The sequence below is a fragment of the Neofelis nebulosa genome, chromosome 6 (genome assembly GCF_028018385.1).
Source record: "Neofelis nebulosa isolate mNeoNeb1 chromosome 6, mNeoNeb1.pri, whole genome shotgun sequence".
Lineage (NCBI taxonomy): Eukaryota > Metazoa > Chordata > Mammalia > Carnivora > Felidae > Neofelis > Neofelis nebulosa.
The window spans coordinates 147,704,359-147,825,008 of record NC_080787.1 but is presented as its reverse complement, the minus strand read 5'-3'; the positions used below and the strand labels follow the sequence as shown (position 1 = coordinate 147,825,008).

Sequence of the window (120,650 nt, the reverse complement as noted above, 5' to 3'; positions counted from 1 at the left end):
GGGTGGTAGGAGTGACCTTTGTTCTGATGAGGGGACTCTGGAGGGCTCCCGGTCACGGGAAAGGCCAAGCCATGATCAGAAGCTTGGCACTTTCGGCCCAACCCGGGCCCAACCCGCATTCTCTCGAGAAGGGAGAAGGGCTGAAAATGGAGTTCATGATCCATCGAGCCTACACGAGGAAGCCCCTGTGAGAATCCCAAAAGAATGGGGTTTGGAGAGCTTCCTGGCTGGTGAACACACCCACCTCTGGGGGGATCACACACCCCAGCTCCACGGGGACAGAAGCTCCCTATGCCTGGGACCCTCCCAGACCTGGGACCCTCCCAGACCTCGCCCCATGTACGTCTTCATCTGGCTGCTCGTCTGTGTCCTTTAGTAAACTGGTAAAAACAGGAGTGTTTCCCGGAGTGCTGTGAGCTGCTCGAGCAAATCAATTGGATCCAAAGGGGAAGAGGTCATGGAAGTCCCCTGACTTTGTAGCCAGGTCAGACAGAACTATGGGTAACCTGGGGACCTACTACTTGCCGTTGGCATCTGAAGTGGGGGGCAGTCTTACGGGACTGAGCCCCTAACTGGGGTTGGGGGGGGGGGTTCTGATGCTACCTACAGGTGGACCACGTCAGAATTGAGTTCAATTATAGGACTCCCCGGCTGGTGCTCCAAAGAATTGCTTGGCGTGGGGCAAAGCCCCCACATCTGGTGACCAGAAGTGAAATGTTCTGGGTGAGCAGCAAGGGAGATACACAGAAGGGAGAGCTGGGTTTTCCCCACCACACGGGAGGAAAACAAGTGGCTTTTTCTAACACAAGCGTGCTGGCCCCAAACTTCCTGGGTGCCCTCTACCTGGGAAGCAGCCAGGGAGCAAAGGTCCTGCTTTCGACACATCCTGGGGAGAAAGCAATGCCCCTCCCTGCCCCCAATTCCCCAGGGGGCCGTGGGGAGGCTGGGGGTGGGAAGGCAGCCAGCCAGGCCTCATGCCCCCTGCTCTTTTCTTGCTGGAGAAAGCAATCTCCCTGGCTCTGGGCAAAGGCTTCCCTCCCCACTCCCCAGCGGGCTGGCGCTCACTCTTTCTTTTGCTCAGACAGGCCACTCTGTTCCCATTGCCCAATCCCTGCTTCAGGTGCAAGGACCGGGCACCTCGGGTCATCAGAATTGCAAAGGGGAGAAGCGACAGAGTATTGTGGCCAACTGCCCCCCGCCCATCCCCGCCACCATGGGCGCCCCTCCTCCAGCTGCACTCAGGCCTCCTCACCAGCCCTGGGGTTGCTGTCTCCCTCTGTGTGCCGTCAGGAGACCACCGTGGTGGAGGCAAACCTCTCCTCACAGACCTCAACCCCCAGCACCGCCTCCAAAACGGCACCTTCTTTTAAGGTCCTTAAGGGGCGGTTTTAAATTGCACTGAGGAGCGTGGAAACCACCAGAAAAGAGGACCCAGCGTGGGAGCCACAGCGAGGCTCCACTCGGTCATCGAAGGTGCTGCCTTCCTTGAGGACCCAGGCTGTTCTCCACACCATGGTCTCCTCCCCGATGTCGGGGCCTCTCTGATGACTCCGTTTGCCCTACACCAAAGCCCCTGACAAGGAAGGCCACTGGGCAGGCCTCTTCCCCCAGAGCCCGGCCAGAGGACAAGACAGGGGCCTTCTGTCTCCACCCCCCCCCCGCCCCTCCCCCCCCCCCGCCAGGCACTGGGATCAACCAGACCCAGTGACCTGTGTCTGCCCAGCTTGCCCAGGACAATCTTCTTGTCCCCATCCGTTCCAACAGACACATGACATGGAAGCTATGCATTAAATTCCTCCCTACCTTCCCGGCCTCCAGAGCTCAGAAGTCCGAGGGCGCACAGACGTCACCACTGGGGCTAGAGGTCCCCAGGAGCAGGGGCTGGTCAGGCACACGGGACAGTGGCCAGGAGCTGAGGGCATCACCTGGCCCCTATTCTCAGTTCTGGATGCCAGAGCCAAGTCTCAGGCAGCCTGCTTCCACGTCCTCGAGGTATCATTGTCAAAGCCGGCTCAGCTCTCAATGACCCACCCACCCCGTCCCCACAAAGGAACCCACGAAACCACCTGTGGTTCATTCAAAACCGTTGGCCAGTCATCCTTCGATGGGCATGGAGGCAACGACAGGTCACAGTGGGGCAGCCTAGACGAGGCTCCTCAGCCTCCGCACACAGCCATGGGTCACTCTCGCTGTGTCTGATGACCACCTGGCCCCTCTGAGAGCGACTGGGCCTCTGCTCCCCGGACTCGTGTCTCAGGGCTGCCGGAACAAAGTAGCACAGACGGTCTGGGAGGCTGAAGTCGCAGACATTTATTGTCTCGTGGTTCTGGAAGCCGGAACTCCAAAACCAAGGGGCGGGCAGGGAGGGAAGGCGTCTCTCCTCAGCTTGCAGACGTCCGTCTCCTCCCTGTGTCTTCACATCACGAATTTCCCCTGTTCATAAGGACACCAGTCACAGTGGACTAGGGCCCACCCCCTGACCTCGCTTGAACTTGATCACGTCTATAAAGATCCAGTCTCTGAATAAGGTCACATTCTGGGGTGCTAGGGGTGAGCGCTCCAACACGGGTTTTGGGGGACACAATTCGACCCTTGATCATCTCAACACGCCAGCGCTCACGCGTGGAGAGTAACAGGCAACGGGTCAGAAGCGCCACGCCAATGGCCGCAGAACCCGGTCACTGTCAGCTTCCTGGGGAAGTGGACCCGATGTGGGGAGCAGTGTTGGGGGGGGCACAAATGGCTGGGGCTGGACCATGGGGAGGGCGCAGGGGCCTTCCCTGGGGAGGGCAGGTTCTGAAGTAGTGTGCACCCGTCTCTTGGGCCCTCACCATTCTTGTACAGAGAACACCACACCCGTTCCGTGCGACCCTCAGGACAACCGTGCGCCACGGTGACAGCACTTCCCAGGGGACGGGCCTCCGGCCACCAGGCTCCCCAAGGGGACACAGGCCAACATGTGGAAAGTACTTCATACTGTACCTTCTTGGGAGACCCACCAGCCACATTTTTTTATCGTGATCTGAGCTGGATCTCAGAGAGGTCTCACGGCAAGGAAGCCTGTCTTCTCGGCATCCTCCTGACCTACTTGGGCACAGACCCTTTCCAGTTTCCGTAGCACATCGACCAAATCAGACGGGACAAGTGTTCCACGGGGCATCCTTTGGGAAACGCCACTCTACGGCAAGACTTTCTAGTTTGAGTATGATTCTGTTCAACCTGAGGTCCGTCCCCCATGCTTTCCCGAAAAGGAGTCCTAAAACCGCGACACGGGGCAGAGCAGAACAGGCATCCTCCAGTGGAGGGGGGGTGACCGAGGGGCGTCAGACCCCGAGGCGAGGAGGGCAACCTCACGAGTCAAGGACATGAAACCGCAAAGATTGAGGAACTTTCTGGGCTGAAGTGAAACTGAAAGACAGTGAGGTACAACACAGGATTCAGAATGGGGTCCTTTGCCTAAAAAGGGCATTGCCGTGACCAGCGGGGACACCCGAGCAGGATCTGAGGCTTAGCTGGTAGGAATGGGCCCACCACCGTGTTGTCGGTGGATGCATCGTGCTCCCGCGGGATGACAACCTGAAGTGTCCAGAGAAGGTGAGGCGTCAGGGAGGCAGCTCACTCTCAAGTGGTTCAAGAAAGTTCCTCGTCCTGTTGGTTCAAAATCTCCGTATGTTCTGATTATCTCAAAATTAAAAAAAAAAAAGAAACAGAAGCCTGAAGCCGAAGGTCACGAGGTTGGTCTGGGACCTGGCCCTCTGCTCCTTCCAGGGTGCCTTCTGGGGCGCTGCACCCCGTCGTGTGGCTCTCCAGCTCCCCACTCTGTCTTCCGGGACAGTGCCGAGAGCGGCCGTCAGGTCTCCCCAACCTGGCCGCGAGCCCATCCGGGGGCTCCGCGGTCTCGCCCCGTCCAGGGGGAATGACGGACGGGCCATTTGTGCAATCTCGTTTTCCTCTGACGCTGTATCAAAATAACATTAGAGGTAATTTTTTACGGAATTTGATTTGCAACCTGGTCAAAACACAAAACGGAACAAGAGGTGAAGAAATGGGAGTGGACGTTCACAAGCCTAACTTTGGTCCGTCCCCCTCTCTTTAAGAACACAGGGTGTTTCCCCCAGGACTCCCTCCTTCCGGGCTGGCAGCCTGAGGCCTTCCAGGGTCTGCACACCCGCCTCCTGAGCCTCAGCGGGTCTTCGTTCCTTTCTCCCACCAACGCGGGCCCTTCCGCAGCACACGCTCCTTACTGTGTCGTCCACTTGACATCTTGAGTCACAGGCCTGCTTCAGCCTCGCCTCTGCCATCCGCCCGATCGCCGTCCCTCGGCCTGCGTGACAGGGACACGGCGGCCAGCCCGGCACCCACAGTGGCCCCCCCGACGCTTCCTGCGGGGAGGGGATCATGCGCTCAGCCCGGTCTCCCGGGCCGCACGGCAAGGCTAGCCCGAGGGCGAGGCTCACCCCAACTCAGTGAAGCACACTTGGAGAAATAAGTTGTGTGAAGGCACCTGAGTCGTGGGGGAGGGGGATTTATTTAAATTGAACCTCATCAGTAACAGGCGCCCCTGACACGCTCCGTCCCCCCTTGTGACTGTAGGACCTGCACGCCCATCGGTTCTGTGACTCACACAAAGGATCAGGGTCCCCAAAGTACGGTTTTGTTATTTTCTTATTCTGTTTCACTTTATTTTATTTCAGTATTTTTACCAACAGCAAAAACAGTCTTACCTTTAGGTGGAATTTTGCATTTATATTAAAAATCTTGTGTGCCGGGGACCTGGGCGGCTCAGTCAGTTAAGCGTCCGACTTTGGCTCAGGCCATGATCTCTTGGTTCGTGGGTTCGAGCCCCACCTCAGGCTCTGCGCTGACAGCTTGGAGTCTGGAGCCTGCTTCAGATTCCAGGTCTCCCTCTCTCTACCCCTCCCCTGCTCGTGCTCTCTCAAAAATAAATGTTAAAAAAAAAAAAAAAATTCTTATGTGCCAATTAGGAATTTCAAACATTTTTTTTTAAGTTTATTTATTTTGAGAGAGAGAGAGAGAGAGAGAGAGAGAGAGAGAGAGAGAATCCCAAGCAGACCCCAAGCTGTCGGCACTGAGCCCGACATGGGGCTTGAACTCACGAACTGTGAGATCTCGACCTGAGCCGAAATTTAGAGTCTGACACTCAACTGAACGAGTCACCCAGGTGCCCCCCTGCCCGCCCCCCACCAGAGTACTGTTTTAAACGCCCAGGTGGAGTCAGCCTTCCTGCAGGGTCGTCGTGTGCGCCGTATGATCTCAGTGGTTGGCGGAGGAGGGCTGGTTTCAACTGTTTTTAAACGTTCCGAGTAAGAACAGACTTGTAGACACGGATTTTCCTCGACACAAGGTTTGCCTACATCGTGCTCATCCCCCACTTACTCCACTTCTCTGCCGTCCTTGGACAGTCTCCAAAGGGCACAGAAAAGTTGGCTGAAACGACACTGAGTATCAGGGCTGTACTCTTATCAATAAAGTCACTTCTGAAGACATCATAGTTCCTATCTGCCATCAGAGCGCGTTTTCCCGCAACTACGTGCCACGGCAAGGACGGGGACTGTCTTCCGAGCCCAGGGCTAACTCTAGTCCAGGTTCCTAAGGGTCAGAGCGAATGCCCTCACACACACGTGGCCACCTGTCACCCTCCACCTGCCGGCCACAAGCCGCGTGCTCGGCAGGCAGCCAGGGGTACAAAGACCCCTGCGGTCAAGTTCACCAACAGGGCCAGCGCATGACTGCAAGTGGCCTTTCTGACCTCCTGCCCCCTGCCTGAAGTGGGCTTCCTGTGTCTTAGAGGGAGGGGGTGCTGGGAGAACAGCCCTCGGACACAGTGCCCGAGCACCCGTGACTCCTGGGCGGTAACGCACACTTTTTTAAGACCCAAGTGTCGGGGGCAGAAGAAACGACGTCAACGAACAAATGAGGGGAAGGGAGGGAGAGATGTTGACTCCGAGACGTCTGCTTGCCGCTGCAACTTTCTGCTTTGTCCACTTTCCCACTAGCGTCTAGGAAGCTCTCGTCACTAGTCGGGGTGACGACTGACCAAAGAGAAGCCACACCCCCCACTCCCGCGACACACAGGGCGGCCCACCCCCGTGCCTGCCTGCAGTGCCAGAACCTGCACTCCCACGTGCTCGCTCCGGGAACCTGGGACTAGCCGGAGGTGCGCTTTCTCGCAAGGAAAGATGAAATGAGACCTGCCCACCAGAAGGACGCCAGCGAGCGCACGGTGGTGCTGCACACGAAGGGCCAGGGGGGCCCCGCGGCAGGAGCCCAAACGCGGGCATCTTCCCCAACGGCACAGAAGAAGACGGGCGGCCAGGCTCGGCAACGCGCTGGGCAACTTGTAAGGAAAACGCAGTAACACCCGACTAATAATTTATCTTTTATTGAAATTGTTGAATACTTTATATTACAGTAAATTTGATTGAAAAAAAATGAGGAAAGAAATCAATTTTAAAAAATACACTCATGTTGAAATCAAATTAGCCAGCCAAACAGAGTACAAACCAAGGAACCACCGTAGGGTGGTTTTCTCAGTACATGAATACCACCGAGTCTATGTACAATTCTAGAATTCGAGAAAAGTCATTCATTAAACACTTCGAGAAAGGTGCCAACAGCGAGGGAAGGACAGCGGCCCCGCCCTCCAGTCCCGCAGCACCGAGAGGCCGACCCAGCACCCCCAGAGCGGGATCCCCAAGTGCAACGCTAGGGCGAGATGCTGGCCCATCGGCTTTCATGCAATTTCCGTAAGTCACGCACTGTGCAAATTAAGGCTTCTTATAGGTCGGATGGTTGATAAACACTTTTTTTTTTTTTCTTAAAAAAATAAGCACAGTAAAGGTGGTATCATGAGAACCTGAAGAGGTGAGACCTATCCCCCAAATCTGGAGGAAAGTTATTTTCTCTGACATCTCAACTCCATCCTCACACACACACAAAAATAATCTTTGGGTGGGTTGTTTGAATTCACCAGCCGGCGAAAGAAATACTGATAAGTGTGCTCTGTGCACCTAGGATTGAAGATGTCATGCAAAACGCTGCAGCCGTTACTGACTAAGGGCAGAGAGCAGGCGAACCCTCCAAAGCCTAGGCACTCGGGGACCCTGCACATGCGTGTGCGCGTGCACGTGTGTGTGTGCGCGCACGTGCGTGTTCCCTTAAGAAACAGGAAGCAAAAAGGAAGGGACAGATTGGAGCATTCTAACTTACAGGCTACATTATTGACCAGTTCAAAATCTCATATGGACTTTCCTAGCACACCGACAGCTTCCCCTTCCGACCGGGGATGAACCACGGTCACCCCCGCTGTCACGAAGAAACTGTTGGGTTGTTTGTTTGTTTTTTTTGTTTTTTGTTTTTTGTGGTTTTTTTTTTTTTCGTTTTTCCTTTTTTGCAAACCTGAGTAATTGTCAAAGTCAATAAATAGGAGGAGAGAATTAAATGCTAAAATATAATGGTCAAATACCCCACAGGGCCTAAAGCAGCAAGGGTTTTTCTCGAATACACAGCCCTCTGTTCCAAGATACGTCTGGCCCGGGCGCACGTTACGAAGCGCACGGCAGCCATGCTTCTGAGGACTGGGGACAAAACCCGGGGCCCTGCACCGCCCCCACGACAGGGGCAGAGCCACGTTCCGAGGACCGTAAACCTGACCTCCTCACCCTCTCCCCCATCACAAAAAACTCTTCCCTTTTGAGACAGTTCTTGTTAAAGGCAAAAATGATAGAAGCATCATCGAACTGAAGTCTTATTTGGTTGGAGGTGCTCGGCGACGCCACGGACCCGCGTCCCCTGTAGGCGCCAGGAGACTAGATGTGTAAGAGGTCCTCGTCGCTGTCGTCGTGGAAGGACGCCAGGCTGCCGGGCTGTGCGGGCTTCTGCTGTGCGGGCCTGGGCCTCCCTGTGCGGGCCCTGTCCCCTCTCACCAGCACCCCCGCGCCATCCGTGCTCTCCCGAAGCCCCTTCCTCTGCGCGTTCCTCCCGTGCTGCACGCTCGCTGACCCGGTCCCCCTGCCCGCCTGCACTTTCACCTCCGGGATGGTCAGGACCTCGTCCTCGCTGTCCTGGTCGTCCCCGTGCAGGGAGGTGAGGGCTTCGGCCTTCACGGACTTCGTGGTAATGTGGCCGTTTTCCTGCCCTTCCTTCCCGGGCCTTGGGGTCGGCACCTGGATCTCTTCCATCAACCACTCGGTTTCGTTCTCATCCGCCTCCTCCTCCTTGTTCACCTGCCAGGGACGAGGCCACACCCTGGAGCCCCTCTGAGGCCCCAAGCCACGCCGCTCCTCTGTGACCCTCCCCCTTCTGTGACCTGCCTGAGTTGGGGAACCCCTTCCCTGCTTCCCGGGTCCCCCACCCGGAAAGGAAGGGAAGGCTGGCGACCGTCGGCTCCCGCTTGGACCCCACGAGGCAGCTGGTGTCAGGCTGGCAGGTCACCGGCACCCAGGGGATGGGAGGGGCCGTGCGGCACGAGAAGCCGCAGGGGCTGGACATGACTGTGTCTGAGCGAAACCTCTGAGGACGCAATCTGGCTGGAGGACCGAGAGCCACGAGCACGCGTGTGCCCATTACCCGAACAACACCTGTCCGGGGGAAGTTTATCTGAAGGGACGCATCAGGTGCCAGATGCACAGACACGTTCGTTATTTATTTAGTTTTTAGAATAGCCCCCAAAGTAGAAGCAACTGAAATATTAAATGTTCTGAGAAAACCAGCCGCAGCCGCGATGATAAAACCTGAAGGCAGAAAGGACACGGAGTGCGCTCGGGTTCAGAGCGACAGCTGACCTTTCCCTTTTCTCCTTCAAAAGGCCTGTGGTGGCGTCTTCCTCGTCACAGGCTGACACCATCAGGGCACAGACAGCTCAACAGTGGGGCGGGGGCGGCGGGGGTGACGGGACGTTACCTTTGAGTATTTGTAGGACACGCTGGCACTCCTCCTGCAGCAGCTGCTCAGCCTGCTAACCACCGTCTCCCTGCGGGGCGGGCGGTCACTGCGGGCGGGACCAGCCGGGCAGGAGAACCGCCCAGCCAGCCCTCCCCGCCCCCTCCGCAGCCCTGGCATCTCGCGTGCCAGTCCTCCCGGCCCCGGCCCCTCGCCCGCCCGCCCCTCCGCAGCCCTGGCATCTCGCGTGCCAGTCCTCCCGGCCCCGGCCCCTCGCCCGCCCCTCCGCAGCCCTGGCATCTCGCGTGCCAGTCCTCCCGGCCCCGGCCCCTCGCCCGCCCGCCCCTCCGCAGCCCTGGCATCTCGCGTGCCAGTCCTCCCGGCCCCGGCCCCTCGCCCGCCCGCCCCTCCGCAGCCCTGGCATCTCGCGTGCCAGTCCTCCCGGCCCCGGCCCCTCGCCCGCCCGCCCCTCCGGAGTCCTGGCACCTTGCGCATCTGCTCACAGAGAAGCGTGCAGCCCCCACAGGCACATCCCTCCATGGCACGGGCACGCTAAACCCACAGCAGCTGGGTTATACACGAGTTCGGTGAAAAGAACGCTTTGGAAGCAGACGGAAGTGGATTCGAAACCTGCTTCCTCTCTCAGTGGTCCAGCAAAGGCAAGTGCAAGTTACCCACCGTGGGCTTCTGCTTTGTCCCGTGTGACTATGACAAGGGCACATATTCCTCCCACCCCAGGGCTGCACGGAGACATGCGCCAAAACTCATGCCCAGACCCTCGGCCCGGATTCTTCGTTCCAGTACCTGCCTCTCTGGGCCGGGACAGCCACACTCGGGACTTCTGGACGCCCTCTCCCACCTGCCAGGGAGGACCACGCACAGGGCTCATGGGCCCTGTGCCTCATTCACACACCACACGGAAATGTGGTGACAAGCCCTTTTACCCAGAAACCGTGAGCCAAGAAGACGGCATCATGCCTGGCACATGGTAGGCATCTAGTAAACGGGAGGAAGGGGAGGACCGTGTAGAGGGGTCAGCTGATCAGAAGGACGCCTGCTCATAAGACGTGCTCATTTGCTGTCTCTTAGGACACATTCAGAGACCAACATCCTAGAAACAGGCCAGGCTTAGTGCCTGCGTGGCGTCTCCTACACGACACGACCACCAGGGCCTGACTCACACGCCTGGGAGTCAGACGGTCACCTCGTCCCAGAAACGCGGACGTTTACACGACTTCGGAGACCGTTTCCATGGTTCACACACACACACACACACACACACACATCCCAGGACTCGACCTTGAAGCACTGGCCTCAGGGCACACCTGCTCCCCTCTCCTTACCTCCTTTCCTTCTTGTAAAGCAGCAGGGTCAGCAGACAGCCAGTGAGCGCCACGAGCAGCAGGCTCAGCACAGCCCCGACCGCCTGGCTTCTCTCCGACAGCCCCTTGTGCTCCTGCGTGTCCTCACCCGCACCGTCACCATCAAGGCCCACCCTGAAAGGAAGCCACGTCCTTTGGCGGCGTGCCACGGCAGCCACAGCCGGAGCAGTTCCCAGCCCGGGGTGTGGAGAACAGCAGGACGGGGTCCTTAACGACACGGCGGCGGGACCGGAGAGCAGGTGGAAGGCACCGCCTGGAACCGCGCAGGCAACTCTTACGGAGGAGCGTGGCCTACTCTGTGGCTGCCAGCCCACCCCCCCCCCCCCCACCGCCCCGAATGGCTGCAGGGCACAGAGGCACCTGGGAGGCCACAGCAGGGATAAGCCGGCAACACTCATCTTCCCAGGACCACAGCTTCCCTCCCTGGGGACAAGCAGTCACCGCCGGGGGCAGGCTTCTGTCCCCTCCACCTCGTCTCAGGACACACCGTCGGTGCCTCATGAGGGCTGAGGGAACACGCACAGGACGCGGCTGGACACAACACAGACGCTCCATTCGGGCTGCCGCGTCCGGAAGGCACGTCCCTGGACCAACACGACCGCCCCTCAAACAGCTAGGACGGCACGAGTCCCGCCCACGTGTGGGAAAGAGCAGCGTATTTCTATGACCTTAAACGCTCAAGGAAAGTAGTACAAATTAACGAACACAAAGCTAGAAAAACCACGACGGACCTTCTGCTCAGAGAACCAGATGTCCGTGTAGTGACTGGACACTTCCGACCCTTCGTGCCTGCACTCAGGGCACCTACAGTAACAGAATCCTCTAGCAAAGTTCTTCCCGCCCTGGGAAGGCAGAGAGGCAGGCTACAGGGACTATACGGGCTGCTCGGGAGGAGAGAAGGCAACTGATGGGCCACACCCGCAATGAACTGGAGGCTACAGGTGCAGATACGGTTCAGAAAACTTCTTGATTCAGATTGGGTCAGAGGGCAACCGACGGCTCAACTGAGTGAGGATAACTGCACCCATCAGCATTCAGCCTAAGCCAAATAATCCGGTTCCAAACCGGACGACGACCTCAGTGTTCGGTTCCAGCGTGGAGGCACTGGCCGCTGTATGCTCGAGCGGGGATGCCCCCACACGTGCTCTGTGGACCCCGAGGGACAGGAGTTTGTTCAGGAGCACCTGGGACGCACCCCCGCGTCCCAATGGGAGAGGCACATCGTCACTCACTTCTAGGTGTGTCCTCACTGATACTTTTGGGTTCTCCTGGGAGCCAGGAATCATTTTCAAGTGTGTTTTAGTTTGCAAATGTATTTCTATTTTTCAGTTAATTTCTCATTACTGGTTCTTAACTTCACTGTGTGTTTTGCGTTTTAATTTTTTAATGTTTGTTTTTGAGAGAGAGAGAGAGACAGAGACAGAGCATGAGTGGCGGAGGGACAGAGACAGAGAGGGAGGCACAGAATCTGAAGCAGGCTCCAGGCTCTGAGCTGTCAGTACAGAGCCAGATGCAGGGCTTGAACTCAAGAATCTCAAGATCACGACCTGAGCCGAAGTCAGATGCTTAACAACACAACTCTGTGTCTGTTGTTTATACGGCACCAACGTCTAGAAATTTAAGACTTGCCTTGCGTTCATGTTCCTGGAAAACTTCAGACAAAGCTGACTCTTTTTAAAAATGAAAACTCATGTAAGATCTAACAGATGTGATCTGGGACTCCTCCCACTGTTCCTACCACGGTTTCTAGGGACTGCAGAGAAACATTCCTTCAGGACACAAAGGAAACCAGTGCATGGCAAGAACTCCTTTTTCTCTTGATTGTAGTCTCAGACAGAGACTGAAAACGCTTCTGTAAGAGAAGGACCTGGATGAAATGGGAAGAAAACAAATCCAAGAGGAAAGCAAGCTGTAGCACTTTGTTCCAGATGAAGGTCTCTAAACCTGACAGTGAACTGGGCAGAGGAGCAAAGGCCCTGGGGCACAGGAAGAGAGAGTTCCCTGAGGCCACACAGAGGCCAAGATCACCCTTCCCTTGGCACAGAAATGCACATTCCCACATGCGCACGCAAAACCTGGCCTATGCCCGATCTTCAAACTCTGTAGAACAAGTTTTCCTTCGTCCAAACGTAAACACTACCTCGCTCAAGGTAAAGCGACCTTTACCATATAATAATCTGCACTGGAACCCAAGGAAAAATGCGCTAGGAACACAAAGACGAGGCTCAGCATCGGCCTGCCGTGAGGCAGCATGGGGGAGGCCGGAAAGAAAGCGGGCACACTCAGGCCTCGTGCGTGCCTACTGGCAGATGGGGGTGCCCTGGGAATGGTGGGCGGTGGCGGTGGGGGAGCAGACAAGGGGCGACGCTTGGACAGCCAGTGAGGCCGCGTGCTGGCCGCGTGGGGCTTGCCTCTCCGGTGTTTGCGCACACTTGAATATCCCCACACTAGGTGGGGCAGAACACACACAAATACGTGCTCGAGCTGAGTCAGGGGAGGGCGGGCTGGCGTGCGGCTGGTGAGCGTACGCAGAAAGCGGAAAGTGGCCCGGCCCGCGCACTCACCCTAGGGGACACACGGCAGACGTGTACCAAGAGAAGAGATACTGGCAGTCGGCGGTCTCGTGGCTGAACTCGGGGATCCCGTCCTTCACCAGAGGGTCGCAGTGGAAGAAGATGGTGGAAGACACAGACTTCGTCTTGTCCTTTCCACACTTGGAGGACGAGGCAAACACCACATCTAGATCCCCGTCTGTAAAAAGGAAGTATGACACAGCCACACAACGTTACCATCGACGTTTCAATAATGTCCTCGTGGTCTGTAAAACACCCGCACAGACTTAAGATCTCACGTAAAGGGCCTTCTTCAAAGGTCTCACACGTGCGCGTTCTCACAGGCCACCTGACACTCCTTACAGGGCCCCCCGCCTGAAGTCCGGGAGCAGGAAAGACTTGAACCTTGACCCCAGGAGAGGTCCGGCCTTTGTCCTCAGTTCACAGGATTCAGAATGGGGACTGGCCACGTGGTACCCGTTCATCCGGAGACCGAAATGGACCAGATGGGGAACCAAGCAACCGGCGGGCCAACCAAACAAGCCTCTGTGACGGAACCACAACAAAACCCCTGGACACGGAGACGCGAGCTTCCCCGGTTGGCGACACTCCGTGTGTACGGTCACAGCCCGATTCCACAGGGAGAGGACGACGGAAGCATCTGGCTCCCTCCTGGATGTCACCCTGCGTGCTTCTCCCCTCCACCAATTGTCATCCTTAACGGTGGCAGTAACAGCTCTCCGTGAGTTCTGAGTCCCAGCGAAGGACCAGACCTGAGGGTGGCGGGGGAAGCCCCCCAAAACTCCCACTTGGTGTCAGAGGTGAGGGAGCCTTGTGCGGACGCTGCCCTCCCCAAACTTTGCAGGTGGCTCAAACTTCACAGCGAGCCACCGCTGGACAGCCACCAGGTTCCGTGTGTGAGGCGGTCACGTCCGCACACAGGGAGCCCTGAGCCCCGGCCCGTGCGGGCTGGGCTCGGGAGGCCCCACGTGTTCTCACGCATAACTGGCTGAGGCAAGGCCTGAACGGACTGTCCCACGAGGCCGGCACGCGGGCCCACGTCCACGAGCTGATGGGGGAGCCCGTGGCAGCTTCCTACTCTTGCCGTCTCGAATGAATGAAGACTCAGGAAGAGATTCAATCTGCACTTCTTCATGCAACACAACAAGTGGTCTTAAAACTAAACTTACTTTCTAGTGCTAATGAATGCAGAAAGCGACAAGGTCTAAAAGGGGTTTAATTAACCCCGAATAAGTAAATGCGCACGATGCGCACAGGTACGAGTAAATCCAACCCAGAACTGCTAGAAAAGAGAACCGCGGGGGTTACTGCTCCTTGGTGTGGAATCATGAAAGCAAATCAGGCTGACGTGACGGGTACCTCTGCCTTGCCCGTCGGGCACGGCCAAGCGCGGTGACGCGTGCACTCCGCGTCCGAGCGCGGAAACATGCACTTGACCTTTTATAGACTGTTTATCCTTTCTTTTCATCGTTCTGAAATGTAAAATTTCTCATCCTTGTGTAATAGCATCTGAAATTGCGAAGTAAAGAACACGACTAAAACCACATCAAAGGCAGTTCTGGACGCACACACTTCACCTTCTACACCCCCACCTCACACCCCCTGGCGCAGACCAAGTCTAAGGTGAATTTTACCTACAGTGAAACGTTCACCTTACACCTGTTCGACCCATCTTGATGAACACGTATCAAGACACAGAATCAGACCAGGGCTTCTGCTTTAAAATGTGGCATTTCAACAGAAGGGTGTTAGTTCAGGGAAAGCGTAAAGCCCTTCCAAGGAAGCGGGACACGGAACGTTAATGGAAAGCAATTACCTTGAACGTAGTATTTGGTTTTATCAGAAGTTCCAACTTTCCTGCTGAAGTGTTGGTCATTTGGTTTAACCTGGCAGATGTTGGCCCCAGAGCACGCCGGGTTTTTGGAGCTCGTGATGGAGGAAAGCTGGATTTCATACAGGTACTTGTCCCCATTTGTCCTCATGTCCCCAGAGGCACTGAACAGCCTGAAGAAATGGAAAAGACAGCAATGGCTCCAGTCCTTCAAGAAACCCATTTACTAGAGACCCAGACACCTGTGAACAAGCACAGGGCCGCAGGACACTGCCTTTCTCCACCTTGGCCAGCCTGGGAGCCCACGAAGACCCCCGAGGGCACCAACTTGCCTCCCTCCCCGTGCTCTGAGCACAGGTGCGCCCTCCTCAAAATGCGCTGTTCCCACAGCACACCTGCTTCGCTTGCCGCGGGTGCAGCCAGCACATACGGCCACCTGACCTCAGGAACGGCTCCGGGGACACTGCTGGGACACTCTATTTTCATAAACCAGTAAGCCCAGGGATTCCTGATCAAAAACTCTTTCGGGTTTCAGCTTTGCCCCCTGGGCTTATCAAGAAGTGAAGGAGAAGGGGTGACTTTATTTTTACACTCAAGAGAATTCACCATCTTTGGTGGTAAAACTTCGTAGTTGAGTAATGCTGTCCCTCAGTTTTAAGCAAAATAGGACATCTACCTAGAAACAGTAACTAACACACACAGGCCCATTTATCTTGCGGCTCTCCTCCTCCACTCCCCCCCCACCGGGAAAGATCTAAATTGCTGGTTTAATTTTGAATACAGTTCAGTGCTCAAAAGGAAAATGTTTCACTTACTTAAAATAAATATCTCCGAGGCTGAAGCTCTTGCCATTTCGAGGGTTGGTGATGGTCCCGTTCACCATCCGCACCTCCTGGGGCTTCACGGCACAGGCAGCCCGAGAGTCCCAGCTGAAGTAGTAAGTGCAACTGTCCAGGTCGAACCTGGAAGGAGGAAGCATGGGCTGCGGTCACGCCCAGCCACACATGGGGGCGGCTGCGACATCAGGCCTCTCGTGCTGGGAAGAGGCTCACTGGCTTTCAGGGCTCCGGTCAGTCCTGAGCCCTGGGTCCCTGCAGAAGCACCCCGCCACCAAGCCCTCGCCACCCCCACGATGGGTGCAGGCAGCTCTGGGCTAGCGAGGCTCACAGGACTTTTCTCAGCAGCCTCACAGCAAAGATCCGGGAACACCGGCCTAGCGAGGAAGATACTGTGCGGCTCTTTGGCAACGTGACAATGTTGGGCACCGTTCGGCGCGTTGTTTTCGTGGTGTTAAATTCAGAAACTGTGCAACATCCAAAAACTGGAAAAATTTGCTCGTAAATTTCTGAACTTTACTTTGCAAGCTTTTTCTATTCGTTTTTTTTTTTCTTTTATTTATTTTTGGGACAGAGAGAGACAGAGCATGAACGGGGGAGGGGCAGAGAGAGAGGGAGACACAGAATCGGAAACAGGCTCCAGGCTCCGAGCCATCAGCCCAGAGCCCGACGCGGGGCTCGAACTCACGGACCGCGAGATCGTGACCTGGCTGAAGTCGGACGCTTAACCGACTGCGCCACCCAGGCGCCCCTTGCAAGCTTTTTCAACTCATACGTTGATTCCATCCTCGTACGATTCCCAGCTCCTGCCTTTTTCAAGCCCAGCTTCCGGAAGAATCATCTGTTCACAAACAGCAGCTCATACGCTCCCTCTGTTGGCCAACTCCTCCTAATGCTAGTTGCAGAGTTGCCTGGAAAATTCTAGTGTCATCCAAGAGCATCCCGTGTGCCAGCCCCACCTGCCTGGGGATCTCAGACAGGCCACCCGGACAGCTGGACTTAAGGTGGCGCCAATCGCTGCCCCTCTGGTCCTATGACGATGCTCAGGGTGGAGGCCGGATACCACCTTACCTTGTGGCTTTAGTCAAGTGACCGTGTGCCCCAGCCCCCTTTCCAGGAAATCCCTCCTGGTGCAGAACAGCCCTGCAGACTACAGGACATCGAACAGCCCCCTCCCCACCGTGGCCACCCGAACACCCTCTCCCTGCACGCACGTTTGCACGCCTGCAAGTGAAAACCATGGGGAAAGATGGTGATGGGCCCCCAGTGCACTCTCTGCACAGCTCCCCCGTGAGGCCCCGACCCTCTCTCTCACCTCTTGAACGAAGGTCTGCCCACTGTCTTTGCACAGGTCAACTCGATGACGGCAGAGGCGGTCTTATTCTCCCCACACTGATAACCTTTTGAATAAGTTACGATGACTTTGTCACCTGAAACACACAAATAACGAAAGTGACGTCGTTCCTGGTTTATAAAGAACGAACGTCCAGCTCTCTGAAGACTCCTGAGTCCTCCACTCCGGGTTCCCAGCTCTGCCAAGCTCGGTGACCGCCTCCCGGCTCACAACACACCTTGTGGGGCTAGAGAAGACCTGGGTCCAAACCCTAGCATTCCTGCTCACTGGCTGCCTGACTCCGGGCTGCTGAGCCTCTAAGCCTGTCTCCTCACCTGCGCCACGGGAACACCTTCCAACAAGCAGCCAAGTGCCCGGAGCCATGTGCTCACAGAGCAGGACCCCAGGGGCAGCGTTCGCCACTGCTCCAGTTCTGTACCACTGCAGGGTTGTTCTAGGTGCCTTCCCGACACATCCCCCCGTCTCAGCACCCCAGTGGTAACGGGGCAGGTGCCGGACCGACAAGCACAACGAGGAAAACCAGACCCAGAACAACTCTGTTTTTCTCGGGTCTTCCGGCTCTGTGTCCAATCTTGCCACTGCTGAAAGGATCGAGGATAAAGAAAGTGACGAGACCGTGACGAGCAGGGTCTAAGAGGAAAGCGAGCGCTTGCATTCAGCCGCAAGTCGCACAGAAGCCAGCGTGGCCGCCAGTTCAAGTCCCATGCTGCTGCCAGCTACCACGTGTGGCTGCCCAGTGCCGTCCTGGTGGCGCCCGAGCCCAGCCTGGCTCGGCAGGCAGACTGTGGCTCAGGGGCACAGGGCGGGGCCCTCACAGGGGCACCACACACGCTGTAGCCCCGGACCCTCACCCACGCGAGGCAGGGGACACGGAGGAAACGTGGGCCTCGGCACCAGCTTCCCCCCCCCGCTCTTCCACACGCAGGGGCCCAAACGCTCGGCCGAAAGCCCAGGGCCCTCAGCCCTGCCCCGATTCAGAGCTGTTACTGGATGGACTTGTATTAAACACTGAGCTTCTAGGCTAAATAGTGGGCTCCTGTGTAAAATTTTGGAAGAAAGAGTACTGCTTTAAAGAGAAATTCTTTTTTTCTTTCTTAATTTTTTTATTTGAGAGAGAGAGAGAAAAAAAATAACGCGAGAGTGCACACGCACGCAATCGGGGCGGGGGGTGGGTGCGGTGGAGAGAGCAAGCGAGCGAGCCCTAAGCAGGTTCCACGCTCAGCACAGAGCCCAACACAGGGCTCGATCCTACAACCCTGGGATCTTGACCTGAGCTGAAATCAAGAGTCAGACGCTTAGCCGACTGAGCTGCCCAGGCGCCCCTTGAAGAGACATTCTTGAACTGCTGGAGCATGAGGCCAAACACATGCACATCTTACTGCAGACACCCCACACTACTGGGCAGTACACTTGACCTCCCACACCTCATTGCCCAACTGGTGACACGAACTCTAACCCCAACCCCACGAAGCTGCTGAGAACTACACCTGCAGACAGCAGTTGTAGGTAACCGTTAGCTCCTGGGATAGACGGCCCATCTCCCCGCCCCAGATGGGTGCAGCCCCTAAATGAGGGTGGCAATCACTGTGTCTGTCCTTGGACAGCTATCCTGTTGGGACCAAAAGGGAAGGTCTCACCTGGTGGGCTGGGGACCAGGACACGTCTACTAGCTGAACCTGCAGTGAGGGCTTAACTATTCAAACCTGTCAGCCAGCTGCGGGAAACTCAGGCGAAGGCTGCTCCGATATCCGCGTACCACCGCGAGACCGCAGAGCAATGAGCCACCCTCAGCCCCCTTAGGGAGCCGTGGGGAAACAGCAGTGAGTCATGGGACGGCTGGCCACTCCAGGGGACTCCACCAACCTGCAGAATCTGGTTTGCTTCTAAGACTCACAGTGGCTCCCACAGAATTCCCTGCCTCTTTTTCTTTTTTTTTTTTCAACGTTTTTTTTTTTTTTTTATTTATTTTTGGGACAGAGAGAGACAGAGCATGAACGGGGGAGGGGCAGAGAGAGAGGGAGACACAGAACCGGAAACAGGCTCCAGGCTCCGAGCCATCAGCCCAGAGCCTGACACGGGGCTTGAACTCACGGACCGCGAGATCGTGACCTGGCCGAAGTCGGACGCTTAACCGACTGCGCCACCCAGGCGCCCCCCCTGCCTCTTTTTCAACAGCTCACACAGACTCGAGTCACCCCTGTGATTTAATCAGGACAACCCGGGGGCCCCTCTCTAGTCCAACAAGATAAGGGTATTTTTCTTTACTGGTCCCCCTAATACACCCCAACTGACCCCAACTGTATCTACCTGAGAAAAATCTACCATCTCCTTTTATTTTTATTTAAATATTTATTTAGAGAACACACACGTGCACCCGTGGGGGAGGGGCAGAGAGAGAGAGAGAGAGAGAGAGTCCCAAGGAGACTCTGCATTTTCAGCACAGGGCCCCCCACGTGGGGCCCAATCCCCACAAACCCACAACTGTGAGGTCATACCTGAGCTGAAATCAAGAGTCCGATGCTTGACCAACTGAGCCACCCAGGCGGCCCTACCTTCCTCTTTTAAATTTTTTTTTTTAATGTTTATTTATTATTGAAAGTCAATGAGAGAGTCAGAGCGTGAGCAGGGGAGGGACAGAGGGAGAAGGAGACACAGAATCCGAAGCAGTCTCCAGGCTCTGAGCTGTCAGCACAGAGCCGGACGCAGGGCTCGAATTCACAAACTGCAAGATCGTGACCTGAGCCGAAGTCGGACGCTTAACCCACTGAGCCACCCAGGCACCCCAGCTACCTTCCTCTTTTAAATAACGAAAGACAGAATCTTTCACTAAACAACCATTTGCAAGATGAATTTTCTACAAACACTATTAAAAAAAGCTTCAATATTATTATTACTTTTCTAAACTGTTAAGACATTACAAAAACGTACCCCTGAATTATCTTTGCCAAGTTCTTGTGTAACCGTTCAGCTCTCCCGAATAAATGCTTGCACGTGTTTATGCAGACTCTGTGCTCAGCCCAGAGCTGGAGCAGGGATTCAGCAGAACCTTAACCACCGTGACCCTCTCGGGTGGGGAAGGATGTTCGCAAGAGAGCCGAACCCTCTTGAACACACCTGCCAGGACGTGCCACCTCAGAGAACGCAAAGCGGTGCTTACGCTTATGTTCCAGGAGTTACTGGAACGCCGGACAACCATTGGGAATTCTATCTGGCGTTTCAACTGAAGCCCGTGCTGAGCCTCCTGCTCAGACTACGAGGACGCCTTTTCCTTCCCAGTTCTGATGAGACACCTGTAACCATGCACAAGGACCCAGGGCCTTACCTATGACGTCCAGCTTCTGCGTGTGAACGAGCCCCAAGACCTGGACGACACCAGATGCACTCTTTTTGCAGATGCTGGCTCGGTCCGAGCAGTCGAGGGGCCCTTTATATATTTTCTGGCACAGATTTATATAGTACCTGTAGAACAGCACAAAGGGATGGGGGAGGGGTGCAAGGTTAGCCTTGCACCCCTGGCACACTGGGGTGCAGCTCCGTCACTTTCAGAAACGGTAATCGTTGTGATAACCGGGTATGCCAGAGCACCTCTAAGGACGGCACTGAGACAGAGACTACCTGGTTACTGAAAACGGGAGCGCGTCAACCAGGCCAGTGGGGGTGGACCCTGAGACCGTGCGGTTTAGAAGGGCTTTCGGGTCGGGACCAGCTGCGGCCCAAGTCCACGCCCCCGCCCCAGGCTGAGGACTTCCTGATCTGGGGGTGCCGGGCAGAGTGGGGGCCGTGCACAGAGCAACCACCACGGCTCACGAACCCCGAACCACACAGCCCAAGGGGTTCGTGCCAAAGAGTTGAGAAAATCAATTCACCCCCGCACCCCCCCCCACCACACCCCCCCAGCAGCAGACAGAAGCCCCTTCCAAACATGATGCCAATCGAGACTCTGTGTCCGGCCAACTGCTGATCGCCAGCTTCTGGTTCCAAAGGCTCCCTTTCTGTCCTCCTCTGCCTTCCAAAGCGGCCACGCCCACTAGGCCAGACACCAGCAGGCTGTTCCCTAGAGCCCAGGGGCATTCAAGCCACCACAAGCACCGGATTTCCATGACAGCCCCAGCTCTGGGGGGACACGAAGGTGGACTGCCATGTGCCCATCGCCATCAGGCCTGAGAGAAGGTCACAGCTGACAAGAGGTGGCGGGTACTCACGAGACTCCTTCGTGGACAAAGAACCAGGAGCCGGTGAGCGAGGACAGCAGCCTTAAGTCATAGGTTTTGTGCTTCTGGATGAACTTGCACTCCATCTTCTTTGGGGGGCACACAACTTTCGTTTTCCACTCAAATGTCACCTCACAGCCACGAACTTCACTGAAGACCTGTGGCCTCCCAATATCAGCGTCCTCGTCACACTTGAAGATGATCGCGGACGTCCGGTGGCTGTTTGCTGGGGGCGCAGCACGCGGGAAAGTCAGACCGTGGCCTGGTCCCGCACCGGCTCCTCCCCTCCCTCCCCCCCAGCTGCGTTGGCCGGCCGCTGCCCACACGCCAGGGGCAGAGCTCATCCTGTTCCATTCGCCCAGATCCTAACCCGAAACAGACCAAGACCCCTCAGGGCACAGGGTCCCTTCCTGGGCTTCGTGACCCTGCGGACCGAGCTCAATTCCCCGTGGACGGACACTCCACATTCGATCACACGTGGGTGAGAACAAATTAAAACAGCAACAAGATACCTCTAATCACCTAAAAACGTGTCATCCAACAGACCAGGAGAAAGATCCTGTCGCAACAAGCCTCCGAACAAAACTGTATCAGTCCCCTCGTGAATTTAACACTTAACGCTCTCTTTGTAGCATCTTGTCCCTGATCAACTCACGACAACTGATTTTTTATGCATTTTCTCATCACTTCCTTTGAGAGCTCGTATCTGTGCCACACACATGAGCAGGGTTCCCACATCCCTGGTCTCCAAGCATCGCCAGAGCAAGGCCGCGATGTCCGGCTCATGCAGAACCCCCCGCCCCTGTCCTGAGCCTGCCCCCACCCCCAGCAGACAGCCAGTGGAGGATCCCCCCCCCGACCCCGCCCTTCCTGATTACTGCCACCCTGCAGACCTGTGACAAGTGAGATTCTAATAAGCACGAATGTGCACCATCAGTGCTGAGACCCGGTCCACGGACACAGATCCCTGGAGTGAGCGGGCCTCGCTGGCCCCCTGACACCTGCACATCAACTGTGCTCTACTGAGGTCCACATGCACGGTCACGTAACACGCCCCTGGAGCAATGAGACACGTCCTTTCTCTATGGGAAATAGGCCTGATGTGGAAAAACTACACACAACAAAATTTCTGCATTAACTTGGACACCCACAAAGGCGCAGGCACGACGCGAGCCTGGGAAGGACACTGGCTACGGGGCAGCCTGGGCCCGGACGCGTGCTCCGCTACGTACAATGTCTGCAGAAGCCCCACTCGTGGTCTCTATCGTAGTCCGCGGTGGTGGAGCACCAGAGCTTCGCCCTGCCCTCCAGAACGCACTCGTCGTAGCTCTTCCCGTTGAATATGAAGGGGAACACACAGGGGTCACCTTCCTCGGTTTCTGGAACAAAGAACACCTGTGAGACCCTGATGACCGGCATGACCTCGGCTCCGCTCTCCTTGCTGGGCACGATCACCGAGGGATGCTCAAAAGGATCTCTGACGGGAGCAGTCACCCTAAACCAACACGAGGACCACAACAGGACAAGCGGCTCGCAGGCCAGAGTGTGTTCAGAGCCCAAGCGCTCACACCCGGGGCTGCCCGGGTGGAACACTGCGTGGTCCGGGCCAGGGGTCAGCATTCACAGCATCTGGAGTTATGTGCCTCAGTTTCCTCCTGCTGCCAGGTCTAACACCACACCTCCCAGGACCGTCAAATGCATCCCGCTACGAAGATTTACCTGGAGGACAATTATCTCCATTGGCATAACTTAAAATGACAGCTTCGTCCTGGTGCCTATAATCCAGTCTCATCGATGCCAGCCGTCCAAAAGATGCCCCCTTGGTCCCAGAAAGCAGGCAGACACCTCCGTCCTTACAGCCTCCTTGCTCCGGGCCCGCCGCCGCGGTGCACACCCCCACGCTGTAGGTGCGTGAGTCCCGAGTCACCTGGACAGACAACACCACGTGTGGCTGTCAGTGGCTCTCAAGACAGAGAGGAGCCATCGCTGCGGGGAGGTGCACTCGTGCAAGAAAGCAGGGGCTGCCTGTGGGCTCTGCATGGGTGCCTCAGGGCTAACCTTCCTTCTCTCCAATCCTGACCTCCCCGCGCAGGGCAATGCCTTACCCGCTGTCTGGACGTTTCCCTCCAGCCACTGGAAGGACCCACATCTCCCTCCACTCCCAGGCCCAGCCTTCCTCCTCCTCCCGCACACGGCTGGCTGTGCTCCGCAGCCGGGCCTCTGGCAGGGAGCCATCCACAAGACCGCGGGCTGCTCATCCCCTTCCCCAAGCCCCAGCTCCCTGCCCACAACGTGGGAATGGTGAGGACTGAGTTGATGGTCACTAAGTGGACACGGCGTAATTAAATATGTATCTTGCCTTCCCCGCCTGGCCCCCACCTGCACACCTGTCACACCTGTGCAAGGTCTCCATCACAGGAGCCAGGGCCCTGGGCTCACTGCTCACCAGCGACCATCCATCGCCTGGGAGGTGCTGGGATTTGGTCGGCATGGTCGTCAGTGTATGACTCGGTAACATCTAGATCACAGGCCTAGAGGTGTACGGTCCTCCAAACACCAGTGATCCAAGATGCCCATAGCCTCGTCAACACCAGGCCCACGACACACAGGCCAAGAGTAAGATAAGCCACCCCCTCCCCCACCCACGCAAATGCATCTAAATCAGGGGGACATCCTAGCTCCTTCCGTCCATTACCTCTGCAAGCAGTGAAATAGCTGCCTCTTTATCTTGAAGCCAGGTTGCGGGGAGACACGAGGGAAATTCCACGTGGCCTCTGCCAGGTACACTACACCTGGCCCCGGCCCCGGCCCTTATGGGGCACATGGTCACACGCCCATCCCCAAGCAGCCTCCTGATCTCCGTTGTGTCCTTTCATCTTGACAAAGCCGTAAGGAATGAAACTCTGAACCATGGAGCACAACTCAAGCGTTAGCCGTGACTGGTTCGCTGCACGATCTGGAATCCCCGACAGGCTAATCCTGTGCATCCACGAGCGGGGCTGAGCCCACTACCCACCCCCGCCCCCCAACACACTGTGCCTCGGTGGTCACAGGTGTCCTGCTACTTAAAACATAAGTGGCTGTCAGAAAGAACCCTGGCCGCCGTGTCCCCAGGGCCGCCGGGCTCTGGCTGAGCCGCATCACCTTGAAGGGGATCTTGGAAAGGCTGGACAGGTTGAAGCTGTAATGCAGCTGCTCGTCGGTCAGGGAGCAGCCGTCCACCCGCACTTCGTCGGGACAGACCAGTGGGGTCTCCCACCCAAACACAAAGTCACAGTCACTGGTCCTCAGCAGCATGGGAACTCCCTGTTCAAAAGGAAAGCCACGAGAGTTAAGTACAGCATCCCCCACACGGCTCTGTGTCCCAGCCAGCGCCAGAGAGAGACTCCTGCTTCCGGGGGCTGGAGGCGCCACCCCTGCCCCCCACCCCAGCCACAGACGCGGCTGTGAGGCCACTGGGTGCTCTCGGTGACCCACAGAGGCTTCGCTCCAGGGGGGAGGGACAGTCGCCACCACCAGCTGCAAGGGACCACGACTCTGCCCTCACAGCACCACCGGGCAGCCGTGCCCACACACCCAGGCCCCCTCGCGACCTCCAGTCGCCCCGCACTTGGAGACAGTCTCCGTGTCCCCACTAGCAGTTCTTCCAATGTCAGAGGAGGGTGTGAAACAGACCCTGCCTGCTCAGAGGAGGCCGGGAGGCGCTCCAGTTCGCTCGCGAGCAGGGTCTCTGCTCCGTGTGTAGCAACTGACAGTTTTCATCATGAGGGCCACACACAACTCGGCCCGACTTTCCACAGGCCAAGTGTCCTGAACTCATGTGTCTATGCCCTCCCTCGCTCAGCAACAGCCACAAAAACACAGATGGGGCAGCTGGTCAGGAATCTCGGTTTTAGTTGCTGCCGAGCATCTGTTTTTCTATGAACATAAATGGAAAAAATATTCCCGTGAAAGATAAAAACCACGGGGGAAGAAAATCTCTTAAAGATCTTCCCAAAATCGAATGCACATTTCGTGTGAGATGCCTTGTTTCTAAAACCCAGTAAGCACTGCTCACTTTCAACCCGCTGCTGCTCGGAGAATCGGAGAGACCCCCGTGTGTGCACTGGACCACGTGCATTCAGCTTCAGCACTAAGCCGTCACATTCTCTACGTGGCGTGTGAGATAACCAGGGCTCCTCAGGAGAGGTGGATCTTCAAAAGACCAATCCCCTCTGAAGAACGAAATACCAAAACTGGAAGCCTTTCTACAGATTAAGCCACACTGCCTTCACGGCGGAGGGTGCCTGCTGAGACACGCCCACACGCCCTCGTAAACGCACACAGTACGAAGAGATAAGAAGACTTTGTTGATCAGAGCTCCGCCCTGCCTTGAGAACTCAGGATTACCGTGACAGTCTCGGGACAATCTGTGAACAGTGACGTGTCCCAGGTGCTTTGCGGCACCACATGGAGACGGCCCAGGTGGCAAGGTTTGCTTCTTCCCTCTCAGTTACCACACTGTCCCTCCTCATCAGGCATCAGACTCCGGCCACGTCACTTCCTACCGCTGTCAAAATACCTATGTGGCAGCCAGAGCTCTCTTTCCCTTACAAACCTGCGACAGGCTGAGAAATCAGAAAGGTATCCTACTGAATTTACAAGACGCATTCCAGAACCATAATCCATTACCTGAGCTCCTCGGGGCAGATGAGCTTTATAATTCATCGGCTTCAAGATGTTAAAAAGCAATTTGAGACCTTTGTTTCTATTACCTGCCCCCCACACATACACACAGAGTACCAGAATCAAGCACATGAGTATTTCTGCAGCAAAATGTATGAATGTTCTCCTTATGTGGACAAATACCACAAGTAGCCTCCCCCCTTCAAGCCTCCCCCTTGAGAGGATTGGGAGTTTTCTGAGCTCTACAGACCTCAGAAGCACAGATAAGGGGCTGTGAGGCCGGGCTGCCTACAGCAAAGAGCTCTCCACCTGAGCAGAAGGCGGGGGTCCCAGCGGCCACTGCAGGGCTGCGGGAGTCAGGCAGCTCTAAGTCACTATGATGGAGCCATGATCCATCCATTTATCTCCTATTCGCAGGTAGAAGTCAAGGGTAAATGTAGGCAAAAACCCTGTGCAACAAAATGGTACTCGGGGTGGAAGCCAGTCTCATTTTTAAATGCATGTAAAACAGAAATCAATAACCTCCTTAGAAGTAACACCTACAACTGTTACAGCTGTTGTGATTCCGGAGATCTTATGTTTGCTAACTTCTAAATTTGGGGGTCGCATCCTGAATGATTACAGCCACTAAAAGTCTGTCTGACTTCCCAATGAGAACAAAATCACTAATGTTACAGTTTTTAAGAAGGAAAAAGAAGCTGACACTTTTACACGCTGGTGGGCCAAGTTGAATGCCACACCTCGGCTCACATGCACTTCATGTTTTTACATCACAGTGAGCTCGCTGGGCAGTCTGCCCCGTTCATTCAGGATGGGCTTACTCACTGTTAAATTAACGGTTTTAAATTATTCAAGGCACCACTGACTAACCTATGACAGCACCCGTTTTCAGTAGGGACATCCTTAGCTCTGCAGCACGCTTTCGGGACTCACAGCTTTGGTTCACTGGTCCAAGCTTCAGCCCCCAAATTGTGAACAGGTGCACACTTACCATGCTCACGCCTCTCTTACAGTGAAATGCGATCAGGGAGGTGTAGTTGAAATGCTTGTCTGCTAGGCAGGGAGTACTACTTTCAAAATTCAAGTAAACTTCATTAGCTATGGGGTTGAGTATCGGAGGTCCTGTGACTCGACCAATATCCTAAGCAAAGAAAAAAAAGCAAACAACATTTCAGGAAATTGCTCCCTGTGTTAGCAGAATAAGAGCTAATACAGAACTGCAAATATACAAGCTCATCTGTTTTGAAACCGAGTAGCATCTAAAGAAACTCGGTTAACGGCAACTCACTTGACAAGTCTTGATAATAAGCTGCTTGGCAGAAACTTCAGTTGGCCAACGGTTATCAGTTTCCATCCTACAGTTTATAACATGATTCTATCTGTTTGTTTTTTTTTTTTAATGTTTTATTTTTGAGAAAGAAAGAGAAAGACCGTGCCAGCAGGGGAGGGACAGAGAGAGAGGGAGACACAGACTTCGAAGCAGACTCCAGGTTCCGAGGTGTCCGCACACAGCCCAATGTGGGGCTCGAACCCACGAATCACGACATGACCTGAGCTGAAGTCAGACACCCAAGCAACAGAGCCACCCAGGTGCCCCACGACGATTCTACTTCTAATCACGGTCAATTTTCAAAGACTCCAGGCAACAAGAATTTCTCTCTCCAGTCAAATCAAGAATGCTGCACCGTCTTCTATCACCTGATGGTGTAAGGCAGGAAGCCACATCTCTGCCCCCAGCTGGCTCATCTCATGCCCACCACTTCACTGGGATTGCCTGTTTCCTCGGCAGTGCCCCTCAGCACGTCCTCGGGGAGGGCACAGGAGTGTGCCTCATGACACGATACTGCTTAGCACAGCATCTGACACACACTGGCTGCTCAATAAATAGTTCTGAGCAAATAAACACATGAATGAAGGAAAGCTGAACAGCCAGGAACGGTGTGTACGTGCGTGATGAGTGTGTGAGCGAGCCGCGATGCTCTCGTTCACCACCATGGAGCACATTCAGGCCACAACTCCTGCTCCACGTAGAGAACTTACTACAATTTTTAATATCTGAAAAAGGGTAGCCAAGCAGGAAAACACAGCCAATCCGACCTCTCAGAAAGTGATTCACACAAGGGTACTGATCTGTACCGATCTAAGATCTGGTTCACCCAGGCCCAACGTTTCTCACAGAGCTATGGACTTTGTGTTAAATTCGTATCATGGCCAATTTCCCCCACCCGCTCCCGACATTTCTTCCCAAACGCTGCAGATACTATCCATTTTTAAAAGGACATTTATGTATCTTACAACAGGACTATGTAAAGCATACAGATAAAAGTATAGAAATTGACCCTTTTGAGATGCATCTCAAATTAAAAAAAAATGTAGCAATAAGGGCTCCTGGGTGGCTCAGTCAGTTGAGTGTTCGACTCTTGATTTTGGCTCAGGTCATAATCTCAAGAGTTTGTGAGTTTGAGCCCCGTGTCGGGCTCTGTGCTGACAGCACGGAGCCTGCTTGGGATTCTCTGTCTCCCTCTCTCTCTGCCCATCTCCCACTTGTTCTCTCTCAGAAATAAACAAGCACCAAAAAAGGTAGCAAGGATTTGATAAAACCTGAAGATAATTCATGCAAATAATTTTTTAAAAGCCAAAGCAATACTAAAAAGGGCTAGTTTGAGACCAAAACTTTCGAGGCAGGGTGGTATCCAGCAATTAGCAAATCTGCTCTTGCCCTGAATAATTCATCTTCCAAAAAAAGCACTCACAGGTCATAAGCATGTTCTTCACACAAGACGTGCACTTCAAAGAAAGAAGCCACACCTTCTCCGTGTTCTTTCTTGCCACTTTACATAAAAGTTTCTGGACCAGGGTCAACCCGGAGACTCCCAACAGGATATGAGCAGCCCGTGTATCCCCGTGTTCACGCTGTCTTCCACAGCTCAGAGACTCTCTGGCCGCGGTCAGCAGCTGCCAGCTCAGTGCCCAAATCCTGACATCCCTCTTCCCCTGCTGGTCCCAGAACACACACAGCCCCAGCTCATCTCTCCATTCTTTCTGCGTAACCCTCCACTGAACGCAAGAAACACGACGCGGCAGTTACGGTTAAAACTCTCGCAAAGCTCGTCTCCACCTTGAGTTTCCCATACTCACTATGGGGGCACCGTCAACGGGAACCTTGCACACAGCTGCCCCGGCAGGACAAGCCACCCCGTGCATGGGGTTCAGAGGCTGGCAGATGTTGATGTAGAAATCGGGGCCGGTGTCAGAGGTGTCGTCCTCGCTCTCATCATACGCCTCGTAGCCCCCCGTACGGTGGATGAGTGGGGACAGGTCGATAATGGAGCTTCCGTTCCTCACAGAACATTCCGTCTGTCACACAGGGAAGACCTCGCTGGAGTCTACAGTGACATTCTCCTAATGTCCACTCAGTTACCCACGGGAATTTAAAAACTGAACAGAAAAAGCATGAAATATGGATGGATGTCCCCGAATTCTCGGTTATAGAACACTGGGCACCTTCAACCGTTCACTGTCGCGACGACCACGGCTGGATAAAAGATGCTGGGTACCCACGGGTCGGGGGGGGGTGGGGGGGGGGCCGGGGGTCGGTGAGCTGCAGTGGCACTCGTGACAGAACCGGGGTCCCCCGGGCTGCGGGCAGCCCCGGGCGTCAGGCAGGCACTTCTCAGAAGCCACACGTGCCCAGCCCCAGACTCACCACCTGCTCGCAGGCCAGAGGCGTGTGCCAGGAAAAGAAGAGCGTGCACGTCTGCTTGTCGAGAGAGATAAGCATGGGCCGGTTGGTGGGCCCGGCCTCAGGCCTGCACACGAAGCTGATGACGCTCTTGTAGGTGAGGCCGGATTTGGACGGACAGGGCGACCCGTCCTCGTACACCAGCTGTAAGACCTGGTCCGCGTACGTCAGCCTCTTGTTCGCCTTGCCCACGCTGATCCTGGTCTGCCCAAAGCAGGCCCCTGCACCGGACGCAGAGGGGGAAGAAAAACACACCATTAGGGATTCACGTGACCAGCCTTCCGAGGACCGCTTTCTGCAAATGCAGATGCTTAAATCGGAGCTAACGCTCAGAATTCTGAGCGTCCAATGTGGTTTCGACAGGTGTCACGTCTCAGCATTTTGTCACGTGGCCACACGTTTCCCCCACGTGAGCGGACTGCTACGGCAGAGAAGGTGATCGACCTTCGGATCTACTCCTCTCTTCCGGCACAGGAGTGCAGAGGTTGGGACAACCTCCGGGCAGGGACAGCCGGGCCACAGCGGGAGGCCGCGGCACTTACCCACGCCAGGAGAGCAGTTCTCGTTCTCCCCGCACACGCTGATGTACACGAGCCCCTTCTCGCTGTATGCGGCCGTGTACCCGGATTTGCCACTTAAAGAGCTCAGGTCAAACAGATGTCCTACGCGGGAGAGAGGGGACAGACGCGGTGACGCCAGGTCGCGTGGACTCAGGAGGCCCACCGCCAGCATCCTCACACACACGTCACGTCACGGTGGCCATCGGGGCTCCTGACGTCTCTCCGGGAGTCCCCTCCGCCCCCCTCCTCAATCACAGACGTGGCCCTAAAAGTGCCCCTGGCCAGCTAGGCGAGATCATGAGGCTGCAGTCCCCAAGTTTATGGGATGGCTCCACAGCCTCCCTCCCCCTCCTCCCCCCGGGCTGGGCCACAGCAGCCAGTAGGGTTGTGGTGAGATGCGGGGGGACCTGATGGCACCCCTCCCGCTGCCAATGAACCCACACCTCTCTGGGGCCCAGGCACGGACATTCAGTCGAGGTCTCCTAGCTGTCCCCACGTTACCACTGGAAGGTTAACAAGGAGACTGACTCTGACAAATCCGCAAGCCTACAGCTGGTGTGACTGGCACCCTGGGAAAAAGGAGTCACGGACCGCAGCACGGCTCTCAGGGAGAGGGGCTGATCTCCTCACCGAAGGAGAGCTCCGAGTAGACCCTTGGCGGGGGGGGGGGGCGGGACCCAGACGCCAACCGGTACGCACACGACAGAATGCGGCTGCCCAAGGCTGTCTGGCTCCCTGGCTTCAGGTTGGGTCCCTCACTACGGGGCACTGGTGACTGGCAGTGTCCCTCATTGTGGGGGTGGGTGACTGTCAGCATCCCTCCCTGTGGGGGCAGGTGACTGACGGGCATCGTCCCTCCCTGTGGGGGTAGGTGACTGATGGGCAGTGTCCCTCCCTGTGGGGGCAGGTGACTGACGGGTGGTGTCCCTCCCAATGGAGGTAGGTGACAAGCGGCATCCCTCCCTGTGGGGGGGTTGGTGACTGGCGGCGTCCCTCCCTGTGGGGGGGTTGGTGACTGGCGGCGTCCCTCCCTGTGGGGGGGTAGGTGACTGGCGGCGTCCCTCCCTGTGGGGGCAGGTGGCCGACGGGCAGCGTCCCTCACCTGTGGCAGGGTTGGTGACCTGGCAGTTGTCGTGCACATTGCTCCTCACAGGACAGGCGGCGGCTGTGGGCCAGGAGAAGGTGTACTCACAGTCCTCCACCGCGCTGATGAACATGGGCCTGGAGTTCTGCGAGCAAAGGACAGAGCGCTGCCAACAGGGCAGGTTTTCTACAGGACGTCAACCTACGCCAAGCAGCAGCTTCTCCGCAGCACCACGCAGGACGCGCGGCAGCGTCTGCGTGGGGTGAGGGCACATTTCGGAAAGCCAAGGGTGGAGACCCGTTCCTGGTGTTTCGCCGGGGGCTTAACACGTGCAGAGCAGGTGAGACAGACCCAGGGCTGGAAATCCGCTAGGGCGCCCACGGACCCTTCCCCACAGCTCGGGCTGGGAAGGAGGGGCGGAGGCCTCGGCGGGCGAGGGGGCCCGCAGGGCTCCGGTGCGTCAGGAAAGAGTAAATAGCTGATAACATCGTGAAAAGCAAAGGACCTCAAAATCTGCTACTGGAGGCAAAAAGCCAAAGAACGAGCCACTTGTTCTACCGACCCTCCGCGCATCCCAACGCTTCTGCCGCCTGGCGACAGCCCACGTGCAGCACGGGGCACGGCCTGGGCAACCGCGTGCACAGCCCCTCGCGGGCCACCCCCGCGTCCCCACCCCGCGTCCATCAGCTCTCTTCTCTGCCCCGAGCCTCTGCCCGGTTACGGAGCTGAGAATATCTATCGGGGCCCGGGGGTCCAGCCCCGGTGGCTCACGTGTCTAGTTTCCTGAGGAGGAAGCCTCGGCTGCTGCTCCCTTAAGAGGGCCGACCTCTGGCTCCTGGGGCTCCCTGGGCAGCTCCTATCGCTGCCGGCCAAACAGCTGGAGAGAGCGGGCGCCCCGTCCTAACACGGAGTGTGCTGGTCCCGCCTGTCCTTATTCCTAAATTGGCTACAACCCTAGTCTCACACAGCAGCACACGGGGCTTCATCTTAATCTCACGTGTGGAGACGTTCCCGTGGCGAGAAACAGTCCCAAGAAACCGTTCATTCAGCCCACACCTGCTTACCTACACACAGCAGCCCATCGGAGACGGGCACGGTCGGCAGAAACGAGGCCGGCCCCCCTCTGCCGTGCCCCTACCGCACCCCGGCAACGATGCGTGGCACCCTCTTACCTCCTCCAGCTCGCTTCGGTTTGGCAAGATGGGAATAGCTCACGTTATTAATGGGTAAACAGCTTAGGATGGTTAAGTAATCAAGCAAGCTGCACAGGCAGGAAGCGGGCGAGCTGCCCTGAACAGAGTTTTGTCCAACCTTCTGCTTCTCCTGAGCCACGTCCGTGAAGACAGAGGGCGGGCTCTCAAATACTAGTTTTCTCCACAGCCTTTGGGGGACCTTCGGGGAAACCACACTTTAAACAGAACCAACTAACTCTGAAACTAGAAATGCCAGGTCAGGCATGCCAGAAGCCAGAGAAGAGAGGTGCCCCATGAGCCGCAGGGCTGGGGCAGGGCTGCCGGCACCCACTGTCGTGCGGGGACAGGCTGGGCCCCTCTGCTCACATCCCAAGGGCAACAAGACAGTCTCGCCGGCCCTTGGATTCACGCTGCCCGCAGAGCACCAGGGACTGAGGAAGCCGTGTCACTTACGACTTGGCTCTCACTGCAGGTGAATCGGATGGTGGTCGACTTTTTCCGAATCTGGTCTGGACACAAGTCCCCATCAACGTACTTCAGGATGGTGCTGCCGTCTTTCCGCCGCGGCCCGTCCCTCACCCGGCCGAGGTTCACGGGCTTGGAGCTGCCCAGGAGACACACGGCCGCTTCCGGAGGGCATGGCTCTGTAAGACAAGACACAGGTAAGAGTTACCTCCCGTGATTCTCCCGTCTAGAATTTATCAGGCAGGTAACGTCAGACACGCCACGTATTTGATGCTAACGGTGACTCCAGAATAGCTCTTTCTCTTTCACGTAAGTGACACGACAGTGATGTCACGGGACTTCTCAGTTAAATGCTGTTTTACCATAGATGGAATGGGGGAGGCATGGGGTGCAAGGAGATTCCAAGGTTCAACAGCCTAAATTATTTCTGAACCCCAAATATGATGCAGCCGAACTACCTACATGAAGCCAACAGAACATTTTTGACAGCCGGCACTCATATACCATCTTTAAGAGTTACCAAGAACTCTGCCAATTTCCCGGTCCCCAAAATGTCTGTGCCATCCGCCCAGGTAAAGAACTAGTCCCACTTCCTGGATTGGGAGCCACACAAAGTGAGAAGGGGACGCATGGCCTTAGATGTAAGGACCACCCACCCACATTCCTCTCAAGAAACACAGAAAGCACACACCGATCTCTGTTTCACACCCTGTGTCTCCTACCCTGCTAGGAAATACCTGCCACCATGACCATCTCCACCTACCTCTAACCCTTCACGATCGGTGTTCCCAGCAGAGTCTCCAATGCTGATTTATCCTGGACCACCCCAGGGATCAGTCATTAGCTCTTAAATAATTCCTCCTGCCGCCCCATGGCCAAAGCACTCGCGTGATGTCAAGGGGGATGCACTTTCAAAGAATCCTGCTCCCACTTGATCTTCCCCCAAACTGACCACAGGCCAACAGCCCACCAAGAGTCCTCTCTCACCCGAGCCAGCCTGGGGAGACAGAGACTTGCAAACGTTGATGAGGTAGTGCTCAGTGGCCCCTGTCCTCGTGACGGCTTCCCAGTTGTCACTGTACCTTGCCAGCGACGAGAGGTCGAAGCTGTTGCCAGCCCTGTCTCTGGAGGGAAGAGAGCACTGCCATTAGGCTCACGTGTATTCAGGGTGCGCACTGAGCACTCGGTCTGGAAAGGACCAAGGATTCAAGGTGCAGTCTATGGCTGACGTCCCAGGACCCCGATCTCACCCCGGGACAGAACTTCACACTGGACCTCTCCCACCACCTCGTTCAGCAAAAGTCTGTGTTCACCCAGAAAAGAGCAGAGACCAAGCCTCAGAAGTGCTCCCCATGCTCAAGCCAGTGAGAGGACAAGAGCAAAGAGCAGGCCACTCAGAGCTCCCTCGGGGCCAGCTACCTGCTGTTGGACCCCAAGGAGACCAACGGCCACTGAAATAAAAATGAACTGGTGTCGACACTTCTCAGGCTGAACGTTTACTTACTACACAAATCCCAAATAGAACTGTTACTGAGGGCCAGCCCCACACCGGTGCAGTGTTAATGGTGAGCAAGACACACGCTCTGTCCCTGGGACACACCAGGTCTGGGTGAAGACAGAGACGCGGTCACAGATGGCACTTGACGAGGACTCAGGAGATAAGAGAATGGAATGGGGCGCCTGGGTGGCGCAGTCGGTTAAGCGTCCGACTTCAGCCAGGTCACGATCTCGCGGTCCGTGAGTTCGAGCCCCACGTCGGGCTCTGGGCTGATGGCTCGGAGCCTGGAGCCTGTTTCCGATTCTGTGTCTCCCTCTCTCTCTGCCCCTCCCCCGTTCATGCTCTGTCTCTCTCTGTCCCAAAAATAAATAAAAAAAAAAAAAAAAAGAGAATGGAAGCATTCATTCATTCGTTCAAAAGACAGGTGCTAAAACTGAGGGTACTGTACTGAGCAAAATGGATGAAAACCACCTGTCTTATGACACAGAAATTACCAGTAGAAGGAAAACACGATAAATAGAATTAAAAAAAAATTTTTTTAAAGTACACAGTATATCAGATGGCAATTAAAGCCAAAGAGAAAAATGAGGCAGGGAAGGGCGATGTGAGGTTTGGGGCCGGTGGCAGAGAAAGGCTGAGGTTTTAGATGGCACGGTCAGAGAAAACCTTATTGACAAGGTGACCTCCTTTTACACATGTTTGTGCTCCTATAAATTCATTACAATATGCACGTATAAACTTCCATTTTAACCGGTGATTCCGTTTTCCTTTGATTTCATTAATTCTCTTCAAAATTGTGCATTGGGGCAGCTGGGTGGCTCAGCTGGTTGAGCGTCTGGCTCTTGGTTTCAGCTCAGGCCACGATCTCACGGTGCGTGGGACCAAGCCCCGTGTTGGGCTCTGCGCTAACAACACAGAGCCTGCCTGGGATTCTCTCTCTCCCCCCCTCTCTCTGCCCCTCCCACGCTCATGCACTCTCGCTCTTCCGAAATAAACAAAAAAATAATGAAAGTAAAAACTGAGCATAAATATATTTGGTGGGAAAGGTTTCATGCACAAAAATAAGACTGTACACAAATCTCAGAAAGCAGAAAACAGTCTCCAGTGGCACAAAGAGAATAGTTGAATGAATTAGTCCTATCAGAAGGATAGTTCGTGCCCATTAGAAATGAGGAATGCATTTGTTTCATGTGAAAATGCTTAAGAAACATTAGCTGGAAAAGGTAACATTACAAAACAAGTTCTGATTCAAAGTCGCTAAACACATATTACTGAATGTATGCTTTCCCACATTACTAAAACTTAAAAAGTTGTCACTTTACCCAGACAAAATGAGAGAACACAGCAAAACAGGGAAGGAAAACATGGAAATGACTACACTTTCCCCTAGGGCTGGATGCTGCAAGTCTGCGACCCTTTTCAGGTGGATCATCACAGAGCAGAAGTGACAGCACGTCCCCGAACCGTTGAGAACCACAGATGAAACCTCCAGGGACGGGACGCAAGATGCCTATTTTGCAATAGTTCCAAGGGCAACCGCTGAAATGCACACACAGTAGAGGCCTCTACTTCACCTCAGGAGCTGCCAGTCACCCAGTCCCAGGAGCCACAGGCGACAGAGATCAAAAGAGCCACTGACAGCCCCTGAGAACCTGCTGTCTGGGCACCCCCGACTGTCTCCAACGCCCCGGCCTCTGCACCTCCGCCCTTGTCCCCTCCACGCCTTCTCCCCGCCACACAAGCAGCGTGCCAGGGTGGAGCACAGGCCAGGTGACGTCCCGCTCACTCTACTCCACTCACACCATGAATCATGCAAGGTTTTTCTTCTGTTCCAATCGCAATCACTTCCCTGTACGCATCTTAGCACAAAATAATCACCGAAACCCAAAGCTGTGAAGGGTTCAGGAGTTAACCTGATCCGAGTACTTGTTTGAATATGAAGAAACGAAGGCTTGGAGAAACCACCTAAGCCAACACCCTGTCCCCTGACCACGAACTGTTAAAACTGCGCGCAGTTCACCAGCCTGTCCAAAGGAGTCAAGAGACGCGCAGACTTACTTGAATGAACACTCGGTCACGTCAAAAGGTGCGCAGGCATACTGCGTTCGCCACTCGAACACGTAGGAGCAATCCGAGGTCTCCCTGAGAAATACCGGCTGGAAAAGGGAAGAGCGACATATATGTCACGTGGGACACTTCACGCAGTTTATCACACTTTGAATCTTCAGAATGGAAATAGTAAAGGAGGTGATGTCCGTTAAAATCCATACACGCTGATCAAGGTCTCGACCCATCTTCCGTAACTACTGCATTTGCGGTCGGCTGACCAGGGGCCTCTGAAACGCCAGAGCGGAGGCATCTCTCGAAGAGCGGGGCAGCCAGGCCCGTGGGCCGTGACCACACTCACCGTCTGCGTGCTACGGTCGCAGTAGAAGAAGATGGTTGTGGAGCGCTGGTACACCTTGTGGCAAGTGTCCCCCCCGGTGTAGTTCATTTTCAACAAGCCGTTCTCATAAGTCAGCTTCTGGGTGAGGAGGCCTGTTCGGAAATGACCAGATTAAAACAAGGTTCGGGGCCCAAAGTCTCCCAGCCACGTCACGTCCCCCAAAGAAATCGCCACAAGAGCACGTGTGTCTGGCCTCCCAGCACCGGAGCCTACTCCCTGCTCCACTGCCCCGCAGGAGGAAGAAAACCCGGCCTCCTCTTGTCCACGGTTACAGTGTTCTGGTCTCATGGTGGGCACGAGCAGCACAGGCTCTCTTCACTAAGAGGATGGCCCTAGGGGCTGCCCACGCACTCACCACCACGTCGCATACTTCTTCTTCCTTTTTTTTTTTTTTTATGATTTGAGAGAGAGCAAGCGTGTAAGCAGAGGAGGGGCAGAGAGGGGGTGACAGAGGATATGTATGAAGAGGCTGACAGAACAGAGCCCTATGTGGGGCTCGAACTCACAAGTGACACCATGATCTGAAGTCGGACATTCAACCGACTGAGCCACCCAGGCGCCCCAGCTACTCCTATTTAAAAGTTCTCAAACTAGGGGCGCCTGGGTGGCGCAGTCGGTTAAGCGTCCGACTTCAGCCAGGTCACGATCTCGCGGTCCGTGAGTTCGAGCCCCGCGTCGGGCTCTGGGCTGATGGCTCGGAGCCTGGAGCCTGTTTCCGATTCTGTGTCTCCCTCTCTCTCTGCCCCTCCCCCGTTCATGCTCTGTCTCTCTCTGTCCCAAAAATAAATAAAAAACGTTGAAAAAAAAATTTAAAAAAAAAAAATAAAAGTTCTCAAACTAGTATTACCTGCCCAGCTGCTGAGACGGCATCATGACCAACGGCCTACCCTGTAAGTTATAGCCACACCCTATACTAAACGCATCTCCGCTAACTTGATTCTAGAAAGTACTGGCTACTTCGGCGTGCCCCTGGGTTGCAATAAAGAATCGATAGCTGGAATTGCTAAGTAAGAACAAAATAAGCTCTAGCGACATCCGTCACGATGCATTCTGCTTAAGAAAATCAAGTGAAATCAGAAACGTGAATATTTCACCCAAAGGCAGCTTTCTTCCTACTCTGGAAAGAAGAAACCTTCAGCGTGAACCTTAATATGCGATTCCATTCTTGCACAAAAGCATAAGAAAAACCCACGGTACCTGCCACTTTGTGAAATCCCAGGGCTCCCCGCTTTTCCTGACACGATGAGATCACCTTGGACTTGTCATCCGTAGAGCAGACGTCTGAGGACAGCTTTCCACAGACCCGGAAATAATAGGTGTACTCCCCAGCACTCACGACCGTGTCATTGACGGCCAGAGGCTTCAGGTCGTACAAGTTGCCATGTCTCGGGTCCTTCACCTCACAGTTGTCTCCTTCAAGAACACACGGGAAGCGAAGGACCATTGCAGTTCCACACACACTCACTCTCTCGGGCAAAAAGTCTTACAGTTTTTAATCACGTGAATACGGTCTTACAATAAGCATTAGATGCCATTTCCACATCATCCCATCGTGCTTGTAACATTACACAAACTGCCTGTCAAACAGCGTTCTAGAAAAGCCTGGGTCACAGGGTGAAGGTCCACTTAACCACACAAAACCTCAAGTTACGGTTCTCACAGGTGAGAAGCCAATAAGCCGTCACTCCGAGTAGGTGAGGGAAGATGTCCCTGGTAAAGTTGGCAAGGCAGTGGAGTAAAAAACTCTAGGATGAGAAATTATCCATCTACTAACAAGCATCTCACGACCGTGCGTGTGGCCATCACTACGGGGTTTTGTACCCAGATGCTGGTTGGAATGTCTGCCCCTTCATCCCTTTGCAGCATCAGTGAGCCGGGCCCCAGGTCTTACCTTCCACTCTGACGACAGGACAGGCTTCCACCGTTCTCCAGATGAACACGTACTCACAATCATCCAGAAGCTGAAATGTTGGTGATCCCTATAACAGAAACCAACAACTTCTGTTTTTATCTTTTTTTTAAGCCAAAGATAGCCACAATTAATATCCAACCTTCAATCTCCATGAGAAAAATACATGAGCCTTATTAAACGTGTTAAGACCCGGAGAAAAAGAGTACGTTCCAGTCAAATGCTACTGAAGGCCTACAACCCATGAAAACACAGCCAAGGGTGAAATCAGAGAGAAGGTTCAGAGGCTGAAGGGAAACAGGAAACGGAGCCACTGACAAGCAGGCCCAGTCCTCCCTGACGAGCTCACGCACCGAAGTCTGCGCACACTCGAACATTATCCTGGTCGAGAAGCGCTGGTTCCCACACCTGTCGCCATTGACGTAGACGATACTCAGAGACCCGTTGGCTGCGGCCTGAGGGCTGATCTGTACCACGCCCAGGTTCTGGCTGGTGTCTTCTGATACCAGGCAAGACCCCACTGCGCTGCCTGAAAGAGCCGGGAGTTCGTCCGTCTGGGGCGGGGGACAGCAGGAAGGCAGATGCGACTCGAGTCAAATGCTCACTACTCACCATGACATTCGGGAATATAAGGGAGGGGAGTGCAAACGCTCAAATAGAAAGTTCTCTTTCTTCCATCCGCGGAGGTGTCTACAGCCGCCCAGGGCTTCCTGACTTGGCTTAAGCCGCTTAGATCGTACTCGTTTCCAGCGAGGTCTGAAATACACGGAAACACACGAGCTACCCCTGCTCTCTTGCCAGCGTTAGCACACGGGCACACACCCTGGCTGAAGACTGATGATGCACGAACTTGACGTCGTTACTAAGGAATCAGAAGGGCCCCAGGAAGCTACGAGGCTTTTCCTACACACATACGCTGGCTCTGGCCCTCGGAACTGCCGTTCACAACAAAGTACCACTGACGTGGAGGTGCAGGGACCCCGCAGAGCACGAGGCGTCCTGGGGACACTGCTCAGCTCACAGAGCTTTAATGCCTTTTAGGTCCTCAAGCAAGAAGCTCTGAATGTATTTTACTTTCTTCCCCTGCGTTTTCTTCTGTTCTTGAGCAGCTTCTGATTACAAAACGTAGCTTAAAACTCTTAATTACATACCCAGATTCTCTTTCAGAGAAACACCACAAGTGTGGGTATCAAAGAAGCACAGAACACAAACATGCTGCCTATAAAACACACCACACACGCACACGTGATTACACTTACGCACACATACACACACCCTTGATCCTGGTCCTCTCGGCCTTACCCGTGACCTGGCAATCCACTGGAGAAGGGACGCAGGCCAGTGCGGTCTCAAACTCAAAGAAAGTATCTCGGATTCCCCGGCCAGAGTCAATGTCCTGATGCAGGAACTTGGGGATTCCTGGGTAGGCATCATCGTTGCAAACAAAGCGGATGATAAAAGCATCAGCAGTCCCTGGGGAACAAGGGAGGCCAGGTTTTAAGAAACAGAGCAACAGGACAATGCCCCCACTGGGAGCAAACCTCACAGCCACCCTCTAAAACGATGACATCACAGCACCGGGTCTGTCTCAAGGGGGCTGATGTCAACCACAGAGTGGCCGTGTTCACTGCCACAGTGACCCACACGACGACGGGTTTACAGAGTGAGCCTGACAGTCCTGCGGTCTCATGTTCTAGAAGATATGCACATGCAACATCCTTTCCTCAACCCCAACGCTAGCTAGCATCACCGGCTTATTCAACACCACTCGCTAAGTTCCTACCACACGCAGGAGTGAAAGAACCAGAAGCGATCCCTGCCCTCCCAGGAGCTTACACTCCAGCCCGGCGGCCCCAACACGAAGCACGTGGAATGCAGTCTAGGGCTCGCCAGACGGCGGGAAGTTGATGGAAGGAAAATGCAGCAGGCCCAGACACAAGAGACCCCCCAGGTGGTGGGGGTTTTAAGGAGGGGGCTGGCCTCACTGGGAAAGGGACACCTGAGCTGATACACGAAGAAGGTGAAGAAAGGGACCCCAGGGCCATCTTAAGGGGGCAGCACCTTGGGTAGGGGCAAGAGCAGAGACAGAAGCTCAGGAGGGGAGGGTGGGTGAGAGGGAGTCTCAATGGTTTCAGAAGCAGGAGGTCGGCAGGACTGAGCAAGAAGTGGGGATCCCGTCCCACAGCCTCTGTGACAGCACTGGCCTCTAGCCCGGGTGCACGTGGCTGGGAATGGCACAATCTAAACACTTGAACCATCACTCTGTTGAACAGAGCGCTCGGGGGTGGAGGGCGGGCGAGGGCAGAAACAGGACGACCACCAAAGGGCTCCTCCAGCGAGGGGGACCGAGGAAACGTGCAGGCCCAGCGGCCCGCAATGGGTGAAGACCCCACAGCCACCAGCACGTCATCTCCTGCAGCCATCCACAGAGTGGCAGGTAATGTCATCATCCCCATCTGAGACAGGAGGAGACCGAAGCAAAGAGGCTACACGACAAGCCTGAGGTCACGCAGCTTTACATCCCAGAACCGCCAAGGGGCCTAACGTTAGGAGCCTGGGGGAAGGACAGGCACAGGGACCGTCAACAATGTGGTCCAGACACTTAACAGGATCACACGCGAGGGGCCTGGCAGAGCACAGAGGACTCGTGTGGGCGATGCCATGGCCCAGAGGCTGGAGGGCAGGGGAGGGCTGCATGGTCGCGTACACTACACACTCAGGAGGTTCACAGACACGCACAGAGCCACCAGGACACGCGTTAGTGGCAAAAATAACCTGGTTCTGAGCTCACCTGTGGAAGGGTAAAGAGGCCCCTTGTAGGTCAGAGTTATAAAGCCCTCGGTGGACAGCTGGAGGGTTTTCTCGAGTCCAACCTGCCTTTCTGGCTTCAGATTCTTCAGGTCTTTTGTCTCGGTTTCCGCCTCACAGCCAGAGGCTGGTTTTCCATCGAAGGTGCCACAGGCTGGCATTGTGCCACACACGTTGAACTGCAGGCCGGACAGCAAGAGCCACACGCCTTAACATAGGCCATGTAACTCAGCACAAACAAGAGCCCTAGCAACTCAAACCCTGAGAGGCTAACTAGTTACTATTCAAGTTACCAATTTACACGTTTGGGCACTTAAATCCAGAAGTTAGTATACAATGCAAAATTCAAAATCCAAATGGCAACACGCATAAATTGCTTCTAGGGAATAACAATCACATATTTATTTACACAGCCCCGTATCTCTAAATGCCAAAGATGCATTGCATAGAACAATGCCCCATCTACAAGAGGGAACATGTACGTAGAGCAGACTATGACGCCATTTTCAGTATTAGAGAAACTGTGTATAGTTGAAATGTCAGTTACAAGGAACCAGGAGCAAACATCCCCTGTACTTCTTAAAGACACCAGTATCACTCTATCATGCAAATGAAGCTAAATATGTTCTGTGGTACAAAGACGCAGAAAGGAAAGACTTCTCTACATCTGTTAAGTGTTCACGGACAACGTGCACAAAATCAAGGTCAGCTTTTCTTAAAAGACCAAAGCTTCCTACTCGGGAAACGGCCCATCGGGACTACAGCCAACGCAGGTGCTCAGCAGCCGTGCGGGCCGTGTGCAGGAGGCCGTGGTTAACGAAATTTGGATGTAGGTTCCCTTTCCTTTCCGTGGACTTGCCTGCAAGTGAACCACAGAGCTGAGAGAAGCTTGGGCTTGCTCTGCCAGGCTGTGGGCACCGGCTGTCCTGCGGGCCTGCATCTGTAGGCCCCTCTGATCGGGGGTGTTCAGGCACCCTCGGAGATGTCGGCAGCTTCAGCAGCGTGGGGAGGCCGCTGGGCATATCCGGGGGCCACCGAGCCCGGGAGGACCGGGTGGCAAGGGGACAAAGCCGGGCAGTCGGCTGGTGGGTGGCGCTGGCCTAAGCAGATGGTTCTCCTGGTGGCACCCAGGAGCCCAGACACAGCTGGCACCACCCAATGCCCCTGCTAGCACACACAAGGCAGAGGCTCTCTGGGCTGCTTCTAGTGTGTTCTTTATAAGGGTTACTATCTTCCAGCGTGTCCTCTATGTGGGTCGACAACGTTCTTGTCTGCTTCTCACACTTACAGGTGGCCACATATACTCACACCTATTATAAACCTGTTATAAACTTAACTCTGTAGCAGCAGTGTGGGGACTGCAGGTGGGTAGATGACCAGCCAAAGTGCTGCTGAGGGACAAACCCTGTTCGGGTATCCCCCCAGCCTGTGGGACAAGCTGTATGCTCTTCTACACCGACAAATTCCCCTCTTGTGTCAAATTCACGTAAGACATTCTTATCCCAACTTCCTGTTCTCAAAGGGTATTCTCTCCTTCCCATGTGGCTGTGCTGCAAAAACTTAAACAAATATATCTATGTACATATATACATATACACAAGCTAACATATATATACGTGTATACACACACATACGTATACATATGTGCGTGTATATATATATACACATATGCGTGTGTTCTTTCTTTCCAGCAATGCTTAGTTCATAACAGAACAGCATTACGTGGGGGTTTCCCACCTTGCTGCTCCGGACAGAATATCAGGACTATCACTGAAGGAAGTGCTCTCAGAAGAATCCAGAACACAGCCACCCCAGGTTGTTTCCCTTTTATAGGGTAATGTAAGTACCATTTCCTCCTGACTGGTGGTTCTCAGACTCCAGTGGGCATCAGAATCACCTGGCAGTTGGTTAAAAGAAACTGACGAACCCACCCCACAAGAATTTATATTTCTAACAAATTCCGGGGTGACGCCAATGCTGCTGGTCCAGGACCACTGCTCTAGACACACAGCAACAGATTAAGAATTTCTTTTCTGAAAAATGTCACCCTCGTGTCTGCACTACAGCAGTGAGTGGAAGTTTTACCTCCCTCTCCCCTCAAATCTGGATTCTTTCACCTCTTCCTGGGTAACGGCTGCCATCACAGTGCCCTGGACCGTTCCTAAAGACACCTGCCACCAGCACGCACCAGAGGCAGATGACTTACACGCACATTCTCCTTGTTTCAAAGCAAACTAGAAATTCATCATGTAACTCTTACCACAAAAGTCTTTCCAATGTCTAAGATCACGTATCCTTGGGTATTGTTCAATGGGTTAAGATCAAACACAAACCCACTGTTCGGGTCCCTTATAGAACAGGCCTGCAGAAACAACAGGGGAAGAGATACATTCAAACCAATCCCACGAGAACACGGCCAATACAGAGCGTCCTCGCAAACCTGCGTGTATGGACCTCACAAAACATGTGCTTCTCCACTGACCTGAAACCCCTGTCAGAAAAGCGGCCCCATGCATCCGTCCGCACCAGCCCCTTCAGATACGGCCCCTGCAGTCTGCCCAGGTGTGATGCCAGGCTGACAAATATTAAACTTACCTGAAAGCTCTCAAGGCTATGATATTTACCTAAATAAGGAGACCACCGCTGACCCTCGAGGGAAAAGTTGTTAGAAACCATACGTAACCCATAAGTTATTTAAAAAAAGAAAAAGAAAAACTTTAGAAAGTTGGTTTAAATGTTCCTTTTTCTATTTCAGGCATTCACTTAAAGACCATGATAACGGGAGGCACGATGAGGTACCTCGCCATCCCTTCTCCTCTAGGAGACGTCATAAACCGTACCCTCCCCCCACGTCTTTCTTCTGCACAGTCTGCCAGTTCAGGGGAAGCATCAGCGGTCCCAACCCCAGAGAGCATGACCGAGGATGCAGGGCGGCATCCCACCATCCCTACCCTTCCCTGGCACCACAGGCCCGGGACCCTGTGGGAACCTTCGTTTAGGTGGGCCTGGGCTCTACTGTGAAAGCAGAGCTTTTAGAAGGGGAGGGAAAGGAGAAAGTCTGAGCACAAGGAACACAGCCAGCGCCGTGAAAACAACAGGTCACCAGCTCACGGCTCTGCTCTGTGGGGGGGGGCGGGGGGGGGGGCGGAGGGGGTGCACCCGAGGGCAAGAACACATGCCAAGGCCAAAGAGCAGGATAAGCCACGACGGCAATAGGCACGCAGAAGCAACGGCAGTAACAGGGCCGGGATCGGAGCTTGAAAACCGTGAGCATCACATTGAAACAGACAGGCCAGATCCCGCAGATGACGGGGCACTGGAACGTTTTAGGTGCTGCAGTGACAACTGACAACCCCCCACATCTCTACGGTGATGGAGAACCCCCAGAGCCTGCCAGGGTGCCACCACAACACAGAAGGGACAGGGCAATGGAGAAAAAGGAAGGAATCTATAGTAATCGGGGAGTAAAGCCCAGGGTCTGGTTCTCAGCCCAGCATCTGCGAGCCGGGGTCTCGGGGAGAGCAATGCGGGGGGACACCCAGATGCCTGATGCCAAGGCGCGGGAAATGGAGAAGCCAGGAACAGGTTTGGAAGCACGAGGGAAGGGGTGGGCGCAGAGCGGGGGCATGGGGTGGGCATATCCAGGAGCAGCGCAGCAAGACAACCCGGGACAGCACGCATACCTGTTTTGTGTCTGTCATGATTTGGATGGGACAGGCGGCCTCTGTGTTCCACAGGAAACTAACCACACACTCCCAACTTAGAGAAAATATGGGGTGGGTATTCTGAAAGGTTAAATGCAGAATAACAGTCAGTATAAGGAGATGGAACTCGATCTCACCAAGGGACTACTAGCCTAGCACACACAAAGAGCTAAAGTCTACTGAACTTAGTTTAATTATGCGTCAGTGACAGACTAGGTGCTCAGTGCACTCTCCCTAATTCCAATTTCATGTCCTATTATTCCCACTAAGGACATACTACCTCTCGTGCTCAGATGTCAAGAAGTTTACCCGAGGTCACGTGGCAGTGAATGGCAGAATTGGGGTCCAGATCTGGGTTTAAGTCCATGCTGTTGAAAAACACTCCACACCAAGAGTACGGAACGTAAGAAAGACACAAAAGACCCCGGCGTGGGAGATTTTACTGACAGAAGCTCAGAACTGGGGACCGAGGGTACAGAGGAGCCTGGAAGGGTCACAGGGAGCCTCGCGGGCGCTGTGAGCACTGCCACCGTGTGGGGTCTGGCTGCAAAGTCCTGCTCAACGCATGAGGGTTCACCGGCTGCCGGTAACTTACAACGTGTGCACTGTCCGGGTGTGTCTCAGTGAAATGTTGCCCAAACATGCGCCGCACTGCCTCCTGTGGGAGCTCTGCCTCGTTACAGGGAACAGCAGCTTGTGCTGAGAGAGCATTTACCACTGTGCTGTTTTATTAGCATTTCTCAACCCAGCATCATAATGACCTGGGAACCAGGTTCTGTAATCACCTACCATCTATACACAGGTGAGCAAACAGAGGCACAGAGTCAGGACACCTGCCCAGGCTCACAGGAGGACACACTGGGCACCTGACGGCGAGCCCACACCTTACCCACCAAGCACCCTCTGGCCTGGAAGTCCCTCCCCCCCTCCCCGCCCCCCTCAGCCTCAGCATCTCTAACAGTAAGATAAAAACACATCTGTCCTGGGGCGCCTGGGTGGCTCAGGCGTTAAGCGTCTGACTCTCGATCTCACAGTTCGTGGGTTCGAGCCCCGCCTCAGGCTCTGTGCTGACAGTGTGGAGCTTGCTTGGGCGTCTCTCCCTGCCCCACCCCCTCTCTCAAAATAAATGAAGTTTTAAAAATCCTTAAAAAAAAAAAAAAAAAAAAATCTGTGCCTTCTGCCCCACACTGTGGTTGTGAAAAGGTGCTGCTTTAACAGTGAAAGTTCTGAAAGTTCTGTGGCTTGCAGAACTCTGCGACACGACCTCCGTTCATGGTCTCTGGGGCCCACGGTGTGTAGCAAGCCCCACACAAGTACTCAGAGATACAATGATGATGCGAAGCTGCTCTGAAGACTGCAGAACGCTGCCCGCATGAGGTGTCACAGGGAAGCTGAAAAACTAAGGATCCCAGAGAACCTCCTGGAACAGTCCAGTATCTCCGTGGGAACAAGAAACTGCAGTGAGAAGGGGAGGTGGGCAAGGCTCCAAGGAGGGGACACAGACATGCCCAGGAGGTGGCGAGGGCTGGGCTGGGCAGCCAGGAGTTCTTCCTGAGACTGAAGAAGGAAACAGCCAACCCATCCCCGGGCTACTCAAGGAGCACGCTTACAGTTCAGTCATGGAACACCTTGCACGACGTGGGCCCATGCTCGTCCAGCTAGGGATTTCATCCCCTTATCAGAGACCCCTCCTTGACCTCTGAAGAAACCGTCTCTCGGAAAAAATCACGTGTTGGCAAATGACACTGAGAACTTGGGGTCTGCGAGGCAACTGGAATGTATGTGACAAAGTCCAACAGACTGCTGAGGATTGAACACATTTTGCCGTTCGTTCCAAAGAAACTACAGGAAGCTGGAACGGACCCTTAAAATGTGTACCTGACCCTTTAAGTTATTTGATCACAAACGTGAATTCTATTACCTCCACTGTGCGTTCACCTGAGACTTTGAATAATTACTCAAAAAACACGTGACCCGGATATAAATGTAAAACCCCAGGAAAAAAAGCAATTGGATTTGGGATAGCCACGTTCCGGAAAGGAGTGCCAGGAATGGTGCACAACATCGTGCATGTATCCAATGCCACTGAACTGTATACCTAAAGATACACCAAAAGTATACCTAAAGATGGTTTCAATGGTACCTTTTACGTTATATGCTTTAATTTTTTTTTAATGTTCATCTTTATTTTTGAGACAGAGCGAGAGCATGAGTGGGGGAGAGGCAGAGAGAGAGGGAGACACAGAATCCAAAGCAGGCTGCAGGCTCCAAGCTGTGAGCATGGAGCCTGATGCAGGGCTCGAACTCTTGAACCTGAGCCGAAGTCGGACGCTCCACCGACTGAGCCACCCAGGCGCCCCAATTATGTTATACATTTTTTACCAACTTTTTTTTTTTTTTTTTTTTAGAAAAACAATTGGGACGGTACATAAGCATCTTTATTTGGGGTTTCTCTTCTATTCTACCCTAAGGAACTCAGGGCCAAAAGCAATCTCTATCACTTTCTCTACTTCCTAGCCTTAATTTTTTATCCTTGATTGCCCACGTTTCACACATATAATCTTCATCATTTATCCGTGAATCAGAGCGGCATCGTGCCCCAGCTTCCTCATCTATGAATGCTGGGGTTTGGGTGAAATTGTCTCAAAGACCCTTTCTGCCGCCAGGATTCTCAGATCACCAGCTGACAAGAAGTAAGGGACAGAATGGAGTCCACACAAGCCAGAGAGAAAACTCCACTCGAGACTCGCTCATCTCCACAAGAGACACGTCAGCTGGTTCTCAGTCACAAAAGACCCAAAGGAACCAAGGTCGTGGGCAACGCACAGCGCCTTACCAGGCTGCCCCTGGAACAGACGAGATGGATCCTGGTGGTGTAGGTGGTGAGCCTCCCGTCGCTGGTGGTGCACGCTGAGCCGTTCACGTACTCTAAAAGGAGGCTGCCGCTGTCCTCCACCATGGGACCCGTCTTTGCGACCCCCAAGTTGCTGATGGAGACAGTCTCAGAAAAGGAACCCTGCAAACAAATGTGTCTATTGGGTTTTCCCTCCAAAGAGAACACAGGACTTCACTACTGGTACATGTGATTCTCGTGTCTGTAAAGTCACCACAGACGCTGAATCATCATTCCAAAGGGATCACGTACCTTTACATACACATATCCCAGAGAGATGATGATCTCAAATCCTGACAACTCATGCTGGCAGGTTCTATTTTCCTTATTTTACAAAAAAGGGAAAGGAGGTTCAGACGTGCTAAGTGACTTATCCGAGGCTGCCCGGCTAACAGGCATCCAAGGGAGGACTCAACCCTTGTCCACCTGGCCCAGAACCAGGAGCTTCTGGCGCTGCCCTTCCCACCAGCCCCCGCCCCTCGTGTCTCCGCTCCACTGTTGTCTCAGCAGGAGAGCCAACAGGAGACGGTGGACATGTCCATGGATGACCAGAAGCACGGCCAGATTTGAGTGTGGGCCACAAATCCGTGCCGGCAAGTGAGCGAATCTCAAATACAGAACCCGCGAACGAGGAGGACCGACTATCCCCTGAAGTCACTGCTCCAACAAAGCGCACACACACATATGCACACGTGTGAACACAGCAGGGAACTTCACTCTCGACCACCAGAGTGCGCTCACCAGCTTCCTGGAAAACCCCTCCAAGCGGCCATGTAACATGTGCCAGGAAAAGCCCATTCCCGAGGTGCTATTTTTAAGGAAGCACACGTACATCTTTATTTCAAGATTCGCCATGTCCAAGGAGCACAGGGAAACGTACTGAAACTCTGGCAGTAACTGCATTTAATCGACGATGCAGCACAGCCTGGCGCTTCAAGTGAGAGCTCACGCCTGGATCTGTTCGGCCACGGCAGCTCTCGCAAGCCGGCTTCCCCCTCGTGAGCTTTTGGAAGCAAAACTATTCTTTACAGACATCTACTGGCCTCAAAGACACTTTTGAACTCAGGCTGGACATACCATTAGGAGCGTCCTCTGCCCCGTACGGAGATCAGAGGTCAACAGCACTGGGCATTTCGTGCAGTTCTAAATCTGAACAATGACTCAAGCACGACCACATCAGTGGGGGGGAGGGGGGGGGGCGGATGAGTTTATGCTGGGGCCCCACTCCTGCTCACAGGGCTTCACTTCAGCAGCCAGGCCTACTTTGATCTGGAAGTCCCAAAATAACCACCTCCGCCCACTGAGTCATGTGCTGGGGGCGGCGGGGAAAACGAGACTACTGGGGAGGGCAGGCTCACCTGATCGTTCTTGTATTTCATCTGGCACGCGGACGCATATCGATCACAGCCCGGCACCGGGTTCAGGGGTCGACACACATTGATGTAGTATTTCCGCCACGTGCTGCGCTCGCCCGCATTGTCCATGGCGTACCAGTTTCCTCCACGACCACCTTCGGATTTTGCTAGGCTAAAATTTCAAAGCAAAATGCACGCTTTTAATGCTAATGGATTTCAGCCTGACAATTCATTTCTAAGTGGTTGAGGACACACAGAATGAAACATGCCCTGCCATTCAAACTATGGAATTTAGCTCACTGTGACTCATAACACCCACGAGTATCTCGACTTTCACTGAAGTCAGTATTCAGCAGACCGTGCGCTGCCCCCCTCCCCCGCACCTCTGTACTGACAATCCCTGTTTCAAACCATGCAGCTGAAGACTGAGGCTTTGCTGTGGCAAGGAGCAGTTGATGTCACAAAGCCTACCACACCACTGTTAGAATTCTTTCTGTTTAAGACTCTCCGTCTTGGTCCTGCACCCCCACAACCTACTTGACTCCCCGTTACCAACTCAGCTACGTGCTCACCAGCAAAGCCTAAGCCAGCTTAGCACTACGCGGGACCCGGGCCAGGGCCAAGGCCAAGGCCGGGCTGACCCTGGCCTCACCTGGAGAGATCATACTGCTCCAGCGTAGAGGGGTCGGTCACCACACACTCCAGGGGCTCTTCCGGGCAGGCGTAACTGGTGTACCACCGGAAGTTATAGGTAGAGTTGTCTTCCTCCTGGTCACATGACAGGGAGAGACACGGGATGGCAAAGAAAAAAGGTAATGTTATTAAAGCCAGCATTTACAAAATGACGAGCATTTTCCGTCGGTAAGAACTATAGGAAAGACGGTCTACTTTGTCCATCTACGTCTGTCTTATTGACATGAAGATCTCCCAGGAATAAATTAAGATGGAAATCTACCCTCTGCTAAGTGGCACTGAGGGCTGATTTTCGATACGAGTTTTATCCCCAAAGCCAACCGGGTGGTGGGTTACCATTGAGGTACACAGCCCACTGAACGAATAAACAGCTCAGAAAATGAATACTGCCTACGTACCCTGGCAAATCTAAAAGGATTAATTAAAATCACAGGAGATGATTATTTGGCCAGGACACCAGACTAATAATAGCTCTGCGTCTAAATAAAGGGCCCACAATAGGCTCCTGTGTAGGCATCAGGGAGCCAGACGACGTGATGGTTTATCCCCAGGAAAGCCCAGAGCTCACACCTCACCTGTGGTTAGAGCCTCATCCCACTCCAGGAAAGTCAGCAGCCCTGTCCCACCCACCGTCTTCCTTTCCCCCACCTCGACGGGAATGCCACTCTCTCCCTCTCGGCTCTCAGCAATGGACGCCCACACACCGCACAGTTCCTACCTGATACTCAGGGAGACCGACTCCCACGTCCCGGTCACAAAGGAAGGTGATCAACGTGGCTCTCGGTGTATGCTTTTCGTTGTTATAGGGTGTGCCGTCCCTGTAGTTCAACTGGATCATCCCGTTGTAATAGGAAAGTTTAGCATTACTCAGTCCCAAGTTCCAAGCCTTGTTATCACTAAAACAAGCAAACAAACGTCTCTCAGAAAGGATACCAAGGCCAGAAGCACTGCAGTGCTGGAACACGGGCGAAACGGCCACCGAGCAGTGTGGTGGGGGCAATGTCCATACTCCAGGGCTGCAGATCACCAGGGTCTGCGGTGGGGCAGAGGGCAGCCCCACCCCCACGCCAGGACCCAGGGCCACGCTCAGCACACTTGGTTTAACGTACGAAGCCTCACCTGAACCAATACCACACCCAACGGAGAACCGTGTGCTAACTATCTCACAACCCAGAAATGCAAGCGACTCAGAGGAATTATGTAAATTCCAAGGGTGTGGCCTGCTCCTCCTTATCCAGGATCTCAACCTCCTAGCATCCTCTGGTGTTTAGGTTTTTAGGCCAGGGCTTCTCAGTGTTTACTGTTCCTTGTAAAGCAATGATGTCAGTAGAGAACACACCTGTCCCTGAATATTTGTTAGCGCAAGATACCTAAGGAAAACCCGTAACTAAAAATAGTTACACTTGCCTTTTTGAAACTTGACAGCCTCCGGAGTCCGGCTGGCAGAAACTCACAGACACCGCACCACAAACATTTATGTAAAAGTCGTACTTCTCGGTCTCAACTTTATAGGCACCATTTTTCTTTGTGAGAGGTGATAAATCAAAAGAAAACCCTAAGGAAGAGTAAAAACAATGCCAACATGTAAGGTCAGTTGGACTACAGTCAAGAAGGTCAGCTGGGGGGCGCCTGGGTGGCTCAGTCGGTTAAGCGTTCGACTTCGGCTCAGGTCATGATCTCACGGTTCGTGGGTTTGAGCCCCTCTGTGCTGACAGCTCAGAGCCTGGAGCCTGTTTCAGATTCTGTGTCTCCCTCTCCCTCTGCCCCTCCCCTGCTCGCAGTCTCCCTCTGTCTCAAAAATAAATAAACATTAAAAAAAAAATTAAAAAAAAAAAAGAAGGTCAGTTGGACCACAGGCCCACCCAAGTTGGGCCCCAAGCCCGCAGCTTCAAAGAAAGTCTCCCCAGGAACCATCTGATGAGGGCAGGGAGATGCAAAATGGCAGAAAAGATGCTTTCCCCTCCAGGCCACCAGAGCTGCACCTACGGACATTTCCCCTGCACATGGATTCACCACCACCAAGCCCCTTTTACTGCATTAACCTAAAAACCCAATTTGAAGCCCCTGGCTGGCCTCAAATGCTGGCGGAATAAACCACCAGTGTGTTCAAAGCTGTATGACCACAACACAGTGTGACCTTCTTGAAAAGTCTAAGGTAGGTTTCTGGGTCACTAAACTTCTGCAAAAAGCCTTCACAAACACGGTTCTTTTCTTGGGATCTTCAAGTTTTGCATTCAGCAAACCTACCTGCACCATGATTTAAGAGGTAGGTTTTTCACGATCTCAACCTCAAATGTCCAATTTTCAAAATTTTTGCATTAATGTAATCCTGAAGTAGGTTATCTCTAAAACTTTCCTAGAAAATATTTAAGGAAGGGGCGCCTGGGTGGCTCAGTCGGTTGAGCGTCTGACTTTGGCTCAGGTCATGATCTCACGGTCTGTGAGTTCGAGCCCCGCGTAGGGCTCTGTGCTGACAGCTCAGAGCCCGGAGCCTGCTTCAGATTCTGCGTCTTCCTCTCTCTGCCCCTCCTCCACTCACACTCTGTCTCTCTCTCTCTCTCTCTCAAAAATAAACTTTAAAAAAAAGAAAATATTTAAGTTAAAAAACAAACAAACAAAACCTAAGCAGTTCCAGGTGGCACCAAACCACCAAAGGTATTACGTGGGCACACGCACCTGCCTGGGAATCAAAGACCGTGCAGTTCTCGCCCTCTGTCTTGGACAGTACACAGGCAGCAGCTGTGTGCCACTCAAACTCATAGAAGCAGCCACCATCCCCAGAGGTTGTCAACACCGGAGCGCTTTCTAGATCACCTGTCAACGAGGAAGAAGAATGATATCGCTAATCATTCCTAGTCTAAAAACAGTCCCACAAACACCGTGATTCTGCTTCCTTGAGGTCCTGAGAGCAATCAAACCTACAGAGGCAGAAAGAGGGGGGTTACCAAGGGCTGGGGCAGGAGGGGGGGGCATTAGTGTCCAGCAGGGGCAGAGTTCACTCAAGAAGATGAGAACGTTCTGGAGACGGACAATGGTGATGGCTGCACAACCCTGAATGTCCTCCATGCCACTGGACTATACACTTTAATAAACGTTAACGGGCGCCTGGGCGGCTCCATTGGTTCAGCGTCCGACTTCAGCTCAGGTCATGCTCTCACAGCTCATGAGTTCGAGCCCCGCGTCAGGCTCTGTGCTGACAGCTTAGAGCCTGGAGCCTGCTTCAGATTCTGTGTCTCTCTCTCTCTCTGCCCCTCCCCCACTCACACGTGCTCATGCACTCTCTCTCTCTCTCTCAAAAAATAAACGTTAAAAAAATTTTTTTAAACTTTAAAAAAGTTGAATTTCACATCATGTATTTTACTACAGTTTCTTAAAAATGCTAAATTTCACATTATGTATATTCTACCACAATTTAAAAAACACTCAAAACCAAAAAATAGTCCTAGCCCTTGACCTTATCCCACAGCTGGGCATTTATCCAAAGAAAATATTGCAGCAGGAGGTAGACAGGGATACGCAACAGCACCATCACCCACACTGGAAACATGCAATTAACCCAACAATAGGGGAAATGCTTAAAAATAGTAAGACCAAACCATTATCAACGAGGGAGTCCCTAAAAATTAGTAATATAAACTGTGAGACACAGAAGAGCATTCACAAAATACATGTTTTGAGGAACACTTTCCAAAAACGCGTGACTACATACAGCTTTGACCCCGTAAAAACAATGTAAACCTATAAATACAGGCGGGCGAAGGAGAGCATTGTGTTTAGATGTGAGATCCTGGACAACACTTTTAAACCGCGTACGGTCCCCCGCCTTTGGAAGAAGGTCAACAGCCAGCATGGCGACTCTCGGTATCAGTCCTCAGGAAGAGGAAGCTGAGCCGAGACCCATAACTCATTTGGAACACTTCAACACAACTCTCTCGACACCATATGGTTTCTCCATTTCTGGACTGGTTTGGGGTGGGGGTGGGGGATCAAATCCAAGAGACCACCACTAGAGGTTCTAGAACCTGAAACGCTCAGCACAACCCCTTTCTACCTCCCCTCTTGGCAGCGGCCCAAGAGAAACAAAGAACGCAGGCACACCTGTGGCAAAAGCCACTAAAACATCCCGCCTTTTCCCATTTTTTAAAATGTTTTACCTGGCTTGCACACAAGCGTTATGTTGGTTGTTATTTTCTTATGGCCACAATCATCACCGTCTGAATACGAGAGTTGAATGTTTCCTTTCTCTTTTGTGGGAGAAGAAATAAATTTGCCTAGATTTTTAAATCCACTCTTATCTGGAAAAGAGAAACGGGAAAAAAAAAAAAACAAAAACAGGACACGTGATTAAAAATGATAATGATGCCGATGAAGAGGTATATAAAAATCGGCCAGGAACCACCAGCAGGTGCGCCGTGGTCCATTCCCCAACCGCATAACCTGGCCCCATGGTCGGTGGGTTTTTCTTGAGTGACTGGTTTGGCCAGGCAATGGCAGCCACACGGGGGATGCCAAGGCCACCTCCGGGCTGAGTAGGAAAAGCGCAGCAACGATAAACAACGTCCTCCAGGGGCAGGCAAGGAGGACAGCAAGCTCTCGTGTCACACCATCCAATGAAGCAACACCGTTCCCCTATTTTCAGGGCCTCGGCTCCCCCCGAGACACAAGGCCTTTTGGAAGCACAGCCAAGAGACTAGAGTCTGTCCCATGACCAAAGCGGAAACTAACTGAACCCGTTCAGCAAGCCAGGCAGGGGACTATTTCATTCCTGGTTCAGTTGACTTTGACTAGGAAGCATTGAAATTGTCCCCCGTCCTTCTTAAACAGTGGCAGGGGCACACCCGGACCTGCTCCCAAGGACACATCACCAATTCTGGAAACTGGGGCAATCCCGAACACCCGACCTGAGTTCACAATTCCTTGTCTAAGGTTAGAAACAGATTTTGATCCCTCTCCCTGCCTCTCATCTTCGGGGCGAGTCTTAAGGGACAACGAACATGCTGCAGATCTGTATCACACTGAGAGGTCTCCTCGGGAAAGCCGGAGGACCAACAAAACTACTGCAGAAAGAACCCTCGGGGATACAAGTACTCATATGAAGAGAACGATGAGACCTCGCTTGCCTTAAGGCCTAACTTATTAATAATTACAGGCAGTCAAGCTGTTAAATAAAAAAAAAAAAAAGCCTCAAAATCAGTTTTACACAAGTACTGGCAAGGTTACTCTTCAAGCTGCAAAGTGAAGAGATAATCCAGTAACTCCCAGCGGGTTCCTTCTGTTCCCGGCTATGGTGTTAGCCGACATCAGGAGGCTCTGGCCGACGTCAGGACACGGAAGTGCTATAGCTGCCAGAACACAACGAGCAGTTACCTACATTTGAATCGTCACCTCTTTTTCTTTATCACCCTGTGGACGCTGAACTGAGACAGAGGAGATGTGCATAAACCACAGGAAGATTTCCTAACTGGCTCCGAACTGGATGCGGCCGAGCTCCACACGCCTGCAGGGAAACCGCCACCGCGACCCCTGCTCTGGGCACACTCACCCACAGAGCACACGGCCGCGTCCTCGGGACAGCCTCTGGCCTGGCCTTCCTGCAGCACTTTGTGGCAGATGTTAATGAAGAAATGCTTCTTGTCTGTTTCTCTCTGGCTGCCATCCACGGCTTCCCAATTCCGTTCCAGTTCTGTAATTTAAAAAGAAAAAAAAGAATCTGCTTTTAGCCAAAGGCTAAAAGTCACACCGTAAATGGTGATTAAGCCAAAGGAAAAGGCCCAAAGCTCGCCGGACATGAAACTCACGTTTCTGGATGCGGGCAGACGGAGACACAGAGACTCACCGAGATTCTCAGGCTTCTCACTTAATGTGACGGAAACAAACCTCCTCGGAAGAGCAGGCTCAACAGAAGTAGGCAGAGAGTGTGAAATCAGAAACGGAAGAGCAGGGGCGCCTGGGTGGCTCAGTCGGTTGGGCATCCGACTTTGGCTCAGGTTGTGATCTCAGGGTTTGCGGGTTCAAGCCCCGCATCAAGCTCTGTGGTGATAGCTCAGAGCCTGGAGCCTGTTTCGGATTCTGTGTCTCCCTCTCGCTCTGTCCCTCCCCAACTCACATTCTGGTCTGTCTCTCTCTCTCTCTCTCTCTCAAAAATAAATAAACACACACAAACACACACACACACACACACACACACACACACACACACACAAAGCAAATCGGGACGGCAGACCGTGCTTGGAAGGCAGAACGCCATGCCACTGGTAACGCATCCTCCTCCGACCCCCAGGAAGGCTCAAGAAAGCTGCCACGTCTCCCACACCAGCAGACCGAGCGTGGGGCATGCTTGCCTTCTGGGAGATCACAGGACACCGAGGTCCCTGAGCTCAAACAGCTCGTGATGCGCTCCTTTATGAGCAGGATCAGGACTCCACGGAAGGTCGAGGGAGCACACGTGAGTGCTGAGAGCAAGACCACAAACCGACGGTGTTCCCAGAACAGCCGCCGAAGGGGGGAAGGAGAGCTGCGTGTGAAGGGCATACAGACACCGGGGTTCAGGGGGGAAGCCCGCTGCCCGTAGGAAGTAACACAGTTACTCTGAAGCTCTATGTGCCGCTGTCGACAACCCAGAAGAACCCACAGATGCTTGCACAAACACAAATGAGGACAAAGACACAGGGAGCGAAGTGGGCTGACAAGCCAGAAGACGGGAGGACAGTTCGAAGCCGGCAAGGAAGGAGCTCGGCTCTTGCTCGAGGCAATCCTTAGCGGTCTGCACGAACTCCCAGAAATACCCGTGTCCCAGGAGAGCCCGCCTGGCGGCCCACCCTGGGGGACAGAGTGCACGTATCTTTGCGTCCCGCACAGGCCCCTGGCCCCATGTACATCCCGCACACAACAACAAGGCTGAACAGAGGGATCTAACAGCACCGCTCAGTTTACCGCAACACAAGTGAGGCCTGAGGAGGCAGGCAAATCGCTCACGTACACACAGCTGGATGCTCTCCTTCCACCGCACAAAGCCTGTCTCTTCCCGAACACACACGCACCAGAACTGCCCCATGGCACCCTTCCCAGCTTAACGGGTGCCGAGCTACTAACGCACAAAGGACATTTGCTTCCGAGGCAAACGCGCCGACACTGAACATTTATAGACATCTCGTGTTCAAAAAGAAGCTCTCCAGCACTCCACAAGAGAGGAATCCCTTTTTCTAATATTATACTGCCCAAACCAGATGGGGACTCAGAACACATGAGTCATCGCTCCTACTGCATGGACGATTCTGGGACTTGAGGCGAGCCGTTCTCTCTCTGTTAGGTATTCTCTCTATGCTGTTCGCTTCTACAGATACTGAATTCCAGGGCTGCTAAAAGGGTAAAACTAAAAATGTCCCCACTGGATTCCGTCTCCCTGATGGGAACCCCCATTCTTAGTCCTCAATCTCCCGGCCCTCTGGGAAGTTATGGGAAGTTAGAAGGCCTGGGGCAGGCCTGGGGCATGCTCACCAGGTTTGCTCCTGTGACCCCAGGACCCTGTCTGGCACCTGCCACGTAACCAACGCTCAACACCACCTGCTGTGCAGACTCGTAACACCCATCTTGGCCGGTGTTTACGGTGAGGCCAGGCCTCTGTGACAAAGCTCATCACACTGATGGAGCAAGAGACATGGCATCCAAAGGCTCCCGCACCCTTTCTCCCTTCAGCCTTACAAGAGCATCTGAGGGTGGATGGGGATTGCAGACCCCACTTTAGAGACAGGAAAGCATGGTCAAAGTACAGCTGACCCCGGCCCCACCGGCCCTCACACGCGGTGTTCAAGCCCGCAAGCCCAACAGGCCAGGTGCGAGGCGGAAACACTACCTACTTGAAGGCTGCCTTAAGACTCTAAATTCTGCTTTTATTTTTTTTCCAGAGACATAATCGACACACAACCTTGTACTTGTTCTGCGTGAACACAGTGTGCATCTGCTATGAGAGCATCACTGCGTTGCATTAACATCCAGCACCACACGCACAGACGCATGCACGTGAGATGGCAACTTTCAACATCTACTTCCTTAGCAACAAGAATAGAAATCTAAAATAAAAGACGTTCTAATCACAAAGCACAAGGCCCGGCCCTTGGCAGTTCTGCCTCAACTCTCCCAGCTGGAGGAGCAATGCCAACCTCGAGCTGAGATCGTCTGCCTCCTCATTCGTTCAGCGTCACGTCTAACAATTCGTGCTGCTGCGCGAGAAGGGGAGAAAGGCCAGGATACGATTAGTTGACCGCTGAAGAAAACAGTAGGAGCCTCTCGGAATGCGTTCACGGTTAAGAGACGAGAGAACGCCCCCGCCAGCGCGCGGACTGGCCTCCAGGGCGCACAGGACACCTACCTGAGTGCCGAGCCAGCGCAGACAGGTCATAGCGCTTCTTGTCCTCGGTCACGCTGCAGAGGAGGTCCTCCTTCTCCTTGATGCAGGCGTACTTGGTGTCCCACGTGAAGAAGTAGGTGCAGTCTACCTCCCCAGTGAAGATGGGCTCTCCTTTCCCGTCATTACCTGTGCCATTGGAGAAGGAAGGAAAGCCACTCGATTACGTGACCAAAACCTAGGGATGTCAGCCGACAAGGACACCAGCACCAGCTGGGCAGTTAAACTCCAGTCCCAAAGCCCAGACATCAGAGGCGCCGGAGATGCAAGAGGCTTCTCTGGAGTTTCCATCATCAACCCCTCAACAGGTCAGTAGGCTGTCGACAGCACATTCACCAAGGACATGAAAGGGGTGCTGATGAGGACCGTGTAAGCCACCAGGCAGGGCTTGCTGCACACGGACTGTGGTCAGCCCCCAAAGGGCTCATGAACATCCTGCGGGCTCTACGAGCACCACTGACTGGGTTTCTGATGTGGTTTCGGGCAGGGGGGAGTTCCCTGCGATCCAGCCCTAGACCGAAAGGAAAGAGTCACAACGGACAGCCGTCCCACGGAAGCGTGCGAGGCCTACGCAGCCTCACAGCTCAGAGGCACGCGTCCAAACACCCCAGTATCCTCGGCCCTCAGGCCCCCATCACATATGTATGCCTCCAACACCCTACCCTAACCGGTGCTCTGGTCCCCACAGCTCCAGGGAGCTCCGACAGGTCAGCTCCGGTCTGAAAGCCAGCTCTCCGTGGGCCACTTCTCTGATCCACGTAGCCTGGGATTCGGTGAACTTTGGTAATTTTTCCCTTACTAGAAATACTATCCCCTCGCCTTTCCAGGCTGGTCAACCGCTGGCACAGAGCTCCGTTTTCCACCCCTTGATGGTTTAATAATCTTCCTCTGGACCTCCTACATGATGTGCCTTTCTTGAGGTTTGGGGTGCCCTGAAGTGCACAATGTTCTAAAGGAAAGGGAAATAATATTTTGTACGAAGGGCAAATGATGTTTTGATTGCAATCTCTCTTAAATCTTCACTATTATAAACATTATAATTATAATACCAGCAGGAACAGCTAACCTGTACTGAGCACAATCTGAGCCAGGCACTGAGTGTTTAAGTGCTACGCAGGGATGGCTGCAGAAAACAAGTTCCGGGTCAAGTACTTTATATACGTCGGCATGTTTAACCCTGAAACCCTGTGGCACAGGTACAGTTGTAGCCCCGTTTCTACAGGTTAAGGGGGGGCTAAATAATTTGCCTATGGTTTCATAGCTAGAAAGCAGAGGAGCCAGGATTCAAACCCAGACAGTCTGGCCCCAGAGCCAGGCTCATAACCATAACCACAAGGCAATACTTCCCCACACTCCTGTGGGTTTTTTTTTTCCTTCTCTTTGAAACGTACACACTTTAAGCCGTTCTTTTTAAGCAGCGGCGCTCCCAGCTTCCCTTTCGACGAGGAGCCCACCCCTTCTAGTCAGCACCGCGCTGCCCTCCCTCCCTCCATTGTGCGGCCCACCCAGCAGTGAAACTCCTTTGTCTCTTCACCCCACCCACATGACTGCCGCACAGCTTACTCCTACAGGATTTGTATCTCACTGTCTGGAAAAGACTCGTGTTTCCCACATTTCTCTTTTCCCAGGTAAGTTTACAAACCATTAAATAATACCAGGGATGGTTCCGGTATCCATCCCCACTCTGGAGCTGGTTCTGCCTCTGAAACTTACTAGTAACGAGGGAGAGCCAGTTTTACACGACCACCGGCCTGCATCGTACCTGTATTCTTATAACTCAGTGAATTTCGGAAGAATAGTAAGCTGCGACTCCCCAGCTCAAGGGCAAGTGCATTTCTCCAGCGGTGCCGAGTTGTTCTCTGCCTGCAGCACCATTTCACATCACACTATCGCAAAGACAAAGCTACCTGCTCACCAAACTGGCTTAATTTTCCTCCCAGGTGCACAACTGAGCTACGTTTCCCAGCCCCCCCTTGCTTCTGAGGTCGGGCCATACCACTTAGTTCTGGCCCATAACAAATGCTGCTCCCATTCCCCTTGAAGAGTCCTTCAAGGCCAAGTGTACAGACAGCAACAACCAGACGGGAGACACAAGACGACCGTGTGGAGCAGAGTCCCACATCCAGCCCCTCCGATGACCTGCTCTGAACGGAAGAAAATACACCTTTACTGTAATGAGTCAGTTAAATTCGTGAGTCGCTATTCCAAGATACTGCCCTTCGAAAAAAAAGATTTAATGTTCTTACCTGAGAAGATCCCTGATAATAAGGAGCACACTGCAGCAAACGAGACGTAAGTTACTAAAACAAATGGTTGTGTGTATGGGTGTGTATGAGTGTACACAGATAGAGGGTAAAAGAATACATTTATGCACCCATGTGTCATGAGCATAAATGAGTCTTGGAGATCCCAGTTAAACCATAAACCACATTGTAAGACATAACCAATTAACACCCATTCACATGCAAAAATGACGTGACATTTATCCAAATAAAATCCACAAAGGAATTTTTCTCTGAAAACTCTACATTTAAATTTGAATGAAGCAATAACGAAGTAACCATACAGTCCACAGTTTGCTCTGAAGTTTGAAGAACCGAATCACAGAGCTGAAAGGAATCGGAAATACTTTATAATCCAACTCCAGCACGAGAACAGACTCAAAACCCCTCACAAAACATCTGGCGTCTCCCCCTCTGGTCTTTCCACCACCAGCCTAACCAACACAGGCTCGTAAGACACTGGGTTTTGGGCATCAGGGCATCTCCGTCGACCCTGTCGGCTCTGATAAAGGCTCTGAGGTCACGCGAAGGGAGGGCGGTGGGTGGCATGCTAGGATCCATCAGCAACGCACAAAGCAAATTTGGCAAAATATTAGCAACTGTTCAATAAAAAGTGGCAACTGTATGAGTTCTCACTGCAATATTCTTTCTACTTTCACACTTGGAAGTGAAGAAAACAGAAGAAAAAGACAGAAGAGGAGAAAATGGCCACTAGTATTCTTTTCGAGCCCAACTCATTGGGGCACTGGCGCTCGGGCACGAGTCCCTCCCTAGCAGCTCCAGAGTTCGTGCCCTTCTCAATATCCTCCTCACCTGCTGGGATCTTTTCAGATCACGACTCTATCCTCCCAGCACGCCCAAGTGACATCAGTGCGTGCATAAAGATCTCAGCCAAGTCGTTTATAAAAAGCCCAGAACAGAACAAGGTCAGAGGGAGGCTGGGACTACTGGAGTCGGCCAGCCAGGGGAGGGCGGGCGCCCTGGAGGCCTGCGGGCTTGGGGACACGGAGGAAGAAACAGGATGTGTTTCCAGGCCCTGGGACACAGAGTAAGAAGGGCTGGACTTCAGAGACAGGTCCTAAGAGCTTGGAAGAGGTAAAGACGACGGAAGAAAGACTGGAATCTGGGGAGAGGTGAGGACGATGGAAGGAAGTCGGGAATCCGGCAAGAGCAGCGGGGCATTCAAACCACACGGGAGACGTACCCACAGGCCACGCCCAAACCAGGCTCGTCCACCCCCCACCTCCAGTCCTTGGGACTCCACGCTGACTTCCGGAGAAAACCCAGCTCCTCTGCAGGACATATGAGCTTCTCACTCTCCTCTCTGGGGTCATCTGTAGCGGTGTTCTGAGGAGGCAGCTCTGACCTGCTTACACCTGCCCACATCCAGCCCTCAGCAGAGCTGCTCCCTCTCCCTCTGGTCCCCACGGCCACCCTACTGCTGCGCCCGGCTGACTCCTCCTGCGCACCCTGTGGGGTCACCAGGCATTGCCTCCTCTTTCCCTAACCGCCCTGATCCTCACAGCTGCCCGCACCCCAGGCCGCTCTGACGAGGTCCCGGGCACAGTGCGTGCACGCGGCCCAGGTCCAGCCTACACGACCTGTACCACAGGCACCGTGCTCGCTCCCGCTGCATTTCCAGCCTCAACGCCAGGCAAATGTGTGGCCATCACGGCACCGCAGGCCTCGCGAGGTCTAGACATATGATAAGGACGAAACGTTTGTTGAACAAATCCACTTGAATATGGAAGTTCTCAAAAGGGACAGCAAAGAGATTCCTGGGCAAGACCGAGGGGCGCAGGAAGACAAGAGAGTTCGCGGCGAGGGGACAGGGTGGCACTTTGATTTGAAGCCTTCCCATCTGCTCTACCCCGGGCTCCCTCTCCGTTGCGCCCGCGGCGGCCTGCGAGAGCCTGGTGCCGATCACAGTCCCCCCGCCGACCTCCGTCACCATTGCGGACACGAGCTTCTGGAGCACAATTTATGTCGGGCACAGCTGCCTCTCCCAGAGCCCTTGCTGAATCACACAGGAGCCTGCCTCGTGACCAACGGTCACAACTCTGCCATAGAAACACACAAAACAAACAGAACAAAGAGCCAGAAAGACCCTTGGGGGTGGAACAGCCTCGAGAGCTTCTGCGGCTGTAAGCCGACTGGAACCAGGCCAGGTCCAGAATGAGAGCTCTGTGCGGGGGCTCAGTCTGCCTGCGTGCACCTGGGTCACAGCCCGGAGGTCAATGGATAGGACGGCTCTTCGACGGTGATGGCATCCCATCACCTCCCTACAGATGCAAACCATGTCCAAGATCTCCAAGATATAGACAGCAGAGGGGCGCCTCAGTGGCTCAGTCAGTTAAGCATCTGGCATCAGCTCGTGTCATGATCTCACAGTTTGTGAGTTCGAGCCCCACATCAGGCTCTCTGCTGTCAGTGCAGAGCCCATTTTGGATCCCCTGTTCCCTTCTCTCTCTGCCCCTCCCTTGTGCGCACCCTCTCTCTCAAAAATAGGCACATTTTGGGGGGCTCCTGGGTGGTTCGGTTGGTTGAGCATCTGACTTCAGCTCAAGTCATGATCTCGCAGTTCATGAGTTCGAGCCCCACATCGGGCTTGCTGCTGTCAGCACGGAGTCTGTTCCGGATCCTCTGTCCCCTCTCTGTCCCTCTCCCACTTGCGTGGGCACGCTCTCTTGCTCTCACTCGCTCTCTCCAAAATAAACGTTTTTAAAAAATGGAAAATAACATTTTTTTTTAATTAAAAAAAAAAAAAAACGATAGTAGCACGTTTTGAAATGCCAGTGCCATTGTGACTTCAAGAAAGCTCATCCTAACCTCTCAGGAAAACCAGACATTCTGTTTAAACTCGCCCTGGGACCTTTCGCCACCCCCGCATCCAGCTTCTACCGCAGAGCCACTATTTGCAGAAAGGGTCGTCTTGAATCTTACTTCCCAAGAGAAGAGCTCTTTGTGACAACCCCCCGAGGGTGGTGAGCAGACCCACCCCTGCCAGACCTGCACACGCTTCGGTGCGAGCCAGAAGTCAGGACAGAAACGCCTTCCCAGCAAGCCCCGTGCTGGGCCCATTCCCAAAACAAACAGAGAGCAGAGGAAAATGGAAACAGGATGTGTGTGTCACTGGCGGCATGGGATGGAAGGGGTACTCCTGCCCGCTACAACAGAAAACCCCAGTCTGGGGACCAGCGGTGGCCACGTCCAAAGGAGAACACCTGGCTGGTCCGTTCGGCATTCGGCTCCCAAGAACACTTATGTCCCAGGCACTACGACGAGCAAGGACGACCCCCCGCCCCTGCCCCTGCCCCCGGCACTCACCTGCAGTTTTATTGCACTCAAAGTTTATGACAGTCATCCGCTGGAAGCCTGAGCTGCATTCGTCGCCTCCAAAATATATCAAGGTGAGGTCTCCATCGGAGTATCTAGAGGTTTGCGACAAACACACACAGGTTTGGTAGAACCAAGAAAGAAACCTGAATTGTTACACGTTTCCACGTTAAGCCTTCTGCATACCATCAACAAATCAGTCCTGACAGAACAGCCAGCTCTCCGGGCAGCTGGGAAAAAAACATCTAAAGGAAATGAGTTCCAAATGTATGGGCCTGTCCTCTTACTTCAAAGTAATAGCTGGCTGGAAGAAAGCACTGAAGGTTTTGCTGTGAGCATAAAAACTCTTCCACTCTTGTTTCGGATTTTGTACAAAATAAATAAGGCCCAAGGAGCACGCGGTTTGTCTAGCGACTGCCACGGCACAGTCTTACCTGAGGGATCCTTGACCATACTTCTTTGCAGAGAGCTACATTTTCGTAATGCTTTTGTGAAGGTAACTACCAAGTTAAGGGCCACGGGAATCGTACTGAATGCATTTTCTTAGTGGTTTCAAACTTTTACTAATGCTAACGGCATTACAGATTCTCGAGCTGCCAGAGAAAAATCAGAACTCCTCAGAAACACGCGTTGTAAAATGCAAAGGCCAGAGCAACGGTAACCGAATTCAATGCCTCTCCGACAGGGTGGTCCCTTACAAACAACAGACGATAAATCGAACAGTGTTAACAGAAACGGCCTTACTGGAAAGCCAGGATCGCTGACAAATGGCAGCTCTCCTAAGTCAAACGGGAAGGAACGCTGGCTTAACGGGCCTGTGTGTACTTTACAGAAAATGGAAGGAGAAAGAAGATAAGGCGAGTCAGCTCGGTCTCACAAGAATAGACACAATGCACTCGAAAATGACGTGAAGGCTGTTTACACACCGGAGGGTCTGATTCTGGTATTTTCCTGCTACTTTGACTTGAGTGGATTCGGACTTTTTCACTTGGCAAACGGCAGCTTCTTTCTTACTACAGAAAGACAATTCAACTTCTCCACAGACGTTCAAGTAAAACATATATTCCTTTCCGTCGGAAGTGTAGTAAGAGGAGGATGAAGCTAAGGTAAGGGGACGAGAGGAGGAGAGACGCGGTTACGTGAGCAGGTGCCAGAAAGCGGGGGCACTACCCGAGGCAGGCCTCACCCCTTCCTCACACACCCACCCCAGCGGCGGAGGCTACCCCGGCCGCTCGGCTCACGGTCCCCCTCCGGCTTCTCTTCAGAGCACCCTCACCTCTGTCCTGTCTGAGTGGCTGGAGGTCGACGGTGACCTCGTGCTGCTCGCTGCTCAGAGAACACGTTCTGCTTTCCAGATAATCTCTGTGGCATGCGTACTCAGTGACCCACTCGACTTCGTAGCGGCAATTGGATTTTGCCGTGAGCTTGGGAATGGTGCCCTATCAGGAACGGTTTGAAAAGAGCAAAATTAACGTTTTTACATGTCGACTTTCTATGCTTCTCAAAAACCCAAAGGTATGTTATGGTGTTGGGTTTCTACATTCTTCTGTTACTGTTTCCGAACAGTTCGATCACTTGGCGAGTAATAACTGTCTACCTGCGACCATTCTTGTCCTTCTCAGAGCCACGCTCAAGGTTCGGCCACTGCGACCACCCTGAACTCAAGGTCGCCTGACAGCCACAACCTCCACAGGTGGCCGTGACTTGCAAAGGCACGTGGTCTGTTCGCTCCTCTCGATCGGAGCTGAAAGGAGCACGCCAGAGGAACCCCCGAGCTGAGTGGAAACCGCCGTGTATGCGTGTGTCTGGGCAGACGATCCGTGACCCCTGCCCTCAGGTTGTCAAAGTGGTCTTGGGCATACCTCACCTGCACACGAGTCGGCTCCCGTCCCCAGGGGGAAGCCAGGGCATCACCCCCCACAAGCCTGAAGTCTGCCACTTTGCAGCCCAAGAGCTGCTTTCACAAGCGTAACCTCAGCCGCTCTCTTTGGAGTGACGCGGAAGGCGGCCACGCTCCTTTCAGGCAACACCACCCCATGAACATTTCCCGAGCGCCTGTCACGTGCCAGGCACTGCGCGAAGGGCTGGGGCTACACACGCGGGTCGCAACTCCATCAGACGCGGAGAGCTGTGAGTCCAGCTCTGTCTGTCTGACTCAAAATTGAGGCTCCCACCAGCTGGCCTGGGGAAGCCGGACAGTCGTGACGGGGTGCCGAGGGCTAAGTGAACGAAGACGGACGCAAAAGGCCCCAGCGTGCAAGGTTCGCGCATCGGACAGGCGCAGAAAGGGCCAATCACGGAGGCAGAAAGTCGACTAGCAGCTGCCAGGGCTGGGGGAGGAATGGGGACTGAACACCCGCCAGGCCCAGGCTTTCTTCTGGGATGACGGAGATGTCCTCACGTTCCACTGTGCCAGAGACTGCACAATTCTGTTAATGTGCTAATAGCCGTTACGCTGTCCTTGAAACAGGTTAATTTTATGCTAAGCAAACTCAGTAAAGCTTTTTTTTTTTTTTTTTAAGATCCATATGACAGGGTGAACATTTACTAAAAGTCCAGCTCCTAGGTACATTCCGTGAGCCTGCGTAAACACTTAAAGAGACCTTCGAGAGCAAAGGTGTCAAATGTCACCCGGTTCTGTGCGGTGAACGGTGCAGCTGGGAACGGACTCTCCCTCCACTAATAACAAACCGGCCTCCTTTCCGAAGGCCACGGAGTGCCTCGTAGCCATGGAGGCACGTATCCGTATCCACGGAGAAGAAAGGAGGGACGCTCCCGATTCCCTTCGTTATGGTGGAGGGAACCGTTTCTCACTGAAAGCCCCAGCAGGCAGGGGACACACGAAGACCCCTGCCAGCTTAGATTCCACTCCACACCCGCAGGCGCCAGTGGAAAGCACACATACTATTCCCCAGCGTTCGCCTCCAGCACCAAGGTCCGCTGCCGGCCAGGCAGGGCTCTCCCAAGCTGACACCACGTGGCCCTGGAAGTCTGGGGACACAAAATGGAAAGCTGGCCCGGACTCCACTTTTGTCTCCAAATCCCACACACACAAAACGGGCCGGCTGCCAGCCCGAAACCAGACCAAATTCCACGTTCGTTTGTGGGGCGGGGGGAGCACGGTTCCCTCGCAAAAGAATTCAGCTCCTCCCCCTTCATTCTATTATGAGGAGACAGAAATAAATGAGAGGAAAGCCCTACCCTTCCTCCCCGGGGGCTATCTCCCTCCATCAGCACCCCGCACCTGCTAGGACACTTGAACGGCAACGGACGCGTGCAACGCCACCGGGCACGGGCCCAAGGACAAACAGACGCGGGCCCTACCCTCAAGGAGTTTACGAGTGTGCCAGAATTGAGGACCGGATGATGGGGTCATCGGCCGCGTGAGAGTGGGGGAGGAGGGGACGGAAGGCTTCGCTGCGAGGCCCTAGGAATAAGAACCTTCCTTCTGGCCACGAGTCTCCTACCTCCTTAGCCCCGCAACTCCAGCGTCTGGCCTGCACGGCCTCCGCCACGTCTGCAGAGCATCTGTTCTCATGCCTTGACTGTTTCCACAAACCCATTAGCTACTTTCACCTTGTCTCAGCCTAACAAATAATAGCCAGGGAGTCACAGGTTTGAGACTATACATATGGCCTTTCAAATACTCGTTCCAATCAGCGCTGCTATATAAACTTAAGAAATCTCTCCACGAACCGCTTAAAATCATCTCACACAAACTAGAACAAGACGCCTCCCTACATCAACACGCCATCCTACGTCGACATATGCACAGGCCCCTCCAGGCTGTCGAGAAAAAGCGAACACCAAGCCGTTGTCCCCCCGAGACCCTCGCACGTGCAGACGAGAGTCTGTCCCCACAGGCACATCTTCCTGGATATTCCACTGATGCATCTTTTCCCGGCCGGCTGTCTCCTGCCCCCAGACCCGCCGCCCTGGCCCGCCCCGAGATGTGCTCGCTCGGCCGGTCCCCACTGACGCGAGCTGCCAGGAAGCCCTCCGAGGCAAGCCACTCACCTCTCTGCGCTCCGACGGGCAGACAAACGTGATCGTCACCGCCGGGCTGTGACCATCACAGAAGTCTAGCTCCCCGGCCTCTTCTTTCATGTAACTCAGGACAAGCCTGGACGACACACGTTTGGAAAAGAGGGTTGTGAAAGTATGAATTAGATTCACATTAATCTGCTTCCCTGAGTATTCGGCACGCTCCTTTGGGGGAGGGGGGAACAGAAGAAACACTGAAATATAAAGGAAACCGCAGCGCAAAATAACTCCAATCTCCATTCTAAAAAACTGTTTTACTTAAGTAAACTTCAGTGAATACTGTTCTCTTTTTAAAAATAAATAAAACGACTGACGTGTAAATTTAAATACTAAGAAAAGCCGCTTGAGTAAGACAAACAAGACAAGACTATAAACGATCTGAGAAAACAAAACAAACACAGCCGAGCGGCCGAGTGCATCTCTGTCCACGAGGCTGCACGACCACTTCTCTACACAGCGGCTTGTCAGTGCAGGCCAAGGTCTCTTCTCCTCTAACCTGAAGACGGCCAAGTGCCACAGCCGTCCTGCCCTCCCGTGGCCAGGCGAGCCTGGGCCACCGGTCTGTGTGCTGGCCTCCCCGCGGGATGTGCCCGCGGCTCCAGGGCTGATGGTCACAGAACACCCGAAAACAGATGACCTTCCTCTTCTCTGAAAAGCTCTAGCTTTCATTCAATGCCCACGTTTTACAAAGTCCCCTCTCCTGCATGAGGAGTCACCCACCTGTCACTTAGGACAACGGGACGGGCTGAACTGTGTCCCTCTAAAATTCATATGCCGAAGCCCTAATCCCCCAGTGCCTTGGCATGTGACTGTATTTGAAGACAGGGTGAGTAAGTGACAACGAGGCCACAGGGAGGATGTGAGGAGCTAATCAGACACGACTGGTGTCAGTATCAGAAGGAGAGACCAGAACACAGACACAAAGAGGAAACGACCAGGTGAGGACACAGGGAGAAGGCGGCCGTCTACGAGTCAAGGAGAAAGGTCTCAGAAGAAACCCGGCCTCCCTGCACCTTGGACCTCCCAGCCTCCAGAACTGAAAGGAAACCGGTTTCTGTGGTTGAAGCCAGCCTACGGCACGCTGTCATGGCAGCCCTGGCAAACTAACACAGACACATGTACAGAAACCTCCCAAATGTTCTTAAACTTAGGTGATGCTCCGACATTTTCTGTGGACAGAAGCGCCCACCCTGACGCACCATCAGTTCCATGCTAGAACAGCCACGATGAGCCATCTACCAAAGGCCCCTGGAAGCCAAGACGTGATCGAAGCCGTGGTCATGTGGGACACACTGGAGAAAAGCCTCTCTCTGCTAATTCAAGGCTACGAGGGCAGTAGAAGCCCATGTGCAGAAAGCACGGCTTCTTACGAGAAACAAACCACCCCCCACGGGAACTAGGGTGCTCGCCGCACCCCGGTAAGGAAGCAAGCTCCACACCCTACAAGGACACCAGCAAACCTCCCCTCTGGGGAACAGAGGACTGTGGGCGCAAAAGCAACGTCACGAGTGATGTGACATGGAGAATACCGGAACATCAGAACATGCGTTAAGGTAGGGGTTATTTCGTGAACTGAATACACGTACGGATGTGTGCCGCATCGTGATACACGTTTTGAACGACCACAGAGACAAACGACCAGAAAATCGGCAAGCAGACCAGCCTGCGTGATGCACAGCCATGACCAACGGCTCTACGAGCACACACGAAGTAGCAATCTCGCAGGGACCTGCGGGGGTTACGAGCACCGAGAGCACACTCACCTGTCCTTGCTCACGAGCTTCAGGCCCTCCTTGGGCTGGCCGACATCAAACGCCCGGTCCCCCCTCACCAGGCAGGCAGCAGTGCCACGGGGACAGCCACGCAACTGTGGACTCGAGTCCCGCAGGGAGTCTGTAAAACATCACACGTGACGCTGAATCAGGCTGTGCGTCAGGACTGATGATCACGCTTAACCTTAGGCACAGGGTCCCTTTAAAAAAAAAAATTATCAAATTTTTGAAAGTCCCCAAAGTAACATAAAGCAGTAGAGGTCTGGAAACGAGAAAGAGCTAGGACCGAACCCCGTCCGGAGACCGTGGGCGTGCCACTGACCACTCTGGACACACGGAGTGAGAACAGCATCGCCTGCCCGGCATGGCTGCCGGGACGTGCAGGGAAGGCGCTCACGCTGCACCTGGCAGGGAAGAGGTGCCCGAGGAACGGGGACTCTTGTGTAATCTGTACTTAAGGAACACCCCCCCCCACCCCCACCCTTTCCTACAGATACACCGACTGCAGCGTCATCCCCTCCTCCAAGCTACAAACCATGCAGAAAATGCAGACACCCCAGGGATCAGTGGGAAGATGAGGACCCCGGTGGAAAGAAACCACAGACAGTTCTGGCTTCAACTCTTCGATCCACCACTTGCTGTCTCTGTAACTTTGCTCTCATCACACAACTGTCCAACTGCTGGGGCATCTCCCACAGGTCTGGGGAGGATCAAAAAACGCCTGATGTACCTAGAACACCGCCCAGACTTCAGCGGCTACTGCCGCCACCCTTTCCCATCCTACAGCTTTTCCTTCACGGCCACGGGCATCTCACACGGCATCGGGTTTACACGCTTACCTCACACGTGCCCCTGACTATAAGCTCCATCCAAGGCTGGGACTCAGTGCCCAGCACAGGACAGGGGCTCAAATTTCCGCCGTGAAGGAGTAAATAAGGCCCAGCCTGGTCTTTAACTAAAGCCTGATCAACCAGAGGGGGGGCCCTTGCCCCTTCTCCAGCGTGATGGGAGGTGGCGGCGGCTGAGGAAAAGGTAAGCGCCATCGTCAGGCTGTACCGTGAAACCTCGCGAGGGGACGGTTTTAGTCCACATCAAGTCCCCGTGGTGTGGCAGGCTCCCTGCCCACCCCGCATCAGCAGACCCGCTGGTCTACTGAAGGCAAGACGGGACGCAGGTACCCTGAGTGTGCACAGGCAGGCACACAGCAGCAGAGCTACGGCTGCTCATGAGCTTTTCAGGGTCACTGTCAAACAAGGCTTGGGGCCCAGGGCAACTTCCTGGGGATGGAGGGCGTCTGGACAATAACTGGCAAATCACTTTTTTTTTTTTTCATTTTTAAATTTTAAATTCAGAAAACTACTGTGAGTCAAAGTCACTGAAGGCCAATTCAAACTGCCAGTAATCAAAAAGAAAAACAAACTTTTGGGGCACCTGGGTGGCTCAGTCAGTAAGTGTCCGACTCTTGATCTCAGCTCAGATCTTGATCTCAGGGTCATGAGTTCAAGACCCACGCTGGGCTCCATGGCCATTGGGGAGCCAACTTTAAAAAGAAAAAAAAAAAAAAAAAAAAAAACCCTTTCATAAGCATATCTCTACTGAATTCAGGGAATCCTCAAAATGATAAAAAGACCAGGAATCTAAATGTTTTCTAAACTAAGATGGCATATTATTTCAGAATTCAATAATCTGCAAGGCTCGTCAGCTTTATAATCAAATTTGAGTTACAGATCCATTTAAGACAAAGACTCTGTCTATCTGGCTTTTTCCAAAAGAACATTAAAAGCTGTCTTCAGAGAACAAAAGAATGATGTAAAGAGCCTGACATAAAAAAATCTAAAATTATCACTAGTCACTTCTAGTGAACCACGTATGTGGTATACTCACTTTTTAAAACTGTTTGAAAATAATCAAAATGGGGGGGCACCTGGGAGGATCAGCCAGTTAAGCGTCCAACTCTTTAATTTCGGCTCCGGTCATGATCTCATGGTTTGTGAGTTCGATCCCTCACATCGGCTCTGTGCTGACAGTGCTGAATTCTCTCTCCCCCCCTCTCTCTCTGCTCCTCCTCCCCCTCCCTCTCTCTCTTTCAAAATAAACTTAAAAAAAAATCAAAATGGTATATAATGTATTTGTACAATTCAAAGAATAACTGTAAACTCACGTACCGACCACCCAGCCACACCCTCATGTTCGGAGTTTATTTTTAAATTTTTTTCCGAACGTAGGGGCACCGGAGTGGTGGCTCAGTCAAGTGAAGCAGAAGACTCTTGGTTTCAACTCAAGTCAGGATCTCAGTTTGTGGGATCGGGTCCCACACCGGGCTCCGTGCTGACAGTGTGGAGCCTGCCTGGGGTTCTCTCTCTCTCCTCCTCTCTCTGCCCCTCCACCATACACGCACGTGCTCCCTCTCTCTCTCAAACTTAAAACATTTTTCAAAAATTCAAAACAACTAAAAATTTTGTCCCGAACTTTCCTAAGGCCAAAGTCCCACGTGCTATGTGAGAAACAGGAACTTAAAGAAAACACGAGAAACGATCTTAATTTGATTAGCTGATTACCAGCACGATTTACGGGTGCACAACTACTGCTGGCACAGCAGGAAGACAAAGTCTCGGCCTTCGGGACTAACACCTCCTCGCCCCTGAAGAACACACAGAGCCGGAGTTGAGAAACTGCTGACAGAACAAAGGTTTATTCGTAACAGTTCTCAGGGCCCCACTTAGATAAAGGCCATTTACAGCCTTCAGTTAACTGAGCAAAGACACCCACACTTCTCACACTGCTTCTGGCACCTGTAGAGAAAGCCGGGCAAGAAGCTGGCTTGGGCTAAAATACGCGTCACGAGCAAGTTCCCCGGGTCACTTGGCTGTCCGTCTGTCCCTTTTGCCCAGCCTGCAACACAAAGCCGACAGACTGGGGTACACACAGCTGGCTAGACACCCTCCTCCCCACAGCCCTCCCAGGAGGGCTGACTCATCCTGCTCCAGCAGGTCTCGGGGCGCCCGGCACACCCACTCTATCCGCCCTCCCCACCATCTCCCTGGAAGTCAGCTATGGGAGGATCCTGGAACCAACACATCTGGCACAGAGAACCACACTGGGATGGACCAACAGTCTGGACAAGATCTGCAACGGAATCAGAACCGACTGGGAGCCCGGGGGTGAGGTTATGCACAACATCTTTCCGGTAGGTTCCTCAGGGGGCCTACTCAGTGACACGGATATTCCAACTAGGAAGAACGGCAGAAGCGCAAAGATACCGAAGCCTTCTGAGAAATCCTTCACCACCACCACCCCCCCCCCAAACCTACCTATGTCTCTACAAACGTTGATGAACAGAGAAGTGTCCGGGTCAGAGTCATCCACCAAGTAACCTCCGCTAATCTTGATCAGTGGATTTAAATCGTGCTTCTTGAACTCTCCATCAAACACGTAGCACGGCACCTAGAAGAGAGGAAGAGAAACGGTCTTGGACACACACCTTCTTCCGCTACCGGCTGGGTGGGGCCCGTGGCCAACGTCTCCGCTGTCGGGGTCCCTGGCGACAGCAGGAACAAAGCAAAGGGCGACAAGAGCTTCAGCGGCTGTACCTTTAGCACCACCAACTTTCCCTCACCACCGCCCGATCCCAGCAGCGCGCTGCCAGAAGCCTCCCGCTTCCTTTCTCTTCATATCGCTAACGCGTACTTCCGGGCACTGACGTCTGCTGACTCGCCAGATTTCCCCCACGAGAGAGGAAGCTCCCTGAAGACAGGGACCCTGTCACCGCTGTGGTCCTAAGCGGGAGGCTTAGGATGACGCCTGGAACCTAACGGGGCCTCCCTCAACACCGGTTCAGGAACGTATGCAGACACATTCCTCCTCTGCGCATCTAACCCGACGCTCCCTGCATTCTGACCTAGGCGCTCTCGCTCATCTCTAGGAACTAATGTCCTCTTATTTTTAAAATTTCAAGGAACCCACTAGAAGACCCTGCGCTTTACAAGGTCTACCTATTTCTGAAGGCAGAGCATTCAAGCCCAGAGATGCGCCCAAGAATAAAACAGGCCCCGGTCATCTAACTGACATCACGTACCGCCACGTCGTCTTTACGGAAATACCCCTTTAATCGCCCCGCCAAAGAATGCCCAAAAATTCACATTCTTGGCAATCATTTTTCTAACATTTATTTTTGGGAGGGGGCGGGGAGGGAGAGGGGCAGAGGGAGAGGGAGACACAGAATCTGAAGCAGGCTCCAAGCTGAAAGCAGTGAGCCCAGTGCAGGCCTAGAAGTCAATGAACCACAAGATTATGACCTAAGCCAAAGTTGGATGCTCAACCAACCGAGCCACCTAGGTGCCCCTCGGCGATCATTTCAAAGTCATCTGCTATATCACTCTCAAAGGATGGTTTTCCTAAAATTGACTGCAAAAAAGACTGAAGCTATTCACAGGCAGATCTATATAACAAAAACGAACTGCTTACTATTTAGCTAAAAAATTATTCTTAGAAAGATGCTATCAAACCCGCAGGAATGCTCTGACCTACTAACCCTTTTCCCCAGTCCTGTTCTCAGAGATTCAGGGAGATCTGATGGATCAAATCAAACAACCTCAGGGGACACAAGAATTCCCTTCAGCCAGACCCCGAAAGCGAACTCCCCCAACGCCCACAGCATTGATCAGGGGTCTCTCTGATGACTGAGAGGGCCGGCGCCTCCGCTCCGGGGACACAGGCACACCAAGCCAGCAGCAGGGTCGGCAGGCCAGATGCCAAGCTTAACACTGCATCCTGCACAAAAGCGGCCAAAAAGAAAGGTACTGCTGCAGACAGTGACTAGGTTCCCGCGAGAGCGACCATGGTGTCCAGAATCCTACAAACCAACAGCCCATCATCCTCCGGCAGGTTAATACAGAAACAGAACTCGAGCAGGGAGCGAGCCGGCTGGTGAGTGGGTGGGAACAGGAGACAGGGAGCACCTCTCTAGTGACCAAAGGAAGGCCTGGGAACGAAGGGAGCAGCCTGGAACACGGCGGGAAGGAAAGCCGGGGCCATGTGTGAAAGAACTCGTAGTTCCAAACTAGCTCGGTTCCACCAACAGACTCGAGAGATTCCAGGAAGCGAGGTCCACAAACACCCAGCTCAAGGCAGTTTTAGCAACTTCTGGCCGGCTCGCTACTCCAGGAAGGAACAGAAGACACGCCTAACACAGCGCCCCACAGAATTGGAGCGTGCATCGGAAAAACAGTGAAGGCTCCTGGGGAAAGTCCTCCCCACTTCCTGCTCCACTGAGCAGAGCAATGGAGACATTCATAAGAGCAGGAATGTAGCCGCCGGGAAGGAGGTCGCTTGCCAGCTTCAAACACCACACAGTGAATCAACCTTGTTAGCACCATACGTACATTAGCTGTATTTATGTAACTCTGGTAAGAACACTGGCATGCCAGTTCTGAATTTCCTGTGTTCCCAAGAGTGCCACGGTAAGGGGACGTCCGTCCGTGATATTTTAAAGAAATTATCTTTAAAAAAAAAAAACCAACCAGGATCCACTAGACAAGCATTATTCTGCCAGCCTGGAGAGCCAGTGTCTGGAACTCCATGATATTTGCCCACCAAATTCTTCTAAATCTGACAAAGCAAAAATGACAGCAGAAATGAAATGTGAAAACCAAATCTGGTTGGTTTGTTTACATGAAACATCTACTAGTTTTTGAAGTGATACCACAGCCCGTAAGGTGTAATCAGATCTTACCAAAAACAGAGAAGAGGAAATCTACTTGATTATGATTTACTAACAGCGACGGCACTGCTTTTTGGCGGCCACCGTCCTCTTCCGTGCTTCCTGCCTCAGTTTACCTGTACCTGAGGCAGGATGAACCCGGGTCGTGAATGAAGACACGCCCTCCGCACCATAGGTCTATGGGTTCTCTGAAAGCAAGAACCCTTTCAAAATTTAATGAAATTCCTACTTCTTGGCCCACGACAGGGCGTTGATAAATGAAAACTGAATGAATAAAGCCCCAGCTACCAACCAGACCTAAAGAGAGTATCACTGAGGACAAACTGTATGGTGCTCATGATCTTTACGTCAGCTTTCAAGAGAAATGAAATGCCACCGTTTTGAGAAAAAACGAGGGCTATACCTCTCCCTTAACATACCAAAATCTAATTTAGAACAGGGGCCCACTCAATTTCCCATAAAGGGCGACAGAGCACGTTATTTTAAGCTCCGTAAGTCACATAGGTTTCTGTTGTTGTTCTTTGTTTTTTTTTTTTTTAATCCTATAAAAATGTAAAACCTGTTCTTAGTTCTGGGGCTGCACAAACACAGGCCAGGGGGCAGGAGTTGGTCCAGGGTCTGCAGCCTGTGACTTCTGACCTGCACCATGAAGAAAACAGAAAATAGGTTGCTATGTATGTATTTATTTTGAGAAGCGATTTTTCCCCAGGTGGTGGGAGACACAACTGTCAGCTCAGCAAGGCGAGGTAACAGGATGCACAGGTAACACTGGAAAAATGGGCAGCACTTTCAGGCTGGAAAACCAGAGCCCCAGAGGACATGTGTGGGGCCCAGAGAGGTCTGAGGCCCCAAAGAGAGCAGGAGGCATGTGTCTCTGTGCCCCTGAGATGTTTTTCCCGCCATTCACCGATATATATTGGCAAACAGCTTAACCTAAGTGTTAAAATTCGAGGTTTAAATGTGACCTGGTCTCCTCAATGTCAGTGTCATTTTCTTAGGCATTCATTCTTCCCACAATGGAAACTGCTTTCTCGTTGAGTATTCCTTACGCTCCTCTCCGGGAGGCAACATTTTCCCTCTGCCACTTTCCTATCGGACTGTCTTTTCTTTTAAAGACTGCCATATTTGAAAGACCACTAATAACTTATTCTCTTTAACTTAATTTGGCTTTATTTTCAAAAAACAAACATCTCTCTTTTCACCCTCCTTCAACGGCACTATCTTAGGCCATCACGGAAAATAACAGATGGCCCCCCATCTGTCAGTTCCTAGAACCTGAGAGAGTCTGTGAACCGAATCCTTTGGAACACACAACTAACGGAGACACGTGAGAGTCATGACCCACGAAGGCTGTCGTCTAGGTGAGCACAGGACACCACCTTTCAGACTCGGGATGGCAAGAGGGGAGGAGCAGCAGGGGAGTGCCGTCTGCTCTCAGTGGAGCCAGCTTCAGAGTCTCTGGGCTCAGGGAGAGGATGCTTCATTAATCACCAAAAATGACTTGAGCAAACACCAGGAAAAGAGTGGAGGGAGCGACAGGAGCCATCTAAGTCTCTGAGGTGAACTGGCAGAGAACTGAGGGGCTAGGAACGCCTGGCCTGGACTCGGAAAGCGTCCAGAAGCCGCCCCACGGTGGGGGAGAGATGGGGCCGGTAGGAAGAGGGAATCCGCTGAACACAAGCTCAACCACGTTAGTCACCAAGTTGCGCAGCACCAGAAACCAAGAACTAACTAACCAACTGAGTAGATGCTGAGCCAGTCCATTTCTAATCATATCCTGTGATGTTTTAAATGCCCTGTTCTAAAAATAAGAACCACCCAGCCTCATTTTAACAATTAAATCATACGGTTATCTTTGCTCAAATGGAATCTGAAAACTAAAAAAGATTTTGACCCCAAAAGGTTTGCGCCAATATTTCAACTCTTAAAGGTCCCAGAATGTCAAGCACGTGAACTTGAGCCCCCTCGTTACCTCTTTATTAGCTTTAAATATGTCTTTCTTGCAGGCTGCAGTGGTCCTCCACTCGAAGTAATGCACACAGTCTGTCGCGGTTACAAATTCAGGAGTTCCCTATTTTTAAAAAAAGTAAAAATAAGTTACGATACTGCATGATGTAAGGTTTTTTTTTTTCTCCCTTAAAGTTAGAAACAGTAAAGGCTAATGAAAATTTGAAAGCAGAAAGAAGAGGGGGAGGAGGGAGGGCACAACTGTTTTAGTTAATCAAGGTCATCAAGAAGTTCCCAAACGCAAAAATTATGAGACAAAAGCTTCATGAAATCATGCTGGAATTTTGGTATAATCGGTCCAAAACTGTTCTACTGCCCCAACTATGCAAAGCACAGTAAACTCATGGGATGCAATCCTCAGAGCCCTTCCACTCTCAAACTCCAAATGTTCTCTTAACCAAATGCCAACAAAATCAAAGCCAGAAAATGTGACCTCATACTTCCTGTAAGCTGAGGACGGACGCCCATCTGGACCCGACTGAGTTCACACACCAGCCTTGCTTCAGACACCCCACACTCAAGGGCAGCCCCTCCTAACAGACTGCAACCAAGGTGGACTCCAAAATGGTCAACCGCAGCGCTGCTGGGTGATACGTGATACTGAATTTACCTCCATACGCCCACATGCAAATCTAGGGAGTTCTTCGCAATTCTGGTTCTTGTACGGTGAACTCAGAATTCTTGAGGGAAGTTAGTTAAAATTAAAGCAGCAGCTAGCTTATAGCACAGACCTCCATATTTCATATCACTGCAAACAGATCTTTTTCCAAGGTTTCAACATAGACAACAGTGCAACTGACAGGCTGGTCCAAAATTAACAATGTAAGTTCTATTTTTAAAGTTCTTCAGAGGAGACGTTATAGGTCTGAAGATGCAGGAAGTCACAGCACCAAATTCTAAAATGATACTTTAAAGCAAACTGATACCCACATGAGTTTCACTCAACCTTATTTTTCTACTCTGCAACCTTATTGCATTCTTACTCTGATTAGAGAACATTCGTAAGACTTGTACATAAATTGCTTCTCCTAGGATGAGTACTGGGTGTTGTATAGAAACCAATCTGACAATAAATTTCATTTAAAAAAATAAATAATAAAAATTAAAAATAAATTGCTTCTCCTAAAAGCTAGCAATTATTCACTGACAGTCCCTTTCTGAACACTAGAGATTAACAGCAAAAACTCGCATGCAATATACAGAGGATAAGAACAAACATCATGCTTTAAATAATTATTTATGTCCCCTTTCGATACTAGCAATACTTGAAAAAGTGATATTAGTGGCCATTGTCTGCTGGCCAAGGCTTCTCCTAGATAGATGTTGGCCTCTCCAATTTAATGTAAATGAGAAAACAAAAACCTTTTTTAAAAAAATAAGTGCATTGCCCTAAAAACTACCATAATAAAATGCCATGAAAATAAGTGTTAAAAAAAAATTATGCCTGCAATGTAAATGTTCAACAGTGTTTCGAGTTTAAACATGCTAATCACCTTGAATTGTAGTTTTATACAGGATGTAGGTCAAGTTTCACTTAAAAGTTGTAACTACAGGCTAGGGTTTGTTTATGTATTGGTTCTTAATGGCAATGGCGTTTTGGTTGGGGTTTTCAGTTTGTGTTTTTAACTTTGCTCACTTATTCTTCCCGGAATGACACTGTAGTAAGAATGTCCAACAGACAAACATTTTTAACAAAAGGAAAGAACATTACAAAGTGACTGTGCGGACTCACCAAAGTTTTCCCACATAAGAAGGTGATGCTAGTCTGGATTTTGTGATTTGTGTTTTGCTTACAGGTCTCTGTTGTATTGAATTCCAGAAGAGATCTGGTTGCAGTTTTCAAAGAAGAATCACCTATTTGGAAAGGAAAGAGCATGAACAAGCTATAAAACATTCATGACCATAAAGCCATTTCCGAGCATAAGCAAATTAAAAGTGGTACCATAATTCATCTGAAAATTCATAAACTTACAGGCTGTCCCTTCCCCAGAATTCTCCAGCTGAGGAATGGCATCTCCATCCACCCAGCTGTTCAAGACCCAAACACATTACATGAGTCCCAACTTTCTCTCATCTATCACATTGAATAAGTCGGAAAACTCTAATGGTTTTCTCTCCATCTCAAATCCATCCGCTACTCTCCACTTCTACTACTGCTGCCACTAAAATCACTACCATCCCTCACCTACACTCTGGCAGCAGCATAGAATTGGTCCCCTTGCTCCACTCCTGTCCCTCGCCATCCTCCCTCCTCATCCACCTCGACAGATACAATCTCCAAAAACGTAAGTCAGAATATACGTATAACTCAACTGCTCAAGTTCTTCAATAAATTCCCATCGTATATACTATCAAAACAAAATTTTTTTCTTTCAAATTTTTATTTAAATTCTAGCTAGTTAACATATAGTGTAACAATGGGTTCAGGAGTAGAATTTAGTGGTTCATTACTTACACAGAACACCCAGTGCTCAACACAAGTGCCAGCCTCAAAAATCAAAATTCTTTAGAATGGCCAACAAGTGGAGTGATTACATTTCAGTTTTCCTGGTATATTACTGTAATAATCCAGAATAAAATGTCTATTCCATACCAAATACTGATAATTGGCATAAGCAGATTAGGACAAAGAGCACAGACAAAGAGCACAGACATGTGTGAATCAAACCTTGATATGTGACAGAGTAATAGATCAGTGGGCAAAGAAGAGACTTTCAATAAATGGAACTGAAAACAAAATGGAAAAAAGATAAAAACTGGATCCCTACCTACCACTGTACATGAAAATCAACTCTAAAGGAATTAAATAACATCAAACACCAAACTTTAGATAGAACTCTTGGTAGAAAACATAATTACCTTTTAGATCTTAACGTAGGAAAAATATTTAAGACTCAAAAGCATGAACTCTAAAATGTCAATATATTTGACTTAGTAAATTTAAAAGTTTACATTCACCAAAAAAAATAGCTTAAGGAAAACAGAAACAAGTTTTAAACTGGGAGATATACAGAACTGGCAAAGAATTGGCATCAAAAATATATACACTCACACGCCAAAAAAAAAAAAAAAAAAAAAGGAAAGGAAAAAAATTTTATAATCCTAGAAAATGAAACAAAATAACCTCTAACTGAAATAACATACAAAAAGAAGACAATGAGGAAAGACCCACACCTAGTCATGTCATGGTAAATTTTAATATCAAACGTAAAAATTCTAAAGCTTCTAGAAAGGTAGAATAGGTCACATGCAATAAATAACCCAATATAAAATGAACCAGATATGACCAAAGGGAAGAAAACCATGTCAGTAAATACACGAAGAGATGTACAACACCCCTACTGATCAAGGAATTACATATTGAGAACACATGGCATACTGATTACAACCATCCCACTGACAAAAGTTGAATACCAAGTGTTGGAAAAGAGATGGCCTAGCATGCCTTTGTTGCCTCCGCATGGCATTATGTCCTAATATCCGTGTATCCTGTGACCTACATATTCAACTCTTATGTACATACACAGAAGAAAACCATACACATATACGTATAACAAGAAACAAATGAAAGAACATCTCATGTTCCTCACACTAGCAAAACCGTGGAAACAACCCAAATGCCCATCAATAGAACCATGGATAACTTACCTTTGGGAGAGCCACATAATATCACAAAAGTGTTAGTAGGAACAAACCATGGTGAAAGATAACAATACGCTCCATCTTTAGAAACATAATATTGTTGTTACCACTTTAAGGCCCCCAAAATTACATATATGCTTTGTACAGAGTTAAAAATATCGGGCACATACACACACACACACACACACACACACACACTTTTGAGAGGCAGAGACACAGAGACAAAGAAAAGGAAGAAAAATTTAAATATAGGCTAATTATTACTCCCAGGGAAGGGAAACGGTGGCGGGGGGAGGGGTAGTGAGGAAAACACAGAGACAGTGGTTATTCTCAGGTTCCTAGATTCTGTTAGAGATGGGGTTCATTACATTATCCAAAACAGAAATTAATTAATTAATTAATTAATTAATTAAAAAACAGAAAAAGGTTAGCCCGTGTATTAGTTATCACTGCGTATCATAAACTCAGGATTATAACTGGTCCATTTCGATACAAATACCTGATATCTTTTTTTGAAAAGAAATAAAGGAGGAAGAAGAGGGGGAGGGGTCAAAATTAAGATGCCAGTGGAGAGAGGATAATGGATTTCAGAGCTACCCCCAGAGCACCAGGCTCACAGTACATTGGTTCTTTCTCCTGACTGCCTGCCCGCCTGCCTTTGTGCAAAGGTCCACCTGAATCGCTCTCTCCCCTAAACTTCCCGGGATCTGTCCGAAAATCTTTTTCCTCGACCAAAAGAGCACACAAGCCCAGAGGAGTCTCCGGGACCGAGGACAGCGCCCCGTGGACAGCGCCCGTAAGCCCCGCCTACGGCAGGCGGGTCTAGGGCCGGGAGACGGGGCGGGGCTTCGACGCGCCCCCGCAGCGCTGCGCTCCAGGAGACACGGAGGGCGGGCAAGGACCACAGGAAGCGGCAAGCGCTGTGGCCAGAAGGGGGCGCTCACAGGCCGCAGCCCCCCCCACCTTGAAGACCCTCCCCCGCGCCTCCTGTCCCCCCACACAGCGGCCCCTTCCGGCCCTGTGCCCAGAGCTCCCGGGGGCTCCTCATAACAGCTGGGTCCGCCCTGAAAAGGAAACGCGGAGGGCCCTGGCCTCGGGCTGGGAGGGATCCAGCCAACCTCTGCCGCCGCGGCACTGGGCACCAGCATCCCTAAGCGCCAGGCCCCCATCAGCATCGCACCCGCCTGTCCACCTCGCCTTCTTCCTCTGCCCACTCCACCCGGTGGCCGGGACCGGCTGCCAACCGGGGCACTCGGGGAGAGGCCGCAGCGAACCGCGGCAGACAACCGCGGCAACCGGCCAGCCTGGCCGTCCTCCCCGGACGAGAGCCGGGTGAGGACTGCGGGGCCGCGGCCAGCACGCCAGGCCCACGGCCAGCTCCCGAGGACGGCGCCAAATGGGCTGGGCCGCGCTCGCCGGGCCCGCCAGACCGCGCCGGGTCCTCCAGACCGCGCGCCGGGCCCGCCAGACCACGCTCTCCAGGCCGGGTCCGCCAGACCAGACCGCACTGGCGGGGCCCCACCAGACCAGACCGCGCCGGGTCCTCCAGGCCGCGCTCTCCAGGCCGGGTCCTCCAGACCAGGCTGCGCGCGCCAGGCCCGCCAGACCGCGGTCTCCAGGCCGGGCCCGCCAGACCAGGCCGCGCTCGCCCGGGCCCGCCAGGCCGCGCCGGGTCCTCCAGACCGCGCTCTCCAGGCCGGGTCCGCCAGACCGCGCTGGGTCCGCCAGACCGCGCGCTGGGCCCGCCAGACCGCGCGCTGGGTCCTCCAGACCGCGCGCTGGGCCCGCCGGACCGCGCCAGGCCCGCCAGACCGCGCGCGCCAGGTCCTCCAGACCGCGCTCTCCAAGCCGGGTCCGCCAGACCAGGCCGCGCTCGCTGGGCCCGCCAGACCAGGCCGCGCTCGCCGGGCCCGCCAGATCGCGCCGGGTCCTCCGGACCGCGCCGGGCCGCGCGCGCCAGGTCCTCCAGACCACGGTCTCCAGGCCGGGTCCTCCAAACCAGGCCACGCGCGCCAGGCCCACCAGACGGCGCTCTCCAAGCCGGGTCCGCCAGACCAGGCCGCGCTCTCCAGGCCAGGCCGCGCCGGGTCCTACAGACCCTGCGTACCAGGCCCGCCAGGCCACGCTCACCAGGGCCCGCCAGGCCGCGCCGGGTCCTCCAGACCGCGCTCTCCAGGCCAGGTCCGCCAGACCAGGCCGAGCTCGCCCGGGCCCACCAGACCAGACCGCGCTGGCGAGGCCCCACCAGACTAGACCGCGCCGGGTCCTCCAGGCCGCGCTCTCCAGGCCGGGTCCTCCAGACCAGGCTGCGCGCGCCAGGCCCGCCAGACCGCGGTCCCCAGGCCGGGCCCGCCAGACCAGGCCGCGCTCGCCTGGGCCCGCCAGACCAAACCGTGCTTGCCGGGCCCGCCAGGCCGTGGCGAGTCTGCCAGACCTCGGTCTCCAGGCCAGGTCCCCCAGACCGCGCCGGGTCCGCCAGACCACGCGCTGGGTCCGCCAGACAGCGCTCTCCAGGCCGGGCCCTCCAGGCCGCGCTCGCCCGGGCCCGCCAGACCAGGCCGCACTCACCCGGACCCGCCAGACCAGGCCACGCTCTACCGGCCAGGCCGCGTCCGGTCCTCCCGACCCTGCGCACCAGGGGGCCCGCCAGGCCACGCTCGCCCGTACCCGCCAGACCAGGCCACGCTCTACAGGCCAGGCCGCGCCGGGTCCTGCAGACCCTGCGCGCCAGGCCCACCAGGCCACGCTCGCCCGTACCCGCCAGACCAGGCCACGCTCTACAGGCCAGGCCGCGCCGGGTCCTGCAGACCCTGCGCGCCAGGCCGCGCTCACCAGAGCCCGCCAGACCAGGCCGCGCTCCAGGCCTACCAGGCCTCGCCTGCAACCCTCGGCGCCCCCGGCCGAGCCCAGCCGAGCTCGCAACTCGGCCTCGCTGAGGCCGCAAGCCCCGGCGGTCCCAACTTCGCAGGCGGCCTCAGGGCCCACCGCACGGCCACCGGGCCTCCCCAACACCTCGATCAGGGCCTGTCAGACAGGCAGACAGCCCTCCCCGTGCTAGTCACCAATGTGCTCCAGCAAGGCTTCCCCCGTTACCCACTTTCCCTTCTTTATTGTGTCGTGTCCTTCAACGTGTACTATTCACGTGTCCTTTCACCAAACCAAGAATCCTCCTCACTGCCCGATTTTTCCCTCCAGCTGCTGCCTCATTTTGCTGCCCCTCTTTGTATTAACACTCTTCAAAAGAGATTTCTATTCTTGCTACCACCAATTACCCTCCCCTCTCTGATACTCCCCCCTCCGTCCCTTGCACTGGCTGCTCCCCCAGAGCCACCTGACTCCCTCAGCTCCAAGTCTTTGCTTAAATGTCACTTTCTCAGCGACACTTACCCCGTTTAATATTCTTGAACACACACACTCCCGAGACCTCCAGCACTCCTGACTGTCCCTCCTTTTCTTTTTTACATCCATCATACTCTAATACGCTACCTAGCCAGTATTTGTGTTTGTCTCCCACTCAACTACTAGTATGTAAGCTCCACAAGAAAAGGGATTTTTGTCTGTTTTAGTGACTGAGTCATTCAAGTATTTGTTACAAATAAATAAATGAATATTAAGTGTTGGCTGTTTCAAAATATAATTTATACGTATATCTTTTCAGATGTGACTTGACCAAGTAAATCTGAATAAAATATACAACTTGTTCAACTATCCCCATATAGTTAGGGTGGGCCAGCACATTTGCCACAGTTAACAATGCTACAAAAAAAAAAAAAAAAAAAAAAAACTTGTACAAAAAATCTGTATACAGTACTAATTCCTCTACTGGTTAAGATTTACAAAAGTAGGTTATGGGAATCTGGGTTTTAAAGTCTAACAGATATTATTGCCAGACTCTCAGGAGAGGCCGTAAGACAGAAACAGGAGTTCTATCTAAAACTCTCCCAGATATCATCTTAAATATCCAATAGAATTATATGTTTTTTTTTTAAAAAGGAAAGAATACAGGGCTTAAGAGGAAAAGAGATTTTCACATCTTAGGAGTCAGAGATGCAAAATTCAGTGCAGCGATCAACCTGAATGACTGTCATAGATTTCCCCCAGTGCGCACAAGAATCAAACCATCCAACTAGCATCTGAAGTCAGGGGCCAGCCTCCTGAGAGTAAAGGAAGTCACTTGATGCGGCAACGACAACCGGATTCACTGTGTCCTACCCAGGTCACCAGCAAGAAGCCGGTCAGAATCCGAGGCTTTGACGGTAAGTAACCGCAATTACCACCCTTCCCTGGTGGGTATGTTACTTCAGCTACATGTGCTAACAGGTTTCCTGAAGTAGATATACATAGTTTTTTAGCCCTCAGAAAGATTAACTCAACTAAGGCCAAAGAATTAGCATTTGGGATGTCAGGAGGAATGTAAGCATAGTATTTCTACCGACTTGCAATGTTCAATGTTATGACTCCAACCCACAGGTTACAACTGAGTCGCAACTGATTGAGACGGGTGACACAGTACTAGAACTTAGAAATTCTAAGAGAATTTCAGGCTTATGAGAAGTTTCAACTATTAGACTTGTAATTATTGTTAGTGCCTAAGTTCTAACTTTCAGATCAGACACCTGAAGTACTTTAAAAGGAAATCAAATAGGGGAAACGTATACGTCGTTTTAAGTTGTGGTGAAGGTGTCCAACTAGGTCGTAAACAGAACCAAATGGTGTTCACGGGTCCCCTACAAATGGCTGCTGAACTCTGCTAGATTTATATACGTAGCAGTACCGTTTGCCTAAGTAAGAACTAATGCAAGATTTTTTAAATCAAAACTGATGTAGTGTTGTTTAAACCAAAGTTGAGGTCTCACTATCCGTTTCTAAGAACAGAAACGGCCTTTGTGGGCACTAACGCACATCGATGATTAACCTTCCCAAAGGGTTACAGAACCACCATCTTCCCGTTTAAACTTTCTGCACATTTGATAGAAGAAAAAATGAGATTTCATTATTGCTCCGATTTGCATTTATACCTGGCTTACGAATGAAGTTGTACTGAGCATCTTGGATTTCTTCTATTGTAAACCGCCAGTCTTCAGACTGCCATTTTTCCTTGGGTTCTTGGTCCTTCGCCTGCACCCCGCCCCCGCCCCCAACCTTTTTTTAAGTGTATTTACTTATTTTGAGGCAGGGAGGGGCAGAGAGACGGAGAGAGAGAATCCCAAGCGGGCTCTGCACTGTCAGCACAGAGCCCGACACGGGGCTTGATCTCACAAACTGTGAAATCATGACCTGAGCCAATACCAAGAGTCGGACAGGACACCAAGAGTCACCTCGGTGACTGAGCCACCCAGGTGCCCCAGGCTGTGTGTTTTTCTAATCATTTATTAAGAGAAGCTCCTACCACCCCTAGATTATATATCTGTTTTGCTACATTTCTTCCCGATGTTCTAATCATTTTACTTTAATTTTAACTGATCTGTAATTTCTGTTATAGGGTACGAAGGAGAGGTCTAAAGCTGTTTCCTAATAGATAAATTGCTAAATTACACCCAAACTTTTGGTTATGCATTAACTTCTCATATATATTTTGATCTATTGCTTTCCTAGCTTTTCTGTTCTCCTGCCTATTGGGAGCTCCAGTTTTTGTAGCTGTTTTCAGAATTCACATTTTTTTTCCTTTCTAACAAGTTCATAGGAAGTTAGTTTCTCAGCTGCCCTCTCAGAGCCGGGAGTTCAGACTTCCCACCGTGGTTCCGCATATCACCTCTCGAACTGTCCGATGTGACCCTATAACTCACAAAGCAACACGGCCTCAAATAAGGACACAGGCTCTGGAGCTTGCCTGTCAGCATTCACGTCCATAATCATGCAACCTCTGACAAGCTCCTGTATCTACTTTGTGCTTCAGTTTCTTCATTTATAAAATCAGGGAAATGGAGTCACCTACTTCAAAAAGTTGCTGAATAAGCTGAAGAAGATATTTTACTTAAAAACATAATGCCTGGCACATAAGCGCATAACAAATTTAGTTATTATTTAGTTATGAAACCAAATTTTTTAAAAATTTTTTTCATATTTATTTGTGAGAGAGACAGAGTGTGAGTGGGGGAGGGCCAGAGAGAAAAAAGGAGACAGAGAATCGGAAGCAGGCTCCAGGCTCTGAGCTGTCAGCAAAGAGCGCAACGTGGGGCTTGAACCCACGAACCATGAGATCATGACTTGAGAAGTCGGACACTCAACTGACTGAGCCACCCAGGCGCCCCAAAACCAAATTCATAATAACACAGTCGGTTATTTCCATTATATAATACAAATTAGCAGACCTAGATCTGACTCAAGATTATCTCTGTGCTAGTGTGAAAGTCATTTGCACCCACTTCTACTAGTTTGCTTTCCTGAGGTGAAGGACAGGGCGATGCTGAAAGTCTCCATTACCCAGCGTATGTCCTCTCCCTCTGGGAGTGTGAAGTTCAGGGGAAAGTATCTGTCGTGTGTGTCTGGGATTAAAATGAGACCAGAGACCAGAAACTGCTAGTTTGTATCTTAATCAACCTGTAACTTGGCTTTCAATTCATCTAGTTACCTCTGGCTTCTCCCCTTTAACCAACCTCTCCTATTCCATTGGGCCCAGCTTCCTAAAAATGCATTTTATCAGATCACCTCCCCCATTACTGTCACACAGAATCTATGATGGATCCACTACCAACATCTCAGAAAAGATCGACTCTCCCGCCTGGTTTTCAAAGCCAACTCAACTTGGTCATTGTCAAATTCTGTCCAGCCAACCTAGCTTCACAAATCATACCTCTAGCAATTTACCTGTCTATATCCAATAGCCATCTGCTACACTGTATTTCATCAGTTGGAAACACTGTAGTCAAAAATTATAGTGAAGTCAAGAGGAAAACTACCTTTCCTTTTTCTGGAAACCTGAGTAACCCTGACCAACAGGCCCACTAGTGCCCTCCTTCATGAAGCATCAAAACAGAACAGCAGGAAGTTGGCCATATCATTTGCAAGTTTTTAAATCTATGAGAAAATACAATTTGTCCAACCCACGACTTCAGAATAACATGGCGCTTTCTCAGACCTCTGTCCTGAGCCTCAACCCCCTCTTACCAGTGTTTCCAATCTAGACAGTGTCCCCGTCAGAAGAGAAGAAACTAAGAGAAGCTGCCTCTACCAGCAGACCTCACAGACCTTACTCTTATCGCTCTAAACATTACTTTCTAAAAAGCCCTTTTAACCGTGTTTAGGCGTTTTCATTAAAAACGACAGAGCTACCACGGCAAGCTGACCCTCCCAACTGCAAACACCTGAGTGCCCTCTCCCAGCTACCACCCTGTCCCCAGTCACACGCAGGCCTTTGTTTCATGACTGTCCTTCACGGTCACATTGCACCGTTCAAACTGTGTTGGTCGAAGGTCACGACGGACATCCACGGACCAACCAAGAGAAAGGGCTGCCATGTGGAGCCCTGCCCTGTGTCTCTTCCTTTAAGCCTCCCCACCCCACGCCCTTTGCTGTTCCCTGTAACTTGGTAGGGCGGCTGCTGTTGGCCACCTTGGGCCCCTCATCCTCACCAGTAAGAAACGGATCCTAACCCCAAAGGAGGGCATTTGGGGAAATGAAATGAGTCCTGGGAAAGAAAAGTCTGCACTTCTTTCTCTTGGATTGGTGGTTCTCAGGACTATTTAATTTTTAATATAAGCTGAAAACTGGTGACCACCTCTTGTCCCATGTGAATACGGACAACCTGAAGGGTAGAAGCGGGTCGGGGGCTGGGCACCAGCTGGAAGAAGTAAGTGTGAAGCAGGGAGAAAGTAAAGATGGGGTTTAAGAAAAACATAAGAAGGCAGAGCCATATAAGAAACATCCTTCTGTATCAATAGATACAAATGTGCACAATTCTTCATGATTGGCCAACAGTATCCACTAGATGGAAGTAAGCTAATCTGATCTCACACTGGACATCTAAAATTGTTACCACTTTATTATAAAAGATGAAAAATGTATATAAGCACATATAAGCATACGTGTAGACAGCTCTATGTACATAGTCATTTTTGCAAAACTGGGATCCCACACAACCGGTAAAGTAAGGAGAACTTTCTACTTACCCACAGAGTGATAGCTGCTTGTCTTGGAGTCGTACATACAAACAGCACTTGCTTGCCCACACTGGGCAATATCCAGATTTCCACAGATGCTGATCTTATAAAGCATGTTATTTTTGGTATCAACAGCTTCCCATGTATAACTAGAAAGGAAGAAAAACAATTTGTCACTGTCACTGATCTGCCAATAATTAAGCTTCTCCCTGGCTTCACATGCAAGCCACATTTACTTAAGACTGCCACAACCTAAAAGACACACTTTCATTAGCCAAAAAATACTAAAGTCAAACTATGTTAAGTTGAACAGAAGCCAGGGCAGAAACCACTAAATACCACCTTGCGCTGGTTCAGTCCGCCCTGAAGCTGCCACAAGACTGACCATCATCAAAATACTTAAACTCTACCATTAAACAGTATCAACTCACATAAGTAACTGCCCCAGAATCATGTTGAATATAAGATCGCAACCTTTCCAATCAGCACTGGAATGCTGAAGAGCCAAAGAATTGTTTTAAACTTTGGTTATTCTATATAAACACTAGCGATGGCATGAAAGACAGTCTCCGGTTTTACCTCTTACGGCTACAGTTCACATCCAAAGGGACAAGACAAAGTGGTGCAATGAATCAACCATTGGCTTCAAAATCAGACAAACTTTACTTAAGCTGGACCCACTACATCAAGCATTTTACAGGCATTCAAACACTCTCCGTTCAAACCTCTGCCAAGTAAACACCGAGTACTTGTTAAGGAGGCAATCTGCACACTTGGGACAAAATGATGGCTTGTCCGGTCTGTCAAAGCAATTATTCTCCATTCTCTACTCTTCCTGGGGAGAATGTTTTGTCGTTTTTGTAAAACAGGGGTCATTTCCTCAGCAAGGCTAAAGACAGGAAATGAGGAAAGCAACGAAAAAGTTCCTTGCAAAATGCAAAGATACTGTATTAAATTCAACAGTCGCTGGAGAGACGGCTTAGGAGTTGTTGGAGTGGGGGGGGTGGGGGGGACACCTGGAGGTCACTGAACCCTGAGACCACTGAGGTGTAGCCAGAGCTGATCTCCCCAAAGCAGCACCTTGATGACGGAAGGCACTCGCTCACAGAAGTGGCGATGCACTTCCCAGAGCCCCCTTCCGCTGGGCCTCAGGACAAAGACTCCACAACCCAGCAGGCAACATGGCCCTCCCCTGCAAGGATGTGGGCCCCCTCTCCCCCCACCCCCCCCCCTCGCCCACCTCCAGCAGCCCTGTCCAGTAACAGACAGCCCCAAGAGCGGGGTGGTGGCAGGCAAGGAACCAAGCATTCTCCCGAACCTAGGTGTGGGGACTGACCAAAATTTCCGTGCCAAGAAGCAAAGGGACAGGAACACCCCAGAGTGCTCCCCTAGAGGTTGTGACAGCCAGCTACTGGACACCTGAAAAACGGGCCGGGCGGGCGGGAGGTAAAGCCAGGCTCAGAAGCAGTTACCATTGAACTAAGCTTCTTGTTTTTATTTTGTATTTTTATGTTTTCAAGCTTAGTTGACACACAATGTTAATTAGTTTCAAGTGTGCAACATGGTAATTCATTCTCTCTCTTCCTTAGGCTGTGCTCACAAGTGAAGTTACCATCGGCCACCATACAACCTGTTACAATACCGTGGACTTTATTCCCTGTGCTGTGCCTTTTATCCCCGTGCCTTGTTCATTCCGTAACTGGAAACCTTTTCCTCCCTCTCTCCTCCACCCAAGTTATCTACGCCCCCAGGCACCCCCTTCCCTCTGGCATCCACCAATTTTGAACTCAGCGTCTTTATCAGTAACCCCTTAGAGTTATCTCCTAAAGTCAAGAGGGCTAAAGACAACAGAAAATAACCCAAGTATGACCAGCCATGAGAACGTCATCAATAAAGGCCTGTTTCCTTTGACCTTCACTAGCCTTTCTTTACTCATTTGCTTCACAAATATTTCTTAAGTACTCACTGCAGAGGCACTGAGGGGTGCAGCGATGATCAGAGACCAAAAGCCCCCTGCCCTCCAGGGGAGGACAGAACATAAACAGGTAAACAAATACACAGTAAACAAAAATAAAATGAACAGGTAAGCCATTTCACACGCTGGTACGCCAAGTGCAATGACAAAACAAACCAGCGTGGGACAGGAAATGACCAAGGGCGTACTTGAGCCTGGAAAGTCTTGAGATAGTGTTTTCCCTGGGACCCGAACAACAAAAAGGAGCAACTCGGGAAGATATGGTGGGAAGAATATTCCGGCAGATGGACCACTGCTAGGCCCCGAGGAGGGAATGAATTTAGCATCGCGACAGAAAAGGAAAGAGGGCAATGAGGCTGGAGGGAGACGGGTAAGCAGAGCAAGCAGCAGGTAAGGTCAAGGACATGGGGAGGCTGGCTACACCGGGGCTTTGCTTTGCAGAGTATAAACAATGTAGTTTTGATCTAGTACTTGAAACAAAGGAAGGCCACTCAAAGACACTATGGATCTTTCCTTAAAATTTTAAGCTAGTGTTTTTACTTTGCAGAGTATTAGCAAAACTTTTCTATTAATTACAGTTAATTTTTTAAAAATGCTTATCTCTTATTCAAGAGCAACGGCCATGTTTTTCTGGGATACTAACACATCAAATCTAAAACCTGAATAGTGGTATCATGAAAGTGTTTCGCAATCCTGAGTATACGAGCGAGGTACATAAAGGTATCATTTTAGAATGAATCAACTAGTAGGAATCAACTCTAAAGCAATCCACACAGCGCCTAAAATGCTACGCTTTTCTTAAAAACAGAATTCCGCTGCTGGTTTCGCAGAGGTGATATTTAAATAAGGTAGTTGTAAAAAGTGTGTGTTTAGGGAGCAGAAAAGAGATGGGGGGGGGGGAAGCAAAATGGGGAAGATTGTCTTGATTGTCTGGAAATCAGTGTCCCTAGCAAGAAAATTGTTGCTCTGTCCAATTTTATTTCTTTTCTCCATTTGCATTTCCTATTTGCTTTGTCAAGATTTATCAAAATGGTAAGTGGCTATGGGAGTGAGGGGCAATGAGGACCCTATGAAAGTTCTTGGGTGCTGGCTTCTTTCTGGGGGTTGCCAGAGCCACCTACCACAGGGCAGCCCCTCCAGGCTGGCACCTTCAATGACACTCACAAACCCAACCTGAAACACCCAGGTTCGAAGACTCCTTGGCCACGCCACTTAAAAATGACGGAATGGCCACGGCATGTTTCCAATCTACACTACCAAGCGTCTGGAAGAAAATATTTGCAAGCTGAGTGGAAATGCAGTCTACACAGACACACACACTTGCAGGCACATCTTGAATACGTCTGCTATACAAACATCTCCCGCAACGAGACAGGTCTGAAAGCCCGTGGGCGTCTCCTTGAATCTCTAACACCCCAATCTGCATCAAGTCTTCCAGGTCACCGTGGCTTCTACCCTATACACCACCCCCACCCCCACCCCGAGGGAAAGGACGGGGCACAAGGAGGTGTAACAAGGGAGAACCACAAAGGCCCAAGGAAGCAGTTGGTCAATGGGAAACAGCACCAGCAGCCCTGCCCGCTGTCCCAGCCTTGCGACATTCGGCCAACATCCTCAGAGGAGAGGACGCAGCCGATTCCCAGTGAGAACTGTTCTTCTGGACACGTCTTCTGTGCAAGAACCTTGGCTTTGAAAAGTTAGCAAAAGCAAGCAAGACCCTTGCCGTTCTACCTCACTTTCCAGAGTGTGAAACGTAGTCAGCCGACGTCCCCCTCCCACTCTCCAAAAATCCAAATCCATTTGCATGCAAACCTGACGACTCTAGATATGCACGTAGGCATAGTAAGTCCTCTCGATCCACAGCTGTGACGCCAGCACGACTGGCAGTGCCCACCATGCAACGCTGGCTCTTGGTAGGTGTCCCCAGCCGCATGGCTCCTCAGGGTGGTCACGGCCTCCCCTCCCAGAACGATGACGAGCAGGCCCAGGACCACCAGGAACAAAGCCGTGGGGGACCAGGGCGGTGGCTCTGCACGCCTCTCCCAGCAAAGCCACCGTCCTCCCACGGTCCCGAACACCCTGGCCTGGGAGCCAAAGATCCCAAGGCTCAGAAGACCAAGTCCCCTGCCCAAAGCCACAGAGCCATGAAATGTGCCTGGTCTACCTGAGCTCCAAGGGCAAGTGCTTAACCACTCCAGCGAACTGCTTCATTTCGTTTCAGTTTTCAAAAGCGTTTTTAACTTTGCAGAAAATAGTTTCAATTACAACACTGAAACTGACAAAATATTCCACAAAACTTTAGTTGAAGTCCTGTCGCAATAAATGCCTCCAAAACGACAGATTCCGTCCGTACTGCGTGGGCTCCCAGACTGAGCGAAGCCACAGTGAGCCCGTGGAAGACCCAGGCTGCCCCAGCCACGGTGGCCCACAGACCGTGCACTTGCCGAACTCGAGCTCCCCCCAGGGTTTGCACTTCTGCTCTCGACCCCCGTCCGCTTCCGCTGCTCTTCTGCACAGTCTGAACTGCCGAACCCCAAAGGTGCCTTCTGCAACCTTTTTCCTCACTCACCCGGTGGTTCCTGAAGAAAGAGCATCGATCCCTGAGCCCCTACCCACAGCTGCCCTCGCCCCCCTGCGTATCCAAGCTGGGTGAGGACGCCACTGAGAAGGAGACGCATCTCACACTCACTCTCCTTTAAAACATGTACTTGGCTCAGCGGAGAGCTGCCCTTTGAAACCCCAACCAAGAGTCTCACGGTGTCACCAGAAACTCAGAAATATCCTACAATCACTCCTTCGTATCCAGCAGGGAATGGCGGAGGGGGCAGAAGTCACACACAAGGCAAATGACTTTGGACAGCTCTGATTTTAAAGTGGATCCTGCTCCTGAAATGTGCCGCGAACATGGACAATTTCACCATAAAAACCGAGCACACAGGCCAAGCCCTTCCCTTAAAGAAAGCTCAAAACTGTCTGCCCCTGACTGCAATCCCACCGCCCCTGCTGAAAGTGTCCTGGACGACCACAGTCAGGCCATGTGTCTGTTCGGTGGACAGAGGCTCCATTTTAATCTCATTTGGTTTGAATTTCATAATATCCTGAAAGGTGTTGGCAGATTACCAGTGAGAAGGAGGCACACAAGTAGCACACTGTCAACCAAGCCAGAAGCAGGAAGGCATTTCCACTTTCCCAATACCGCTCCAGCAAATGCCACACGCAGGGCCCGTCCTGGTCAAAAATAAACCAATCTAGGGGCAGCGACGAAGAAGCAAATCCAGCTGGCCAAACACAATTGCCTGGAGCTCAGAAAGCTTCATGAAGAAACACAGAACCATCTCCACTGACTGAGGTCTGTCCAGAAGAAAGAAAATTCAAAAGGAAAAGCCACAGAGGTACACCTGGACAGTAGGCTTAAACTATTTGAACTTGGCATCTTACTGGGACAAGTAAGTTTTCACATCTGTCATCACTGAATACCTGCAAAACCGTGGTATCTTGCAAAACGGAATTTGGGGTCCTTACATTTTTTAAAACAACTAACATTTTAAAATCAAATATATACAATTCAGTTACGAAATGTAGGATATGTGGCGGCTGGGTGGCTCAGTCGGTAAACCGTCCAAATTCGGCTCGGGTCATAATCTCTCACAGTCCGTGAGTTTGAGCCCCGCGTCGGGCTCTGTGCTGACAGCTCGGAGCCTGGAGCCTGTTTCAGATTCTGTGTCTTCCTCTCTCTCTGCCCCTCCCCTGTTCACACTCTGTCTCCCTCTCTTTCAAAAATAAACAAACATTAAAAAAAATTTTTAATAAATAAATAAAATGTAGGCTATGCCCAACGTCTTAAAGAAAACAAAAAATCTCAGGAAACTGAGTTCCTTCGCTCCAACACAAAACAGGTCCATGAACCCTCACCAACTCTTCACACGTAGTGCCACACAGCCACACTCCTGAAATATACCTTCGTTCCCTCACGCTCTATGAGTCAGGGTTATGGTAATGGTCATGTAGCCATTAAACTTTTTATTACTGGCCTACAATTAATTATTGGTATAAAAAGCAGTATACAGGTATGATGGAATCAGTATTAAATTAATAAGCATGTGCAAATCTATAATTTGGTTTCTTTTTTAAAAAAGACAACAAAGCTCAGTAATATACGTTCTAAATTCACAGTACACAATAACTGGCTTGAGGAATGTTTCTCTGAATCTAGAGTGAGAAGCAGATCTAAAATTTGGGGGACGAGGGGGAAAGTCTTTCCAACCTGAACATCAAAAAAAGATTTTCCTACTTTTGGCCTGCATCCAAGTCCTCTTGCAGAATATTCCGGAAATCGTTTGGCTCACTTCTGCCCCTTATCATTACCAGATAGTTTCTCAGCTCGTATATCCAGCTCACTAACCTTCAAAAATCTGGAACAGTCTCCTAAATTTAAGAAGGGGGAGGGGAGGATGCAGGGGAAAAGGAGGGCGCGGAAAGAGGCAGGGTTTCCAAAATGGACATTTGCAGGAGAAGGACAAGAGCTTGCTGTGACCACTGTTGTCGACAGCTCTCTGCGGCTGACACCAAGGGAGAAGAATCTGATTTGGCATGATAAATCTGCACCCCGGTCTGAAGGCCAGGGGACACATGAGTTTGACACAGCATGGCAAAAGCTTATATAGGAAGTACTTCACTTCCTATTCTAACAAACCCACAAAGCTGTGGATAAAGATACGAGGCCTGCACCAAAAAAAAAAAAAAAAAGGCAAGAAAGTGCCAGACGTCAGCTTTTGGTTTTCCCAGGTAGTTCCGCAGGGTCTGGGAGCGAGAAGCCAGCTGGCTAGAGAGGCACCCGGCTGGAAGCAAGGCTCTGAGACGGCACCAGAGCCTAAGGCGCCACGGGATGGGCTGGTGGGGGGGGGGGGGGGGGGGGGAGGGCAGAGCTTTAAAACAGCGCCACGAGTGACTAACAGAGGTCATGTGAAATAGGGAGGGAGGTGAGCAGCACTTGGAAAGGTGCCAGGGCGAGTGGAGAGAGCCCACAGACCTGGCTCCGACTCCCGCCCCACCCTGCCCAGCTGTGTGGGACATGCTTGATCTCTGAAGCCCCAACTTCCTCATCTGCAAAACTCAGCTGCCACACAAAGTCACCGTGAGGAAAATCATGACTAGGAACGTACAACTTTTGAGAGACTAAGATTTAAGGCTTTCATCTGTTCAATAGAAGGCTTCGGGCAGCTTTAAAAATGGAGTTTACAAAAAAAAGGTACTTTGGCTTGGAGCCCTCCTAAAGGAATGTCACGTAACACTGGCCAGGAAGTGAGAGGGGCAGGCCCTGGTCTTGGGCCATCTCCACAGAGCTGGCAGAGCTGAAGACAGAGACTGGGGGGTGGGGGTGGGGGCCTTAGGGCACGCACACACACACACACACCCCTCTGCTGCCTCCCAGGATCTCTCAGGACAGGACAGCCCACTTTGGGCCTACCCACGCTAAGGCCACGGAGCCACCAGCTCCCACCAGAACAGAAGCCTGATGCATCTGAAACTCTGGCAGAGCAGCAGGGGCAAAGGACAGGACGGGACACAGTCTTCCTAAGGAGGTTCCACTGCAGTGCAAGGTGTGGGATTCTCAATAAACTGACAGGGGCCCCTTAGCAACACGAAGCTACCAGAAAGGACGGCCGGTCTTTCCTCTGCTGCGCCTGTGGCCTTTTTGCTCAGGTCCACTCCATATGGTAGCAGGATGCGGGCCTGTATTTCAACCCTCAACCCTGCTCTGTGAGGACTTCTTTAAAAATCAGAGTAATCACCTGGATGCTCGAATACTTTGTTGCTCCTATGCATAAAGGAGGCTTGGATTATGGGCTAAACCTCCCTCATTATACAGATATCTGAATTTGACTGCTTTTAAAGTCAACCCACCAGCACATGGCATAGAATTCAAACCCGAATGCTCCGCCCCCTGGTAAGCTGTCACCGGTGTCCCAGAAAACCCTCCCAGACCCTGTGCCATTCCTTCCGAGCTCCAACCACAGGGACGGTCTGCCCTCCTGGGTGCCGGGCAGTCAACTCAGCTGCGGGACGGCAGTGAGGCCACTGTCGGGGGCTCATTCAGCCAGCAAGGTTCACACGGGAGAAAAGGCTCTGCTTTGAAGATGCCAGGCTCCAATGTCAGACTGGCACACACAGCTCAGCAGGACCTAACACCCGACCGGGAAAAGGAACCATACACACACAGGGCGCTCAGTCAGTGCCGGGGTGGGCATCGCCTCCGTGAGATCACTTAAGTAGGTCAACGCTAGCTCATCTCGGCCTCACGAGCTCTTAGAAGAACAAGGGCAAGTCTGTGGCCCACACTTCTGCTGAACGGTCTGCAAACACCATCACTCAACTTCACCCAATCCATCCAGGTCGGTGCTGTGCCCCCTGCAGACACAGCATGATGGCCCTTTGAGATCCATGACCTTACCTCCTGTCACCAGCTCAGGAAGTGGCTGAGCCAGCCCTCCAAAGAGGCCTGTCCGGCCTCGGAGCACAGGCCACCTCCACCACAGGGCCACAGTAAAAGCGTCACCAACGTAAATGTGACCTGAAGAGAAAAGGCCGCTGTTTGCTTAACTGCTACCCTCGGCAGAGGTCGTGCTTCTTAGTTCGCTGTGGAAGTTAAGACAGAAACTCCCATGTTTCCATCAAGTCTACCTTGATGGCTTACCTGCATGGTCCTCACACATTGTGCCTTCCCTCACCTCACTAAGGCCCATGCTTCACGGCACCCTGGCCACCAGACTCGTCCCCTACTTGGGGACAGCACCCCGAGTTTTGCTTCCTCTGTCTTCTCCTTCCTTCTCTCCCTTCGCCCTGGGTCACCAACCTTCCTCTCCGTGCTGGACCACTCCTTTCAGTGTACAAACCTATCGTGCTACACCCCACTTTTTAAAAAATTTTTTTTATGTTTATTTATTTTTGAGAGACAGAGAGAGACAGAGCATGAGTCAGGGAGGGGCAGAGAGAGAGAAAGACACAGAATCGGAAGCAGGCTCCAGGCTCTGAGCTGACAGCAGGGAGCCCGATGCGGGGCTCAAACCCACACACCGTGAGATCATGACCTGAGCAGAAGTCAGACACTTGACCGACTGAGCCACCCAGGCACCACTATACCCCACTTTTTACGACACTCTCCCTTGATCCCATAAGCCAGAGCAGCCACCAGCCACTGCTCTGATCCCTTTACAGCAAACTCCAAACCTACTGTCCTCGTGTCCTGTGCTCTCACATTCCCTCAAAGCCAACCAGGCTTTCACCAACACCTCCATCGTCACCACAAAGACCTCTCTCTGTGCTGCCAAAGCCAACGGTCACTTTTCCGCCTTTGTGGTAGTCGGTGCTCCCACCTGACACGCCTGACTACTTCCTTCCTCCAGCCCGGTCTTCCCTGGCCTTCCAGGACATCGCGCTCTCTTGGTTCCCGTCCCAGGCCCCTGGCATCTCTTCGTCAGCCTCCCCGGCAGGTCCCCCAGCATCTGTACCTCAGACTCTGCCTCCACCACTGCCTAAGTACTCGCTCCAGTGCTCCCGATACAGTGCTCCTGATACGCAGTGGCCCCCAAACAGCCCCAGCCCGAGGGACTGCCCTCAGCCCGAAGGCACAGCTCGGAGGTCCACTTGAGCCCACCCTGGATGCCAGGAGGCATCCCCACAGCGACACGGCCAAGCCGAACGCCCTGTCTTCCCCGTAGAGCAGCTCCACCAGCTCTCCCCTTCTCCGAAAACAGCAACTCCACCGCAACACAGCTTCCAACTGCACAGACCGAACCTCCCTCTCTCCTCGCATCCCGAAGCCATCATCAGCCCCACCTTGAAAATATCCAACTCCCACCACTTCTCACTACACCCTTTGCTACAACCCCCATCCGACCTGCTACAACTTCTAACCTGGTCTATCAAAAATCCCAGCTTCCCCCTTTTGGCCATCCCCTACGTCACTCCCGGGCTCAAAATCCTCCCAGGGCCCCCCGTCCCTCACTACAAGGGCCTATGGGACCCGGTCCCCAGCTACTTCTTCCTTCCAGTCCTCTCCTGCTCCCTCCGGCACTCATGCTGCTCCGGCCCCAACGGCCCCTCTGCCACGCCCTAGCCACGTCAGCCGTGCTCCCCTCCAGAGCACCCGACACGGGGTCCCCCGCTCGAGGCACTTCCTCCGTGCGCTCTGCTTGCACATCCTCTTGGAAACGGCCCCACCCGTGGCTCGTCCCTCCCCCAGTGTCAACCAAAGTGACAACCAAAGGGCCGATTCTAGAAGACAGAAAAGAGAAGCCACGCTGGCTTCCCACTGTGCCTGCAGTGAGTAAACATCTGCGGCAGGCGGCAGGTGGAGGAGGGTCAGAGGAACCGTGAGGGTGACTCAGTGGAGACGCACCCTTGTCACTCGTAGGAGCCCACTTCTTCGGGACTTCCATTCTGGTGGTTTGGTTTTCTGTTTTCAGACAGGGGGCGAAGAGCAGGAAGTCTTGGGGGGCAGACTGTTTCCAGGACAAGGCATCGGTGTACCAGGCGGAGCTGGTTTCAGAGCGAAGCTAACGTCTGACGCCAACAAATGAAATTTACACCCGGTCCAAATCCGCCGGGCCGTCTACGCCTCACTGGGCTCTCCACATGCACAGGTTAGTGCCACACACGCACGCGTGTGCGGAGAGTATTTACGGCACCCAAACACGAAGGCTCCGATTGAAAAGACACCTCCTCAACCTTCCTCCCAGGCCGCCCACCGGCAACCACATCTCAAAGGCCATTTGTCACCACTCCCACATTTCGTAATCTCTCCTTCCATACCCTGCACCAAAACTAAGGTTGATACGGTCACAGCCTCTATAATTTCCACAGGTCCCCTCGCTCGCCGTGAGCCGAAATACTCAGAAGAATCTGCTCCCTCCGCCCAAGCAGGCCGCCCTCCCTCCCTCTGTCTACTCGAGGGCACAGCTGCCCCAGGGGATCTAAAAGCACACAAAAGTGAACAGGAAAATCCCACCAAAGATCTCTGGCTGATCTGAAGGGCAGGTTCTGTGCTCGCAGGAAGGAGAGTGACTGGCATTTCCGCCACCGTGGCCCCCCGCACCCGCTAACACAAGGACGAAAATAGGCAGATGACACACGGCTCGGGGCACCTCAAGGACCTAGCCAGCAGCAGCCGTTTTTCCAGCTGTACAGCACAGTGGACTTCAGGAAGTGCTCTTCTCACCTCCCCCACCCCGGCCCGCCGTCTGGCTCCCCGCCCCCACCTACAGCACACAGCCTGGGACCCAGGGCCCCACTCCCCCTGCAGGGGGAGCCCGGGGAGGGGTGAGGACCAGCCGCTCCTGACTGCTGACAACCCACCCCCCCCCACCCCCCACCCCCCCGCCCCGGGCGGGCGGGAGTCAGCTGGGCCTCTCACCCCTCCAGGAGATGGCTGGGGAGGCCGGTTCTGCACGGCTGCGGCCGCCCCCAGGGAAGGCAGACCAGCCAAGGAAACGGCAGGGGAGGACCCGGGGCCCGCAGGCCATATGGCATCTGCATCGGCCCAAAGCCCACACCTCCTATCATCAAGCTTCTCGTTGTCCGAGGGAATCTGAGTTGGGCTTTTCCCCAACTCACAACTGAAGGAATCCTGAAGGATGCATACTTCACAACCACAGAATTCTGGATGCAAAATGGACCCCGAGAATCACACAGTCTGATGATTTTTCAACTTCTTCAAAGGATGGAAACATTTCTTTCTCAAAAGGACTCTTCAGTGGAGCGCCACTGTAGAAATCGGCTACAGAAGAGATACTCTCTGGTTGAGGCAGAAACCCCACGGCACTAACGGAGAACCGGGGCGGGTGGGGGGGTGAGGGGGGGTGCAGAGTAAGAAGCTAAAAATATCATGGAGACAACGCAACGTTAAACAGACAAAACGTAATCACGGCCACCACCGTTTCTGAACACTGAGGAGGGGGCAGGCGCTGAAATTCTCTAACTCTCAAACCAGCCCTGAAAACTTGTCCAGCACCCTGGTTTGGCACAAAAGCAAATCAAGGTCTGTAAGGATCAGTGACTGGCCTGAGACCTTATAACTAGTAAAGAGAGGAGTCCAATTTCCAAACCAGGATGGCCGCTTCCAGAACGAACGGCCCTCTCTTGCAAAGGAAACTGAGATCCAGAGAAAAGAGATCTGCCACAGCCAACTCCGTAATCCAGCTCCTAGGAGAACACACTGCACTTGGCCAACTGCAGTGAACACAGGGTTTATCAGCTATCTCCTGGCAGGCTCAGGCTGGGGGGGGGGGTGGGGGGGGGGTGGGGGGGGGGGCGGGGATACCTGGGAAGGCAGAAATTCCCGAGATCTGAAGAGCAGACAGGGAGATACAGCAGCCAGAGGCCCGCCTTGCCCATCCCCCAAGCTCCCCCCAAACCACTCAGAGCCAAGATCCAACAACTGCTGCCAGCCCTACCCTGCACAGCTGCACTAGGACAAGCAACAAATGTCCCGAAGGAGACGCACTGCAAAGACCACAGTCAAGAATCACCAGTCATCAGAAGGGCACCGCCATGAAAACGAGAGGGCAAACTCCAGCAGAAGACCCAGGGCCCAAGGAAGGAGAAGTAACAGAGCAAGGAGAGCACAACTTTCCAACCCATCTTCCCAGAAATGATGAAAGCTGCACGGCCGTGAAGACAGGTGGGGTCACAGGCAGCTCTGGATACATATCAACTGGAGACCTTGTTAAAATGAAGAATTAAAAAATTAAAAAGTTTAAGAACCTATGAGCAACAGATTGGCTAAACTGGGAGACAGGAAGCAAGACATTCTTCTGGAACTCTGTTCATAGCAGTAGCCAGATACAAAGTATAAAAGACCAGAGGAGCAAGACAAAGAATAAGTTACAGTAAAGAAAAGCTGAACAGCACAATAAAAGAAACTTTGACCCAAAGGGAGAAGGAGTTGTTCCAAACACACAGAACACTCCCAACTTGACTAGGTGCTAGGCCACAGGGGAAATGTCACTAAATTCCACCACGTTTACTAGCCACAGTGGGGAGGGGAGGGGGGGACGGGACGGGAAGGGGGGACAGGGAGGGGAACGGGGAGGCAGGGCAGGAAGGGGGACGGAGCCATTTACCTAGGGGAAAAAAGATTCTAAAAAATTAGTGGGTCCAGGAAGTTGAAATAGTTAAACTTTTGCGTCCTGAAAGAAAATATTTAAAATTTAAGGATAAAAAAAACTATGCAACAGGGGCGCCTGGGTGGCTCAGTCGGTTGGGCGGCCGACTTCAGCTCAGGTCATGATCTCGCGGTCCGTGAGTTCGAGCCCCGCGTCAGGCTCTGTGCTAACAGCTCAGAGCCTGGAGCCTGTTTCGGATTCTGTGTCTCCCTCTCTCTGACCCTCCCCCATTCATGCTCTGTCTCTCTCTATCTCAAAAATAAATAAACGTTAAAAAAAAAAATTTTTTTTTTTTAATTAAAAAAAAACTATGTAACAAACCTCTGAGTGGTACAGTCCTCAGAACAAAGAAACATATAGCTTTAAATTCATTTCATGTTATGTAAAATGATTTAAAATAAAAGATCTAAGCTTTTCAATGAAATTACCAATAGAGAGCAGAAATTAATAAAATTGAAAATAAATGGTGAGAGAGATGGTGAATGTAAAACGGTAGTTCTTTTAAAGGCTGAAAAGGGTAAACAAATCTTTAGTAAGTATGAAGAAAAAAGTGCACAATTAAAATCAGAATATTTTTTAACTTACCTAGAGATACAAAGGGTTATTGTCAAAACTAGGAGGTAGCATGCTACGTTTTTATATACGAATGTGAAATTAACATGACAACTTCCTAGAAAATATGGAGTTTCGGTCAACTGGCTCAAGAAAAAGTTGCAAATCTAACTAGCTAAATAAAGAGGATAAAATTGAAAGCATAATCAAAACTCCTCCCCCACTGTACTCTACCTCCTCAAAGACACCAGACCCAGAGAGCTTTACTGGTGAGTTCTACCAAAATTTAAGTAAGAGAACACGCCCATCTTATACAAAACTGCTCCACAACATACAAAATACTAAAAGCTTCCTAGCTCTTTCCACAAAGCAAACACACTCTCGATGCTAAACTCAGCCAAGAACAGCATGGCAAAGAAAATTACAGTCCAATCTCACTAAAACACAGCTATAAGCATCCTATATAAAATACTAGCAAACAGAACTAGATGTATTCATGGAAGAAATAAACGTTCACCTTCTCCTCACACCATACATAAAAATTAACCCCCCCCCAAAAAAAAACTGATCCTAGGGCTAAACATAAAAGTTAAAACTATAAAACTTCCAGACAACCATAAGAGAAAATCTGTTTGACCTTTGAGTAGACCAATGGTTCTCAACTGGAAGTAATTTTGGCCACCAGCAGCCATTTAAAATGTCTGAAGACATGTTGTCTGTCATAACTGAGAGGGCGGGGAAGGGAGGGGGGGGGGGTCCCTCCTGGCATCTAGCAAGTAGAGGTCAGGGATGCTATGTAACATCCTATAATGTACAAGAGCCCCCATGACAGAGAATTACCCAGCCTAAACGTCAATACAGTTAAGGTTGCAAAACTTTAGGGCAAGTAAAGATTTCTTAAGCTGCAAAAAAAAAAAAAAAACAAAACAAAAAACACAAACCATTAAAAAAAAAAAAAAAGATAATGGGAATGCAAGCTGGTGCAGCCACTCTGGAAACAAGTCTGGAGGTGCCTCAAAAAACTAAAAATAGAACTACCCTATGACCCAGCAATTGCACTAGTAGGCATTTATCCAAGGGATACCGGTGTGCTGTTTCGAAGGGACACATGCACCCCCATGTTTATAGCAGCACTATCAACAATACCAAAGTATGGAAAGAGCCCAAAGGTCCATCGATGGATGAATGGATAAAGAAGATGTGGTATATATACATATACAATGGAGTATTACTCAGCAATCAAAAAGAATGAAATCTTGCCATTTGCAACTACATGGATGGAACTGGAGGGTATTATGCTAAGTGAAATTAGTCAGAGAAAGACAAATATCATATGACTTCACTCATATGAGGACTTTAAGAGACAAAACAGATGAACGTAAGGGAAGGGAAACAAAAATAATATAAAAACAGGGAGGGGAACAAAACAGAAGAGACTCATAAATATGGAGAACAAACTGAGGGTTACGGGAGGCGTTGTGGGAGGGGGGATGGGCTAAATGGGTAAGGGGCACTAAGGAATCTACTCCTGAAATCATTGTTGCACTATATGCTAACTAATTTGGATGTAAATTTAAAAAAATAAAAAATAGAATTAAAAAATAAAAATAAATTAGCAAACAAAAAATAAATTGAAGTTCATCAAAATGAAAAAATATCTGTTGACAAAGTATACATTAAGAAAATGAAAAGGTAAGCCAAAGACTGGAAAACATATTCATAGTACACAGTACACATACCTAAGGACTTGTACTCAGAATACATAAAGAGCTCTTAAAACTCATTAAGATGACCACTGCCCCCCCCACACACACACACACAAAACTTTGTCAGGGGGGAGGGTGGTGACAAAAGACTGGTTTTAATAAAGAGACATTGCTGAAGACCGTCCAAATGGTCAATAAACACATGGAAGATGTTCAACATCATTAGACATTCCAATAAATACGAGGAAAGATATCCGACACCATGAATCGGGGATACGGAAATTAAAACCACACTGAGATACACTGCAAACCCACTAGAATGACTAAAACTAAAACTGGTAAGATCAAGTGTTGACCCGGACACTGAACTGGAACTCTCACACGTGGCTTGTGGGAATGCAAAATGGACACTCACTTCTGAATACAGCGTGACAGCTCTCAGAGTGAAACACCATACGTTGAACAATTCCACGCCTGTGTATCTACTCAAGAGAAAAATGAATGCACAAGTCCACACGGACTTGTTTGCAAATACTCAACAGCTGTATTCGTACTAGCCAAAAACCGGTTAACACCTAGATTTTTCCTAAACCAAAGAGAAAAATCAAAACTAAGATTACACTATTTAAAATTAACAGGGGCGCCTGGGTGGCGCAGTCGGTTAAGCGTCCGACTTCAGCCAGGTCACGATCTCGCGGTCCGGTCCGTGAGTTCGAGCCCCGCGTCGGGCTCTGGGCTGATGGCTCGGAGCCTGGAGCCTGTTTCCGATTCTGTGTCTCCCTCTCTCTCTGCCCCTCCCCCGTTCATGCTCTGTCTCTCTCTGTCCCAAAAATAAATAAAAAAAAGTTGAAAAAAAAATTTAAAAAAAAAAAAAAAAAAGATAAAATTAACAAAAATAAGGAGAAGGGTGTGCATGGTTGCTGCCTCCCTAGGGAGAGCAGTCGTGGCCAGCACAAACTTCTAGGGTTCCGACGCGCCGCTCCATTTGTGCTGTCTCCATTCCGGCTCTGGCTCCTCCTAATTTTCCCTCTGCTTAAGAAATTACTGGAAAATAACTGAATCCTGCGTCACCTTGCAAGGATCAAACACGAGGAGACACAATTAGCATAAGTCCAGGCCTCTGTCCCTCACTGGTCATGAGTCAGCTACGAGGAAGACAAAAGGGGCCACAGGTATTCCACCTTCCCGTACACCATCACTGGCCAGTGGGGGCATTACCAAGAGATAGACCTCTGTGGCTAGGACAACAAAAAGGAAGAAAACAAAAAAGAAGTAACCAGCAAAGTAATGAGGTACTTTCTGCCGCGAAGTCCCAGTTCTGATACCCTACTGAATCATCTGCCCAGCTCAATACAGTTTTACATGCCAAGATCAAAATACAGATGAGAACATCTGAATCATTTTTCTCAGCCCCATCTTTTAAAACTCTTTCTATGAAACACTGATAAAAGGTGGGAAATCCAATCAGGAATTCATTTCCTGGGAATCTGTCAGGACGCTGCTCTAAGAATCAATGCATGAGGTCTAATGTACCCATAATTTAACCATCTTGGGCTTCTCCCCACACTTATTGTTGCAAGAAATGTACACACACAAATGCATGTGGTCCAGGTTTAACATGTGGCCCAAATTAAGCATATAAGCATTGTTCCTTCAGAAAAATCGCAGGAAAAAAAAATCTCCTTAGAGACAGCAACTAAACCAACCCCAACTCCCGGCTGGCCTCGTTATTCTCTTGTTCTTGATATAATAAAAACTTTCCAGCATTTGTACCCAAACAACTGGGAGGAAACTTGTTCTGAATAAATTATAAAGTATTTTACTTAAATCATGCAGCCCAATGCATTATTTTATAACTAGTACAAACTATTAAGACCTCACTTACTAAGGATGTTAACACCTAAACAAACAGGAAACTCACCTACTACATACGATGCAAGACGGCATTTTACAAAGTGTAAATCCCACGGCGATGAGTAAAGCTACTGACGAGCAGAGAGCATTTTGGTCACTTTGGGTGACTTCTGGCGACTCTGCAAGGCCTGGCTTCTGCCCTACTCCCCCCCCCCCCCCCATTATCACTGTTCCAGCCCTACTGACCTCCAAACATTCCTCACCGGCATTAACACTCCTCCTTCCTCAGGACCTCTGTACATGGCCAGACCCACAGCCACTCACACCGGCCTCGGGAAATGCCTTCTTTCTGCTAGCACACTGCCTCCCCAAAAAACAGCTCAGTGACTAAAAATCACCAACTTCTTCCACAGCACAGGACTCACCCGGCACGGCAATGCTCTCGAGTCTTAGAAAACACACGACTGAGTTGCTCTAACAAGAAGCACATTAAGCACTGCGTAGAGCCAGACACACTTCGGGAACATCGCCTTTTTCGTCCCTGCTTTCCAGTGCACAACTCACAGAGACCAGTTCTGTCCCCCAGGTGCACAGATGCAGTTAAAGATCCTGCTGAAATAGCTCTCTGTGTTGCCGGCATCCCTCCCGGTAACTAACTGCACCAGGGACGGGACCCCTGCCACCGCCTTACCCCAGGAGAGAGCAGGGCCGCGGCTGGCCCCAAGCTCTGCCCTCACCCCGGGGGCCTCACCAGGTGACCTGCAGGCAGCCCTGAAGCAGACTCGACCTCCCTCGTGTTGGTTCTAAGGGACTGCAGATGAAAAGTGCCTTCTCTGGTTCTAGAGAGCTGGGCTTCAGAGAAGTTGCTTCCCAGGATCCAACTCTATTATTTTGAGATGATGAGAATTTACTGCAGGGCTCTAGTTAAAGCTGTACAGTGTCTGGGCACTCCCCACTTGTGGCGTGGATGGTGGGTGTCTGGGGACTGCCCTAGGCACCAAGCCACCGCGAACGAGACAATTTCCAATGGAAAACTGTGTTCTGTGTTGCAAACAAGCAATTTACAAATACTTGGAATGTAATCCTTGAGTCTACTGGGGACATCTACCTAGGGTCTGCTATCACTTGACCAAGCTACGCAAAGAGTAATACTTGGAGCGGTCTAGTTTTCATACTCCCTACTGGAGATCTGGGTGGGTTATTCACATTTCAGCCAATGGATACCCAGAGATGGAATAAAAAGGCAGTTGAACACACTCTGCTTTGGTGATACTTAGCAGAACTTTTCATACTGGATTAAAAAAATCATCAGCTCTGGGGCACCCGGGTGGCTCAGGAGGTTAAGCGTCCGACTTCAGCTCAGGTCATGATCTCAAAGCTCGTGGATTGGAGCCCCACGTTGGGCTCTCTGCTGCCAGCACAGAGCCCGCTTCAGATCCTCTGTCCTCTCTCTGCCCCTCCCCTGCCAGCACTCTCCCTCTCAAAAATAAAGACATTAAAAACAATTATCAGCTCCCATTCGTACTCTTCAAATATACGCTAGAGTCAAGGAACTTTTAGCCAGTGTTATCTCATAAAAATACACAGATTTTTTACACACACACACACACACACACACACCCAAAAGTTGTAACAAGCATTTAAGCCAAGATATTCATTTAAAACAGGAACAAATAGGAACGTTTTCATTTGGCAGAATATGGAGTTTAAAGCTGAGATTATGCAGGGCTCTGGAGAAGTCTCAACGCAAAACCACAGAGCGGTAACAGGGAAAAGAAACGTGTGCAAGCACACCCCTGAATTAACTGGGAGATTTGCTGTCCTACAGAACTCTGGCAGAAAAAGTAAACACGCCAACTTTAAAGGCATTCTGAGACTGCAGAGGACACATTTATCACACTAGCAGCGCACATCACACAAGAGCACTCTCTAGCATTTGCTAAGTTAAAGATACAAAGGCCATTGCCTACTGGACCCAGAGGCCATGTTCCACTCGCAGATGAGGCTGTGAGGACTAACGTAATGCGAAACTAAGGGCCCCTTGCCTCAGCCACTATGTATGGGTCTGCGCTTGAAGCCAACTTTAACCTTAGACCTTAAAAGATAAATTCCAATTTGCTAACAAATCCAAGACTTCAATACCACTAGCCCAGCTGAGTTAATTTCCTATGGAGAGGGCTGCTCACAGCAGCCATTATTCCAAAACCTTCTTTAAACGCAAGCTGTAGCCTGACCTTGCAGGAGCTGCCCCCCTTTTGTGTGTACCATGCACCATGCTCATTACGGTGTAATATGTATGTGAGGAGGCAGCCTGCCTAAAAATGAATGTGCAGTGAACCCTCCATCCGACTGTTCCCCCCCCCCCACAAAAAAAAGGGAAGAGAAATAAAGAACATGGCCCTTGCACAGAATTCCTGTTGTGAGCTCAGCCTCACTCTCCTTAGAACAAGCTCTAACCTCAGAGGTACAAATGAGACCATCTCTGACACAGGGGAAAAACCAGAATCCCATAAACCACACCACAAACTCAAAGTTCAGTTCAAAGCAGGTTCAATTCATTCTGAGAAGGAACCTCCTAGTGCCACTGGAGCTCTTTGACTGTTTGCTGGTCTTTCTGAGCTCTTCATCCTGCTCCCTTTTTACCAAAGTTTAAAAAATCAATAAAAGTTGGATTTTCTGTCATCCTAAACAGCTCAGAAAAGGTTGGTCAGAAAATCCTCCTAACGGGCAGCTCCCCACCCCCAGGACTCCTGTCCTAACCAGCACAGGGCACTAACAGCCCTCGACGGGTCTAGCGATTATACAATCATGATTCCCAGAGCAAAAGACTCCACTAGAATAATCCACCCTAGAGACAATGACATCATGTGAGCAACTAGACAGGAAGTTAGGCTCGGAGAAGTGGAAGGGTAAAGTCTTGAAAGCCAATACAGGATGACCACCCTCCATTCCCTCGATCAAAAAAAAAAAAAAAAAAAAAGTCACCTTCTGCAGAAAAGCTACTTTAAAGAGAACATGGAAAACCTACAAGCAGGAAATCAATCAGCAAATGAAACCAACCCCTCCCACCCCAGTAAGGCCATTCGTGTGGGTGTCCTTCTACACTAAGGGGCCTCTCCAAAGTCCCGCTGGTGGAACTTTGAGAAAAACGTGCAGCGGGAACAAAGCAAAGCTGTAGTTCCTGCGTCCTCCAACTTTCGCAGGCGCACCGCTGTGAGAGGGCAGGCGCTGGGCGGAGGGCGCCCGCAGCGTGTCACCCGGTTGAGTCGGGGCGGCCGGCTGCTCGCACACAAAGCCGCCCGGACTTAGTGACAGCCACAAGTGGCGAGACAGCGGCCCCCCCCCCCACCCTGGGCCAGTGCCAGGACGGCGAGTACCCCGCGCCCCCCGCCCGCGCGACCCCTCGGTCTCTCATCCTTCGCCACTATGCGGGCAACTTTCCCTCGGGGACGAGGGAACCCAAACCCGGGCTAAAGGCGACTCGGGGAGCCCAGCCCGTCCGCAGAGCGCCCCAGCCACCACCCCCCCCCCCCCCCAAAACCAGCCCCGCTGCGCGCCCCGGGCACCTCGAGCGAAGCCTGCGCCCGGGCGGGCCACCCACCTGCACAGCTCGGGGAACTCGGCGCCCTGGGCCCGCGCGGCTCCCGGGGCCAAGACGAGCAGCAGCAGCAGCAGCTGCAGCAGGAGCAGGGAGAGCAGCGGGCAGCCGGCGGGCGCGGGCCCCAGGTGGGCGCTCCGGCCGGCGGCGGCCCCCATCGCGCCCGGCCCTGGCTGCGCGGCGAGCGCGGGGCTAGCGGCGCGCGGCTGCCGGGGGCCGCGCCCGGGACATGGTCGCGCCGCCAGGGCGGAGACTGAGGTGGAGACGGAGAGAGGCGCGAGACGAGCGGGAGCGGAGCGGGAGCCCGAGGGGCGCACGGCTCGGCTCGGCTGGGCTCGGCGGCGGCGGCGGCGGCCCCGGAACCGCGTCACGTGACCGCGCCCGGCACCGCCCCCTCCCCCGCCCCGCTCACATGACTCCCTTGTTCAGGTGATCCCCGCCCGCCCCGGCTCCGCCCAGGCCCGGTCACGTGAGCGCGGCACGCGCGGGGCAGGAAGCGGCGCGGCGGGGCGCGGGGCGCAGGTGCGTGGCGTGGGCCTGCGTCCCCGTGGCGGCGGGGACCGGTGACCCGGGCCTCGCTTAACTCCCTGCGTACACTCTGGGTCGCGTTGTGCGGGCTCCCCAACTTGGAGTTACCGCACCCCAACCTCCACCGACGGCCGGGGAGGGGAAAGTAAGAGGGCTCAGACTTTTCGTGCCCAGCCGTAAATGCCATCGCTCGGCAGCGTTGCTTCGGATCCTTGAGTGGAAACGCACTTTTCCGCTCTGCGGAGCCAGATCGCGGAGCCCTGCGTGGGGTTCCAGCGTTTGTCCGGCAGAGCGAGTTACACGACCTTCCCCGGCAATGTTTTTCCCCAGCATGGGCTTCCTACATTAAGGAAGGCAGCACAAATATGGGCCCGAAGAATATGAAGGACGCAAAAGTGTAACTGAAGCGAGTGCCACTTAACAAGACTTTATTAATTCCTCTATTCAAGTAATCTGTTGAACCCATACTGTGAATGGCTCTGAGCTGTGCACAGTGAAAATAAGAAATCTGAAGATTTGAACTCAAAAAAACTGACCTTCTCTTAGAGCAAATAAAAGCTACAGACTAACCACAGTGGTGACGTTCGTCTTTCCTTTAATGCTTACTCCATGCCAAACACTGCTAGCTAGCACTTAAGCATGAATCTGGAAATTGTGACATTGGCACCTTGTTGTACATGAGGAATAGACGCATAAAGATGTTAAGTAACTTATCCAAAAACACTTCTGGGTAAGTGGCAACGCTGGGATTCAAACACATACAAATAATCATGGCCCAATAACAGCTAACATTTATTAAGCGGGTAACTATGTGTGAAGTAGCATTTTGGTGTTTTGACTTAGCTCGTTAATCCTAACGAAATCCTATTTTTAAGGTACTTTTATTGCACCCATTTTACAGATGAGGAGACTGAGGCAGAGAGAGATTAAATAACTGCCAGTCATGCAGCTAGTAAGAAAAGGCCTGGGTTTGAGCCAGGTCAGAGAGCGCCAGAATCTGTGATTTAGTCACCATACTATTGGAAGAGTAATATAACCCAAGAAAGGAAAGTGTTGCAGTGGCTCAACACTCCAGTGGATATCTGGGAGAGCTCAGATATCCAACTGTGGGCATCTAGAAAGGGCTCATATTTTGCAACTCCAGTGTTATAATCAATATAGGCAAAGATCTTCAGGGGATACTAAAACCATCAGGTGACAAATTATTACAACTGGAATATTCACTTTGTCTCAAAATATCACCCTCAAAGTGTATTTCCCTAATAAAAGGAAAGCTTATCTTTACAGTGGAAAGATCTGATAGAACCACCTTAATCGAGTGATTGAAATGAGTGTCACCAACATTTGGAGAAACTAACATTTTCTGTGTCCTAAAGTGATGCGATGAAAAATACTGCTAAAGGGTGATATTTTAAAGACAGTATAATTATCACTCAGATGCAGATATAAAATGAACATGTGTCAAAGATATTATTTAAATCATTAATTAACATGAGAACTAATAGCGTGTTACAACTGGCTCAAAGGAGAATCCAAAGAGAGTCCAACGCATATATAGGCTGTCAGGAATGCTGAAGTTGAGTTGCCCAATGGGTGGAGGATTGTTCAATGTCCATAAGGCAAAAACCAGTTGCATATTCAATGGACACAATGTGCATTTCTAAAGACAAGAATCATAGATATTACCATCGGTATTCTACAATCTTCCAAGTTGTGAAATAGCTCAATGACAATGAAAGGCACAAAACCCCTTATAGAATCAGATAAGTCCAGCAGGGTGCTTTAGACGATGCCTAGCCTTCCATTGAAGTTGCTCAATATTATTTTTGGTCCATTTCAAGGTCTTCCATAATTTTCCCTGATAGTAAACAATATCACTTATTTGATATTCTTATCAAGATGTTTAATTTGTTTTTAAGTTTATTTATTTTGAGAGAGACAGAGACAGTGCGAGTAGGGGAGGGTCAGAGAGAGAGAATCCCAAGCAGGCTCCGTGCTGCCAGCACAGAGCCTGACACAGGGCTCAAATTCACAAAACTGCAAGATCATGACCTGAGCTGAAACCAAGAATTGGACCCTTAACCGACTGAGCCACCCAGGCACCCCTTAAGATGTTTAATTTAAATCTAATCAAAATACAACAATTGACTCCAGATTGTGGAACATTCTATAAGAAAATTGAACTAGACAATTAAAAAATGTCAAAGCTCTGAAAGACAACCCCCTCCAAAAAAGTCATACTACTATTCCAGATCAGGATTATGAATGACAGACTGAGGGCCAAAGTTTTATTGGAATATAGCCATACCCATTTGTTTATATACTGTTTATGGCTGCTCTTGCCTACAATAGCATCGAGCAGTTGCAACAGAGCCCACAAAGCCTATTCTACCAACTGGCCCCCTATGGAAAAGTTTTCCAATATCCATTCTACATCAATGGTTCACAAAAGTGTGGCCCTTGGACCAGCAGTTTGGACATCACCTTCCTGCTTGTTACAAATGCCAATTCATGGGCCCCACTCTGACCTACTGACTCAAAATCTTTGCTGATGGGCCCCCAGATAATTGCTCTCCAGGAGATTCTCATACACATGAAGGTTTGAGAACCACTCTGCTGAATTAAAGGAGAATAAAGAGGCAAGACAACAAAATGCAATACATGACCCTTAATTGGAGACTGGACCCCAAAAAAAGGAAAGCATAAGGGACACTTGAGGATAATTGGCAAAGCTTGAAAGTAAATTTTACATAAGAAACTCTAAAGTCAAATGGATAGAGCATAATTCTCCTGTATTTCATTTAAGCAGCAAACCTTTGAGAAAATGGAAACTCCAAGATGTTAGCTCAAGACCCCATGTTATGAGTTGAATTATGTCCCCTGAAAAAAATATGTTGAAGTCCTAAGCCCCATTACTCCAGAATGTGACCTTATTTAAAAATAGAGTCCTTGCAGATGTAGTTAGTTGACCTTAGATCAGAACAGAGTAGGGTGGGCTCAATCCATTAAGACTGGCATCCTTATAAGAAGTGGAGTAGAGGGGCACCAGGGTGACTCAGTCAGCTGAGGGTCCAACTTCAGCTCAGGTCATGATACCGCAGTTCCTGAGCTCAAGCCCCGCATCGGACTCGCTGCTGCCAGCCTGTCTGCAGAGCCTTGTCTGCAACCTCTGTCCCCCTCTCTCTGCTCCTCCCCCACTTGCACTCTCCCAAAAATCTAAGAGAAAGAAAGAAAGAAAGAAAGAAAGAAAGAAAGAAAGAAAGAAAGAAAGAAAGAAAGAAAGACAGAAAGAAAGAAAGAAAGAAAGAAAGAAAGAAAGAAGAAAGAAAGAAAGAAAAAGAAAGAAAGAAGGAAGGAAAGAAAGAAAGAAAGAAAGAAAGAAAGAAAGAAAGACAGAAAGAAAGACAGACAGAAAGAAAGAAAGAAGCGGAGTAGAGACATGGAGACACGCAGAGGGAAAGAAGGCCACATAAAAAATGGAGGAATGAAGCATCTACAACAAAGGACACCAGGAATTGGTGGCAACACCAGAAGCTGGGAGAAAGACAAGGAACACATTCTCCCCTAGAACCTTCAGAGAGAGCACGGCCCTGCTGACGCTTTGATTTTGGGCTTCTAGCCTGCAGAACTATAAGACAACGCATTTCTGTTGTTTCATTTTGCGGTACTTTGTGTTAAAAACAAGACAGCAGGCCCACAATGGAATCACTTGGGCTGAGCTCCATGCCACCAAACTGAGACTTAATTACAATCTGAGCCTCTCCCAGAAATGGAATCTTAAACCAGTCAGTCAGGAATCACCAGGTCAACACGAGTGAGGTACTCTGCTTGAGAGACCCCTGCCGTCTCCCGTTCTCCCGAAGGAAAGTGACCTTGACTGACACCACCAACCTACTTGTTGCTAGTATGACTTCCCTCTAGGTAACTCCCTCTTTGCTAGTGTAACTCCCCCTCCTCCCTTCTGTCTCTAAAAGTCTTCCATCTTGTACTCAGAACTCCATTCTGTCTGCTAGAAGAGATGCTACGCCAGTCCTGAATCATTGACTAAAGCCAATAACATCTTTAAAAATATACTCCGTTGAGGTTTTGTTTGTCACAGCAGTCTTAGAACACACATTCACCTTGCAACTAACAGGACAGATTCAGGCTTGGAATCCAGGTGTTCCAAACACGACACCATCATGAAGCCTCAATCTTCTTGCACCTGACACTTGGCCTGGCTTTGGAAACACAAGTTCAGCTGACAGACCATGGGAAAACATATGCTCCTGCTGTGGATTTCCCTGCTTGGTGTCTGAAAGAGTAGTAGCTGCAGGTAAAGCCAGTGGGGGCCCCTTTGGAACATAAACCACAAGTTATCAAACTGATGGTGCTCAGAGGTCTCTCTGAAACTCAGGCAGAAGCATGCAACAAAATTCCAGAAACTTTTCTGAATACCCAGGAAAGGGCAAAATTGTACTACGAGATCCTCAAGTTACGTTGTCATTTCTGTTGGGTGTTTCCTGATCCCTACAGCAATAAACAAAGTAATCTGTTTTCCCAGAAAAAAAATTGTATGGTAAATAGTATTAAGGAATCCATGCTAAACTTTGGGGGGTGAGATAATGATATTGTCATTTTGTAGAAGAATGTCCTTGTTCTTACGTGACACATGCTGAACATATCATGCATGCTAAACTACATGCTAGAGTCTCATGATGTCAGCAACTTTCAAATGGCTCCAAAAGGAAAAGATATATGTATATAGATAGAGACAAGATGTCCAACATATTAACAGTTGCTGCACGTAGATGAAGGGGGTATCAGTGCTCTGTACTATTTTTTCAGTTTTTCTGGAAGCTTGACATTTTTCAAGCATAAGTTGGGAAAGAGGTCCCATCAGGGAAGCGATTGCTTCTGAGGTGAGCCTGGAAGGAAGTTGGTGGCGGCAGGTGGTAGGGGTGGCCCAGAGAGTGGACATAGAGAAAGGGCATTGCAGACGGAGGAGAGCAAGGACAAGGCACAGGTAGAAAAAGACAGAAGCTGTATAATGAGCAAGACCTTTTGCTTGAGCGAAAACCACATGGGAATAGAGAGAAACTACTTTGGCCAAGGATTGTGCTAGACCCTGGCCTTATAAAATATAATCCTTCCCAATGGGGTGCCTGGGTGGCTCAGTCAGTTGAGCGTCCGACTTCGGCTCAGGTCATGATCTCGTGGTTCGTGAGTTCGAGCCCCGCGTCGGGCTCTGTGCTGACAGCTCGGAGCCTGGAGCCTGCTTCAGATTCTCTCTCTCTCTCTCTCTGTCTCAAAAATAAACATCAAAAAAAAAAACTAAAAAAAAATGAGGAATTCAGGCATAAAAAATTAAATACCTTGCCCAAGGTCATGCAATTAGTAAGAGACAGAACTTCAATGTGAGTTGTATGATCTGGTACAAAAGTCCGCGATTTTAACTCAGAAACTGCCTCCTCACTGAGATATTTGGAGCCTGAGAGAGAGAGGTTCACATTTAACTCTTCAGGAAATCCATCTGGTTTTACTGACTTCAATAAAAGCATCAAAATTAAGGTGACGAAAGGGACAGCAGGAACCCTTTTGTCCTTTGGCAAGAACTGGTTAACACCTGGCCAAAAGTAGAACTCAGGACTTGTCACTATTCAGGGCACCTAGGTTCCTTAAAGTCTTAAGGAACTCTCTCCTCCCAAGGGGAGGGAGAGTGGGGGAGGAGGTGTGAGGCAGGTAGAGTTGCTGTCTTCCCGTAGGCATTCCCTTCCCTGCTGGCAAAGCCCACCTTCCACTGAGGCTAAATACCATGCATCCCAGCCATTCTTACCACCAGAGGGAGAGCCTAAGATCCCATCCTGACAATGGAGATTGGTGAGAAGTCTCGTAGAACCTTCTGCAAGATGTTTTCCTCCCCAATAAAAAATGAAGCAAAGGAGGAAATTCACCACCCCCTATTTTTGGTGGATGGAGTACTTTCTGTATAAGGCACCTGTAGCTTTACCTGGAGGGAATATATGGCCAACACAGCAGGAGAAAGATGGAAAACATCAGGGGCTTTGATGACATTATTGACCACTTCAAGGAAACCCTGGAACTGGCCAGTATCTCATCATTTACTTTGTGACACAATAAATAAATTTGCTCAAGCCATGTGTGTTAGTTAATAATTTATTGCCTCTCAGCTCCAAATGCACTAATATATGTTCTGTGATAAAAGAATTTTTTTAAAGAAGTTCCTTTTAAAGTGAGCATGTGGAAATGCAAGCTGGTGCAGCCACTCTGGAAAACAGTCCAGAGGTTCCTCAAAAAACTAAAAATAGAACTGCCCTACGACCCAGCAATTGCACTACTAGGCATTTATCCAAGGGATACCGGTGTGCTGTTTCGAAGGGGCACATGCACCCCCATGTTTATAGCAGCTCTATCGACAACAGCCAAAGTATGGAAAGAGCCCAAAGGTCCATTGATGGACGAATGGATAAAGAAGATGTGGTATATATATACAATGGAGTATTACTCAGCAATCAAAAAGAATGAAATCTTGCCATTTGTAACTACATGGATGGAACTGGAGGGTATTATGCTAAGTCAAATTAGAGAAAGACAAAAATCATATGACTTCATTCATATGAGGACTTTAAGAGACAAAGCAGGTGAACATGAGGGAAGGGAAACAAAAATAATATAAAAACAGGGAGGGGGACAAAACAGAAGAGACTCATAAATATGGAGAACAAACTGAGGGTTGTTGGAGGGGTTGTGGGAGGGGGATGGGCTAAATGGGTAGGGGCACTAAGGAATCTACTCCTGAAATCATTGTTGCACTATATGCTAACTAATTTGGATGTAAATTTTAAAAATTAAAAAAGGAAATTAAAAAAAGAAAAATAAATAAATAAATAAATAAATAAATAAATACAGTGAGCACAATGTTAAGGTTTCTGAGTAGAATGAACTCTGGAGCGGCACTGGGCGAGGGGGCAAGCTTCTCCCATCCTTTCCAGCACATCCATGCCACTGGTTGCTGATCATGTGCTACCCTCCCCACCACATTTCAAAGGGGGACCTAATGCAACTGCAGATCAGCACCAGCCTGGCCAACACAGAGGACTTCTCTACTCTTCAATGACCTGAGTCCCACCCTCTCTGATGAGATCTGAACCCCTCTGAGGGCTGCCCTTCCTTGGGTCCTCTCCCTCAGCCCTAGTGTACTCTATAGACTTTCTTCATACCTTGTAGTTGCTCTCTTGTCATAGCTAATAATTTTCTATATTAAACATCCCTGTTTCCGTCTTCTGGTTGGGCCCAGATTGCTATACCATGTTCAGTTGGCTTTTGTATTACTTGTAGCCAAAACATACCAACAGACCCAATGCAACACTTAGCAACTGGTTGGGTAGGACAGACAAGGAAGAAGACATCAGTGATGATTAAAGTTTCTAGATGGGAAGGCTGGTGCTTCCAAGAACAGAAAGAGGGAACAGAAGAGACACGAACTTGAGGAGAAAGATGCGAAGTGTCTTTCTGTGCAAGAGCGAGTCTGAGGAATACCCAGAGAGAGAAAGGTGCCCAGCAGGCAGCTGAAAGTTCAACACTGAACATGGAGAAGAAGCTGGAACTGGAAGAAATCATGGGGGGGAGACACTTACAAAGACATGAGAATTGGTGGTAGGAGAGATAACTGGACATCAGCCAAGTGAATGAAATCACCCATGGAAAGAACAAAAAAGAAAAGAGATTCTTGGCATATTAGAGATCTATTGAAATGTGATAAATTACCCTCCAATGTAGTGACTTAAAATAACAATCATTATTAATTCTCACAACTTTCCGTGGGTCAGGAATTCAGACCAAGCCCAGTAGGGATGGCTCCTTTCTGCTCCAGGACTTCTGGCCCTCAACTGGAAGCTTCAAGGGTTCAGGCTGAAGTCATCTGAACACTCATTCATCCCCATGTCTGAGGGGTGGTGCTGGCTGTCAACGGAGACTTTAGCTGGAATGCCTGTGTGTGGCCTCCACATGTAGCCTGAGCGCTTTCAAATATGGTGGCTTGGCTCCAAGTCAAGCAGAGAGAAAGAAAGGGAGAGAAGAGGGAGAGAGGTGGACTCCACTTGGGAGTCATTTAAAAGTGGTTTGGGCATGCACCATTGATCAGGGCAGTCACCAGCCCCTGTGCAGTTTCAAGGGGAGGGATCCTAGACCCCAGTTCTCAGTGGGAGAGCATCAATCACACCACAAGAAGGGAAAATGGAATGAGATAAATATCAAGCAGTGGGCATCTTTGGAAAGAGCTACTTGCCATCCTTGGGGAGCACCATATTTATGGGGAAGAGAGAACATGCCAGAAAAGGAACAGAGGTGTAGAAAGAGAACAGAGGGGACTCACAGGAACCAAGAGGGAAGAAAATTTCCTGTGAAATTCCAGTTGAGAGCAGTGTGGAGTTCAGTTACAAGAAGCTCAGATGAAGATGAATGGTGGTGGCTGTGTTCTGGGAAACTCCCGCAAAGATGATACTTTTAGGTTGGTGGCTGAAGAGTCAAGCCCTTAGATTAGAGATATCTATTCCTTAGGTTCCCCTGCTAGGAAGCAAGACAGCCTCATGGAAGTGAAAAGATGGGAAAATAGACAGTGCCCTTTTAAACAAACCATTATCTGGCTGTCATTCCTTTAGTTTGTAATGTTCCCCTACAAGGAGAGTTAGGAGCTTATGAATATATACAAACCATTAGATCCATATTAGCAAGACTCCATATGAGTGCATTCTCTCACAAAACTATAAGCAGGAATGGGGGACCCTTTGGACTACCATCATTGTCTTCTCACTCTCTACAAGTGAGAGTGATTTGTATAGATTTTTTGTATACAATCTGCATACCAATTTGTATACAATTTGCATAATTGTAAGAAAAGACAGTAAACCGAATTCCACAAACACATACTTAATACTTGTGTTTTAAGTATTTTTGTATTGAATACTTATTTTTGTATTGACTACTTATAATTGATATAATACTCAGCACTAGAGGACCAAAGAAGGCACAGTTCCTGCATCAAGGGACTCACAGATTTAAGAAACAGAACAAGTGAACAATTTTCCTCCTCAGGGGAATAAGTAGGTAGGTACTTACCTACAGGAAACAAAAGGAGACAGAGTTTCCTCTAAGCCCAACTCAACCTGGAAGAATCAAAGGGAGGCAGACCTGCACACAGGGAGAATGCCATGTGAAGATTGGAGTTATGCTGTCATGGGCCAAGGGACCGCCAGAGAATGGAAGAGAGGCCTAGAGCCTTCAGAGGGAGCACACCCCTACCACTACCTTGATCTGGGACTTCTAACCCCCAGAACTGGGAGACAAAAAACTTCATTTGCTCTAAGCCACCCAAGTCCTTGTGGTAGCCTGCTGTGGAGGCCTAGGAAACTGACCCACCAGAAGACGATAATGACCATTCGGGTGAGGCAGCCACTGTGGGGACAGAGGGCAGCAGGAAGTACTCGTCAGATTTGGGGGCTCCTTGTGGAGGTTGGAAGAGGGGGTTAGCACAACTCCCCAGTTTCTGTAGGATGACGGGATATTTGCTGGTGCCATCTGCTGAAAAAGAGGAAATCCTCCCAGAATACAAGCTCTGCAGCTGTGTTTTATGCAGTGTGACTCCTAGTGTCCAGAACAGTGACGACAGCTCAGCACCCAGAACAGGTAATTACTGAATGGGTGGGGAGCCTAATGAAATAGGCGAAAGGGGAAGGGTATCTGTTTTATATCTATAACACACACATAGACATTTTTGACATTTCCCCACCAAGTTTTTCAAGTTCCACATAAATATAATTTTTGTGCAGCCTTCTTTTCAGTGTTCTCTATTGTCCAGATTTTTTATCC

The 120,650-nt window shown here is 51.4% G+C and overlaps 1 protein-coding gene and 1 long non-coding RNA gene across 2 annotated transcripts; both read right to left on the bottom strand.

Moving 5' to 3' along the window:
• Positions 1 to 6,387: 6,387 nt before the first annotated feature.
• Positions 6,388 to 110,612, bottom strand: IGF2R (insulin like growth factor 2 receptor). Its single transcript, XM_058735827.1, has 48 exons — positions 110,259 to 110,612; positions 89,418 to 89,557; positions 79,400 to 79,521; positions 77,633 to 77,731; positions 73,253 to 73,385; positions 69,933 to 70,062; positions 68,143 to 68,248; positions 65,402 to 65,564; positions 65,052 to 65,226; positions 64,117 to 64,220; positions 58,472 to 58,636; positions 55,646 to 55,786; positions 54,258 to 54,398; positions 52,780 to 52,917; positions 51,511 to 51,658; positions 50,822 to 50,999; positions 50,063 to 50,178; positions 49,414 to 49,582; positions 47,999 to 48,178; positions 45,142 to 45,243; positions 43,719 to 43,820; positions 41,442 to 41,637; positions 39,953 to 40,123; positions 39,263 to 39,406; positions 39,004 to 39,179; positions 38,633 to 38,720; positions 37,939 to 38,154; positions 36,703 to 36,833; positions 36,354 to 36,451; positions 33,785 to 33,921; positions 32,786 to 32,976; positions 31,158 to 31,284; positions 30,038 to 30,157; positions 29,460 to 29,716; positions 28,892 to 29,110; positions 26,745 to 26,894; positions 24,233 to 24,394; positions 22,808 to 23,015; positions 22,321 to 22,467; positions 21,080 to 21,314; positions 20,200 to 20,336; positions 16,839 to 16,953; positions 15,503 to 15,649; positions 14,673 to 14,860; positions 12,848 to 13,034; positions 10,245 to 10,397; positions 8,923 to 8,992; positions 6,388 to 8,246 (listed from the first exon to the last, which is right to left on the bottom strand). The coding sequence occupies exons 1-48, from the start codon at positions 110,411 to 110,413 to the stop codon at positions 7,830 to 7,832; spliced, it is 7,494 nt and encodes a 2,497-aa protein (XP_058591810.1). The 5' UTR covers positions 110,414 to 110,612; the 3' UTR covers positions 6,388 to 7,829.
• On the bottom strand, positions 37,112 to 37,932 carry LOC131515143 (uncharacterized). Its single transcript, XR_009263472.1, has 2 exons — positions 37,589 to 37,932; positions 37,112 to 37,341 (listed from the first exon to the last, which is right to left on the bottom strand). It is a non-coding gene; the product is annotated as an uncharacterized LOC131515143 (long non-coding RNA).
• Positions 110,613 to 120,650: the final 10,038 nt, after the last annotated feature.

Excerpts from the sequence above, each read along its gene's own strand:
- IGF2R (XM_058735827.1), bottom strand. The coding sequence starts at position 110,413 with ATGGGGGCCGCCGCCGGCCGGAGCGCCCACCTGGGGCCCGCGCCCGCC. Across the intron at positions 48,179-49,413 it reads TGAAATACAAGAACGATCAG|GGTTCCTTTTCTGAGACTGT; the intron begins GTGAGCCTGCCC and ends ATTTGTTTGCAG. Across the intron at positions 14,861-15,502 it reads CTCGGAGATATTTATTTTAA|GCTGTTCAGTGCCTCTGGGG; the intron begins GTAAGTGAAACA and ends CCATTTCTTCAG.